Genomic DNA, 144179 nt, shown 5'->3' on the forward strand with positions numbered 1-144179 from the left:
CATTCCCACAAGAGTGCAAAATGACAGCATCATTGTAAACTTCTGCTGAATTTCCTTACAATACTCATATTAATCCAAAGATCTGATGCACAGTACAGCGATACTGGTTTTAGCAGATATAGAGGGAAGCAGTTCTAGCACAGTGGAAATTGCTCTGTTTATTGAAGCAGCTTGTAATATCTGCAAATGATGATGATGTCAGGCAGTATTCACTCATGCCTTAAGATTACTTCAGTCTAGTTCTCCTGAACAGTCCTGCATTATAGAAATATTCAGTCAGGATTCATATTCAGAGTGTCAGAGTTGACAACACAGCAAATAACACTCTTCCATTACATCTGCCATATTGAACCTGTACCCAGGCCATACAAACTTTCAGTAGTGCTGAAACACTACAAATGGAACCAGACACATGAAACAAAGCAGCTTTCAGGACATATGTCCTGTCCCTGGGTCACAGAACCTTTGAAGCTGAAAGGGACCTCTAGGTCCAACACCTGTGCTCAAGCAGGGTCATCTAGAGTAGATGGCCCTGGACTATATCCACAAAAGTTTTAAATATCTCCAAGGATGGGGAATCTACCACCTCCCTGGGCAACCTGTGCCAGTGCTCAGTAACCCTCGTAGTAAAAATGTATTTCCTGATGTTCACGAAGAACCTCTTGTGTTTCAGTTTATAAGAAAGCATAAGAAAGACCAGGGAGAGCCTCCATCCCCTGCTAGACGCAGGAGGAAACATGACAACGAGTGATGAGGAAAAGGCTGAGGTGCTTAATGCCTTCTTTGCCTCAGTCTTTAATAACAAGACTAGTTGTATTGAGGGAATCCAGCTCCTCAGCCAGAAGACAGAGACTGGGAGAACGACCCCCCCACAATCCAGGAGGAGATAGTCAGTGACCTACTGCATCCCATAGACATACACAAGTCTGTGGGACTGGATGGGATGCACCCGAGGGTGCTGAAGGAGCTGGCTGTGGTGCTCGCCAAGCTGCTTTCCATCGTTTACCAGCAGTCCTGGCTGACTGAGGAGGTCCCAACAGATTGGAAATCGGCCAATGTGACGCCAAGGCCAAGGATGATCTGGGAAATTACAGGCCTGTCAGCTTGACTTCGGTGCCTGGGAAGCTGATGGAGTAACTCATCCTGAGTACCATCATACAACACATGCGGGACAACCAGATGATCAGGCCCAGTCAGCATGGGTTTATGAAAGGCAGATCCTGCTTGACAAACCTGATCTCCTTCTACGATAGGGCAACCTGCTTATTGGATGAGGGAAAGGCTGTGGGTGTTCACAGAATCACACAGAATCACCGAATCATCACGGTTGGAAAAGACCTTGAAGATCATCTAGTCCAACCTTTAACCTAACATTGACAGTTCCCAACTACACCATATCCCTAAGAGCTATATCAACATGACTCTTAAACACCTCCAGGGATGGGGACTCCACCACTGCCCTGGGCAGCCCATTCCAACACCTAACCACCTGTTCTGTAAAGAAATGCTTCCTAATATCTAGTCTAAACCTTCCCTGGCACAACTTGAGGCCATTACCTCTTGTCCTATCGCTTGTTACTTGGTTAAAGAGACTCATCCCCAGCTCTCTGCAACCTCCTTTCAGGTAGTTGTAGAGGGTGATGAGGTCTCCCCTCAGCCTCCTCTTCTCCAGACTAAACAACCCCAGTTCCCTCAGCCGCTCCTCATACGACATGTGCTCCAGACCCTTCACCAGCTTCATTGCCCTTCTCTGGACACGCTCGAGTAATTCAATGTCCTTTTTGTAGTGAGGGGCCCAAAACTGAACACATTAATCAAGGTGCAGCCTCCCCAGTGCCGAGTACAGGGGTAAGATCACTTCCCTGTCCCTGCTGGCCATGCTATTTCTGATACAAGCCAGGATACCATTGACCTTCTTGGCCACCTGGGCACACTGGGTGGGAGTGTTGATCAGCTCTAGGGTAGGGAGGCTCTACAGAGAGATCTGGACAGGCTGGAGTGATGGGCTAAGGCCAACTGTAGGAGTTTCAATAAGGCCAGTTGCTAGGTTCTGCACTTGGGCCACAACAACCCCCAGCAGCACTACAGGCTTGGGGAGGAGTGGCTGGAGAGCTGCCAGTCAGAGAGGGACCTGGGGGTGTTGATTGACAGCCAGCTGAACATGAGCCAGCAGTGTGCCCAGGAACTGGTGTTGTTTAGTCTGGAGAAGAGGAGGCTGAGGGGAGACCTCATCACCCTCTACAACTACCTGAAAGGAGGTTGCAGAGAGCTGGGCATGAGTCTCTTTAAGGAAGTAACAAGTGATAAGACAAGAGGTAATGGCTTCAAGTTGCGCCAGGGAAGGTTTAGACTGGATATTAGGAAATATTTCTTTACAGAACGGGTTGTTAGGCATTGGAATGGGCTGCCCAGGGTAGTGGTGGAGTCCCCATCCCTGGAGGTGTTTAAGAGTCGGGTTGACATAGCGCTGAGGGATATGGTGTAGTTGGGTTCTGTCAGTGATAGGTTTACGGTTGGACTAGATGATCTTCAAGGTCCTTTCCAACCTAGATGATTCTGTGATTCTGTGATTGATAAGATCCCCCGGAGTCTTCTCCTCTCCAGGCTGAGCAGTCCCAGCTCTCTCAGCCTTTCCTTATAGGAGAGATGCTTCAATTCCTTAATCATGTTAGTGGCCCTTCATTGGACTTTTTCCAGCATGTGCATACCTCTCTTGTAATGTGAAGCCCAGACCTGGACACAGTACTCCAGGTGTGACTTCACCAGTGCCAAGGAGAGGGGAAGGATCACCTCCATTGATCTGCTGGCAAGACTCCTCTTAATGCAGCCCAGGATACCATTAGCCCTTGCCTTCTTGTGGCAAGAGCACATTACTGACTCATGTTCTACTTGGTATCTACCAGGGCTCCCAGGGCAGTTTCTGCAAAGCTGTTTTCCAGCTTGGCAACCACCAACCTGTACTGATACCTGGGGTTGTTCCTCCCCAGGTGCAGAACTTTACACTTCTTATTGTACTTCATGAGGTTCCTGTCAGCCCATTCTTCCAGCCTGTTTCTCCAGCCCACTGAGGTCCCTGCAGATGACAGCACAATCCTCTAGCATATCAACCACACCTCACAGTTCTGGGTTATCGACAAACTTGCCGAGCACACACTCTGCCCTATAATACAGGTCATTAATAAAGATGTTAAACAGGATCAGACCCAGTATTGACCTATGAAGTGCACCACATGTTACTGGCCTCCAATTAGACTTTGCGCTGCTGATCACCACCCTCTGGGCCTGACCATTTGGCCAATTTTCCATCCACCTGACTGTCTGTTCATCCAGCCCATACATCAACAGCTTGTCTATGAGGATCTTATGGGAGACAATGTCAGACCTTATTGAAGTTCAGGTAGACAATATCTACTCCTCTCCCATCATCTACTAGACCAGCCATTTCAATGTAGAAGTTTATCAAGTTGCTCAAGCATGATTTCCTCTGGGTGAAGACATGCTGTCAGCTTCTGATGATTTTCTTGTCCTTAATGTGCCTAGAAATGTTTTCCAGGATGAGCTGCTCCATCACGTTTCCAGTAATCAAGGTGAGCTTGACTGCTCTGTAGTTAGTTCCCTGGGTCCTCCTTCTTGCCCTTCTTGAAGATCAGAGTGACATTTTCTTTTCACCATTCTTCAGGCACTGCTCCCAGTCACCATGATTGATAACAGATTATTGAGAGTGGCCTTCCAATGACATCAGTGGGCTCCCTCAGCACTTATGGGTGCATCCCATCAGTGCCCATGAACTTAGGTATGTCCAGTTTGCTGAAGTATTTCCTGACCTGATCCTCGTCCACCAAGGGTGCATCTTCCTTGCTCCAGCCTTTCCCCCTGGTCTCTAGGACCTGGGATACCTGAAGGACAGTCTTGCTAGTAAAGACTGAGGCAAAGAAGGCATTCAGTTCCTCAGCCTCTTCTATGTCCTGTGTAAAAGTCCCCAGCCTATTAAGCAGTGGGCCCACGTCCTGTCCCTGGGTCACAGAACCACTGAAGGTGGAAGGGACCTCTAGACATCACCTGGGTCTTTCTTTTGTCATTTATGTGTTTATAGAAGACGTTCTGTTACCCTTGACATTCCCCATGAGTTTCATCTGCAGGTGGGCTTTGGCTTTCCTAGCCATGCTTTCTTCTGCATAATTGGACAGTGTCTTTTTATGCCTCCCAGGTTACCTGCCCCTGTTTCCACATTCTGTATAATTTTTTCTCTCTGAGTTTTGTCAGGAGCTCATCGTTCATCCACACAGGTCTCCTGTCATTTTTACTTGACTTCATACTCACTGACATGAACTGCTTTTGAGCTCAGAGGAGGTGATCCTTGGAGATCAATCAGCTTTCTTGGCCCCTTATTTCTTTCAAGGTCTTCTCCCATGGGACACTTTCAAACATATTCCTGAAGAGGTCAAAGTCTGTTCTCCTGAAGTCCAGAGTTGTCATCTTGCTTTTTACTCTGCTCCCTTCCCTTTCAGGATCCCAAACTCCATTATTTCATAGTCACTGCAGCCAAGGCTACCTTCGACCTTCACATCACCAGCAAGCCCTTGTTTATTTGTAAGTATGAGGTCCAGCAGAACATCTCTTCTTCCTGGATCCTCTACACTTCCATCAGGAAGCTTTCACTGATTTCCTCCAGGAAACTCCTGGACTGATTATGCCATGAGGTCTTGTGCATCCAGCAGAAATTGGGGTGGCTGAAGCCCTCCACAAGGACCAGGACCTGCTAACATGAGGCTGCTTCTAGCTGTCTGTAGAAGGCCTCAGCCACTTGTTCTTCCTGATCCGGTGGCCTATAGCAGACACCCACTACAGTGTCACCCATACTGGTCAACTTGTTAATCCTTACCTATAAAATCTCTGTTGGCTCCTCATCCATCCCCAGAGAGATCTTCATGCATTCCAGCCGCTCTTTTACATAAGGAGCAGCTCCACCTCCTCATTTTTCCAGGCTGTCTTTCCTGAAGAGCCTGAACCCTTCCATTGCAGCACTCCAGTCACACAAGCCATCCCACCACATCCCCATGATCCCAATAAGAGCACAGCCCTGCAACTGCACAGAGATCTCTGATTCCTCATGTTTATTCCCCATGCTGTGTGCATTAGTGTGCAGACACTTGAAAGAGGCACCCCAGCATGCTGATTTCCCAGAAACAGTCTGGGAGGTTTCCACACCATGGTGTCTTGTAGGCACTTCCTTGCTCGTATGCAAAAGCTTGAGCCCTGTTTTGTAGACTTTGTTCCCTTTCACTCCCATCACTCCAGTCCCTTATATGTCAACACTGCCCATCACTCCTTCACAGGGCTGCTTGTAACTCTCTCCCTCTCCTGTTATTCCTAGTTTAAAGCTCTTCTTACCAGACCAGCCATCCTGCTGGCAAAGATACCTTTGTCCCACTTTGTTAGATGGATCTCATCTCTCCCAAGCAGATGCTGATCCTCAAAAAAGTTTCCATGGTCATAGAAACCAAACCCAGCTGGAGACACCAGCTCTGCAACCAGTTGTTAACACGTAGTCAACCCTTTCCCCTCACAGTAGGATTGAGAGGAACACCACTTGGGTCCTATAATCCTGTTTATCACCCCCAGAACTCTGTAGTTACTTTTGATACTCTTGAGGTTGTCCCTGGTAGTATCACTCATGCCCAAATGGGAGAAGAGCTGGGGGTAATAGAGGGTGGGACAAGCTTTAGCAGTGTCTCCACAACATCCTAGATCCACAGACCCAGGAAACAGCAAAAATCTTTGGATAACATGTCAGACTGGCAGGTGAGTGCCTCAGTCCTCTGTGGCAGAGAGCTACCCACTGCTATCACTCACCACTTCCTCCAGGTTCTCCTGCGTGGTTCAGAGTTAGTCATCCTAGTTGTTTCATTTGAAAGCACACCCACCTCCTCCACAGCTTTGAGGGCAGCTCAAGGCTTCAGGTGGAGCAGGAGCCTTCCTGCTAGTTTGTGATGTGCCCTGGGGTGAAACATGCAACATGTTTTTAACAAACCAAGGAACATTTAAGTAGCAAATATCAAGTGTTAATATAGTACCATACCTAGAGCATTAAGTGACAGACAGCAGGAAAGAATAAGGATATAAATTAATTCCCTCAGCCGGGACATAGTATTTCTCTGTTGAGAACTTCTGACCAGCATGCCAACATCTGTTATACACATAGCACATGCCAAATATTAATTACTGTGACTGATTCAGGTCCAACACAGTTTAGTAGTTGATTGTCAATACCAGATAGCCAACAAGCTCATGAAAATTACATGCCAATTTCTTTTTTATTTTGTAGGAAAGATTTCTAATATGAACTTCTGATTTTTTAATTGTTAGATAAATAAAAAAGTGAAAGAAAGAGTAGGAAAGAAACTGACAGGTGAAACAGTCATGAAGTCTTTCCCCATTTACACCAAGCCTGAAAGCTCCAGGAGGTTCAGCTTAATACAGCATAAACTTACACTAGTCCAAAGTAAGAGGAAAAGGAACTACAGGACATTTTCTGGGCAGAAACTTTCCCATAGTGGAACCTTCCAACACACAAAAAGCCTACTTATAGTATAAAAGCAGATATATCCTAACCATTTTCAGCCATATCACAGTATTGCTAATGGGCACTTCACTGCAACTGAAATACTATTGCTTTCTTTAGACCCTCATTCCTGAAATCATGTGCTACCTTAAAATGCCAACACATGCTTTGATGTACACCTCCCATAGGTATAGAGGAAGGAATCTTGGTGATAGGGACTTTTTTAAAATGTAAAAACAAAACCAGATTTACGTTTTTAAAAAAATAAAAGCTTGACCTCCTTTAGCTACCTGGTTGTATCAAGTTCCTGCAGTTGCCAATGTCTAACCACTGAACTCACCTTCTCCGAATGCACTCAGAACATACAGTTGACCTGCTCTACCTCTCTGGGGCCAGGGTAGCACCACAAAAATCTTGGGATCAATTTATTTTCAAATCTTTATCTTGACAGAAAGTTATACAGATACCACAGGTGACAATCATTGTAGATTTTAAACCAGCAAACACAGAATAAGAATGAAACATTGAGTAATTTTTCATGCCATTCATAAACCTGTAGAAAGTCTGAAAGAAATATGTTGTTGTGTTCCTCTGTGCAAAACACTGAAACTAGTGTACACACAAAAAATTTGACACATCCCAGGCATAGATAGCAGCTTCAGTAGCTCAGAGGAGAACCATATGCATTTATCAGCTTAAGGTCCTACAGTGTAACACATTGTTTTTTCTAAACATATTATTTTATGTCATTACATAATACGTAAGGCCAAGGGCTGACTAGCCTCAACTTGTCTGGACCTGTGTAACAAGTGAAAAAGAAAATGGAATGTTGTATATGTAAATCTGGATTCAAACATTGCTCTTGTAGTCACTGTCACTGTTGATCTGGGGAAAGGCTGAAAGCAATAGTGGAAAATAGAAGCTCTGAACATAGCAGAGGCATTATGTTTAAGATGTAATTGATTTTAGATATAAAATGTACCTTTACTAAGATTTTGCTGAACCTCAGGTAGTTATGTTGCAGTTGGCAACAAGAAAACAGAAAGTTCCAAGGAGAGGTAAGAGATAGTAATGATCCTTTCACATTAATGTCAGTCAGCATATGATGACAATAGCATGCAGACCCCCTATTTACAATAAACAACACCCATAACTATGAATGGACCAGTGAAGAAGACAGCGAGCTGTAGGATAGAATATAGTCACAGCTGGAATCAGCTCAAGCAGCAGATTCAGCCTCTGAAAAGAGAGAAGACACTTCCTGAACTGCTTAACGTATAGAAGGGTTACCCATGAGGTACATAACCAGCGTTATGTTGTTACAGTTCTTCTATTTATTAGGACTAGTTTAAATGAGGCCTCAAAATCAGAAAAAAAAAATAATAATAACTTCCAATCTCCTTCCAACCTCTATGACACAGGAGCTAATCTGTATGGAAATCCTCCAGAGACCAGGACCTAGCAACTACTGAAATCAAGTCATCAAGAAAAGATCATTCCCTGTTTATCATTTTGTTCGGTGCTTCCTTTGCAGAAAATAAACACAGTAAAACAGTTTCAGTGGTGTGAATGTTCAAGGAGGAAAAAAAGAGTATATTGTCCAGTGTTAACTGTAAATTTTAAACCAAAATCTCATGCAAGACTGTTATTCCTAGGTACTCAGTAATCAAATTTCAGGTTGTTTGCTTCCATTATAAATTTATATTCCTAGCTTATACTTTGCTATACTTAAAAACAAGGCCAAAAGAATGCAGAACAAGCAAAAGGAACACTATGAAAAGTAATTATCTGGTTTACTTTTGCACATTGAGCAACTGAGTATTCTATAACACATATTTCAATTGCTCCCAGTCTTTCTGCTTTTGAATAGCAGCTACTTGTGAAGCAGAAGGAGTGTTGGGTTTTAGGAAGTGTAGTATCTGACATCAGAAGCTTGAAAATAGCATAATTTGCCGTTAGTACACACAATTCCTTTCATCATAAAATTATTCACTTTCAAAAATTGAAAAAGTATGTAATATGCCAACAACAAAATTCTCTTCTCTGGAAGTGTTGGGTTTTAGTGAAAGATAATAGTCTAAAGTAAAACTACTAGTAAACCAAGCTGGATAGAAAACCAATAAAATTAGACTACATTCAAAATGAGGTGTCTTTTGACACACAGGTTTTGTATTGCAATGGATGACACTAATAAAATTATATTTAACAGCATATGATAAGTATATTCTCACAGTATTTTTGCTTTATAGAACATAGAAGTAGAACTCAAATGCAGTTACGCTGAAATTAGGACTTTCAGTTATAGCTGACATTATCCACTGGATGCCTTAGGTATAATGGAGACAGTTGTATATGTACATCATCTTCCCCTTAAACAGAGGTACTTGACAAATTCTGTGACAGAAATACTGCTTTCTTTCTGATTTTAGGAAGTAATGTTCTACAAAAGCTAGGAATAAAAGCTATCAGCCCTGCAGGGAAGTACTTGGGGATACTGGTGGATGTAAAATTGGACATGAGCTGGCAATGTGTGCATGCAGCCCAGAAAGCCAACCATATCCTGCATCAAAAGGTGCATGACAAGCCGGTCGAGGGAAGGGATTCTCCCCCCTGCTCTGCTACCGTGAGACTCCACCTGGAGTACTATGTGCAGCTCTAGGGTTCCCCAATACAAGAAAGACATGGACCTGTCAGAGCAGGTCCAGAGGAGGGCCACAAAAATGGTCAGAGGACTGGAACACCTCTCCTGTGAAGAAAGGCTGAGAGAGCTGGGGTTATTCAGCCTGGTGAAGAGAAAGCTCCGGGGAGAGCTTCTTGCAGCTTTTCAATATATAAATGGGGCTTATGAGAAAGGTGGAAAAAGACTTTTTGCCAGGGCCTGTAGTGATAGGACAAGGTGTAACAGTTTTAAACTGAAATAGGGTAGATTTAGATTAGAGATAAGGAAGAAACTCTTGACTGTCGGGGAAGGCAGCGGGTCTGCCGACAACCTGACTGGAGAAGAGCTTGACCTTGACAAGATTCCGGTGTGCCCTTGAGAAGACAAGACAGACAGAGGAAAGAATGTTGTAAACATGTTTGAGGAAGTAAGGGGAACACAGGTGTCAGCAACTAACCACCAATCACATTTGTGAGAAACAACTGTATAGCCAATAAGCTTTTGACATGGTAGCATAGAGATATTATAAAAAAGCAGATAATAAAGGGTGTGGGGGCTTTTTTGCCTTGCATGCTAACTTAAACCAGATGGTCTCCTGTCATTTTTTGTCCATCTCTATGACGACAAGTGGTCACCCCGACGTGATTTCAACAAGGATGGAATCCGATTCTTGTGGGCTGCAGGACAAAGTGCAGCAGAGACGGAGCCCGGTGAAGCTGAGAGCAGAGGAAGGCTGTGTGGTCCTGACCTGAACTTTGACACCTGATAAGGTGAGCCACAAGGAACGGGACTATAGCCATGGGACAGCACTTAACGAAAGAAGAGGAATACTCTCCATATGGAAAGCATTACTTAGATGTAAGGGTGTTAAGACTAGTGAACATGGGCTAAGGCGAATGCTCATTTGGAGTAGAATGCAAGGATTTGAAGCAACAGCTGCCACAGCTCTTAGTGTATCAGCATGGCAAGAAGTAGGGCAGAAGTTATGGGATGCAATTTCTAGAGGGTCACGTGGTGGTGCAATTCTTACCACACCACAGCCCCCCCCCCCACCCCCACCCCCACCCCACCCCACCCCCACCCCTCTTGGGCTGCTTGGTGCTACATGCAATTCCACCCACATCCCCCAAGCTATACACCAATCTGTGGAGATAAGGACTGATAACGTTAACGAGCCTGGCTCCTGCCCCCTGCGGATTGCTCGGAAACGGCTATAACGGCCCATCCTCTCCTAATGGCCTGGCACACCTGTGCCTGGGATGTGGTCAAATGGGAACAATAACAGAGCTGCACATTCATGAAGTTCTTGTGCAACTGCTGGAAGGCACCAGATGGTATCTGACAAAAGTCAATTATCTTGGACCCTATAAACTGCGACCACTAGGGAGACCCTTTGAGCTCTCCTGGATCGCAGTGGGCCTGTGACCAGAACCTCCCCTGAGCTGGGACGCCTCTCAGGTACCAAACTCTTAAGGTGTTGTCTGGTCCAGATGGAAGGCCAGGGCAAAGTCCACCCGCTCGAGTCTCAGTTATCGCCCATTGAGGAATGCCAAGGCATTGTGAGTGTTTGCTCTAAACTCAAGAGGGAAATTTTCTTTGAGCTAGCTTCTCTTTCACCCGTTCTTTCTCTGTTTATTGGTGTGTGTGTGGGTACATACCCTTGTTTCTCTGTGTGTTTGTCCATTTTGTGTTCATTCTACTGAATCCAAACACCTTTGTTTCTATGTGTTTGTCCGTTTTGTGTATGCACATGTATATATGTATAAATTAAGGTACTGTTAAGTAAGTTAGTATGAATCTTGTCATTTTAGAATCTGTGAATAAGTCGCTTTTGTTTCTTTCAGTATTTTTGAATTATTTTGTAGTAATAAATTTCTGTTAGTTATTAATAAACCTAGATTTCTTACTAAATCATTACCGTGTCAATACTTTCATCTACGACAAGTCAAAAGAGGCATCAGAGTTAGCTATCACCTGGCGATTATTGAGTGAAACCTTAAGAGTGGAAAGTGGAGTGCGAGGAAAAAGGCAATTAAAAGGTACAAAAAATGAGGACAGCTGCCCAATGCAACCCAAACCTTGTTCATGGCCACCTCCTCTGCCTCCACCTAGTCAATATCAAACCCCTAATCAGCAGTTACAGATGACGAAACAAGGCTCTAACTCTACAGAACCTACTGCACCCCCCGCAGAGGAAGAGACACAAACAGAATCAACAGCGAATCCTTCTCAGATCCCTTTGCCTTTCCTGGGGGACAGCAGTGAGGAGGAGGAGGAGGAGGATGAGGAGGGAGAAGTGGGCGCAGTGAAAAATTTGATTGCAGCATTACAGATTGGAGACCTTGACTGTGTTAGCAAATCCGCCCTCCCGTGGACTTTGCCTCCTGCTACTGTGACTGTTACACCTCATCATCCTAGTTGGTTTTGGGTACAAGTTAGAAGACAATCAGCCGAAGTAGAGAATTGGAATCTAGTTGAAAAACTGAATCTCCTCCACAACAGTTATTCCAACTTGGAGTCATGTGACTCGATGGCGTTCCCTGTATTCAAGGCTGTGCCTGGTTCAGGACAGAATGATGATCGTAACCCAATCGCTTGGAAGGTCAGACAAGACCTACAAACAAAGGCTTCAAAATTTAGCATTAATTCTCCTGAAGTTATGTAGTTAATACGGATAATAAATACAGACTTGTTATGTCCTTATGATATTACTCACCTTGCACAAGTGTTATTTCAGCCTATACAGTTTATGGTCTTTCAGGCTACCTGGAAGCAAATGGCTCGAACCGCTGCGCGTTTTAATAGGGGATTGCCGCATGGCGATCCACGGCTTGGTGTTGGTGAAGATGCTTTATTAGGAGAGGGACTATTTAGTAATCCTTAATTACAGGTGACATGGCACCCTCCTATGTTAGAGCAATCCCAGCAAATAGGAATTAACGCCTTAAAAGGAACCATGGAATTAGCAGCCCCAAAGCAGAGATATGTTACTATCTGACAAGGGCCCAGAGAATCGTTTTTGCAATTTGTTGAAAAAATTTCTGCCACTTTAGAAAAACAAGTCCATGATGAGGCATTACAACAAATATTGTGCAAGCAATTGGCAAAAGATAATGCTAACGAGGGCTGTCAAAAAATTATTGAAGCTTTACCTGGAGATCCCTCTGTGTCTGATATGGTTGCTGCATGTTCTAAAGTTGGCACTGTAGAACATACAGTTGCCACCATTGCTACAGTGCTAAAAGATAAGCCGCAAAGATGTTTTAGATGTAACCAGACAGGACACGTTAAAGCCAGCTGCCCTGTTAATAAGTCCTCAAAAAGCACAGCAAACAGCTCTGCAGGAATAACCTGCAACCGTGGTGGGAAACTCGGTCATTTTGCTAAACAGTGTCGGTCTAAATTTCATGCCAGTGGACAGCCTCTCCAGGGAAACGGGAGAAAGAGCGTGAGAGGGCACACGATGATACAAAATCCCTCCCGCACGTCAGGGGCTTGCCACCTCTCTGTGAGCAGCTCACAGCCGAAACTGCCGAGTCAGCAGGACTGGATGTATCTGCTGCTGACACAGTAACTCTCTCCACAAAGGACATTGCTAAAGTACCTCTAGATGCAAAAGGACCTATAGGGCGAAGGTTGAGTGCTTTGCTAATTGGGAGATCTAGCAGTACCTTAAGTGGACTGATTGTGCATGTGGGAATTACTGATTATACTGGACAGATTTGTGCAATGGTCTATACCCCTTACCAACCTGTAACCATTTTCATTTGCATTTTCTATAACCATTGCATTTTCTGTGCCTTCTGTAAATCATGCAGCGCCTTCGAAAAGGTACCATTGGAAAGTTTTGCCACAGGCATGAAAAATTCACCAATTTGTCAGTTGTTTGTACCCCAGGCTTTGTCACCTGTGAGAGAAAAGTTCCCTACTAGCTATTGATACCATTATATGGATGAGATCCTGTTAGCAGTAAACAGCAAGGAGCAGTTGAACAGCATAGAGCACTTAGCCAGAGAGTCATTGCAACAATATGGATTGGTTATTGCTCCTGAGAAAGTACAAAAGGTAGAACCATGGAAATATCTGGGAATGACAGTTACAAGCAAGCAGATTGTGCCCCAAATTCAAGATTGAAATCAAAACTCTCAATGATGTACAGAAACTGATGGGATCCTTAAATTGGATAAAGCCCTATCTCAGACTTACCAATTCTCAATTACAACCATTATTGGAGTTACTAAAACATTCTAATGATCCAACAGAACCTAGAAGACTAAACAAGGGAGCTTTAAGTGTAATTCATATGGTAGAACAATCTGTACACAAGAAATTTGTCTCTCAAATAGATCTGTCTCAGGTCGTACAATTCTTTGTACTAATCGACAAAACTGTATCATTTGGTGCTCTAGTACAATGGAACCCTGAATGGGATGACCCATTACATATTCTAGAATGGATGTTTCTGTCATTCCAGCCACAAAAAGCTGCTCCTGGACTGTTTGAGCTTATTGCTGATACAGTCATAAAAGCAAGAAAAAGATGTTTAGAACTGACAGGGCGTGATCCAGCTACAATTGTTTTGCCTGTGCAAAATTGGTATTTTGAATGGTGCCTAGCGAATAACTATAAGCTGCAAGCAGCCATGGTAGGTTTTCAAGGACAGATATCATATCACCTGCCATCACACCCACTGCTGAAGTTTGCTCGAAAGGTACCATTTGGTCAGAAAAATTTGAGCCAGTCAGAACCAGTAAAAGGCCTCACTGTTTTTACAGATGGCTCAGGAAAGACAGGTAAAGCAGCAGTAGTATGGTATGAAAACAATCATTGGAAAAACAAAGTAGTACATCAAAAAGGTTCCCCACAGGTAGTGGGGCTGCATGCCATGGCTGTTGCCTTCTCTATATTTACTTTCCCTGTGAATATTGCGACCGATTCAGCATATGTAGCCAACTTGGTTACTCTATTGAATAAAGTAGTCCTGAATATGTTAGACAATCAATTACTATTTGATGTACTTTTGGAACTCTGGAAGAGTATCCAACAATGAAAAGAACCTTATTTTGTCATGCATGTCTGTAGTCATACTACTTTACCAGAGTTTTACACAGAAGGCAATGCTAGAGCGGATGTTCTTGTTTCAACTATGGCCCTGGGTCCTGTTCCTAACATGAAGCAACAAGCTGTATTATCACATCAATTTTTTCATCAAGGTTTTCGAGCTTTATGACAGCAGTTCGGTCTATTCCATACTGAAGTTCACTCTATAGTAGCTGCCTATCCTGATTGTCAAGGAACTCACACTCCAGTGTATTTTGGTACTAACCCCAGAGGTGTACAGGCTCTACAAATCCGGCACACTGCCTTTACTCATATTGATGAATTTGGCCATCAGAAATATGTTCATGTTTCTATTGATACTTATTCTCATACCTTAGTAGCAACAGCACATAATAGAGAAACAGGAAAAGATGTAATTTGACAGTTGCAGAAAGCCTTTTCTATGCTCAGGGTACCGGGCCAAATCAAAACAGATAATGGCCCAGCATATGTTTCAAAGAAAGTTCAAACATTTTTTGATATGTGGAGTGTTACTCATGTTACAGGCATTCCCCATTCCCCAACAGGACAAGCAATTGTTGAACGTGCACATGAAGTGACAAATTCAAAAACAAAAAGGGGGAATGATTGGGGAACCACCCCAGGCACGCTTAGGTAAAGCAGTTTATGTTTTTAACTTTCTCCATTATGGGGATAATTCCTCTCTACCTCCTCTTTCCCAACATTTTTCCTCTCTTTTATCAAAACAGAATTTGCGAAAGGACATCAAAGTACATGTTAAAGATTTAGTTACTGGCCAGTGGAGTGGACCACGTGAATTATTAACCTGGGGCAGGGGCTACACTTGTGTCTCTACAGATGCCAGCCCCTGCTGGGTTCCTGCTCGGTGTGTTCGACCTGTGTTGGAACCTACATCTGGGTGAAGGATGGGTAGTTCCACAGCCCAAGCAGAATGTCTGGGTAACTCTGGGACCCATTTTCGACGTGCTTGGTAGCAATACCCGTAGACAAGTGGCCGAATCCAACCGGAGTACCACAACTTTGTGACTCTCTGAAAAACTGTATAGACAATTGGGATGGTGTATATAGTCAGCTTGTACAAATTACGCAAGAGCCTCAAGAGTTAGAGTTGTTAGGATCTGTTATAATAGATGCTTGTGTGTTTTCTAACTATTCATATAACAACACTGCACGACGAGGGCAGAATGTTAATGCAACTAGTGTGATTTATCATAATTCAACTGCTTGGTGTAACTATACCTCACCTAACATTTCTTGGTCCTTTTCTATCCCTCTTGCTTTACCTCCTGGTGTCTTTTTAATTTGTGGAGATCAAGCATGGGGAGGTATTCCATCTAAATTAAATGGAGGCCTATGTAGCCTCGGTCGTCTCACTCTTTTGACACCTAATGACACAATAATATTAAATGTTACTAAACATCAGAGACAGCTAAGGAGGAGTGCAAACCAGTTTGCCTCACAGTGTGAGGACCAAGTAACCTTTTGGAATCCAGGTCAAAATTTTGCATCCTCCTTTTTTGCCCCAGGAGTTGCCGCAGCAGCTGCATTGAAAAAACTAACAAATTTAGGATGCTGGCTTAGCAAACAAACAAATGCTACCTCATAGCAAACAAACAAATGCTACCTCGTTATCTCTTAGTAGATTGTTAACTGATGTTGATAGTGTTAGACATGCTACTTTACAGAATAGAGCTGCTGTTGACTTTTTACTTTTAGCGCAGGGACATGGGTGTGAAGATTTTGAAGGTATGTGTTGTATGAACTTAACAGATCACTCAGAATCCATCTTTAAGAGTATACAACAATTAAAAGGCGGCGTTAAGCATTTAAAGGAAGATGAGACTTTGGATTGGCTAACAAAAATGTTTAAAGGTTGGGGACTTTCCAGATGGTTCATATCTTTGGTCAAGGCTGTGGTAGTTGTGGTTGTGCTATTGATGTTGCCTTGCCTTAACAGTCTTTTGCAAAGGGCCCTGCAAAAGACAGTTCATGCAATATTTTTAGCACAAATACAAAAAGGGGGAATTGTCGGGGAAGGCAGCTGGTCTGTTGACCTTGACAAGATTCCGGTGTGCCCTTGAGAAGACAAGACAGACAGAGGAAAGAATGTTGTAAACATGTTTGAGGAAGTAAGGGGAACACAGGTGTCAGCAACTAACCACCAATCACATTTGTGAGAAACAACTGTATAGCCAATAAGCTTTTGCCATGGTAGCATAGAGATATTATAAAAAAGCAGATAATAAAGGGTGTAGGGGTTTTTTCACCTTGCATGCTAAAGTAAACCAAATTGGTCTCCTGTCATTTTTTGTCTGCCTCTACAACGACACTTGACTGTGAGGATGGTGACACACTGGAACAGGTTGCCCAGAGAAGTTGTGGATCTGCCATCACAGGAAGCATTCAAGGTCAGGTTGGACAGGGCTTTGAGCAACCTGACCTACTAAAAGATGTCCTTGCCTGTGGCAGATAGGTTGGGCTAGATAATCTTTGAAGTTCCCTTCCAATGGAAACCACTCTGTGATTCTATGAAAATTAGATTCACAGGTGTCCAAAATCAAGTTGGGGAACACTAGTTTGATTCCCTGTATAGCATTGACCATTTTCCATGGCTTAATTGTTAAGCAATTTTTTAAGGAAAATGTTTACCTGGACTTAAAGTTTGCTAGTGACTGAGAATTTATCAGTGTTTTATGAATTTTCCCATGGTTACTCTTACTGAAATATAGGCCTTTTTCTCCTAGTTCAAATCTGTGAATTCAAGTTTTAGACTTCTGCCTTATATTTGCTGCAGTAAAAAATGCTGTTTCTAGACTGATTTTTCATTGATAAATATTGACGAATAAATGGACTTGTTCACTGTTTAATGAACTTAAAAATGTGTGGGTTTATGCTATTGGGTTTTTTCTGAATGTTCCCCAGTTTATCTGCATCACTCTTATCTGTGAACAGCATAAATCTTTCAAGATTAGCAACAATGTTAAATAAGTACTAATACAACTTCTCTATTCGAGTACCTTCTGTTAATATATCCTACAATTCTCACACTAGAATTTGCACTGGGAACTTTTGTTCAGCTAACTGTGTTTGCGCCCTTAGGTTCCTTAAAGTTACAACTCCCATATAAACACAGCAGTTGTAATTTTCATTCCTATGATTTTCAGTGGATCGTATTAGTCTACAATAGAATCTAGAAATGCCAAATCAGATGTCTTACAGAAGTTTATTACATCAATATATAATCAACCAAATTTATAATTTCACTAAAAGAAAGTTTGGTAGTGTAGTTTCAGATAGCCTGATTGCTATAAGGCCCCTTTGACTGCCACTATTTTATCATAATTCAAGACCTTTGTAATAAAAACAACATTTCAGATCTTCCATTATTCTGTTTCAGATCAATGTTAAGTTTTCTTGGAGTTTTTTGAAACTTTCTGTTTGTTCCAGGACTTGCTTAAAATCAGCATTAACACCTAGAGACCAACTCAAGGTTTCATTTTGGATAGTAACATGAGTGCAGGAGTTTGTGACTGAAAAAAATAACACACAATCTTTACAAATTCTCTTCTTTCAAAAGAATGAATGTTAAAAAGGAAAGAAAACATCAAAACCAGTATTTTTTTATATAGAAGTCTTGAGAAGCACATCCTTTCTTGCTTAGCTTTTTAAATACGACTAAGTGCCACTCTACTGTACAAAACTGGACATAGCTCATCTGTAATAAAAATTCAAGACGTAAATATCATTTCCCCTAATTGCACTCATAATTTTATGAATATTTAAATTCTCTGATTTGAGTCTAAATGCTCAGTCTCAAGTCTTTTTAGATTTAAAAGTATGGATTTATTAAACAAAATATGTATGTAAAACTAGACTTCTGAAACTCTACAGTATATACACTTACATAATTATATATAAACAGATTATTAAGTAGCAAGCAAAATAACTTTTTATCCAGCAAACGCATACAACATGGAAAATACCAATATCCACAGAATCTTGTAATCTGAAACCATTAGTAGAAGACAGTATCATCATTTTGCAGATAGTATTTTTTTACACTGCTTAATCTCTAAAATCTTATTTAATACACTGCTATATTATAAAACTGCTTAGCACAGAAGTTTCAGTCATCTTGGTATTTGAATTTGAGGACAGGTAAAAGCTTATAACATGCTTGAAAAAAAGCAGCAGAATGGCTACATTTTCTATGTATAAAGTTGTTGAAACTTATCTAAACTGAAAATCCCAGGAAGGACAATTTCCTCAAAGAAGAGAAAGTAAATTCAAACTATGTATGAGTTTGCACTTTAAATATTGTAAAGAACTGAATGTGCTACATGGCTTTAAGAATACAACAGATCACACTCATTTTCTAAATTAACCCTTCTCCTCTTATAAAATCAAATTTCTTTTTAAGATGATGATTTATGTTCCACAGTTTCAACTACAATGGACAACGTCTTCATCCTGAGGGCATCTATGCCTGTGTATACTTTATTACAGTGAATAATTACTTTCAGCACGTCTATATGTAAATTAGTGGCTGTGGACTTGAAAATAAACATGTTGATTTAAAAGGTGAAACAACATCTTATGAAGGCTCTACTGCTTTGTTTTATCTGTAGTTACTGGGAGCAACTACAGCAACAAATAAAAAAATTCATTGTGATTTTGAAGTGCTTCTGGCCATCTGTGTTTTCCAGTTTTTTCTATTCAGGTGGATAAAAATAGAGTTGTTCTGATATTCACTAGTGATTTAGAGATTTTTGATCTTCAAAGCTGAAGACTGAGTAATACTTTCGTAGTGTAGGAAGGAGTAGAATCTGTGAAAAGAAAAAAAAAAAAAACTATTTCAGACTTCAGCTATGTAATCCGGTGCAAATAAATGGACCCCTGAGCTAGAAACAGCTATGTTTGGTTTTATTTCAAAGGTACTCTACAAGTGATCTCTGTCTATCTTTCAAGAATTCTGCTGGCTTGTATTATACAGAAGTTATTCCTCCTCCAGTCTGCTTTTCAAAGGCAGGTATTGGCATAATCTATAGCATGAGTTCAGAAGCAGTAAATCCAAGAGTCATTCATGATCCAGCCTCATCATAAAAAGCACGGAGATAAGTTTTGTCTAGGAAGGCAGAAAAGTGTATCCCTGAGCTGGTTTGACCCAAAGGAGTATAAAGCTGGCCTATGCTTGACAGGGCCAAATGCAGATTTGAGGCAGCCTGACAGCCATTATTTTAGACTCCACATTTTGTGAGTATGTAAATACAATTCCATCACTACATATTTCATGAGTGTTGCTAAAGCCAAATTATGGTCTCAGTTTTTCCTCCATTCCTTCACTCCATTTTAACCACCATTGCTACCATTATTAGAAGCAGGCACTTTTATAGCAGACTTCACTTTAGATGTAGATGGCTTGAATACTTATGGACATTAAGTAACAAAAGTCTAGTATCAGAACATGAAAAGTATTCTGCAGCAACATTCTGTGGCCTTCCTTTACATTTCTCTTCTACCACATCTTGTAGGACTACTATACAGACCACTTATGTGAAATGCAAGGAATAAAAAGATACTGTAAGATTCATTCCACAAAAATTCATTTCTACACACAAACTCTCAAAAGAGATTTGAACAGACCCTACAGGTTATTTTAGCTCAGGGGAAATTTTCCCTTTGTTTCCTAACATGTTTTACTAAACAAGACTCAAGAGATTGACAGTTACTTAATTATGGTAAATATAAGACAAAATAGCAAAATAAAGTAATATGTAAACTTTCATGTGCTGTGCACTAAAGACAAAGGCAGTGATTTTACTGCAGTTACTTTACTACAGTGATTTTACAGTGATTAAACAATTAGTACATTGATACAGATACACTGTTAAAGAATGTTCTGTCAATGCAAAAAGCATTTCATATATACACTGTGTTTCATTTTGAGGAGGAGAAGCACTTCTGCAGGAATTCAAAATCACCAATGCTAATCCCAAGAGACATAAGTAAATCTTGAGAATGAGGATAATCACTGCATATATTATCATTGACATAAGGTTAATGCATGTACAAACACACCATTAATTTTGTGTACATTTGTTCAATAACAACTGTTTTAGTTAGGGCCCAAACTTTTAGCAAAACACAGTTGACATTTTCACTTTTAATCTGATTTAATAACATAACAGACAATTATGTTTTAAGGGTATATTGTTTGCACTCTTAAAAATTAATGTTCCCAAAGTATGTCTGTATTTATATCCAAAATAGCAGGAAGTTTACTGCAAGTTAACACATACCCCTTTCCTTTAGGTCTTCAATGTATGCTTTCATAAACTCTTTCTCAAATTGCTCACGTTCACGTTCACTTTCTATAATTTCTTCAGTGTCTTCACATACAATAGTTTCAACTGGGCTGTCCTTGAGACTTACAAATCTAGAGAGAGATTAACGCAATAATATATGCAACAGGCTTCTGAACATCACTGGCCAACATGAATGACATTTTAGAAGTTGCTACTACAGCCAGAAGGAGAAACATAGAGAACATTTGCTCAATTTGTGCCTTATGGCATTGTTAAGATCAATCTATTATTAGAAATAAAGATTTCAAATGGCAACTTTTCTTTACTCCACTTTCAATATAAAAATGATCAGATTTATCTCTTTCTTTTCACCTATCTACATACATCATTTTTTACAATAACAGGTATATTTTTTTATTATAGAAATTCTGACAGACTACACTGTAATTTCACTTCTGTTAATGAGCAGTATGAACTCCATGCTAACAACACCACCTTGCAATCTGGAACTTTGTCAGTATCACTTAGCTGACATGTATCTCCATTTTTTCATTGTTATTTAACTTCTCTCTTGCAATGCATGACTGGATGTGCATTATGCCATATCTGCAATTTTCCTAAAGCTACACATTGCAGGTGAAAAACTAGATAGTTACATAAACAACTTACATAATGTGCAAATTAAGTGCACAGCATTCTAAAAATCTCTGATGGTATTACCACTCCAAGAAGGAAAACAACCAATAAAATTGTTACTTTCAAAAGAACAAATGTTCCAACAAATCATATGGCTTTTTAAAATCTCACAAACTGCTGTGAATCTGTGGTTGGTTGACCCTGGTTGACCAGGTGCCCACCAAGCAGCTCTCTCACTTCCCCTCCTCAGCACAACAGGGAAGAATATAAGATACAAAACTCATAGGTTGAGATAAAGACAGCTTAATGGAGAAAAGTAAAGACATGCACAGAAGCAAAGCAAAGCAAAAAAAAAATTATTCTCTAGTTCTCATCAACATGCAATGTCCAGCCACTTCCTGGGCAGCAGGGTCTCAGTACATGTAACGGTTGTTTTGGAAGACAAGCACCTTAATAACAAATGTGCCATCTTCCTTCTCCTTTCTCTTAGCTTTTATTACTGGGCATAATGTCATATGGTATGGAATATCCCCTTGGTCAGTTTGAGTCAGCTGTCCCAGCTATGCACCATCCCAATCTCTTGCTCATCCTCAGCCTACTGGCCTTTGTGGGGGCAATGCTCAACAATAATCAAAAGCCTTGGTGTATTATCAACACTATTTTAGCTACGAATACAAAGCCCAGGACTATAATGGATGCTACGGGGAAAGTTACCTCCATCCCAGCCAGAACCAGTCTCAAATGGTTTCATAATCAAAGACCTGACCATAGCATGCAGAAATGCAAGATCATTGTCACTGCAGACTGAAAAGCCTTTTAGTCTTGTCCTGCATGCAGCAACAAGGTGTTGTTTCACAACAAATATATGAACTACCAAATTCACATGACACTCTTTAGCCTTTTAACTAGCCACATCTCCCACTCCCAGCAGCATACCTTTGTCAGCACTGAGTTTATCAACAGATGACTTCTAGATTACTGGTCCCTCTCTGGGGCATGGCTATGCACATCCAGTTAAGAGTCACTATGACCAAGCCTACACAGGAATAGCAGTTCAGGCATACAGATGCACAATGTGAGGAACTGGCAGATGAAAATCAGAAAGTTGCCAGTGTTCTGCAATTTCCGATCTCTCTAGTGCTTCCTTAAGGGCTCTGATATAAATTGGGTCAGAATTTGACCACCAGGTATTGTAGAAACTGATGCTTGTGAAAGTATTTCTCCTGGGTGCATCCATCGTATCTTTTTAAGAGCATATTCCTTTCTCTCTCACTTTTACTTACTTTAAACCTGTAGTTGACTCACAGATGGCTGTGGGTATCTCAACCAGGTCATCGCCACTGACAACTAGCAAACTAAGCTTTGGCATATTGACCAGAGCTCTGGGCAGGTAAGTCAACTTATTTTTCTGTAGGAGGAGAGTCTGCAGTTGATCTAACCTGTAAAAACATAAAGGCTAAAGATTACTTGAAATATTTATTTCAGACAGGAGCACCTATCCAAAGTAGCAATATAGACTTAATCTTGTGTAAAAGAAGAACAATTACATGTACCATCTTTGGCTTCTCAAAAATTATTCATACCCCGCTTTCACAAATTGTCATCAACTTTAATGGAAATTTCCAGTCATGGTTCAACATTATAGATATTAATGGCATACCTCTGACAAGTACTCAGAAGCATGCCCAAAATAAAAGGTTACAAAATCACTGTACTTTCATACAGAAGATGTTGACAGAATATGACATAAAGCCTCACCATGTGTATCCCAGAACTAATGAAAAATACGGATCACCAGCTCACACCTTTGCCCATATGTTGGCTTCTATGAACTAGATAGGTCCGTGCTAGGCAGTATACTCCCATCTGTTGTTTTTCACTACTAATTAGTACTGCGGGGAGCAAGAGAAAGACCAGCTCCTGGTCATATGGCTCTTACAAGTCATCCCCCTGAAATCAATTTAATGATGATGTTTTGTGGAGGAAGGCATTGGGCTTCTTTTGCTTTATTTCCCCTGGCTTTTCCTAATGCAATAGTAATTTGTGGCTGAGCATTTATTCTTTGGAGTAGATAGAAGACAAAAAGCATAGCAAACTGGTGTTTGTCTCATTTGACCAGAAGGACCCATTCCTGAAACACTGTTGTGGGCTACTTCTTGTCAGACCCATATGATTTGTTTGAATTCAGGAAAGATATTAAGTAAAGCTTCAGTTTACTGCCAACTCATATTTTTTAATCACACACTTCATGGTAGTTCATTGAGTTTCTTTGACACTGCAGGCACTGCAATCATGAGTGTGAATAAGAGTATCAGTTTACTGGGGTGAAGGGATATCCTGACATTTTCTACTCTTCAGAATGCACATGAGCCCAAGAGATCTCAAAATTCAAAACCCAAAGTCAAACAAAGGAAAACCTTATCTTGTGGTGTCTGATTATGATGCTTTAGTATCAAGGTTGGCAGTTCAGTATGAAATGGAGAAGATGAAATGTAGAAAAGGAATATTTTGTAGATAGAGAAATATATATAGGTTACACTATAAAACAACCCTTGAGTGGGTATCCTTCCATAAAATAAAATTATCCTCCTAGAAGCTCTTTGAAGTTAATCAAATCTCTGCTCAGACCACCTGGAAAAAAATGGCAGGTTTATGCTCTCATGGGTAGAGCATGTGAATTGCTAATACAAATTAAGACTTCCGTCCTGTTGTCAGAGAAATCTGTGATTACACAATGCCCCAGAAAAGTCTTTTGCCCAGCAACAAAGGTCTTGTAAAAGTTAAAGTGGAATGATTTTTCTGTGAAGTTTCTTCTGTCTCAGGAATGTCTATTAATAAATAATCCATATTTTTTTAATAAACTCTAGTTAATATGTGTTTTGGTTTACTTACGGCTATGTAAAGTTTTCTAAACCAAGTTACAACAGGACTCCAGAGTGAATAAATAGGCCCAGGGATAAGAAAAAGTGCTTTCTCAGGCTAGTAAGTCCCATTAAAGTGATCAGCATGATTTTTTTAAAACCAGAACTATCTCTAAATTGTGAGTGAGTATATGTGTGCACATGCGTATATGCTTCAGAGTAGGAGGGGAAGATTGTCAGTGTCTTTTTTAAATTTAGCAATAATTTTCTGTTTTACTGCCAAAGTTTATCAGGTTCTTTCAGTAACTTAAATATGCTTTAGTTCATCTTTCCCTCCACCCCATCTACCCTCCAGAGAAATACTGCTGCCAACTCCATATGGTGAGTCCCTTTTGCTGGAACTGGGGCAGAGTATGCCCCATGAACTTCCCAAAGAACAATGCCTGGATATAATGACAAATTATCATGAATGCAACAGAAAAGATAATTAGTTAACTGAACAGTAGAGGCACTGCCTTTGCAGTTTGCCATCAATGAGATAGAAAATGTAGTTTCTTTTCTCTGACCTAGTCCATTAATAATCTTCATAAATCTTACATGCAAAACTATCTGATGCATTTCCAAATGTGATTTTTTTCATGTTGTCATTAATGGTGTCTCCTGAAGCTTGTTACTTTCTAGATTTACTTTATAGTTCACAAGACTTTCAATGAATTAAAATATAAATTACCTGTCTATGTCTTCTGGGAGATCTTTCAGGTTGTTGCTGCTAACATCCAACCACTGCAAATTAGACATCCGGAGTACACAAATTGGAATAGAATGGAACTTGTTTGCTGAGACATCCACAACTGTGACTTGTTTCAGGTTACTTAGCTAGAAAGAAGTGGTGCTTTATTTTAGTTACATTTTGCAAATACAAGAAGACATTTCATTAATCAAACATTTTTTATTCCTCTCAAAGCACTTAGAAAAATAAGAATGGCATGATTTTTTTACTCAACATTTTGCCAACCTTATCTCTTAGTCATCATTTTATAGGAAAAACGATTTCAGAAATAAATACTTCCCAAAATGTTCATCACCTTTCTAACACTGTCATGTTATTGAATAAAATTTTCATTCTAAAAAAAACTATGCTTTCAGATGACACCAAGACTGGAACCAGACAATGATGGTTTCTTTCTAGGTTACATATGAACTAAACTCTGAAGTGACAAAACGCAGTTTTGATAATTAATAGATGCCAGGTTACCATTCTCAAAATCAGAGATTTTATAACTCCCATCAAAAATACATAGATTTCCTTTGTTATAACTCTGTTATGCACTGAGAGTGTATTGCTAAGAGACACTTAGAAAATGAACCTGCCAATTTAAGCTAACAGAAAATTTGGTCCAATATTTTTCAAAGATCTTTAAAAATATATCTTCCATACTGCTAACTAAATATATAATAAGGTGCACCAGAGCTTTTTATTTGAATACTTTTCAAAGGAATTACATTTTTAAGTAATAAACCTTTAGTGCGATGAAGGTTAACTACAAATGTAAAATATACCTGTTAAAGAAATAAATGTGTTAAATAAAGCTCTCTGTGTACCGAATCAATTATTCACACTACCAGCATTCATAAAACCATGCAGCTAGATAAAGTGAATGTCAAAGCAGTATAAATGTTAACCACAAAATGTACTTTAGAATGGAAATTATATCTCTGAGCTTCTAATCATATGTCACCATCACAATCTAGCTGCATAGATCCTGATACAGAAGAGAAAGTACCAAAAAAATTTCATTGGTCTTTGCCTGAAGGTTTCTTAGAGTGTAGAAAATAACTAGGGACCAAAAACCCCAAACCAAATATATTTTCTACTTCCAAAGTGAGAAAAATTCAAGCACAATATAATTTATGAAAAAAGTTAAAAAGTAATAAAATATATTCTGAATCCTTCAGAAGGATTTTATTATTATTATCGAGAATCAAGTCCCATTTTGTTATGTTTTGTGGCCAAACTTCTTCTTATTGCAATACTGACAGACTTTCATCTTAATTTGACCCTTACCATTTAATATGCTCACATTCATAGCTTCATACTGTGTCAGAGCTAATTTGATTTGAGATTTTTTTAGCAGTGGGTTGTTTGGTTTTTTTATTTGGGGGGGGGGGGGGTAGGGGTTGTTTTCTTGTTTTGTTTTTTCTAGATATAACCTCATATAGCTGCCAGACCTTAAAATTTGGGGAAATTTTTTCAGGGAGATTTACTGAAGTTTTCATATCACAAATGACTATGCAATTAAGTTTACCTTTCAAAAACATAATAGAAATGCAGAGTTTCTGAAGTCAAAGATATAATTTCAAAATCTGCCCACTACTGCATTAAAACAGCCTTGGTGAGACATTACCATGGAAATGTCTCACTCCTGATTCAGAACAGGGAACCACACATTTTATTCTAACACTTCTCAATTCCAAACTGTTTTGTCATTTTGAGGACTGACTACCAGCAATAAACACTCACTCCTATACTGTAATTTTTCCAGATACTGAATCTTTTTTCCAACAAAACACAACCTCCCTTTGAACAAGGAAACTAGAGTGACTCTTCTAGATCTTAGCAATGAGAGAATAGAGAAAATAATTGGCACCATCTTTACACTGCATTTACTTTGTGGTTTCAAATTATTGTCACAATTCCAAATCCCAAGTCAATATTTCAAGTTTCTCTGCACTCAGAACAATTTGCTAAAATTGTTTATACATTTCTTTCAGCAAACTCTCCCCAAAAGGAATTTAACAGGCACAAAATTAAAACAATATCCCACAGTCTTAAATGCCACCCAAACTATTTTCAAAACATCCCCAAAGAAGAAAGTCGCAGTCTCTAAACACCAAGCAGCAGATTATTTTAAAATAAACTGACATAATTGTTCACCCAATTCACACTTTGTTTTCACATGCAGTCACCTGTCATGCTGAAACAACTTGGCAACTTTAACACTAGGTGGTAAAATGGTATTTCTTCAACAGCAGTAACTACTTTTATATATTTTTCTGAAAGTGCTTTATTGCGTTAAATATTAAAAATAACATTAATATAGCAGTATTAGTTTTTTAATAAACAGAGCATTTTCTGCTAGTTTTGAAAATAGGTTGTTTTAATACCCGATTAGATGAAAACTTACATTTTTTCAGGAGTTTGTACTCCCATAAAAATGTACCAACAATATATGAGGCCATACACTCTCTTGATATAAAATTTGGTTCAGCATGCCACAGAATATATGGAGTCATGATTATATTGTGTAAGCTGCAAGCCTGCAGTACTTGTTCTTTTAGGGTAATATTTAACAAAACCTGTCCATTTTCTATAGTATGTTGAAACCTAATGGATTTTTTATTTAATCTGTCTCTGACATGTTACCAACAAACACCTATGATATATGATGCATTGGAAATTACAGCAGCTATGTATTATATTTTCTAAAGAAAACCCTGGGTATTTTATTTCTTCTTGAAGGACTGATGGATTTTTGCACCTTTTATAACATTTCATTTTCAAACAAGCATGGCTCCCTTATCATTTTTACGTTATAATTTATTTCTGCTTGATGTTGATTTTTGCTATTTTCCTCTATTATGTGACTTTGAATCAATCGGTATATAGGCTTTATGCAAGTTCCATTTTTAAAAATAGCTATATTTGGTAGCCTAGCTACCCGGACCCACTTATTGTAGTCCTTATGTTTAATCACTGTTGTCATTTTCATTTGACAAAGTGCCCCATTTTGCTTATCTTAATAATTTTTTTCATAGAAATAATCCAGATAACATTGTAGAACTCCACTGCTTCTCTTTCCCTCTGACAGGTAAACCTTCAGTTGAAAGAAAAGGACACCATGTCCTGGGTTGAACAAGTTATTTGATTAATGGGTGTGTTTCTATTTCTGTTCTGCCTTTTTGCCATGAAAGGGATTTACTGATAAGGTTGCGTGCAAGTTCATCATGAGCTGCCTACTATTTAGCACCAATGAATGAAGAGGTGTAAAGTCATGTCAAACTTTACCACAAAAATAGTGTAGTTTTCAATTACATGTAAACATGTGACAGAAACAGCATCCCATCAAAATCAATGTATGACAAGGCATACAAAGGATTAACCTAGAAATGTCTATCAATGCACTACAAATGTGGTTTTGCACAGAAATTTCAGACTCAGTGAATTCACAGAAAATTTGTACCACTTCAGTAGGATCAGGTTATCACATACATTGCCTCCCAAAACACATAGATTGGCACTCAGCATCTCATTAGCTTGCTGAAAGCAGTATGGTATATATGACAAAGGAGCACACTACAGGCAAAATGCCCACTTAGATCTCAGACATTCAAACCAAATCCCCAGCTTTTCTTTCACAGAGCTGTAAGTGTAACCTCTTCATAATCTCATTGACTTTCCTGGAGAAAATGATCAATTAAGGAAACAGTGTACAAACATCTTTAGAGGCAGAAGACATCTTTCACAAAGATATACTTGTCTATTTACAGCCCAGTCCACCATCAGACTTCCTAACTGGACTCAAACTTGAAGAGGCAAAGGCATTTAACAGTCAACCCCACCCCTTAGTAACAGAGCACTCGTTCACATATTTTACAACAAAACCCTCTGAAGTATAAAAATGTATGTCTTCAAACAGCACTTTATTTGGTGGTAACATTGTAAGCTAAATCCAAGAAACGTATGTGGAAACAAGTCTTCACCCAAACGGCATTATTCTGATTTTGCAGTACTAAAATCCTAAATCTTTTGCAGAGTTAATCCACAGACACTGTTATTCTGATGCCAAACTGTTTACTTGGATGTTTAATGTTATCCCCTTTCATCTTTGGAGCACTACCATCATTCAAACATTTAATGTTTAAAGTCTAATAGAGTAATTACAGCTATGATGAGCTAAGCATTAAAAAGTTAATAAAAAGGGACTTTGCTTTTTATTAGCACAGTTTTTTGTACACACAAACATTTCATCAGGTTTGCAAAGACTGAGAAAGCTGGCTGCATATGCAATATTCACAAAAATATCAGGTACTAATCATTCACAGGTGATTGAAGAACCACATAGCAATAAGGGCAGAATCATGTTCATATAGTTAAAATTCCCAAGAATGTGGATCATATGTTTAAATTTAAGTATAGGAGTTGTTCCAAGTCAATAGATGAGTCACGTGCATGAAATTAAGTACCAAATTAATGATTTTCTGAGCTGAAGCCAAAACAAGTCTGCTGTCTCAAAAAATAAATTTATGTTGATTAGTTACATTAAATTTTCATAGTATTACTGCTGCAGCTACACGCAGTCTGCATATATTATTGCACTTTGCCATCATAAAGTCATCTCATCTTCAAAACTTGTAAATTAAGGACACACATTAGAAGGGAAAGCTAGGCTCTAGTAAAGATCAATTACAGGTTTCTCATCACCTTAAATGGATCCAGTAGCTCACTTTGGGTGAATACTCTTCATATGTTTTCATGAAAACCATTAGAAGAGGAAGAGCGGCAATGTCAGTAGCATACAGGCATTAACTGACCTCTCCAGAATGTTTGGATAGGAAGTGTCTCCTTCGAATATATACAAAGACCCTTCTAAGATATATTTGGCTGCTTCACCAAAAGATGACCAAAATTGCTCACTTTCACAGCAGAATAGAGACAAAAACTTTTTTTAATTTCTGCACCAAGATGCAACAGCAATTGAAGAGATACTATTCAAATGGTGGCATCTTGTGATTTAAACATATCCAACAATTTTCTTTTGCCATGACAATACGCTATAGGGAAAAACATTCAACTGAAACTAAGAATGTCATCCTGTGGCCCTAACCTATTACAGTAGCATCATTTTGATGACTGATGATGGAATCATTACAGCTTATGTATGTTGGTGCTTTCTACACCAGACTGAACAGACATAGGCTGATAAACTCAGAAACAAGATTTTCATGGAACGTCAGTCAGAAATCGGCTTGCTTGTAAATGTAAGTGGAAGACAGAATATTAAGAGAAAGACATTCTGACTTCAGTAACAGAGGTCAGAAGGTTTGTGATCTGTGAGCTGCCTCGTATGATACCAGGAATAAGCATCTCCATGGTTTTTTGATTTACAAAGAGAAATGGTAGAACTTCTTTTTGCCTTGGCACAGAGTTACTTCACAAAAATGCACAAGACTCTTGCTTGCCGTGGTGCTGGGCACCAGAGCAGTTTGACAAATGCCACTAACTGGCTACCAGGCAGGAGAACCTTGCAACTTGGAACTGGATTCATCTGTTCTTGAAGCAGGAGTTTCATAAAGAAAATCCCCAAATTAGGGAAAGTCACAATGGAGATAAGTCTGTTTGGCACCCTGTGACATACTTGATCTGGCATTAGATCTTATCTAGTTGAGCAAACTGTTGCAAAATGTCTATCATCAAAATTATTTTTCTTTTAATGCCACAGACTACCTGGGCATGACACTGATAGTACACAAACCTACAGTTGAGAACACTGTCAACAACTGAACACGACAGTTTACAGCTTTGTGGCCTGCCAGAATTATGGCAAATTTTCTCTCCCTCCTTTTCTTTCCTTTCTCATAGTGTTGTTAGATACATGAGGGGTTTTTCATATACTTTCTTTCAGGTGGTGACAAATATAGCAGGAAAAATTTTGAGTTCATCTCTTCCCAAAGGATTCTTTTCTTTCTATATTATAACAATATTTCTAGACTTTATATCTTGCTTCGATGCAAATGTGTAAAAATTGGAAATATAACAAATACTGGTGAAAAACTCAGCTATGGCAGAGATCTTTTCCCGACCTGGACAAGAAACCTGAGGAATGGCACATAGGCTGTACACAAAGTGGGCAGGGGTTTTGCTACTTTCGAAGAACTTGTTGGTGCAATTAAGAGCATGAGGTTATCACATCTTGTGGTTTTTAGTGTTTCATTGCTATTTTGCATTACTCCATTCATACTGTGTCCAAGTAACCTGGGTGTGTCCAAGTAATTTAAGGTATGAAATTATTATTATTATTATTATTATTGTTGTTGTTGTTGTTGTTGTTGTCTGCTAATAAAAATATAACTGAATATTTATTCATACACTTACTTATGAAAGCCTGTAATGAAGCTGAACTTTCAAGACTCATTTTACAGGAAGAATTCCCCTCACACAGTATTTACAGAGACCTGGCGCAGACACTGGACACATTGAAGTCCTCAGTAATACCACCCACCCATGTGATCTTTGGTACTGCCCCACAGACGAGAACATAGCAAACCTACAAAGCTCATCTGATTTTTACTGGAAGTTCTTTAAAGTTTCTTTTCTTTCTTTTTCCTTATCACTAATGAAGCACTTGTTAAAATTGCCTTTTTCAGAAAAAAAAAAAATTTCCTGCATAGAAAATATCTGGCCAGTCCTCAGTGTAGACAAGAGGCTTCTAAATTTCAGGCAAGCTTCTAGGCCAAAATTAAGTCAGGAGCTCTTCCCCCAATTCAGAGTACCTCAGGAAGAGGTAGACACAAATACAACTGAAGGTTTGGTCCATAATCCTCCTTGGATTGTTCAGTTTTGTCCTGTGTCCTTAAACAACATGGAAAAGATGTCTAATAAAAATAAGTCATTTGGTCTGTCCCAGAATAGTTACTGAGAAGATAAATTGTGTAGAAGCAAGTTTCATGGTACCGAAACAGTATAAGCTCAGATACATTTTATGCTTTTTCTTCTATGTCCTATATCAAAGTAAGCAGCTTCTAAACAAGTGCTTTATTACCCAGCCCCTTTCAAATTGTGTTGAAGCACTTATCTTTGCTTAGGTACACATTGCTGCTGAAGACATGTATTGTCCGAGTAATTTTTTAATAGTAAACAACAAAAAACTTCCATGTATTTGTGTATATCATGCACAATGCCAGATAATACTTTCCATGAACATGACATTTTATAAATACCTATGCAGTGCTTTAAGCACATAAAATTATGAATGTAACAAAGGAATCTGACCACTGAACAAATACTTAGGAGTAACATTTGTTATTAACAGCATACATCTAAAACTGTCAAGATTTTCACAACTGCAAATAAAATCTAATACAAAGTACAAGCTAATACAAGAACAGTGAACTACACACATTTCTTAAACTAACTGAAACCTGGGAAAAGATGGAAAGATGAAAAACGTAACTGTATATAACCCAGTGGAAGTGTTGTGTTCAATATGCACTAGTGGTCAAAAAAGCAAATAAATAGTTGGATATATACGTAATGTGATATACAATAATTAACCCCAAAATTACTTGCCGCAAAATAAAGCATGTACACCTACATACAAACACCATACTTCTTGTCAGTTTTTCCACAAGGAAAACTACAACAGTACACGGGACTCAGAGATGAGCAACAGTCATTAACAGAATGCAAAGGTTTCATTATTTTTGTTAATTTTGGGGTTTCCAGTAGTTCTGAAAGACCTAAATCAAGATTAGGAAAGACTGTAAAGATTAGAATGGTTGAGCAAGAAATGGTAAATCCATGGTGCATTCTTCCTTCACAATACAAAAGCAACAACCAAAAAACATTACACTTCCCAATAAAATGAAACTTCTGTAAAATTAGGCTATAGGTTTTACAATGTGGTTTTCAGTTTAAGAACTTTGCAGAATTCAGAGGAAGCTGGCATTTACACAACTACTGAAAAACTATTTCTATATCACAGTTCAAACAAGCATGGTTCAGATTTTCTCAACCTCAGAATATGGCACAAACACCTCACTGATGTTCTAGTAGAATAATACTGAGTACTTATATTCACTTGCTTATTGAGATTTCAAAGGTGAAAACTGCTAAAAGTCAAATTCTTTGGAAAGCAGATCTCAGCTTAGTAGTGTCTTACAATACCAGCATCATTATTACCAGAGCACGTAGAACTGCAAATAAAGCTCTGTGATGCTATGAGACATCTTTACTGTGCAGTTTTAATACCATTAATATCTATGACAAGCAAATAAGAGAAAACTAACAGAAACACAGTGTCAAGAAGTCATTCACCAGGGTCAAAAAGTATGTCACAGAAAATATAACACAGGTTTCCTGATTTCTAGTCTTGAGATACTAAGGACCGCTTCAGGCACATATTATGAAAAGTCTGAGGTACTTATCAAGACTTCCTTTGATTATGGTAAGATCTCTATATTTTTAATAACTTCCTAATTTCTTCCCTTTTTTCAAAAAATATACTCCAACATTTTACACTTCTGAAGCATCACATTAGGTCCTTGAGTCTAGTCAAGGCTCTAACCAGCATTTCAAAGAGCATTTTGTATTAGTAACCTGAAGACTTGGAGTCAGCTTCTGAGAATGAAAAATATTTCAACTATATTAAAAGCAGTTTGGGGTAGCCTGACCTCTTCTTAACTGTCTCCCTGCCCTGCAAGGAGTGTATTCAAAGAGAAATGAAAAAAGCAAAAAACCAAACAAAAACCAAACAAAAAAACAAACACTAGCAACAAAGGCAGAAAAGAACAGCAAATCATGAAATGGTGATGCCCACATGTGATCCTGACACATGTATCTTCTAATTCATTGCAGCCCCTCTGCCATCACGATTGCACAGGTCAGACATAACTTTTAACTGACCAAGTCTGTATTTCAAGATGAGACAAAATAGCAGCCTCAAGACAGCTTGGCAGCCAGCATATGCCACCTGCCAGGATTGAAGCTAGCCCTCGTTTCATAGCCCTCATACTCTCTCCAGTCATATAGCCATATAATCATGTATCATATAACCAGACACAGTCAGGGGAAAGTTCTGTCACAGTCGTACACATTCTTCACACAAACTCTACATACAAGCAAGCATTGGTCAGATACACTCAGCATTCACACTGCCCATGTAAACTGATGCATGGAGCCTCAAGTTTTGGGTCAAGGAATTTGGCAGACTGGGATTAACAGTATCACCTCAGATTAATCCAGAAAGCAATTGGCTGATGTGGCTAGAGTAACATAGGTGATGGGGAAGCAAAGAAAACATATGTCAATTAAAAATAGACAGGAAGAAAACATTATCAGGATTAGTTTTGCAAAGTAAAAGATGAGGGAGTTCTGGGAAATCTTATTCCTGCAAAGCTGTATTTACACCATAAAGTATGAAGTTATCATAACCTTCGTAACTTGTGTTTTCATTATTCGTAAAATTACCCACCTCCTTCTAAACTCCAACTGTAGTAACCAGCTCTATGACAAGCCACAGTAGTGAATTAGATGGATAGTCTAAACAGCAGGTGAAGAGACACCTCTTTTTCTGTATTTCTTCTGAGTTTTCCAGCCATTAATTTCTTAACCTGAATCTTACCGTACTTTGAACTGCAGTTCAGAAGCTTGACAGAGGCCCAGGTTTGCGAGCTGGCATCTCTTCAATAAGAAAAGCAGAAATCACTGGACCATATCCTCCATTGAATTCCCTTGATTTTCAGCATCACTTTCACTTCACGTTGGGTATAATTCTATACTCTTTTGCCCAGCACTAGTAGAACAGAGATCTTACCTGACTGAGCTCTATACGAGACAAAAATATAGGATGATATCTGCTACCAGTTGATAGGTCTGGTTCTTGTCTTTATGCCTTTTCCACTGATCAATGATGATGAATAACAATCACAGTCAGACTTACCAAGTGTTGTTTACAGCTGTGAAGAGTTGATCAATCATGTAACTACCTATAATTAGTTAACAACTGATAGGAATGTATTCAGTAATAGATTAAATGCATTAAGTTCAGTTAGACTCTCCCACTTTATTCTTCTCACAGAATGAATAATACCTCTCATTAGCTGCACTTTATGGAATAACAAATAACATGTTTTTCTCTTCCTTCACCTACAACTCCCTTCTGACTCTCATCAATCCATGTATGTAGGCACCAGAGATATTTTTCTTTAAGTTAAAATATGCAAATGTGATAGTGCTATGTATTTGTTCTCCTCTCTGCGTCTGTTCTGTAGTTACATAAAATCTGTCTCAGATTATCTCGCTGATGAATGGAAGATATATAACCAGGATTTTGAAAGCCAATTTTGCTGTTGGACTCAATGACATTTTGAACTGTTTTCAGAGAAAGCAGAGCCAGAACAGTACCAAATATTCTTTCCTACCACTGAATTCTTTTACAATTAGATTCATGGTTTTTGTAACAGCATAGCTGTGTCATAGTGTTCACATTATGCCCCTTTGCTCGTTGTTAAGTGTTCCCATATACTGTAAAACTACTTTTCTGTCATCCCCTATTATAAAAAAATTTAGAGAGTGAAAGGTGATGTTACTTTTATTGAACTCATGTGAAAGGTAAAGGAAAGGTCACTGGCACCACAGCACAGAGGTAGGCATGAGTCAGTTCTCCATTGGAGTGGGCTGTTATTATTAGCTGCTGACTTGCTCTGATAATGGAGTGGTTTTGAAGTGATGCTATATTAATTAGTAGACTTTGGAAGCACAGTGTCAAGAACAGGATCAACTGACACTTTCCTGAGCCTAACTGCATAATCCTGTTTCCTAATATAGATTCATGCCCTTCTTTAGCCCCTTGTCTATTAAAACATTTATGAAAACTCCTGCAGCAATAAGGCCTCCACGGATCTCCTCTGACACCTAACACCTTTGCACCTGCTCTTTCAGGTTTCACACCCCTCCTGCTAATGTTTGGTGTTACATCTTATACCAGTTCCATAAAGCAGCTGTTGCTTTGCATGGATTGACAGCAATTTGGCCAACTGTATTGGAAAGCATCTTGACATGAGTGTTAAATTCAAAGAGAATACAAGCACTGAGCAAAGAAGGGCAAGATGAAATCCTGTCCAGAAATACACCCAAGTCAAGCAGTTGGAAAAACATTTCTGAGACTGCGAAATGTGTGCGTAGAAATGCTGGTCTGATTAAAGTCAGCTGGACTTTTGCCAGTGATTTAAAATGAAGAAGGTTAGCTTAACACTGTTGGCTTCACAGTACCAAGTTAAGCCCTTTATTACACCATTCCTCTCTCCTTTGTCGTCCTGAAAATTCCACAGAAATAAAATTAAGTTTTAAACAAATTCAATACATTACTTCCTTGCAACTTTCTAAAAGTTCTACAAATGTGAATATTTTACAGGTCCTTTATAATCACATTGAATAATAGAGGAAGGAACTAAGGTTCAGTTCTTCTGGTGCCTGACTGGATAGGGAAACCCCTGGGAAATTAATGTCCTGTACATCCTTCTGATTGTTTTATATTTTTAGTTGTTACACACATAAAAAACAAAGAGCAAGGAAAGAAACAAGTTTGGAAGTTTACAGCTTTGAATAACATGGTGGTAAAACCTGTCATTTTACATTTCTATTGAGACTGCTGGTGTCCTGCCTGCATAACCAGGGTAGGGCTATGGGAGGTGTGAGTCATGGATCACAAAGACCACAAGTTACATGGAAATGCTCAGTGGGGACTTACTTGAAGTCTCAACACACTTGCATAGAGCTTATGCCTCCAACTCATCGTTCTAAGTGTTTTCTTTTGCTGAATAGGACTGATCAGAGAAACAGAACCAGACCAAAACAGATCAAAAACTTTCCAGCTGTTAAATCTCCATTTTAAAATATCTTTTGAAATTGTATTAATGTATAAAAAGTTATTTATGTCTGTTTGGGATACTGCTGTGTTTGAAAACCTTAGGAGACTAATGTTAGTGCTTAATGAATCTCTAATCACATCAACTTTTTTGTTTAGAGTCACACACATTAGCATTGTTGAAAGATGCAAGACAACTAATTATAATTACATTTTTCAGGTAAACAAAGCAGAGAAATGGCACCAGCTATAACTCTGGTAACTCTAGATAGCATTACCAGAGGGGATGCATTATTGGACCTGCTGGTCATCAACACAATTGGTGACATCAAGATTGGAGGCAGCCTGGGCTGCAGTGATCATGCACTGGCAGAGTTTGCAATCCTGAAGGATACAGGTCAGGCAAAGAGTAAAGTAAACCCTGAATTTTAGGAAATCACAATTCCAGCTGTTCAAGGAGTGAGTCAATAGGACCCTCTGGGAAACTGCCTTCAGGGACAAGGCAGCAGAACAGAGCTGACAGATCTTTAAGGACACTTTCAATAGAGCACAAGAGCTCTTAGTCCCCAGGTGTAAGAAATCAGGAAAGGAAGGCAAGAGACAGGCATGGCTGCTGGAGAGACAGTCAGTCAAGACCTGCTGGTCAAACTAAACGGCAAGAAGGAAATGCACAGGCAACGGAAGCAGGGATATGTATCCTGGGAAGAGTATACGGGTGCTGCCCGGCTGTGTACAGATGGGGTCAGGAAAGCCAAGGTGCAGCTGGCACTGAACTTGGCAAGGCATACAAAGAATAAAAAGGTCTTCTACAGGTATGTCAGCCAGAAAAGAAAGGCGAAAGAAAGCTTAACCTCCCTAATGAACATGACTGGCAAACTGGTAACAATGGACAAGGGGAAGGCTGAGGTACTCAACAATTTTTTTGCCTCATTCTTCCCTGGCAACCTCTCTTCCCACACCTCTCTAGTGGATGGACCTCAAGGCAGGGACTGGGGAGGAAAATTCCATCCAACTGTAAAAGAAGATCAGGTTCATGACCACCTGAGGAACCTGAACATACCTAAGTCTATGGGACCTGACAAGATGCATCTCACAGTCCTGAGGGAACTGGCTAATGTAGTTGCCAAGATACTCCATGGTATTTGGAAAGACATGGCAGTCAGGTGAAGTCCCTGGTGACCAGAAAAAGGGAAACATTGCACCCATTTTTAAAAAGGGTAGAAAGGAAGACCCTGGGAACTACTGGCATGTCAGCCTCACCTCTGTGCCTGGGAAGATCATGGAACAGATCCTCCAGAAGCTATGCTAAGGCACATGGAGGACAGGGAGGTGATCTGAGTCAGGCAGCATGGCTTCACCAAGGACAAGTCTTGCCTGACTAACCTAGTGGACTTCTGTGATGGAGTGACTACATCAGTGGACAAGGGAAGAGCTATGGATGTCATCTATCTGGGCTTCTATAAGGCTTTTGACACAGTCCCCCACAACATCCTTGTCACTAAACTGGAGAGATATGGATTTGATGGGTGGACTGTTTATTGGATAAGGAATTGACTGGATGATCACATCCAGAGAGTCTTGGTCAAGGGCTCAATGCCTGGATGGAGATCAGTGATGAGTGGTGTCCCTCAGGGCCCATACTGGGACCAGTACTTTTTAATATCTTCATCAATGACATATTGATAATGGGATCGAGTGCACCCTCAGCAAATTTGCAGATGACACCAAGCTGAGTGATATGGTTCACATGCCTGAGGGACAGGATGTCATTCAGGGGGACCTGAACAAGCTCTAGAAATGGGCCTATGTGAACTTCATGAGGTTCAACAAGACCAAGTGCAAGGTCCTGCACCTGGGATCGATACAGGCTGGGGGATGAAGGGACTGAGAACAGCCCTGCGGAGAAGGATATGGGGATACTGGTGGATGAAAAACTGGACATGAGCCAGCAATGTGCACTCACAGGCCAGAAAGCCAACAGGGCTGCATCAACAGAAACTTGGCCAGCAGGTCAAGGGAGCTGATTCTGCCCCTCTACTCTGCTCTGGTGAGACCCCACCTGGAGTACTGCATCCAGCTCTGGGGTCCTCAGCACAGAAAAGACATGGACCTGTTGGAGTGGGTCCACAGAAGGGTCACAAAAACGATCAGAGGGATGGAACACCTCTCCTGTGAGGAAAGGCTGAGAGAGTTGGCATTGTTCAGCCTGGAGATAAGAAGACTCCGAGGAGACCTTACTGCAGTCTTTCAACACTTTAAGGAGGCTTATCAGAAAGATGGGGATGTACTTTTTAGTAGGGTTTGTTGTGACAGAACAAGGGGTAATGGTTTTAAACTAAAAGAGGGTAGATTTAGACTAGATATAAGGAAGACATATTTTGTGATGAGGATGGTGAAATACTGGAACACATTGCCTGGAGAGGTGGTAGATGCCCCATCCCTGGAAAAATTCAGAGTAAAGTTAAAGGGGGCTCCTGATCTACTTGATGAAGTCCCTGCTCATTGCAGGGGGATTGTGTTAGTTGACCTTTAAGGTCCCTTCCAACCCAAAGTATTCTATGATTCTATGATTTTGAAAGCTCCCCAAGTCTGTACTTGCTTATATCAGGACTTAGCTGAAACCTTCTATGCAACAGAAATACAAAACTAGATTTTATTTTATCTGTTGAAAACAAGGTCTGCTAAAACAGATCAAGTTATGCTAAAAAAGCATAACCTTGCCATTTCTCTGAACTTCAAAGATCAGTTTATACAGGATTGACATAGAAATGCAGGCATACATACATATGCTCTTTCTTTGACAAAGTATTCATACACTGTAACAGTCTCTGTCTCATTCCTTCACTTTGCACTACCCATACCTCACAAAGGATACCGAAAACATTTGAGATTGCTTGCTGGGACTGCTCAAATGTGGTATTGAACACTGTTCAAAGCAGCATAACTTTGCAAAGCCCCTTTTTAATTTATTTTCAATATCAGAACATCTATCTGTAAGCATGTCTGTCTTGCTGCTGGTAGTGTGGAGTGACTTGCCTGTCCTGTGACTGACAGCATGTGCCACACCAGATGGTACAGATGGAGGAAACAAGAATTTCTTCATCTTCCCTCTCTTCCCATTAAAGTTCCTTCAGGTCACATCTATAGATACTCTTGGCTGATATAGCATTATTAGCAGAATTTTATAGGATGGAAGAATAACTGACCCTTCAACACAGCAAAGCTGTGTCTTTGAAATATCAGCACAAAGCAGGTATCCTGCCATGCACAGGAAACATTAACTGGGTGATTCAGTAAATAATTGTAGAAAGCAGTACTTTCTGAAGGAAGCACACCTTAAAATTAGGTCAGAGCAGGTTTTCTATAAACCTATATCAGAAAACATGTTATTTAAAATGCCGTTTTTATTCCTAGAAAAACAAATTAGCTGCAAAACATGCATAAAAATAGAAATAGGAACTCTATCCAACAGTTAAAATAGAAATACCAGCACCATACTAATTCTTAAATTCACACACATAGAAGGTACAAGAAATTTAGAAACAAATTCCTCTATCCCTCCCCTTCTCTCTGCAGCTACAGAGTATGGTACCCAGTATAATCCCACTATGCTAGGAGAGGGACTGGATAACACACAGGGCATGCCTCTTGGGAGCATCTTAGATAGAGGAAGAAATTCACCTCCACAGAGGAGTCTTATGAGCCATCTCTGGGAAGATTGTGCCCTAAACTTCACAGTGTACCTTCCCCTGCTGAGCCTGGTTATTGAGGTCTAGAAGTATGTTTACAAACTAGCTGCATAAATGTATTGCCACATAGGCCTTTTCTAACATTTATCTTTTATTTCAAATTATATTTTTACTTATGTCCAGAGAAAGCCATTCTTAATTTACAAACGTGGCCAAAACAGATTTGAATTCAACCACAGATCCATAAACCTTTTCTGCCAAAGGACTTACTTTGCAACTAATACTAATCTAATATTGAAGTTAAATGGAACATTGTAAAATCTAAAAATGTTAGACATCCAACAGTAGAAGAGAGAAAAATAAATTGAAAAGTAGACATTGAATTAGTTTGCTCTTCCTTAGGTATAATATAGAATGGTATGAAATCCTAAGCCTTGAGAAAGTAAAAAATGAGAGCACACACCCTTAATTTTTTTTAATGGAGCATCAGATTACCTTATTTTAAGATTCAGTGAGATTACTTACAGAGTGTTTGAAGTGGCCTTTGAAAACAGGGAAAGAGCTTTCTCCAAGAAATGAACAGACAAGTGATCAGTGTGATTGTCTTCTGATGCTATGGCACAGGGCATGTCACTCAAAGCATGGCTCCAAAGCACACCCAAACAGAAATACTGACAAAAGTCCAGGTACTGGACATACATGTTCCTAGTAGGCTGATACAGTCACTCCATGAAACAGGTTGCATTAGGCCAAGCAGAATGTTACGATTTTGGGTGAGGTTTTTTCCCTACACACTGAAAAAGGTTGCTGTATCGCTACCAGGTATGGAATCTATTGACAGAGAATGAAGATCCACAAGTTGTGCCAGAGCAACTCAATCACAGCATACCTCAGCTTAAAACAGCTGCACTGGAAAATGAAATTGGTAGATTAAAAAGACAAGTATAGTCAGTATACGTGCTGGAAACCTTATTAACAACTGTGGTATACCTGAAAAGTAGTACAAGATAAAGGTGCTTAGCATCTTGTTTTTCCTCAAGTTTTTCTGTTTTCAAAACCAATTAACACACTTAACAGGCATCATAATAGCCTGTGAATTTCTTATGTGGCTTACTGAAAAATTCAGGCTGACTGACAAATTCAGAAATAACTTATATGCTAACAAAAATTTATACACATATATGGTAGCTGTCTTCACACTTCAATTCAAAATGAGTATTTGGTGACACTGTATGGTTTTGTGTAATAACCTATGTTCACCCTCTACCACTTCTGGGTAGCAACTACAGTCATGTACTATATGATCCATCTCACTGAGATTTCTCCCCCTAAACTGGCACATCGTGTAATATTCTGTGCCTATTAAAAAAAAAAAAAAAAAAAAAAAAAAAAAGACTGAACTCCTTTCCTAAGGAAGTAAACACCTAAATAATCTAACAAACTAAAAGCTTCATCTTCTCTACTTTTTGCACCTGTCATAAGGAAAATGGATAGAAAAGGAACAGGGAGACTGATTACTGAAGATGTAATTCAGTATCAGAGTTCTGATGTTCTCATAAACCTTTATAGGCCTGTCAAAAATTCCTGACTGAATTGCAGGCATGTTATCAATCTCTTTGAATCCATTTTCATATAGGTTTTCAGTGTCTCTCTGGCCATTATTCCATGTACAAAACCAAGGTAAAATTAGACTTTGATCATTTATGCTAGGCTCAAGTTTGTCTTTATTTATTCTGAGTAAGTTTTACACTGGAGAATACTGTTGCTCCTCCAGTGCATTTCTTTAACCTTCCCAGAAGAAGCTTTCAAGGATTTTAAAGTCAAATAAAAATTGAACTTCCTAAAAGATGGTAAACAGGAAACATTTTTAGCAACTCTCTACCTTATTTTCTGTATCTGTTGCTAAGTTTTCTCTTTTTTTCCCCAATGTTGTAAATTCACCTACCAAACCAGAGCCTGCATGCACTCGTCCATTTACGCTCTTCAGTTCCCAGTACTCACACCACAGGAGAGAATGGTGACCAACCTTTATGAGCATTTCACTGGATTAACAGGTGTTAGCAACAATTGAGTTAGGTAATAATTGATCTAATCTGTCTAATTTGCCATCATAAATACTTGTATTGGGTCTCCATGGCAAGGTGCTGGCAGCATGGAGGCTGCAGGGTGACCTCTGTGGGAAAAGATCAGGGGCTGCCCCATGCTGGACACAAACAGTTCCAGATGGCTCCAATGGACCCACCACAGGACACAGCCAAGTGTATGGTGCCACTCTAAAAAAGTATTTAAGAAAGGAGAAAAAAATGTCAGAGAAAGGGGGAGGGAATAAAAAGAGCGAGAAAAGACCAGAGGGAACACGAAGGTCTGAGCAGGAGAGGAGGAAGTGCTCCATGGTGGAGCAAATCTCCACACTGCAGCTCATGCAAGACCCATGATGCTGCAGATGGATATTCCTGAAGAAAGTGCAGCCCATGGAGACCGCACACTGGAGGAGAGGAAAAATGTGAGGAGCAAGGAGAAACAGCTAGAAACCACTGTGTACTGGCTGTAACTCCCAGCCCTAAGAGGTGCAGGGAGGCAGAGGAAGAGGAATCTGGAGTGAAGTTAACCTTGGGAGAGGGAGAAGAAAAGATGTTTTAATGTCTTTTTTTCTCACTACGCAAATATATATTGACAAATATTAAATCAATCTTCCCCAAGTACAGTCAGTTTTTCACACAATAGTAAATGGTAAAGAATCTCCCTGTCTTTTATCTCCACCCATGAGCTTTCTTATCTTATTTTCTTCTCCTGATGTCATGCTGAGGAGGAGAAGGAGGGAGTGAGCAGCTGGATGGGCATTTGGCTATTAGCCAAGGTTAATCCACCACAACACTTCACAGTATCTTTCTGTTTTCCCTTTTTAGACTGTTCAGACCAACTCAATGTATTGATTCATTAAATAGTTACTTGCCAGTGATTACCACATTTTGCCCATCTGAGAATCAAACATCAGACACTTGTTACATTAGCAAAGATACTGATGCAATTGCTCTGAATAACGTCAGCAATATTGAGTACACTGAAGGCCAAACACTTCCAAGCATTTTAAATAATTTGACAAAAGTGTTCCTTTAATTGTAAGTTCAGCTTCCAAAACTGCCCTTGAAATGTTGATTCTGGGAAACTAATTTTATAAACTAAATCAGAAGAGTTTGAGTAGCCTACCTTCCAGGTCACTGCAAGTATAAATTGTCAGCCTCCAGAGAAAGAAGGAAACACAATAGACAATGCGAGTATTTTTCTTCTTGAGCATTTAGACTATGCTGACATGGTGTTACTTACGGTTTTTGTTGTTACATAGCATCTTTTGCAGAGCTCCAAATTTTTTCTGAGATTGCAAGCAAACCATTACCCAGTACCCTACACTCAGTTTTAGTGGATTTCAATCCTATTAAATAGGAGACCACCAGAAGGGAACAATTTTTTTGAGCATTCCAAGGGAAACACTGGTCTCTTAGGACTCAGCCCTGGAAAGACTTACATGCACAGTTAGGTTTACGTGCAAAGGCTACCCATAACGCATAGGTATGGGTAAGCCTTTGCCCTACAAGACCTTTAGAAGCAACTGGGAAAATACTTGTTGATTTTAACGTACCAGTGATTGAGGCTCATTTCACCATTCTACTCCATAGGTTTGAATATATTCACTTTTCCCAGATGCTTCTATTTGATTCCTTTACCTGTTCAGGATATATGTTTTTCTGATTCATTATGGTTCCTTTTTACCAGCCAACTTTCATCTGGCTTGTCCCTTATCTTTTCTATCTGAAGGAGGAGAAGAGGAAGGAGAAAGGATACCTGCACTGTTTGTGTTGTTGCTAGCATTTCTAGGCAGTGTCCCTTTGTTTCCGTTTCCTTCACATAATTTTTTTATCAATTCATTTCAGATAAACTACCTTACAGTGAAAAGTCAGAGGGGAAAGTTAATTACTGTTTGCATTTTCTTAGAACAGAACATAAGCATGGCCAAACCAGATCTCACATAAGTTTAATTCACTACAATATTGCCTGTAAATCACTAGTAACAGATGTTTAGAGAAAAAGTAGGAATCAGTAAAGAAGAGCCTGACAATTCTCTCTAAAGAACCCCCACTCATGCTCCAAGAATCAGGATATTAAGAACCTGAGAAATACAGATGCAATCTGAAACTGTGGTTAGGTACCAGCCAACAGTTTCATTTCTCTGTGAACAATAAGTCTCAGAGCCACTGTGGCAGAGAACAGTTATGGATCCAACACAAGAAACAATGTTGGTGCATACCTGGGAGTCCTTTTCTCAGTCCTTATTATACATTCATACCATGCCTCACATGTAATATCCCTTTCAGACAGATATTTATGTTCATAGCAACACACAGTGTTGTTTATAGAACCCTCCATACTCTTTTTAAAAGAAAACAAACACTGGGAACACATGAAGGTTAGTGTGTGAATTTGACTGTCAGGATGCATTTCACTTTCACAGAAAATAGCTGTTTGCGGCTGCCGCCTTACCACCACTGGCCAAATCCCCTTTGGGATCACGTCCTCCTTCATATATCAGAACAAATACAAGCGAAATTGAGTCACTTGAAAACTAAAACAAAAAAGCTTGGTCCCATTTAACTGCTGCTAAGGCATATTCAGTTATATTAGTACTAAAACATTATTGCTAAAAACTGAAAGGAATGTGGTTTAATCTTTTAAGTAAAGATTTTAAGACTGTGATAAAATTATAAGACAAATAAAAAAGGTGGAAGAAACATAGTTTATTATCTTACTTCAAATGGGAGCTCTGTTATTTCCATATTTCCAGACAAATCCAGTTTTTCCAGATTCTCACAATCACCCAATTCTGGAGGGACTGACTTCAAATTATTGAAACTCACATTGAGCACTTTAAGGTTTTTTAAGCAGCCTGTGAGGGAAAGATAATTAAAATCAGCTCATTTAAAAAAATGTGAAGGGAGAAAATAAAAATAAAAGGCATACTCAGTTTAGCAAAGAAAAAAATCCTTAATGTCGTGATGAGTAAGAGATTAATAAATATTTTATGCAGTGGTCACTAACATTGAGGGGGGGCAATAGTGCTGTGTGCACTTGTATGGACTTCCCTTACTCAGCAATGGTTTTGGCAAGAGTTTGAAAGGACACAGCAAAGACTGGCAAAGGTCTTGATTCTGCCAGGGATGAGATACTTATTGACATCAGCTGAAATTAGAGAAGTTCGCTTTTGGTTTAACCACTTAAGAAAACTTGCCTGCTAACTGAGAAGCACCTTAGTATTCTTTACAGAACATATTCATTGGGAACAATCGCTCCTACTAAACTTACTACATCAAGAATTCTGTCTTTGGTATCCAGCATTGCATACTTTTGATTATAAAAGATAATGGATGTGTGCATTTATTTCATTATTTTTTTTACTGAAATTTATCATCCTTGTAGGCTTAATTTTAAGGCTCTTATAATATTGTAGGCTACATTTAGTCACATTGTACTTTCTGTTTCTTCAGTTTATAGCATTAAATAATCTTCAGTAAAAACAGGCTTAGAAACATCATTAAAATGCAAAATGTATTATACTGAAAAAATACAAATTATACTGTGACAGGGTCAAAAGGGAAGTAAGGAATTTGAATGCATCAAATAGGTGATGTGTTAGAAAAAGCATCCTTAAATGCATACATAACAAAATGAGAACTTTCTATGGCCAGCTGTGCTGTTGTGTTACATGGACAGTCATGGAATTACAGAATCATAAAATGGTTTCAGTTGGAAGGGACATCCAAAGATCATCTAGTCCAAAGCCCTGTCCAACCTGACTTTGAACACTTGCCATGACAACACATTGACAACTTCTCTAGGAAACCTGCTATAATGTCTCACCACCCTCATCATAAAAAAATTTCTTCCTTGTGTCCAGTCTAAATCTACCCTCTTTCAGTTTAAAACCATTGTCCCTTGTCCTGTCACTACAGGCCCTGGTCTTTCTCCATCTTTCTCATAAGCCTGCTTTATATGTTGAAAGGCTGCAATAAGGTCTCCCCCGAGCCTTCTCTTCTCCAGCCTGAACAACACCAACTCTCTCAGCCTTCCTTCATAGAAGAGGTGTTTCAAACCTCTGACCATTTTCATGGCCCTCCTCTGAAACCATTCCAACAGGTCCATCTCTTTCTTGTACTGGGGACCCCAGAACTGGATGTAGTATTCCAGGTGGGGTCTCACAAGCATGGAATATAAGGGGAGAATCATTTCCTTGGACCTGCTGGCTATGCTTATTCTGATACAACCCAGGATACTATTGGCTTTCTAGGCTGCAAGTGCACATTGCCACCTCATGTCCATCAGTATCCCTAAGGCCTTCCCTGTGCGGTTTCTCTCCATTCAGCCTGTATTGATACTGAAAACTGCCTCAACCCAGGTGCAGGATCTTGCACTTGGCCTTGTTTACTTTCATGAGGGTCACATGGGCCCATCTCTCAAGTCTGTCAACGTCCCCCTGGATGGCATCCCTCTCCTCAAACATATCTACTGTATCACTCAGCTTGGTATTATCTGCAGTATTCTCCTCTAATCTGTGATATTCCTGTGATATTCCCCTCTAGTGATAGAGTACAGCAAAACTTAAATACAATTCAGCAGCTGGAAATCGGGAGAGAACAGCATCTTGCATCAACAGGTTCTCAGAATAGACTATATATTGGCAAACCAAGAAAAGACATACACAAGATTCACAATTTTGTATTATATCAGTCATCTATTTATAATAATTTTTTATAAAAGAATCTGGTGTTTCATGGGATTTGGATGACACTGGGGAGAATCTCTCTACAGTACATCTCAAGTGCTCAAAACAATGTCATAATAGTGAGCTAGTCCTTAAGACACTAATGCTTACTTAAACTCCTTCCAAAGCAAAAGTTGTTTTAGAGAAGCTCACCTTTTGCAATGAGTGGAAATCCTTACCAGAGGCCAGATGGTGCTTCCACAGGAAAAGACAGAGAAGAAACAGAGAATTGAAAGCCCCACATGTGTTCCCTGAGAAACTGCTGTTGTCAGAGGCAGAGGCATGAGGTGTGATGACCAATACTAGCAGCCACCAAATCACACAGCATTTTACATAAATCCCAGTCTCGCTTAGACATGACACGGTCCTCACATGATGGCTGGACTACCCAAATCTTTCTCACAGGTGGCAGACAAGCTGTATGTCATAAGAACTCTGTCATATTAATCCCTACAGTTTGCAACAGAGAAAAATATAGAAGCTTCCACTCAGCTTCTTCCCAGTTTTAGCTCTGCCAGAAATAGAAACTCAGGTGGTATTTCAAAATTCAGCTGTCCTTCTATGAAGGCAACTTTGTCTTTCCTATTTGCTCTGAAGTCCTGTTTTAGTTAAAATATCGGAAGCAAAATTTTCAGTAAGACTACAACAGGCATTGTTTTGGCAGTACATTACTGTGCCACGAGGTTATTGGGGCTGATGCAAGACAGTAATAGAAGCGACTTAATCATGTAAATGTGTGAACTGCCTTATTTCCTGATTTTTAAACACATAAAAGTAATAAAAATTTAGCCTATCCATGATGAGGCCTCACCAGGTTTAGTATCATGATGTAGACAAATAACCATATTACATCACATGTTAAGTGGCATAAACATCACTTTAGCACCTCACTGCAACAGAATAATCACTGAAGCAGAAATGCCTTAAAATAAAATAAGGAATCAGAGAATTGCAAATTAACTGCTCATCCAAGTAATCCCTCAGCAAAGGACAGAAAATCCCATTGGAATGAAACTACTTACTTATTAGCACTGGAATGTTTTGTCTTTTCTTTCAGTGATGGAATATTGTACTGAAATGGGTCTGTCTGGAATGGAGTTAATGTTCTTCATAGCAGCCCATATGTTGCTATGCTTTGCATTTGTGACCAAACAGTGATGATAATACACCAATGTTTCCATTATTGCTGAACAGTGCTTACACAGCATCAAGACTTTCTCTTGTTTCTCTCTCTGCTGCCCCAGTAAATCAGCTAGGGGTGGACAAGAGGCTGGGAGGGGTCAGGACTGAGACACTGACCCAAATTGACCAAAGGAATATACCATAGCATATAACATGTTCAGCAGTAAAAGGTGGGGGCAGGGAGAAATGGATGGGTGTTTTCCAATGTGGCTATTGCTCAGGGACTGTCTGGGCATTGGTCAGCTGGTAGCAAGTGATTGCTTTTGCATCCCCTGTTCATTTGTTTGCTTGCTTGTTTGTTTTTCTTCACTGATTAAATGGTCTTCATCCTGATGCATGAGTTTTCTCACTTCCACCCTTACAATTTTCTCACCATCCTGCTGTGGGAGACTGAACAAGGAGCTGCAGGGGGCTGAGCAAACTGTGTGAGGCTTAGATGCCTATGACTGTTAACCCACAACAGATGTATTTGCTAACTTTTCAGCCACTGAAATTTCTACCTCTCAGTTCCATTAGTAGCTGGAGAACTAATGCAAACAAGACATCTAGTGTCACCAACATCCTAGTCACCCTCTTGTCTAACTCAGCTCAGATGAGTCATCTCCAGTGCATAAGTAGGACACATGGAGCAGAACTGCTTACAAAAAAAAAAAATTAACAGCCTGTCTGGGCAGAGTGATGGAGAAAAACACATCTTCCCTTTCTGACTTTCCTGCCTTCTGAAACCATGGCTTTTCCAGTTTTTTTGTCCTTTCACAGTTTCTAACATGTATGTCAATGTTCACAATTTGGTTTGTCCCAGCTTGCAGGCATGAGAAACCAAGTAAGTAGAAGATGCATCACATTTTTTCTTGTCATATATAAACTCTGTAATCTGACAGAAGTATATTACAGAATCTACAGTCAATTGCCAGTAATTGCTGTGGCTAAAACTATGCAAATTATTAGAAAAAGCCATGAGTCTTACAACTTAATTTAATTCTGATAACAAACTCAGGACAATATAGATGAGTGGAATACCATTCACTGAGATCTGCCTGTGGGAAGCAATCCCTTACAATTCTGTGTAACAGCTGTTTTTTTCACCTCTGGGCTCTCCAGTGGATTAAGTTATGCCACCTGACAGCTGAGCAGTAGTGAAACATTAACCGTCCCTCTAGGACCATAAGACATACATAGGATTTACCAGGACCTCCTGGATAGAACCATTACACTACAACTTCACATAATTCCATTTTTTGATCTATCATATTCCGTCTTAAAAATATTTTGGTTTTTACATCTGCTGCTCTTATGGAAAAACAAAGTTACAGAGTTTCATCCCTTTCATGATTTGGAATGGTCTTTGGATTGCCAGTCTGAATTTATTTGTAGAAACTTTATAACCATTAATTCTTTTGCCAAGTTTATCTTTAAATAGCTCTTTTTCTGGTGTTTACTTCTCTGATGTTTTCATAGGTAGCAGATATATCAGAATTTATTTTACTAGCCTGAATAAACCAATACTTCTAATCTCCTCTCACGAAATAAAAATTCACCTCCTCAAATGGTCCCAATAGACTTCTTTTGCATCTGTTTCCATCTGAAATAACTTTTCTTGAATCTGGGTGACAACAACTTCATGTATGTATCATATTGGATTCTCCTTCTGTGGCTGTTAGATTAAGAATTTTGTTTCTTTATTTGCATTTAATGAGCTCATGACTTACTGCACAAATTACTAGCTCCTGAGTACATGACCTTGAACTCTGCAATCACGAGTTTAATCTCCCTACTTTTTTGGAAGCCTACCAGTTCATCCAGATTTTCATATTTCCTCCTGTTTGTGCAATGACAATAACACCCAGACCATGCCAGCAGAAAATTTCAGTAACCCAGTTCCTCAGAATAATTAAGAAATAAACTTTAGACTGATCCTTGAGAAACTCCACAAGTGATCTTTCTCCTGACCGATACTTCTCTTTGCAAATGAGTGCCTTGTTGCCTCTGCTTTAGCAAGTCCTTTGCTCATTTTTGCAACTGTTGAATCAAAGTCCATTTTCTTAGATTTAAACATTGATTTTCACCGTATCAAACACTTTATGGGATGCTAGATAGACAAGATCTACTACTTGAAGTTCAATCATCTTCTCAGAAGAAAGACAGAAACCAAATGAGTTGGGCACAACTTGCTTTTCCTTTATAAATTTTTAAGTTTAACCTAGTTTCCATTCAGGTCCATATCTCTAATTACTCCTTCCTCTAAAAAAAGGATTAAAATTCTTACAAGCAACAACCTACACAGGGATAGAATTAGGTTATATGAGTTGACTGAATGGTAATCCAGGTTATACAGACTCAGATCTTTTCCTTTCTCAGGCAGAAGGGCTAAGACTGTCACTGTCCTTTTCCCCTAGATCTGCTAAACAAGGCTGCTAGGCTGTTTCTGTCAGAGAAAGAGCACAAAGATATAACTATAAGACAACACTCATGGCAATTCAAGATTCTCAAATCCAGGTATCTTGACCAAAGGAGTGCAAAATTAGGGAGCAAAGAATCCCTAAATAACCTTCAAAAGGCATATGTATTGTCAGTATGATTCCAATCATTCTCACCCACATTTAGAGTTTATTGTAATAACAGCAGGAGCATTGTGGGGGGTGAGGGGTAAGGCAGTATAAACAGCTTTCACTACCCTGTAACCTGTATTTAGGGGCTTATTTATATCTTCTTAGTGCAGAAGTTCTCCACTCTTAAGTATAGTACCCAGCCACCACCAGGCCTAATGAGCATGCAGTACAGCCATTGAGGCAGCCTTAGGGAGGGATAGAGGAGGTGACACCCCTTTCACAGCTGCACAGATGTAGAGCAGGATTTGACCACCACACCTGACACCTCTACATTTAAATAATACTCAAGGACAATTTCTCAATTAAAAGTAGTAATAATAAAATAATTGCTGCTACAACACTGTTGTTAACTATGCTTAATGGCACTGAATTTTCACTTCTATAAAAAATGCAAATTAGGAAGCTAAACAGATAACAACTCTGTATTTTCCAAGGAGAGGCAATAAAAGCAGTAATGAAATCCATGGGTTCCTTGGCAGTTTCATAATGAAGAATATTTTATATTTAAGTGGGAGTTGCAATGCCATAGTTGTTACCTGAGATAGCCCTTATTCCTAGTTTAAAATTAATTCTTAATTCATTATTTTAAAAAACTAAACCAGTATTTAGACTCTATAATTTCTGATGGGCAATGCAGCATAGTAATAATGATAATGCAACTTCACCATTTAGACAAGCCTATATTAGTGCTCCTAACAGGGTGTCAGAGACAAAATACAGATGAGGTTACAGAGAGTCTTTCTTATCTAAAGATCTCATTAAATGCAAGTGCAGATTCACTTGTATAAACTGAAGTAAAATGCAAAGAAAATTTTTGCCTTGAGCTGCAGTGATCTGTAGCAGCTTCCTATGGGTCAAGACAAAAAGTCTCCTATTTCTGGTCTTTTCTGCTATATCAGTGACTGTCTTTGATTTATTTGAAAGGAGTTATTGATGTTCAATCTTACAGGTAACAGTTAAACATCAATTTTTATTTTTTTTTTAACTTCTGTTCAAAGCATCCAAGCAAAGGAGGGATGAAGACTTCCTGAACTCCTTTTCCATAACAAAGTTGCAAAACCTTTTTTTGCCACTAGGGCTTATAAAAGCTGTAGCACAGTAACAGAATGACGCTGGGTTAGTAAAATTCATTCTTTAACCAACCTTCATGTGTTCAATTAAAAAAATTTAAACATGCTGAGAGAAATTGCAAATGACTATTACAAACAAAAAATAAAAAAAGATAAAACTTGGGATCTTGGTCTATGGTCAGAAGAGAATACAATGGAAGGGTAAAAGAAAGAAAAAGAATGTTTTCTTGTAGTAAAATAGAGGTAGAAAAACATTAAGAAATTCTTGTGGTCTAAGTGGTAGAGAGAGATACCTTCAGAGAAAAAAATGTAGCATAGGGGTCTACTGAAAGGGCTGAAAAGAAAATTAATGAAAAAAAAATGCAATGAGATGAACTGAAGATATTTTAGTAGATCAGAAATTGTATGGAAAAGTATGTGACTTCCTTTTTTAATGTGAGCATATAAACTGAAACATAGACTCTTATCTCCCTGGAGATCCCCAAAAAAGTGTCTATCTCCCAAGAGCAAAGTAGAGCATAAGCTCAGTCTCCAGGCTGAAAAATAGTTTCTGAACATCAGAAATAACCATGGGGTAAACTGTTTAGGAACAGTAGAACAATACATTTTGATCACCTTGGAAACTGAAAAAACTTCGTTAAAACTTTTCCATCATAACCAGAATGGTGTGCACAGCCTCCAACATTCCCGCTGTGATCCAAGTGAAGACTGAGAAATAAACCACAGAGTCTGCTAATACCAATCTGCTCTGTGTAGAAGGAGCATGTTCTAACATTGTTATATATAATGTAGTCACACAAAGCAATATGACAAAGTCAATAGATAAGAATCTTTTCACAAAAATAATTTATGTAATGAGTAGTTTCCATGGCAGTGTTTACAGTCTGAGGTCAGTACCCAATGGCACTATTTAAAATCCTTTCAAGAAATTCAGCTTAATAAGGTACTGGCCTTTGCAAGATCCAATGATGTTGAAATTTGTTAAAGCAGTATGTTTGTATTACATTTTAGTACAGTATTCCCATTTTTGATAGGTTAAGCGGATGATAAAAAAGATTATTTCCTCTCTAGTTGTTCCAATAAAAAGCACAATTTTGTACTTCTGTGATGCACTAAGGGTTAAATTTTGAGGAGCTTACCAGCTGTTCCAGTAAGAGCAAGCCATCATTTGAGCAGCTAGTGTCAAAGCAACTGACATCCTCCTAGAAACAGTCAACTTGCACCAGAGGTGTTTAATACTTCCTCTTCAAATGAGGAGTATAAACAAAATTTTCCTCAGTGGTATACAGGACTGAGCTGTTGAACAGATAATACTCAATACTGAATAAATTGCAAGGGTAAGAGATGAGTCTGCAACTCCTCAGAACTAGACTGCATTTAAACCGAGAATATGTATTTCCTTCTTGGAAACTCACACATCAGCACACTGAGAATCTTATTAATAGAAAAAAGCTATTTTAGGTATCTGAAGTCATTTAAAACTGTATTACTTATAGTTTTCCCCTCTGAGTTCTAGGAAATTGGATTAATGTTATGCACAAATGAAATTTTATACTGTGAGGTAGGGAGAAGACCAAAAATCCCTGTGATTTCTTATTAAAATATGTCTCAAAAGCACGGTTATTTTTCCTCTTAAATATTTGGCATATCAAAAATGTGAGAGAACATAATAAGGTACAAAATTTCATTAACAGCTCTTTGAGATGTTTCATGAATAATTTGTGAGACAAAAAATTCTGATACAGTCTCACTATCCTATCCCAGCACAAAAGCTTTGAGATCACATGAAAATGCAGTTCACTGTGAATACAGGAATATATTGTATCGGATATTTTAACAATTACTAATGTACTAGCACTAACTGATATACAGCAACTGCACTGCAGCCATGCAGAGCCAGAACTGCAAACTCACCCAGAAGCCATTGCCAAAGAATATCCCCCAGCTACATCCCTGCTCATGTTTATTTCTGTTATTCCTGAGAAAACCAGACCTGACAACAACCTCATTTTGTGGTTTTCTCCATTTTTGTTCACTTGCTTCCCATAAAAATATTTGCTATTACACAAAAAGGATCAAATCAAAAGTATTCTCATCTGTCTTCTGATCCAAATTTGATCTGTTCAAGTGCATAGGTGATTATAGCTAAGAGTAAGATTTGAAATATCTGAGAATGGATTCAAGTCTTTCTTCTGTCTGATTCAGAGTAGGGAATTCCCTTCTATATCAGGTAAAACAGGAACATGAACTTAGTTCCTACAGACATTTTAGTCCAGAGACTGCTACTGCAGCAAAACTTTTTTTGATTGAAAATATTCTTATCATCTCCTGTTCTCTCACACCTTTGGTGCCCTCTTATGAGAATCAAAAATAGTTTGAACATGGTTCACCAGTTTAGTTTCTGCTGGATTATTTGTTGATCTAAACTTGGCTTCATTTCTGTCTGAAGATTAAAGACTCAGCAGCATGTGTGTCACTGCCAACTTCAACCATCTGTCATTACTCTCAAGTATGTTTTAGCTGTGATATTTACCTACTTGCTGCTGTTTTGTAAACAGAACACAAAATGATGAATAACTTAGCACTTAACCTTTCCAGAGACCTTATCTTCTGATTTAGCACCCAGTCCTCACTCCTTGCTTAGATAGAGCTCTCAAACCAAACCTACATCAATTATTTTCCCTGTAATAATTTAGCAGCTAGATGACTAAAGTATGAAAAGTTTCATTTTGAAGCAGTATCCAAAAACTTCAAAATATCTGTAAAAATGTCTTATTAAAATAATTAACATTACAACACATATTAGTGTATGTCTGTATGCATATATAGTACATGAAATAAAAGTATAGCCATTTGCAAGCAATACCACCATACATGTCAACAAAGAGAACATAAAATAAATTGAGACAAAACTTCTCCATAATTTACACCATAACAACAAGGGTGCCCCCACTGCATTACTAATAGATGGTCAACACAGGACGTTCACTAAGACTGAAAATCATTAAGCAGTTTGGCAAAAATGCACTGAACAGTTCAGTTGCACAGTCCTGGGGTGACTTTTTTGTATTCTTTTTAAATTATGTTGGTGAATCTGTGTCTTTGTCTAGATAGGCTAGAATGACTGCTGTGATGTAGAATTACTGTATAAATAGCATATACAGCTAACCTAATTTGTTAATTTGGTTATGCAGTGTCTCAAAAAGGTTCAAATCCAGGTTTCTCCAGATGAGTGTTTTGTACAGCCATGACTGCCCTCATTTAATGAATCTTGAAAAAAAAAATTCTGAACAAGAGTTCACTGTTAAGAGGATAATGGTCAGTGGTGTAACATTGTGTCTGAGGCAGGACCTACAGCAAACATTTTTCTAATATTCACTGGCCCTTCCAGTCAAACATTTACATAAAAAAGCAGCAACAAAAACATTGAAAGGAAGAAAGCAATATGTTGGGTATAAGCTAGAGGGATGTACATACTGGGGGGAAAGTGAATAAATGGGAATGACATGAAAGCTACTGATGAGCAGAAATCACATCATTTAAATGCAAGTGAAAGAACAGTGATTGCTACTAGAAGCATTTGTAACTCTTTTCCTTGTTTCCCAAGAAAGGTCTGAAATGACTTCTACGTTACCCTTTACAGAGAATTAGTTACACTAGAATGATCTGGGTTTGTGTCTTTATTCTGGAAACAGACTTTTATTAGCATTCATCATCACTTTTTCTTGGGGATCATTTTCATTAATGATGCATAATATTACAAGAAGAAAGAAAAATCTTTCTTAGCCTTTTCCTGCCTCAGTTGTTAAGTGACTCCTTAAAACCTTGTGTTTAATGGTTTAGGGTAACCTCTATGTCCTTTCCACCTTCTTCCACACCACCTAGTAGAAGATGTTTGTCCATTAAACTCACTGACCCATCTGATTTCCATGGTCAAAGCGCTGACAAAATAGCTAGTGTTTATTTTATGTCCATTATCTCCTGCTTGTGTCTTGTTTATGATCGTTAGTGTATTTAGCCACCAGGTTGAAACTATAAAATGTATCTCGATGTCAGTGGGAAATTTTCTGTGTAAAATAAGTTAGTAAATAAATCAAAAGCATTAGTGTTACTCTACTAATAGGGTAGAAAAAGAGTAGAAAAGAGTAGAAAAGTCTAGCACTGATTTCTGTGTTTCAAGATGCTCTCTCCCTGTTTTTCTTAGTTAAAGCTATGATAACTATGGAGGTGGAGGTTTTAGTCTTTATCTTTTTTTTGAAAGTTGTTAGCTTTTAGTGTACATGAGGAATATCAGCCATGGGGAGAACTTAGGGCTGCTGCATTTAAAAACAAAGGCTGAGGCATTAGTACACCAGGGTGATAGACTCAACTCGGGGGCCTCATAATGGACCCAGTTTCCTCAGCTCTCAAAGATACCACTGGTTACAGCAGTAAATCCTTCTCAAACCACTACAGTCTTTCAAATGAGGTTTTTATATTGTAAGATCAGAATACACAGGACAACCAAACACTAATATTCTTGTTATTATGTAGCTTAAAGTAACAAAGGACAAAGTATGTAAGCATTAAGAATTTGTTACTCTAAAAACCCCGATGTCATGTCGGGTACACCGCTTTATTAAATGGGGATCATTACTGAACTAATTATAAAATTCAAAAGATTGATTTTATACATCATTATATTTTTGATTTCTTTTTACTACAATCTTATGTTTCACTTCACCTTGTTTGGGGATTATATCTCTGTAACAGTTCTACTTTTCTTAACACTGCCAGTTCTCAGGAAGAACTCTACATCTACTTGAACAGAATCAATAACTGCCTTGTAGTCAAATAACAAAAATGTGTCATTTTTTTCCCCATGTTTGAGCCATACTACACACATGGTATTGCATAAAATTGGGTAAATATATTTACAGCCGGAGAGCTCTAACAATTTAGAGGGGACTGTTCACTGGAGACAAGTGAGAAGACAATTATCAGTAAATGAATAAGAATATCCACGGATGTTAATTTTGCTGCAATATAGTTAAATGGCATAAGTATAAATAGCTGAATATCTTGAACCAACTTACCAATTTCCACTGGGAGATGGTTGATTTGATTTTTTGACAAGTCCAGTACTCTCAGATCTTGAAATAATGCAATGTAGGCTGGAATGGTCTGTATCAACGTATTGTACACATGCCATTCTTTCAGGTAGATCTGTTCTTTCAGAGAATCTGGAAAATCCTGTAAATGAAACAAGAACAGGTAAATAGAAAGCATCAAGATAGTATTTTGTTCTACCATGTTTCTAAATTCAGGGCAAAAATTTCACAGCCAAATGTCAAAACTTTGCCTTAATTATCTTGATGTAGAACAGCAGTTTGCCAAACCCTCACAGGAGCTGTTTGCTTTTGAAGAGCATTGCATCTGTCTGTCACCACATATTCATTTTTTAACTGCTAATGTAATCATTTTGCTCTAAAACTGAAACCTATCTGAAGTACTCAACCTATTTGGTGTCTCCCATATCATCTCCTCTTTCCAACTGAAGGATTTTTTTAAAACACATTTCAGTGCTTTAATTCACACATCAAGATGTAGTAAAATGCAATACGGAACAGAAGAGTATGTGTATGGAGAATATCTAAGTAGGATTTGCCACCAAAAATAAAATGTAATTACAATCTTAATACCTGCCACTGTTTCGAAATCCCTTTGCCAAGATGGAACACAGTTCAAGGAACAGAAACATTTCAGATAGGATACACCCTTATCACCTTTTGAAAGTCTTTTTTTCAAAGAAGTGACTTAACTTCTTATTTCAGCAATGATTGAAAATTTTTACTAAATTTCTTTAGGAAAATGAAAATACTCTATTTTTAAATCAGTTCGCAATTGCAATTAATTCTTGCTTTAGTGGTGTAGAATCTTTTTTTTAAGAATTCTAGTATTTTTACAAACCCAAAGCAAATAAATTTGTTTCAATTTTCAGATTCTATTCAGATTTCAATTCAAAACCTCCAATGTGTAACAGTTGGTGAAACTAAAAGTCTTAAAGCCTTTAATTCTTACAAAATTACTTTAGTTAATTAGTATTCAGGTCAGACAGACACATCTTTTATGTCATCAAATTCCTTGAACTTGAAACAGACAAAAATCAATTCATAAAGTTGAAGGTCAGATCATTTAAACTCCACTTTCTACAGCAGCGCATAATTTACCAGTCTGTCCTGGGTTTTATATCACTGTGTATTGTTAACATCTGGAATAAATAATCTGAATGAGGTGCTATCACTAACTTTGCTCCATAAAAAGAGATGTAAGATTTTCAGCCTTTAATTTCTTTATGACTTCTAAATTTGTTTCCTGTGCATGAAGAATACAACACAGTAGGAATTACTGTTTTTTATACAGAGAACATTGCCCACTTTTTTTTTCCTTCTAGATTTCATAGATCCCCCAAGACATTAACAAAAAGGATCCATTTTAATTATTTTTTATTCATTCTAAACTAGGAATAGTGCTACTAAACTCTTAACTAAACTAAAACATCTAATTGTAATTAAAGATATACTGGACTGTTGATCATCAGCTGTTATTTGTTTGGTTTTTGCTGCCTCTAATTTCAGTTCTTTTCAAATTTACACATGCAGAAATTTAGCCTATATATGTAGTTCTGCCTTGCTACCTGCTCTTCCATATTTGACAGGGACCTTGCTTCATTTTCCCACTAGGTGTATATTGTATTGTGATCCATCTTCTATATTTCTCAGTTTATGGCAGTTAAAAAATAAAATGCCTGAAATGCCTCGGAGCTGGTAATTAGAAATCTCTCCAACCTTCTGGAGTGGGTTTCCACTTCTCCACCTTCAGTGCTGCACATTTTTCTGCAGCAAAATAAAAGAATAAATACCAACTGCAAATTCATTTAGTATTGTCTTTCCCAAATGTACAGAACTAAAAATGCAGTACATCATAGGGGACAGCATTTAGCTGGAGTGTCATAGATGCTGCTGTAGGGAAGAACCCTAATTCACAGAGAAAGCAGATGCAGAATAATCATACTGGAAGAAAAAAGATGTCTGGGAAACAGATACCATTTGCCACTGTATTTCTCCACAGTCCCGGTCTGTCTTGGTCTTTCTACTGATCTACTGGTTTTTTGCACCTTGTTGTCACAACCAACCATCTCCAGCTCCTTAGTGGCAGATACAGCAGGGAGCAAAGGGGAACACTTGCCCCTGTGAAGCCAACAGCCTTGTTGTTCTCCTAGATCGAAGGGGATATCCCACAAACTTCTCCTTGATACATTGAAAACAGTGCAGCACACAAAGCACTCTCTCAGATTAACATCAAACTCCATAATTTTAGAAAAATTAAGCCAAAATATTTTAAAACTTGTTTATTATTTATCCAAAGAAAATAATTTTTTTAAATCTTTATTTCTGTATTAAGGGTAGTTTAAAGGACCAAGATAATCTTGTGCAGCAACTGAAATAAATTCAGACATTACTTCGGAAGAATGGAAGGAGGTTTCATTCTTCTACCAATTGCCCTGACTTATTTTTCTTTCTTGAAATTATTTCTTTATATCTTATAATCATATATACAATTTGCAAATGTAAGTTTACAAATACTTTGCTATAATGTGGTTTTTTAGCATTCTCCATCTTACAATAGATTTTATTTGTGTTATTGAAACATAAATTGATATGATACTTTACTTCATTTACAAACTAGACAGGATAGGAACTGAAATTTGCACAAGCTTTACATTTGCTTTACTCTCGGATTCCCTTGTGTTCTTTTGTAATCTTCTGCTGCCACGCTAAAACTGGCAGACTGCTGATAAATTGTTCCATGAAGACTGACACTTGGAGGATAGCCAGTTCTTTGCCTTTAACAGCAAAACAATACATCAAACTCCTTTGATTTTTGGGAGAGAAAAACTAAACGTATTAAAAATAAATAAATAGCAAACATACAAACATTGCTGATTATACTATTGCTAATTAGGAGATAATTTACCTGCTACTCATGAGCCTGAACTAAAATTGTGATCAAAGCTCTGAGAAGTTTCAATTCTGTTTCTTTTCCAGCTATGTAATTTTATCTGTCATGGGCTAAACCAAAACCTTGGATCCAAATCTCCATCATCTTCGAGGGAGTTTGGAGCTAGTTCCAAAACTAGTATGTCTCAGGGCCACCTGTATTACCTGACTGAGTCAGGAATTTTATATTTCTGGGGGGAAAAAATCTCTCTGGAAGTTAAATAAGCACAAGAGAGATTTTCCCTGTCCATTCAATGCAGCAATTCTACTTGACCCTTTGTGGCAAATAAATACCTCACTGTCACTAACAGTTGGGAATAACAAATGGAAATTCTCTGTTCTCTGTGAAAATACATATCATGTCAGACGATAAAACCAGCAGAACAAACACAAATGTAGTAACTAATTTGCTGCCTTTTTCTGGGAAGTAATGATATGCAAAAAGGTAATGATTTATGAGTAAAGACTTTTACCATCACTCATTGATTTACTTGTTGTGCACATTTGACATTATAGTTGTTTAAAGTAGGTATGTATCCAGATCCTCTGCTTAGGTAAAGCAGTACAGCCAAGAACGGTCCAGCTCTTTATTTGAGGGAACATCATCACCTTTCCTTTGACAATATTAATATCACAAATTCAAAAATTTATTTTTCCTGAATATTTTCTGAAAATCATTTAAAATTCACTGATTCACTAGAGAATAAACATTCATTAGTTAGGAGCAGAGAGTAAACACTCAGGGGAAGAACAGAGTTAAAGTGAATTCATTGAAAAATTCATATGCATATTCATGACATTTCACCACAGTTTTCATTCTGATCTAATAGCGATGCCATTTCTCTGAAGAACTAATTTTACTCAGTAGATACATGTTTACATGTATAAAGGATCTCAGTTAAATATTTCATCCACTCTCCATCATTCTCTCCTAGGCAACTGATTCAATCATGCTATTCAAGAGTCCAAAGTCCTTATACAGCTCCTTTTCATGGTGGGTTTGCCTGGAAAACTCTTAGATAAATAAAAAGTTTTTCTGAAGCATACCTTGGGAACCTCAAATTACTTGTGGCAGACTACACCATTCTCATTCTGTCAAGTCCCAAGAAAACACATGAAGATTTAGGAGACTCACTGCTGGGGCAGTACCACTGCTTTCTGCCCGTTTTTTGTAGAGAAGTGAAAACACTGTCAGATTTCATTCACAACATCAGATTATGAGACTAGCCCATTTGTTATTAGAAGACCTTTTCTTGCCTAATTACAAATATTAATTCGTTACTGTTCCCAACTGGCAGAAATGCACCACACAGGGATGTGCACACTTGAGTCATAAATATTTGGCTGGTATGTAAAAGAGGAGGCAAGGAACACTGAACCTTGAGGATGTTGTCACACAGCCTCTCCCAGCTAGAGCTTTGAGAGACAAAGGTAAAACTATCTCATCACTGCAGTTATCAACCGCTGCCCACAGCCAGAAGCTAACCACCCTGGACAGGCATGGCCAGACCAATACCCAAGTTACAGGAGGACTTTCAAATTCAGAGGGACTCAATGAGTAGATAGATGTTCTTCAAGTAGAGCCTTGATACTAATCCTACTTACAATGTTGTAATTCAGATTTCCATTAAGTTAGTATGACCACACTGTTAGAAAAACATTGTCACTCTGTTAGAAGTGTGGGAAAAGCAAAACAGCAAAAAATCTGCAAAACACACACTTCCTTAACACATGGTCCCCAGAACAAACACAGAACGGGATGGAGATCCAGTGATTTTTGTTGCCGTGGCACCAAGGAGGAATGCGAAGCAAGGTGGAGGCTGTGCGGTCCCGTTCTTCCACTTTTCTCAAGGAACATTTGACATGACTATGCAGATTTATCTCCTGCTCTTCCCCTTCTCTCAAGGACTGCTTTGCAGTACTCTGCAGACCTTATCTCTCTTTCTTCCTCTTTTCCCACAAAAACAGCACACACCTTGCACCAAGGAATGTGCTGTGTCATTACTCAAGAAACAATGGCTTGACCACAGTCCCACCCACTCACACGTATGTACTTAAATAAATACTACCCTGAGTTTGTATCTAACTCGGAGTGACAGTAATCTGATACCAAATAAGAGGGATAGATCAATGGGTTTGTGCTCCTCGCTCACCCCACCCCCTCCCAGAAGGGACACCTTTTGGTAAGATTTGGGCCCTCGGCTACACCAAGTGATTACCCAGGAATTAAGTGTGTGTGATTGCAATTGGGGTTTTTTGTGTGTAGTGCTATATAGCCAACCTGCAGTTTGTGCATTTTTCGTAGGCAATCTCAAAGACTCTGTAGATGTTGCATAAGAATAAACTGTACTATTCATGAACCTGATTGCTTCTCTTGAATGCCACCAGACCCACAGCATACGGGCTGTTCATGCATCTGGTGTCAGGCCTATAGTCACGGCCCCAATTGACATACCTATTAAGAGATAAATCCAGCTGCCCCTGGCCCCTCTAATCTCTGAGGACTGGCTAGAATGCAAGGGGATTCATCTCTTACCAAATTAATTCATCACCTTAAATGAAACATTAAATTGGCATCACAGACAGGATTGCCATGGATAAACTGCTGCAGGAACATAATTGTGCACCATCCCAGGCAGGGATAGAACAGGCCCCGAAATTTTGGAAAGACAAGGATAAAGTAGTAGAATGACTAATACAGTGTGAGTCGACAAAAAGTAAAAATAGGAAAAGGTAAAGGAGTTATTTGTGCAGTCCTGGGGGCTTGTTTATCATGTATGAAACAGGAAATCAAAAGGCCACCCCCTACAGATTACAAATGTAGAATATCAAGCCATGGAATCAGAAAATAAGGTACTTAAAACATCACTGGCTTTCAAAAGGGAGACTTGGGGAAAAATGGTAAAATGAATAGATATACAATTCTGTAAAGAAATGCTTCCTAAGAGCCAGTCTAAACCTTCCCTGGCGCAACTTGAGGCCATTCCCTCTTGTCCTATCGCTTGTTACTTCCTTAAACCACACATACCATACCCTAGTCCCCTGCTGAATTAACTAAATTACAAGAAAAATATCCCAGACACCCAGATGAAAGGGAAACAGAGTATGTATGGTGAGTTTTCCTCACAGGTAGAGATCAGGTCTTGTTAAGTGAGAAAGAGGCAGAAGGTTATTGGGGACCTGGAGTTTTCCTAACTATCACTCCAGGTGACTACAATTACTCAATAACTATTTGAGCTGCTTATTGGGCTGGAGGCATAGACCCACAGGAGAGAGGAGATCCTCTCATGATTACAACTTCAGGATTTTCAGATCTAGAACCCTCTGTGCAAGAGGCAGCATGCATACAAGCAATGTATGAAAGGGATGTATTACGTCGATCCCAAATGCTGGCTCCTACTGATCTGGCCAGATTGACCCCTCTCATTTGTGGCCTTCCAGATAGTCTAAAAAGATATGTATCAAATGTCCAAGATCATATTCATGTGCACCATGCTGCAGCAGCATCCCAGCCACCTAGAGAGGCAAATTCACATACCTACCTGGAGTGAATTCATTCAGGAATTGGTGAATTACGGGTGCCACATGAGGTGGATTGGACCGACCTCTGGAAAACCACCTGAAATTCCCTGGTGAGTCCATCAAATTCAGGCTGACACACATAGACCAGAATCTAAAAAGCGATTTGATCCAGATCGAAATACCTTATGGTGACAAGCTCTAGCCTTAGCAGCATCACGCCAGCTTTTGAATGGTATGACTACAGCCGACCTCCAAGTTTTGGTCCAATTATTAGAACAAAAACCAGAACAAAATAAACCTAGTCATCTGGCTGGACACAAGTCCACATCTGCCGGATCTGTACCTTCAGCCCCGCAGCAGGACTTGATTGATTTAAAAGATCCCCCAACAAAGAACTTGCTTTCCCGGGAAGGACAGTGAGCCACCCTCCCCGGTGTGTTTTAGCTTTACAGTGGCTCTTGAATAAATGTCGTGACCCAATTATCAGTATCCTGACTGGCCCAAAGAAAATTTGTATAGATTTTCTTATTGACACAGGCACACAGGTGTCAGCAATTAGTGAAGAAACTGCAGAATATTTAAATGTGAAACCTGGCCGTCGCAAAGTAGCTGTTACAGGAATTGATGGCATCATAAAGAGATGTCCGACTGCAAAAATTACTCTGTGGCTCCCTGGGGAAAAAAAGGTTGACCCGACTTGAAGTTCTGGTAGGAGCTGCCAGCAGTAACATATTAGGATTCAACCTATTGTATGGCAGAGTGTGGAAACTCCCTGATGGATCAGTATGGAGTTTCACTGGGCAAGGTGAACCTAAAAGTATCAATTTGTTAGAAATAGCTATAGCTCTGCCCCCATCAAAAATTACTAATGTTAAACAATACCCCCTGCCATCAGCTACACACTGCAGTATTGACGGGGTGGTTGCAGACCTAGAAAAAAGAGATATTATTACTCACACGCATTCTCCCTACAACTCTCCAGTGTGGCCAGTGAGAAAATCAAATGGACAGTGGTGACTCACAGTTGATTACAGATGACTGGATGCTAACACTGCCCCATTGACAACACCTGTGCCAAATATAGCAGAATTAGTGACCCAGCTACAGGGAGCATCTCATTCCTGGATGGCGACCCTAGATATTAAAGATATGTTTGTCATGATCCCACTTCGGGAACAAGATAAGGATCAGTTTGCATTTACTTGGAAAGGAATATAGTACACCTTTAATAGGTTACCTCAAGGATACAAACACTCCCCCACCATTGCTCACAATGCCTTGGCGAAAATTTTAGCAGACATTTCTCATCTGCCAAGTGTTTCAGTGTATCAATACATTGATGACATACTAATAGGATGAGAAAAACCTGAAGAAGTTAGGCATGCCATGGAAAATACACAAGAAAAATAGACAGCTTTAGGATTGCACATTCCACCATCCAAATGTCAGCATAAGAGGTAAAGTTCCTAGGAGTCTGGTGGATTCAAGGAGCTGCCTCTGTTCCCCTGGACACCCTAGAAAAAATAGAACATGGACAGAATCCAGCTAGTAAAAAGGAATTACAAGTTTTAGGGACTTCAGATTACTGGTGCAAACACATCCCTGGCTTTTCTATTATTGCCCATCCTTTGTACAACCTACTCAAAAAGGGCAGATCATGGGAGTGAACTGAACAACATGAGATTGCATTAGATTTACTGGTTCAAGAATTAAGACTTTTCCAGCAATTAGGCCCTGTACACCCAGTTGATTCAATCCATGTAGAATGGGGATTCAGTGAACATGGCTCCCATTGCAATCTATGGCAACGAGGACCAGAAAGACCATTGGAATTTAGCTCTCACTCCTTCAGTGATACTGAAACCAGGTATTCAGATCTCGAGAAGGATTTGTTACCACAAGTACGAGCCCTGAGTCGAGCAGAACAGATAAGAAGGGAACAAAGTGTAATTATCCGGGGACCTTTCCGTCTTCTAGATGTAATCCAAAAGGGTGCAGCGCCACCCACTGGCATTGGTCAGAAGCCAACAGTCCGTAAATGGTATGCTTATTTGGAAAGCATTAATGAAATCACGCCTACTACAGAAGGTAACATCAAAGTATCTAAACTCCAAAAAGATATAGACAGCAATCTGCTATTTCAAACCCCACCAAGCAGACCATCTCCCATTAGGGAGGCACCTCCATTAAGAGAGGGCAACAACCTTAAAGGGGTATGGTTCACTGATGCATCATCCTACAGATGAAATAATGAGTGGATTTATAAGGCAGTGGGACTGAACGTGGCTACAGGAGACAGGCTAAGTGGGACAGGCAAAGGGAGTTCACAAGTAGGAGAACTCAGGGCAGTCCTACTAGCAGCACAGCATTGTGCCAACCATATCTATACTGACTCATATACAGTCTTTAAAGGAACAACAAAGTGGATAGGTCACTGAGCAGTTAACAATTGGCAAGTGAACAGAGTCCTAGTCTGGCAAACTGACAGCTGGAAACAATTGTTAGAAATAGGAGAACAGCAAACATTACATATTGGATGGGTGAAAGGACGTGATCAATCAACATCAATAGCTGCTCGATTTAATCAACAAGTCGATAGCCTTACCCAGTTGTGACAAGTGGATATTGTGAATAATGATCATGAATGGGAACACTTGCTTGAGTGGCTACACATAAAACAAGGCCACACTGGACAAGCCAATCTATATCGGGAAGGTATAGCCCGAGGATGGCCTCTTTCTCTAAAATTATATGAGCAGATAGTAACTGTCTGTTCACACTGTTGTTTACAGTTCACCAAATATCATCTGGGTAAAACACCTGCCTTACACATCCGGGATGGGAAAACACTGTGGCACACCTGGCAAATAGATTACATAGGCTGTCTATGACCCTCAGATGGAAAAAATATATCCTGGTGGGAGTAGAAGTTATTTCAGGAATTACCATGGCCACAACTGTTACTGCTGCCAATGGAGAAAACATAGTCCATAGTCTGAGAGAATGGTTTAGTACCTTGCCACTTCCAGAGAAGATTCAAAGTGATAATGGAACCCACTTTCCTGCTGCAACAGTACAAGAATGAGCAAAAGAAGAAGGTATCCACGGGTATTTCATACTCCATATTATCCCCTGGCCAATGGTATCATTGAGCGAACAAATGGCCTGGTCAAGCAATTTGCTAAAACCCATGAGACTGGATGGCATTTACGACTCTCCAATGCCATCTATCAATTAAACAATAGATGGGGTGGAAATGGCTGTCCCAAGAAGAAAGCTTTTTGTGTTACTGCTACAACTATAGCACCACAAGTGCATAAGAAACCTGGAGAATATCCTATGGGTTTCTATGCAGGACAAGGTTAGTCAAGCTACCACAGATTGGAATGGTAGCAATGGTACTAATCACTCCAAAGAATCTTTGTGCTTGGGAAGCAAAGGATAGTTCTGGAAAAATCCATTGAATCAATACCAGATGGATAATGCCCTCTTTCTAACCTGTTGTGCGCCAGTTAGACAGAAGCTGAGCGATTCTTCTTTTTGTTTTTACCGGTTACCCGTACCCCAGATGTTGGACAACTGCACCTGGAATGAAGGACTCCCCTATCCTAATCTCAAGTGTCCACAAGGATTATTAATTTTTATGTTTTGGTGTGATTCTGTTTTTAATTTCTATATGTGTTTGTAAACCAAATGTTTTTGGGAATGTAACTTTTTATTATGAACAAGGATGTCAACTGCAAGTTCCATGTTCACATGTTTAGTTAGATGATGCTTGTAGTTAGGATTAGCAACATGACATTTATAACCTGTATTGGAAAGATATGTTTTGGTTTCATGTGTTTTTATGTATTATGGAAATGGATGACACCCCACTGGAATCAAGAAAGTACTCAGAATGAGAATAGGCCAACTTTACCTGTCCAAACCACCCATGGTTTAGAGGATAACCTAGTCTTAACCTTGATAAAGGGATTTGCAATTGCCCTCAATGAATCTAGTATTACTGCTTGCTTGTCCATACCCAAATCTGTGGAAGACACCCTTCCCATGGGTACTCTTCCCACAGATAGAGCAGGAAGTCTGCTAAGACTGTGGAATACAAGTGGTATCATCCATATAATAAATGCTTATTCCTCAGATAGAAAGCCAGTTGCTGTGCGACTTGATCAACCATTCAATTTTCTACCATTGACAAAACAAATTGTACATATTTATGTATTATGCAACTGAAAATATAACTCTCCTCTGTAATTGGATCATATGGAGTACCACAGATTTGCAGCCTTGGGGACGAGCAACCAACGTATTACAATATAATCAACCTATAAAAACTTCCTGGTACGTACAGTGGAGTAAAGGGCGAAATTGGTTCAAAAGAAACAGTCATAGCCATGAGTGTTCTTGGTTTGGGTCTGATAACAGTCTCCAAAGTTATATACCCTTTGATCAGAAATTCTCTTTTGTCTCAGTATCAAATGAATCAGCATTGTGGTCTTGCCAACATGTAACAAATTGTTTTAATTGGAAACAATGATTGGGTTAAATACTATTGGCCAGTTTACATCAACCTAAAAATAGGCTGTCTGTGCCAAAATCGTAGCATAGCTTACAAAGCAGCCAGCGCAGATTTTGCACCTCATAATGATTACCACATTGCCTCTGGTGATGCTCCAGCTGGTTTGATCTGGGCCTGTAACAATGGCAATGTGTACACCTCTTTATGGGCTGGGTTGCCTGAACTCCAATGCACCTTAGGAGTCCTGACTTTGTGTCCTATGTGGAAAAGGACTCCCGTCCAACCCCACTGGGTGGCTTACACGAAATGGGTGAGAATAACACTAGAGCGAGATGTAGAGGTATGGCAAGACTCAGGAGCAGCCACTTGCCTGGCCTGCAGACTGGAAGAATTTTTGGCATTTGGATTTGCCACTACGTGAACGCAAATATGGTTAAGCAAATTAGCTTATCAAGTAGAGAAATTAGCTAATGCTACCAACACTAGTATGCATCTGTCAGTTACAAGCTACCTCAAAATTAGCTCTGCAGAACCACATGGCACTAGATTTAATGCTGATACACCAAAATGGATTTTGTGGGTATCTAAACCTCTCCAGTACTGACTGCTGCATTTACATCCCTAATATTATGCAGGACCTCAACATCCAACTAGAGAAGATATGGCAAGTAGCAAAAGACACCTGTGAGCTACAAGAGTCAATGAATAACAGCTGGCTTTCAAAAGTGTTTAGTTGGTTTGCACTTGGTATTACCGGTTGGATCCAAAATTTGATACAATATGTGTTAATGTGCTTATAATTGTCATAGATAAAATCAACTATGATGAAAACTGTTAGCATAAGAATGATTCAATGAACTAACTATATCCCTTTAGAGGAGGAGAAGCCAATCTACGTCCCTGGTCCTGAAGACCTTAATTAAAGACCACATTCTAGTGTGTGGGTGTGACTGTAGTCACAGGGTGGAAGTGTTGGAAGTGTGAGAAAAGCAAAACAGTGAAAAATCTGCAAAACACACACTTCCTTAACACATGGTCCCCAGAACAAACACAGAATGGGATGGAGATCTAGTGATTTGTGATGCCGTGGCGCCAAGAAGGAATGCAAAGCAAGGTGGAGGCCATGCGGTCTCGTTCTTCCACTTTTCTCAAGGAACATTTGACATGACTATGCAGATTTATCTCCTGCTCTTCCCCTTCTCTCAAGGACTGCTTTGCAGTACTCTGCAGACCTTATCTCTCTTTCTTCCTCTTTTCCCACAAAAACAGCACACACCTTGCACCAAGGAATGTGCTGTGTCGTTACTCAAGAAACAATGGCTTGACCACAGTCCCACCCACTCACACGTATGTACTTAAATAAATACTACCCTGAGTTTGTATCTAACTCAGAGAGACAATAATCCAATACCAAATAAGAGGGACAGATCGACGGGTTTGTGCTCCTCGCCCACCCCCACCCCCCCCCCTTCCCCAGAAGGGACACCTTTTGGTAAGATTTGGGCCCTCGGCTACACCAAGTGATTACCCAGGAATTAGTGTGTGTGATTGCAATTGGGGTTTTTTGTGTGTAGTGCTATATAGCCAACCTGCAGTTTGTGCATTTTTCGTAGGCAATCTCAAAGACTCTGTAGATGTTGCATAAGAATAAACCCTACTATTCGTGAACCCGACTGCTTCTCTAGAATGCCACCAGACCCACAGCATACGGGCTGTTCGTGCATCTGGTGTCGGGCCTATAGCTACGGCAATAATTGGCATACCTATTAAGAGATAAGTCCCACATCCCACATCCTTCTTTCCCACATCCAGCCACCCCTGACCCCTCTAATGTCTGAGGACTGGCTAGAACACAAGGGGATTCATCTCTTACCAAATTAATTCATTACTTTAAATGCAACAGACTCAAACTGCCTGTCTCAAAATATTAGCCTAAAAGTGAATAATAACTAGTAAGAATTAATGATCCACAAGGAATTATGGACCTGCATAAACAGAATAAAATTCCTCAGAATTCATATAGTGTAAAAATCAAGCCCTACTCTCTTTAGCTAATACTCTGTGTATTTGTCTAACCTAATATTCTTTGTATGATCTTCATCTTTCCTCAGATATGTTTAAATTATTACTTTACAAGTATAAGGAACAGTGGGTCTCCACTTAATGAAAATACATTATCATTTCAATGACATTTGAGAGGTGGGAAAAAAGTGACACAGAGGTCCCGAAGGAAGGAATTCCTATTAGGAATTCAAATGTGTGATCTGCTTTGATTTTCTTCCTTACGAATGTTCTCAGGAGATACGAGATGATTTTCAAAAGAGCACTATCCAGTGATTTTCAAAATAATTGTCCAAACTATCCCAGTATATGGTGGAGTGTTTTACTAAACCCATTTTTAACCTCATACTCAACAATGCAGAATCAGCAGGCCAGATTCACTGTTATGCTGTATGGATATGGAGCATGAGACAACAGCATCTTTGTAATGTGTCTACATTTTTACCATCTAGACAGCCTGGGCATTGATTAGTGCCCAGCCAAGCTACCATTCTAATTGACTGCAACATTGCAAATAACATCATTTGCTGATTTGTGGACTAAGCTCATTTGCTGCTGAAGTTTCCAGTGAAAGCCCTTACTTTCAGACCTGTTGGAAGGATGTGGTAAAGCCACTTGCTTTGATCTTGTTAAATCCCTGTGCTGGGGATTACCCTTCCATGAGACTTTACTTCACAACATCCAGAAAGAGAACCAGTACAGCCCAGAAGCAAGCCCCGTTCTTAAAATTAAATCTCTACGTCGTACCAGCAACATACTCAGATTTAGCTACCAACTGTCTAAAGGATCTATCACTGCTTCATTGATGAGAGGAAAGGGGAAACGTAATAGAAATCTTATCAGCTAAAAGCAAGTGAGATAGAGGATTCAGCAGCTAGTTCCCAAATGGACACTTCACAGGGCTGTGCTGTTAGCTGCTGCCAACTTTAAATGTCCAGCCAACAGCAAACCAAACCAGTTACGTGACTGTAAAACTGCACAGGCAATCCCAGCTCTGACTTCTCCTAGTGTCTGAGTGCTTGATCGTCCAAACTTTGAACTCATAAATGTGTTTGTGTGCAAAACACATTACAAAAACTAAACCACAATTGATACTACAGCTGCCAGCTACATAACACAAGCTTCTCTGAGAGAACTCTCCCATGTCCACGGATGTTTTCACATGCAGATTGCCAGACTGTGCAGCTTTGGTTGTATAGTCTGCAAATTCATTTTGCTTAAGTGCACTTTTTTTGAGAGGGTAATAGGGGAAAAGGGTGTCATGTTTGATTCTGTCTTTGGTTTAGAAGCAGTAGTTGCGATTAAAAAAAAATAAAAACAAAAACAAAAACAAAATAAGCGGTATGATTTGTATAAGCAATATAACTTTTACAGAACTTCTGCAATAAGGTGAAATATACTTCTTTCAGAACTTTGTCAAGTGTACTTTCACATTTTTTAAATAATTGCCAGCTGTTAGAGACTGACAATGTTCTTCAGTTTTGAAAGACTGTTGGTCTTCTCTATATAAAGCAGCTTTGATTTTATCTTTGTCTGCAGACACCTGAACTATGTCACAGTATCTTGTTGAAACAGGAAGACCACTTTAATCAGGCTAGAGCTGGACAATGAGGCACAGTGGTTCTGTGATATGGCCACAGTAAGCTTATGATATGGAGACAGAATTCAAGCATATGTTGGTTAGAAGTGTACTGCTCAAGGTGGCATAATGTACATAACAGTACACTGATATCTCTTAAATGTGATCTTTCAGCATGTCAAATTGAAATTAAATGCTCTGGAAAACAGAACAAATTATGCATGTGTGATTTTGCCTCCTAATGTAAAGCATTGTTTATGGTGACAAAGCAAAATATTAATGGTTTGGCAGAACAGAATAAGCAACAGGAAAGTTTAGTTATATAGCTCTCTGCTCCTTGATGCACTGAAAATATTTGCCGTTGCTACTATATCAGTGCCTAAGGAGCTGTAATATCTTCTTTCCCTCCTAACATACCTACAAAGTTTACAACACAGGAAAGTGTGCAGTATAAGACCACACAGCTTTAACAGCATTTTCAATATCCAAGATTCTTGAAAGATGAGACCTGATAGTTCTCCAGCAACCAATCCTAACCACATGAATGATTGGCATCAGTTGAAGAAGTACTCTCCTCGCTAGAACTGAATAGGAACCAGGGTTTTCTATTTTCCAGGAATTTCATCTATTTTATGTTTATTCAGAAAAGAACTAAAGCCAGAAAAAAAAATGAAAGCTGAAAAAGAAAACAGCTCCATATTCAAGATCAAATCTGGGACAGAGTTACTTTTCAAGTCAATAAAAAGAATTGTTTTAGTAAAATTTAACCCTTTTATTAATTGACTTTTTAACTTGTATATTTTGTAATGAAAATCTCAAAAATATATTTCAAAATTATAAACTACACAAAAGTCAAAATTCTAATTTCACTTTCTCATTAATAAAGTAGTGTATATTCAAAATACATTTCAGTCAAACCTTTAACTCTAGAAAACTTCAGAGCAACTCTAATACACCTTTTGCCGAACTTCAAAACAGCATTAATTCAGAGTTTGCTTCCAAACTGCTATTTCACTTCAAACACAACTGCAAGTAAAAAGTGTCTTTTTTAGCAAGACCATTGTGGATTGATGCTAATATTAGTTTTGATTTGAACAGATCTTGAGAAAAATGTTATCACACCATTAGAGCAAGAATACAGATCTCTGAGTAGTAGAAAACATCAACAAGCCAACAAAGCTGAATATTATTTTCATCTCTTTCCACCATTGGGGAATTCCCATTGGGGAATTTCAGAGAAAGATACCTTATTGCAATATGATTGCTTATAACTTTTTGAGAGGGCTAAATTATATGTATCAGTAAAAAATTTAAAATAGCATATTTGAAAACTAAACCACCAGTTCAGGGTAAGATAGGAAATTCTTCTGTCACTTCTAACACGGTGAAAAAGCATCAATTTCATACGCATTGGCAAAAAAAAAGTTTTTGCAGATTAAAAGTTACAGCGCTAAACTACCCAATCTCTTTAGCAACAGAAACATATTTTCCATTATATTTACCGTCCACTGCTCTCCAGACAGCTGAAAAATAAACTTGTTTCTTTCCTTATTTGCTTCATCTGACAAAACATGCCTCTTCTGGAGCTGAGGAGTCTTTCCATAAGTGTCCAAAATCTTCTTGTCAGTGTCTACAAAGCCATTCTTGAGGTATTTTGATTGAGGAATGCCTTTCTTCCGGCACTCTAGTATGAAATTCCATTCCTGTTTTATCCTGAAATAGTGCCAAAAAGTGCTTATGTGAATCCGCTGAAACAATATGATGAATAGGTCTTAAAGCTTCATCTTTGTTTGCACAATTACTTAACAAAATATAATTATGCATCTAATGTACTGACCATTTCAAAAAAAAAAAAAAAAGGCATTCCTGGAGTCATGCTTAGCTTTTCTGTACCTACATTTAGATTTCAGATGAGCAGGATTTCACTTACTGACTATAAAACAGTGATACTCAGGGAATAACAGAAAAGTGGAGACTGAGCTCACTATCACAGAAAACAGCATGAATGATGTCTTTTATTTCAATAGGGTAGGAAATATATTCTTCTGAACATGTCATATCAATAAACAAAAACAAGGACCTAGTGATATATGCAAAATTTTTCAGTTGGAAAACATCATTTTAGAAAGTAAGAAGTTAGAAATATTCCCTTTTCCCTGCCCTTTCTTGTTCAAGTATAATGATCTATTTTCATTTTTTACACATCTTCCAATATCATCTTAGAAGGTGAAGGTAAAGGTCAAAGTTATCACATGCCAACTAATTTCAGATTCAATTTCAATGTAACTTTAGGCTCACCTCCAGGGCAAACTTTTAGCCATATAACTTCAGGTGCAAATTCAATTTGATATAATTAAACATTGCCAAAAGCACGTGCCTTAATTTAAGAGAGATTTATTTCAGCTTAGTCAATTAATGAATAGGTTGATTAACTGAAGCAAGCCTTCCTTATACCAAAATAAGACTCTGCAGAGCCCCTTGCATCATAAAACTAATCTCACGCTATTGAATGTTAGATTCTTGTTGTACGTGAGATTCATTTATGTGATCTTCACCCTGTGGCAGAAGTTTTAAGCCAAAGTCTTGAAGTAAACTGGTAGATGAAGAAGGGCACAGTGTTCAGGATAATGTTCCCCCAAGAGGAAGTAAAAAATGGCATGTTCTAGAAAGAGAATCACATGCAAGCTTGTAAAGTCCACATACAAAGTAACAAAACCTGTACACATATTCCCAGCTAAGCATGGCATTTTTCTGTAAAATGCTAAGATATTTAAAAAATGGCACATGAAACAGAATGTCTGATTCTGAGTCATGTACAAGAAATCAATTACATGCTTACGTACAAGAAACATCTTCCAAACTTGGAGAAAATAAATAAATTTTGGACACTCATAGCAAGATATGAGATAGAAACTGCAGGGCAGAGTATATTTATGGGAATATGATAGCTTAGATTAAAAGTCATATTTGACTCAGTGCTATCAAAATAAATCTTTAGGAATCAAAACTGCATACATAATAGAAAAGGTATTACTGTTAGACAGCTGCAAACTGCTCAACACAAATTGTGGCACTTAGTAAAACCTTAGGGGATGTTAGATAGACTTGAAGGCAGAGAGCACAGCAACAGCAGATGGTTTCAGCTATCAGCATACACACAGCACATTGACACACTGCAGACAATATACACTTTCTGAAACTATGTATGACTGTTTATCAGAACAGATAGCCTGAGAGACCACAAGAGGACCTGATTTAGTTTCAAGGAACAACACATTACACATGGGTCATCAGAGAACTACAGAAAGCCCCTTCTGTAATAATGTCCACAGTGTATTCCCATGCAAGATTTTTATAGAGAGAAAATAAGGAAAAATATCTTCTACGATTATTTCAGAAGATGAGCTACACATAACAGTGAAGTTGGTTAAAAGTGCAGCTTACTGGGTAAAGTGCTAACAGACTGCATGAAGTCACCACAATCTCAGAGGGAGTACATTCTAATGAAACCACTGTAAGGATCTCTTTCTCCCCTCATTTCCAAAAATAAAAAAAAAAAAAGAAAAAAAGATAAAATGGCATTTATGATCAAATGAAGAAATGAGAAGGCAGTATAAGCTTTGTTAAATTAAATGTAACAACACAGAAAAGCAAGTGAAGTCACTGACTGCAGGTATACAAATGAACAGGAAAAGGATTTCTAGAATATCAGCAGAAAGCGTCTCAGAAAGACAGTGGGAGCAATAACTTATCAAGGTATGAAAGGAGCAGTGAAGGAATAGTTAAAGAAGTTATTGAGAGCTGCAGAAAAGTTATTCATCCTTGGCTTCGGTTTTCATTAGAGAGATCAGTATGCTCTTTATCAGTAGGCATCTGGAGGACTTTTTGATATTTAAAGTGTCGATACAGGAGGCTTGAGTATTAAAAAATATATACTTGAATTAAATCTCCTGGTTTCTCTAACTGTGGACTGCTTTGTACCACAGCAAGCTGTGATATGTAAATGAGTTAGGAAGAAAAAGGCTGGACAGACAGAAAACATGTCCAGCAACACATTCAGCTCAGGGACACCCTAGAGGGGTACTTGGAGCTGCTAGCACAGCCAAGAAAGAGTCCACCGCAAACTGACAACATCTCAAAATCTTTTCTGAAGCTTCTTGATACAACAAAGACAAGAAAATAGGTTAGGGCAGACACACTTCCCTAGCCTGTTTTGTGACCCTCCAACATGCTGCATCTGATACTTCTGGTTACAGAAGGAGAGACGTCGGAGTACCTGATTGCACTAGGCAGCCCTACCAAAGGGTATTCCCTCCAGCTGCAGTCTGGAAGCGCTCAAGTGACAGAATTTTCCATACCAGCAGACATGAAAATTGAAACACCTCTTTCAGATGCTTTGACACATGAGCCAGTTCAGTTTTGAACCCCAGAGACCACCAGCACAACAGAGAGCAGACAATGTAATAGTAAGAGATCGCTAGGAAAAGCTAGAAAATATCACTTTCATATAAGAAACATAAACAGACCCAAGCCACCTATTCATCTTTTTTCCAAAACTCATCTACCAGTAAGCATATCTAATTAGCTATAAAATTTCTGTATTACTGTGTGAGGTGGGTGTGAGGTGGGGGGAGGGGGGGGAAGTGATTTAAATCCCCAAGGAAGAGAACAACAAAAGGATCTGAAGCATTAAAAGGCACGAACTGAAAAGGGCAAAACCCTGGTATACTTTTTCTAAAATCTTCTAAATAATCCTAGTTTTACTTACCACTGCTGTACTGCTGTTTCTCACATCCTCCTCCAGTCCTCCACATACATCTTTTCTGGCCCTCTGTGAAGCTTAACTCTGCATTACTGCCCTCTCTTTTCCATGGAATTCCCTCATTTTCTACCAAAACTATAGACATTTGATCTCAGTGCATAATTCAATGCACTGAAAAAGCTTGCCCCCAAGATATTTTTTTTTTATTCATTGCTCTTCACTCATGCACAAAAAATGACTGACTTGCTTCTCACTGTATAAATTCCACGAAGGTTAGAAACTTAACAGACAGAAAGAAGAGGTCAAAATGTCTAACTCCCAATAAAAAGTAAGGCACTGAGATGCTGTACTACACCTCAGTGCTCGGTCTTTTGGGTAGACCCCAGGAACGCAAAAGCAGAGGGCTCAGATCTAAAATTTTACTCTCTCGCAACAAAGAACATAGAAAATAGCAAGAAGGCAGCTACATTAAAGATGAAAGAATAAACTGTCCTCTGACACTTTATGCTAACATGTACAAAACACAAATCTCAGGAGGTCATGACACATTGTCAGCCAAATAAAATAAAATGCACATAACAAAAACCACTGTTAACCCAATCAGTCAGTGAAAGATTGACCTCAGAAGAAAGCCAGGTATGAAAAATAAAACCTGGTTAGAAATTCAACATGGATATCACACACTGATGTGGAAATCATGTGTCAATTTTCTTCTTTGTTCATACATTAAATGATGGCAACGTGCTCTGTTAAGCTTTTAAAGAATGTCTGCTTATGGTCACTAGGCTAAGTACTATGTACAAGCACATTTTGAACAGATGGAAAGTGAATTAATAATGGAGCAACAAACATGCATAATTTTGTACAGTACATTTCAGAATGAAAACATGATATATCCCAAGGGCAGAGGGTCTAACAATTTACAACCCCCTCTTATACCCTCGGCATACACCCTAACTAAATGAATCAGTATGAGCCTTCCGGGCCTGTAGGTGTGACTTACATCAAGCCGGTATGTATCATTAAGCAAAGATTAGAAAGCTGTAATTTGCACGTTACAGTTGAGATCCGACCAAAGGGATCTATTCAGCTACATGGTTGTTATTCAGCTCTGCCACTGACAAAAAATTCAGATGATGGTACTCCTTAAAAGATCTTTATGAAAATAAAGACCATTTTAAGTCTTCCTTTGTGACAATCCTCAAATAAAATAGAATTACCACCACATTTGTCTTATCTGGAGGCTATTGCATGAATTTTTGGGAAAAACAGGAGAGACATCTAAACCAGCGTGGCAAACCAAAAAAAAAAAAAATCCACACAAATAAAATCAGTCTTTAAATACACTAATATACTTTTAGAGAAACTAAATTTCTGGTCTTGGCACTTTAAATGCTCCTGATATTCCAGGAACACATTTTCACATATGACAAACAAATGAGTTGGTTACAAAATCACAGCCCTCCTGAAGTTTATGTCTTTTTATTACTATTCAGCAATAAAATATTTTGATCTTCCTCTAGAGCTTGATCAAACTGTTGCAGTCAGATTAAAGAAACAACTAACATTTTCAATATGCAAAATGTGGGTGTTAGTCAAGTCAGCCTAATCTATGTGGGAGTATGAACACAAAAAAAAATAATATTTCTGGACATAGGACCCTGGTGAGATCTAAGGTTCCAACTCAACTAACTACTTCAGTATTTCCACTTCAAGCATGCAAATAGTCCAACTAATTTTTAAAAAGGCTGATTGCATGCTGCTTATGTTTGTCAAAAAAAAAAATGTGTTTCATACCTTTATATCTGTAGCACAAAAGCACACCTGTCACTAAAGCAGACTGTAAAAGGTATAAAGGAAAGGTTAATTTGGACAAGCTATTTCCCAATACATTGCTGTTTCTCAGTAAGCTTTCAAGACAGTACACTGTAGATATGAAACAGGATCAGCAGAGAAATGGAATATTCCAACTATTACCATTTTGGTTAGTGCTGAACTTGTCTTCAGGTAATCATTACCCAAACACTACTTCAGTATATCCGCAGCAAAGAGATTTAACAACACAGAATTTTTAATTATAAATACTGCCTTTCAAGGATATGGGAGTTCCTTGTGTGGCATTTTAGACTGTCCAACAAAATCACAAATCTAATCAACCTTATGCAAAGAATTACTGTACAATAATTTCAGTGATTGGACCCTTCAAAGGAGTGACTAGCTTGGAAAAGCAGTTTACATTAGTAAGGATTTCAGAGCCATCCCAGTAAATGAGGAGTAGCTGGGTTACTTTAAGTAGTTCTTCCTTCTGCACTTAGCAGCTGCTCAATGTCTGATCAGAAGGTCTTGAGGAAAAGCTGTAATTCTTAGGTAAAGAAAGGAAGTTTCATTAGATGGCACTGTTTCCTCTAAATCAGGATGGAAGAAATAGCCAGGACACTAAATGGTGTCACCAGTTTAGTACTCCTGGGTGATGTTTAAATCAGAACCACTAGCCACACAGGATCATTAAATAATCCTATGAAATTTTTATAAGAGCCGTACAGTTGAACTGGAGCTCAGCCCAGACTAATATTCCTGATGGATGAGTAACGTTTGCTTCAAATTCTATTGGACTGATTTCATTTCAGTCTCTCTGCCAAGTTCTTCCATGGGTTATAGAGGATTGTGTCTGAATAGCAGCCTTTATCTTTCAACCCATTTGCATGCATTATATTCAATGCAAAGCCTGTACGCACAAGCGCCTAAGAACAAAGGCAAATAACTTAAGAGGTTATTAGTGCTGCAGATCCACTCCCAACTTGTTGCCTATAATTTGTGTTTGGGGTTAAGGACTCCCAGCTTGAGTTTTAGTCTTACTTAGAAAAATTTCTGAATTGTATATTGAGTGGAAGAATAAAGATAAACATCACAAATAACATCTTAGTTCAGGGACAAATCGAGTTATAACACTGAAGTTTGGCAGAGAAATGGAGATAAATTTATTTTATTAAACAAACACATAAGCTCTTGGGGAAAAAAGTCACTGTCTACCTGTAGAGAGAAAGTTTTCTTTTGACTTTTAACATTCAGGAACTTCATAGCTCAGAAATGTGATACATGCATATTTAGCTAACCAGACTTTGAGAGGAAATTTTTGAGAAGAGACACACTGGAAGAGGTGGCTGAACAAACTGTTATCTTTGCTGCATGTTTGGTTGGTGGACAGGGGAGACTGTGCCATTTCACAGCAAAGATTTAGATAGCTAATCTAGGTAAACAGCTCTGGCATTTCCTCGCTTGAATGCTTAATGTGTCAGCCTTCAATTTTTAACTTACTTGCTTTTCACACAGAAAACAAACATGTTGCAATCTTTCAAAAAAAAATCTAACTGTAAACTTTCACTCTCATTCCCTTTCCAAAAAAATGACAAGTAGAAAGGAAAAATTAATGAGGAAAAACATCATGCCGCATCAAGTTAGTCTGACAGCATTCAGGATTTGAGGGTACAATATAAGATTGTTCACCACTAGCAGAATTTAGAAGATGAAATCTAAAACTGTGCTATAAACAGAATCTTCTTCCCATAATATGGACTTTCAACAACACTTACATAACCACAGAACAGTGCATATTTTTTGTAACAGTTCATGCTTTATATCCTATGGGAGATTTAGAACGGGCTTGTCTGATGGGATTAAGGACATGAAGTAAAATGAAAATACTCTTGCACAACACTGCACTGTTTCTTTTTCTTTTACACTCAGTTTCTGGTTTATATGTGCCCCCCCCCCCCGCCCCGCCCCACAAGTAGGGGTTCCTTAAACTGCCATACTTCCACAGTCCCACAAAACCAATGGGGAAACAGAGGACTGAATTAATTCCACCCAAAGTGATCTGATAACAGCATCTCAGAGGGCCAGATATCAGCCTCTCATAATATTCTCAAGTAGACTGTTCTCCAGAATCAGCTTTCACTCACCAGCTGCTTAAACATCTGTTCCAGACATGTAAATTCCCCAAATCTCTACAATACCTCACCATTAATGCAAACACAATTCAAGCTTTGCATTTATTTGTGACGTTTTCCTCTTAGAAAATCTTCAGTCAAAAAAGAGAAATATCTTACATGTAACTGCTTGCTGACCCTGCATGAACTATAGTACCTTGACCCAAGGCAAGCAGAGTTCCCAAGAGGTTAATTGGAAGTTTTTCCTCAAATAATACATCTACATTTCATTACATATTCTCAGGTCATTTTACATAGCAGTATGGCTGATAAGGAACTGCACAATTTGAAGGGCATTAGTGAATTGCAACCTTTTTCTGAAAAACTGGATTTTTTTTTTAAAAAAAAAAAAGCAAAGCAGCCTTAACAGGCCAGATTCCAGACTCATTTCTTACATGACTATATTTGCAGAGAAACTGTATTTATTTCAGCCATACTTGGGAATTCACTCTGGCTGTTGGCAAAAATAAATACAATAAATATCTATCTTAAATGCTAGAATGCAGTCCTTGATTTGGGAAACTGCCTTCTTTGAATGTCTTTTTGGAATTACCATTTTCGTTCACAATCTTTTTCAAAATACTTTCTTACTGTGACTTGACAGTAAGTACTAACATTGATTTCAGTGGACCTACCTGACAGCGGTAAAATTTTAATCTCTGAGTAGAATACCAGAATTTGGTCACACACAGAACTCCTTAAAATAATGAAATGTATCTCTACAGGGAAACATTATTTCTATTAAACATTTAATTATAATTACAATTTTATCTATACTTTTGAGCTAACAACAAACAAAATCTTGTCCTATTTTGGCCTAACCTTTGGAAGCCCTGAAAATTATCTAGGAAATAACTTGTGATATGATCTTTAGGACCTAAAAGGTCAGTGGTCACTGCACACCTCATAAACAAAGAGGATTTTTCTTTTAACTGAATTATGCATTTTATTAGCAATAGTTTTATGACTTTGACCATTATTCTACCAGCTTTAACCATTCTATGAGGCCTGCAACATAAGAATGAACGTGAACTTTGCCATTCATTTCAGTGGGTGACATAGTCATCACTCGCATTCAGGAAATAAAGTCTGATGATTTCCTCCTTTTTTGCCAGGAGCTCTAAAAGAAGCAGGACTGACTGGAAAGGTATCTCATTTCATGAAGATGTGCAACAAGACAAAGTACTGTATGAAAATTGCAAGCGAAAGGAAGAAAACAAAAATACTTTGCTGAAAGTGCACTTGGAACATTTTACTTCTCTGTATCAAATCCCAAATTCCCCATCCAGGAAAATAACAGAATGACTTCGGACCTCATTAGTGGAAAAGAGCAGAACAGGCTGTCAAGCTCCAATCCTTCAGCTGGAGGGGTGGCTACAAATAACCCCAGGCAGAAACGGCAGGGAGAACGTATAGTTTTTATGGAAAACACAAGTCACAGTAAGAAATGAGGTTTAGTGTATGCTACTGACAAAAACACAGGAGCTGAAATTAGCTACCTCAGAGCACATAAAGTTACCATCTTTTCCTCTTCCATACAGAAGTTCCCCAAGCCTGGTGCTTCTGGTTTGCTTTTATACTAGTGAACTCAGAAGTTATCTTCTGCACCACAGAAAACCAAAAATCAAACAAAACATGTCAGGGCGATGTTGACATTCAGGTCCACATTTGGGCTGACCTTTTGTCAGTTCTGAAGATGACTGCATGCACTGTAGGAAGCTACAGGTGTGGATTCCTAGTTATAATATTATTTTTATGAAGAGGGACACAGTGGCACCCCAAGAGCCACTAGCTGACATAGACAGCAGTAAAATAGAGTGTCTGCTTTATCTGCATTAGAATTGCACAAAGCCACTTCTTAATGTAGCACCTGGGATGTAGCATTTGAGTTTCATTCAAACCCTTTCACTTCTTTTTTCAACCATAACGGTAACACTCACAACAGCAAACTTTTTCTAACCCTCAGCTCATACCAAGAAGAAAGCTTATCCTTGCTACAGAATTTATTCTGAAGGGTGAGCTTAATTTTTCTCTTTTTTTGTTTAGGATTATGTTTTTTAATGCAGGCTGTGGGTAGAGGAGGGAGAACCAAGACTGTGACTATAGATGTTTTGAAGAGAAAGTTCTTGCAGAAAGGGCAATCAGATTTTGTATTATCCTGGTCTCCTCTTAGCCCAGCTGCTCTGTTGTCAGCATAGCTGCACTGGAAGTGAGAATGTATGAGTGGGAGTCTCCTGAGACAGCCGAAACACCACATAAGGTTCAGTGCAACGATGCTCTTAAACAAGGGCACTGTTTAACCTTGTGCATTTTGTTTTTAAAGCAGAAAGTGATTTTTATAGCTTTGTTCTCTTCTCAGAGGGGAAAAATGATAAGTCATATGTTTCCAACATTGCCAGCACAGTATATTTCACTGTCTCTAATGGAAATGAACATAAAGAAACCAAAATATTGTTTAAAGAAACCATAAATTAAATATAATAAAAAATATAACATGATTAATGGGATAAACATTATAATCAAGGCTCTCTTTAATATTTGAACAAGAAAAAATCCTCTGATAATTCTTTTATTCTATCCTCTCTATTCAGAAACAATTGTGTGTCCATTTATTTAATTCCTTTTGTTTCTCCTGTCAGGTCAACAAAAAGACTTAAAGTATTTCTTAGTACTGAATTTTATGAGTTTTCATGAATTCCATAATAAAAAGCCATATTTTTATATAGCATATAAGAAATAGAAAGGCAGAAAATGTGTTATTTTTCTCTTCAAATCAAATCTACACAGTAGAAAATAAAATACACCACTAGTAAATCACAATCTACATAAGAAAGAGTGGGGACTAATGAAATACAAGCACAGTTTGTGGTGTATTTCTCTTACCATCATCCTAGGAAAGGAGGCAAGAAATCATTGAAATCAACCCCCCCCCAAAAAAAGAAATTTTAATCATCTGATAATGCTTAGTATATGGCAATGTTAGTGGATAACAATAATGGATTCGGTTAAAATGAACAGCAGAAAAGTTGGCTTACTTCTCCAATGAACTTTTTTCTAATCGTTCTTTCTCTTTCCTCTGACGTTCTTTGTTCTTCTTAACTCGAGTTTCCCACAGTCCTCTTATGAGAGAAAAGTCAAATATTATCACCTGATGCCCCATACTGTCAACATTAAGCTTCTCCTGCAAGAACAAGCAATCATGAACACTTCAGGAAAGAAATAATGGGAAAAGTAAGGAACTAAACCATCATGTTTCATCATCTGGGAAAAAAAACTGAAATCATAAGAAATATTAACATAGTAGGCTTTCCATCTTACCTAATTTATCTAGGGTTTTGTGCTGGCAGTAATCAATGTAGCATACAATTGACTTCTACATAAAACCTATAGCAACAGCTAAATATCAAATTTTTTGTATTCTTTGCACTTTTCCCTTTCCAAGATAAAAACTCAGTTACAAAGAAATACTAATTTGATTAAGTAACACTGATGAAAATATCTTCAAAGACTTTTGTATTTTTAACAATTTATGTAACTAATATTAAAATGAGAACTCATAAAGAATTTATTCATTGTAAAACATGCAAAAACACTTCATCTTGGGTTCCCATGTATTGATCTTTATGCACCCAAGCTATCCTGTTCCAGTGAAATCTGGGAATTTCCAGAGTTTGCATAAGTAGATGCTTATCTGTGAAAGGCATTGAAAGACCAGTCCTGTAACATACAGTGAAAATTTACCTATGGCAGAGATAAGTTGCAGGTTTGTGAACACATGGTCCTGTCCTGGTTTGAGTGAGTGGCAGGAGTTTTTGGTAGCAGGGGAGGGAGCTACAGTGGTGGCCCCCTGTGAAAAGCATCCCAAAGATCCGCCAGCTCCAATTTCAACCTGCCTTTGCACCAAGGCCAGGCCAATTAGCAATGGTGGCCGCACCTCTGCAATAACATATTTAAGAAGGGGAACCTGGGAGGAGTGGTGGGGGTTGTGAGGAGAATATCTGTGCGAACACCAACGACAGGGGAAGGAAGGAGGAGAAGGGGGGATGCTGCGCCGGAGCAGAGACTCCCCTGTATCCCGTGGTGAGACGGCAGGGCCGCCCCCCTGCCACCCATGGGGGTCTACAGTGGAGCAGATGCCGATTTGCAGTCTGGGGGGGGGGCCCATGACAGAACAGGTGACTGTGCCCAAAGAAGGCCAGGACCCTGTGGGAAGAAGCCCCCGCTGTTGTAGTTCAGCGCTGGGAGGATTGCAACACGCAGGGGTGACCCACACGCCCGTGGGAGTGACTGATGTGGGAGCTGGTTTGTGGAGGACTGCCTCCTGTGAGAGGGGGACTGTGCTGGAATGGGGGAGGAATGCCAGAAGTTTCCCCTCACCCTGAGGTAGAAGAAGCAGTGAGACTGACCACACCCCCTATTCCCCGCCCCCTGAGCCACTGGAGGGAGGAGGTAGAGGTATGGGGAGCAAAGATGAGCCCAGGAAGAAGGGAGGGGTGAGGGAAGGTGTTTTCAAGATGTGGTAGAGCTTCTCACTGTTCTGCTCTGCCTGTTAAGTAGTGTTGGTTTTAGTGTCTGTATTAAATTTATGTTCTTTTTTTCCTTCCCCTAGTGAGTCTGTCTTTTGCCTGTGTCAATAATGGATGGATCATCCCTCTCTGTCCTTGTCTTGAGTCCTGAGCCTTTTGCTTTACTTTCTCCTTCCCACCGCTGGAGGGGGAACAAGGGAGTGAGCAACTGTAGGGTACTAATTTGACTACTGAGCTCAAATAATCAAGCCTTTTGCTTTATTTTCTCCTTCTCACCACAGAGGGGGAAGGGGGAATTGAGCAGCTGCGTGGTGTTCAGTTGCCCTCTGAGTTCAAACCACAACAGGTCCCCATTTATTAGTATGTGTAGAATTACCTTCCAACAATAAAAGGCTTGGTATCAATGTATTAGGTCCTGTGTAGTTAAGAACTGTGCTGAACTGGACCCTAACTCACCAAGTTTTCTATATCCAGTTAAAACCACAGAAACTTCTTGCAGGAACGTTGCCCTTACTGAAGTACCACAACAAAGCTCCCATTCCCTTTAGCAGGCATGGTGCTTGAACTTGGCCAAATATGAACACTACCTTTTTTTTACACAAGGAAAAAAACATGCCATAGTATGTTTGGAGACCTGGGATTTACATCTTGTGAAACACAGTGTGACTGGCAACATGGTGTTTCTTACTAAACTGTAGCAATGTTTCAGCACCAACAAAGGAAACAAATCACCTACTAATCACTAATGTAAGTACAGATACAAATTTTGATAAAATAGGTAAAAGTGTATTCTCTTGCTTGGAGTCACTGGTGAGGATATAATCATCACAGTACATTGGTTTTCATGAAATGTGGCTAGATTTTCTACAGAGGACTTCTGCCACGCTTACTTCTTTACAAAATGGTTTGCTGAACCACTACAAACAAGTCTTATAAAACAGAAGTTCGAAGCCTTCTAAAAATAATTGCTCCTACCAAGATAAAAGCAGAGAAAAGGAAAATCAGTTATTTAAACTTTGCTTGAGGTTTCATTAGATACCACATTTATTATACCATTCATAAATTTAGGGGAAAAAAAAAAAAAAAAAAAGATCATCTACTGATCATTTTAAAGACAATCTGTCCCTTCCTTTACTGGGTGTTTTCAAGCTTGTATCTATTACATTTTCCTCAGACCTTACTGTGATCATTTTTTCCAAGCTCTACATCCTTCAACTGGGGCTATGTATTATCTGTTCTTCTGTTATAATATGAAGGAGGAAGAGGAAATTATTCTTCCCTCTGCATTTTTCCTCTTGTAACTTTGGAATTGCCCCTTTTCTCTTTCACCCCCTTTCACCTATACATCTCTCTGTAATACATAACACATAAAGGAATAATTTCTTCTGAGACAGAAAAGCACCCTCATGTCCTGTGGAAAATGCACAGCATGGACTAAAAATGGTTATGCATAGGTACACCAAGAAGAAAGGTTCCTACCTGTCCACAGTTTGTCATCTCAGTAAGAAACACCCTTACAAATACCTCCAAGTACTGGCACAGAGACTGCTCAGAGACCAATATTTTTCTACTATATAGTCTTCTGTATCTTAGGATGTTTATATAAACTGCTACTTTGCTGTTCATAAAGCTGCTCCCATTGCTTGATTATCTTTGGAAGCACTAACAATAAGGCAAAAATAGTTCCAAACCTACCTGGAACCGACTGCTGACAACAAACAAGTCAAAACTTCATTGATAACAGCATAATGAGAATTGTGACCTTTTTCTCAGTGGACAGGTTTATCTGTAATCAGTTGCACCCTTCTGAAATGTATTCACTAATAATTTACAAGAAACTGTTTACCACATAAAATAAAACATTCTCCTCTGCTGCCCAAATCAAGAAACCCAGTGACAAGGACTACGCCCTCACAGTAGCTGCAGACCAGAAGTCACTCTGAAGGATCTAATTCATTTTAATAGACCAATTCATAGCAGTGTGTTTTGGTGGAATGGATATTGCAGGAGCTGAATTGCTGAGAGACAGTGAAGTGGCAGCTGGACACTTGAAATCTGTTGGAACTAGATGGCCTTAATCAACACAGTCTGAATAAACTGTGAAAGTACTCTATTTCCTGGACTTGTTCCCCACCTTCCTGTCTCCCAAGTTAAGTCATCTGCTCTTTATTGAGAAACTGATTTATTAGACACGGAGGTCAGAAAAGTTCATACAGATTTTATCTACATACTGGATTAGGCTGCAATACATTGGGATTTTTCTTCATTGGTAAAACCAAGCAGAGAAGGAACTTGGGTGGGAGGTGAGAAGTGTGTTGCCTCCCATACTTAGGCTCTTCACAGATAATCACCATTAACATTTTACCCATTGTCAGAAATCACAGAAAAAATGAGGTTGGAAAGGGCCTCTGGAGGTCACCTAGTCCAACTGACCTGCTCAAAGCAATCACATGGTTATTCACCCAAATATACACATACTTCAGCCCCCTTCCTTTTCCAATTTTCCCATCCTTTTGTAATTCAGCATTGCTTCTTTCACAGCCCATACTTACAAATGCTCATTAAGGGCAAGCTTGGGTCATTTTTGTGAAGATTACCGTACCCACTAATATGGCAATAAATGAAAACAAAAACCATACTCAAGTTATTTCTCACCCAAGAAACAGGCAACCTTGCTTTCATTAAGGACAAGTCCTGACCACAAAAGCAACTATGGCTCACATCTGCAAGGCACTACTTCATAACTACACTGAGTTTGCAGCTTAATGCCATCTTCATTGGCTGATATCTACCTCTAAATTATGCTGTAGATCATCAGCACACCTTTCTTGAATGATGCATGGTTATAATATTCATTTCAGTCTAACGAGTTATTAGTGAGATAGATCACAAAAGCAAGGCTCTTCAGTAATATATGATAATGAAAACACAGTGCTTTCCAGGGGAAAAGGGATTCAGGAACATAAAGAGAAGGCAAAGATGTCATTTACAAGAGAATCACTTGCGGAGAAAATAGTTCTGTGTTTGTGTGTCTATGGAAGCAAATAATCTTATCCCTAACCATTTACACCTCCCAAGAAGTAATCTACAAGGCCTTAATCAATATACTTAAAAGGCAACATACTGGGAAGTCAGTCGGATTTCTTATCTTTCTCATAATGGTTAGTTCAGAAACAAAGCTGGCTATTCAGGATACTTTTTTTTTTAGTGATTGCAAAATTTTCCCTTCATAAGCAGCTACACATTACATTTAAGGCAATATTTTAAAGTAATATATATTTTAAGTAATTAATTTTAAAATAAAAAAGCTTTTTCTGGTAATAAGCATTTGTGTTATTTGGCAAAGTGATGCTAGAGTTTCTAATCAGAGAAACTTGTATTAATGGCAGAGGAAAGATATTTCTCTTTGTTTCACTCCTTCCTTCTCTTCATACTTTTCTTAAGAAGAGGGAGAAGAAAAAAAAAAGAAATTTATCTTGGGGAAAAAAAATTCCCTTTGAACACCATGGCCTTTGCAACCTCTTCTCTTCCTCAACTAGCAGGCTAGGTCATCTGCAACTTTGTTCCAGTTCTCATCAATAAGGGACTCACAAGAATCCTTATAACTAGCATTTCCCCTCTCTACATTCTAAGCCACAAATTCATATTTGTCCCTTCAGAGCTGTACTTTCAGTCACAGATACTATGAGTTACAAACTTTTCTCAGTTTCACCATTCCAGAGGCCTGTGACTTCATTCAAGCACCTTACCAAAACCCTTTCCTCAACGACTCTCTCCATCTTGCCCTACTGCAGACCCCAACACTGACACCCATCTTTTCTTCTTTCCAGGTGAATTTAATAATCCACCACTTCTCTGGGCCAGCTGAGGTGAGAAGAAGCACTTGCTCACATAAGAGGACTCTTTTGCTATCAATATTTGGTTTTAGGTCTCTGATTGCCATGAGCTAACCCTGCATGCATGGACAGAGCAAATACCTTTACAACACTTCTGTGATATTTCTGGTCTTAAAAAAGAAGATAACACTGTTCTTTACAATCTTACAAAAATTTTATTAATTTAACTGTGTGTGTATATATATATAAATAGGCCTATTAAAATCAAACACAGTCCTTATGTGTATAGAGATATTGGCACTCTTAAGCATTTGGAGGATTAGTTGACAAAAAAGCAAAATCTTATAATACTTATCATATGTTTTCATTTAAATTATACATTAATGCCAAATGTTATTGCTAGTAAAAGCATCTGCTCAGGTATCTGTATGGATTATTTTTATTTTATCATTTATATTATCATTTATTTAATTTTATTGTATAAATTCACCTAAAGATACACAGAAAGTTCTCTAGCATCTACATCAGACTTTCCTCTTTAAATAGTAGGAGTACCCAGGAGCTCTAGACCAGAATCTATTCAGTAAGGTGTTGAAAAACTACAGAATGGAAAAGAAGATATCTGCCTTCTGATGTCTATAATTTTTATTATTTTCTATTTATTGTTATTCATGTTGCTGCTACAAAGATATGGCTACTTCAGATCATGTTGACCCACCAGTAAAACTGGAGAGATTCAGTATGTTACCACTTAAATGCCCTTGCTCCCTTCAGTTACTGATATCTCCATCCCTCATTTACAGCTCTGCCACAGACCTGCCAGATGTTTCCAGTCATCTTTGACAGCAGCCAGTGATCTTATGGCCACTTACTTGTATTTGTTCCCACCCAGCCTCTGAACCCAGAGCAGGCATTTTTTTTTTTCTGGGCTTAATTAAAAAAGGGTGAAATGATGAATTGCAATACATCTGTGAGCGTAACCAACCTGGGATATGGAGGAACACTCAGGCAACTAGATTTTAGAATGGGACTGCCTTTTGTCAGCTTCTGGTGTTTAATGCTGAAGTTACCTGTGCTTGCATCACAAGATGCCATGGTCTGGCTGATTTTTAGAAGCAAACTGTTTAAAGATACATAAGCTAAAAGTAACACTGAATGCCAGACAGAGGGCCTTCCACAGAAAAGAAGTGCTCTTCAAATCAGCAGCTTCATTGAATGAACAGCTTGCAGCCTTTCAGCACTCAGCATCTGAAATATACCAATGTATAGATGCACTGAAGAGCATACTACAAAAAATTAAGGACAAGGCCAGGTCTTCTTCAAGGAATGTAGTGGAGCGCAGGGGAAAAATGATCATAGATATGATGACTGTGTGGCCTTCCAGGACTAACTGTATCAATTCTTCTATGGCTTCTCCCTGTTATCCCTGTCTTGTCTGCAGTGTGTTGAATACAGTCAGTCATAAACCAAAACGATGTTGGCTTTATTATACCACAGTCTAGCCTCCTCTGAACATAGCTGGCACCAGTGTTAATGCTGGACAACTTGTCTGTGCATTGTGTATTCTGTAGAACAAGAGTTGTGTCTTCTCTTGAGTCTGGAAGATGTCCAGCATAGTTTTGATACTACAGATAGAGCCAATATTAGTCTCTGTCACAGCCCTCCTGAGTTTATATGGGGCCTGGTTGCGCTCAGTAACAGCACGGTGTATACTTTCCTTTGCTGCTTTACATGAATTACCAAATTAGAAATGTTTTGGTTTCTTCAATTTATTTAACATCCTTGTACACTTGGGTCCTTTTTCTTTCAGATAATCACTGTGGGAGATCTGCTGCAATCTTATGAATATTACTGGCAGGATTACATAAGGGAAAAAGTGGGTGAACATATTTCCTACCAATCTTGCAAATAATTTCTTAGGAAATAAGCTTGCTCACACTGTGCTTCAGAATGACCAAGTCATATATCTCACAAATCTTTAGATAATTCAAAGGCAGCCTGACATTTGGACAGCAACTGAACACATTTTTTGTTATCAAGGAAAGATTAAATTAGAGAAACATGCTGTGGTTGAAAGAGCAATAGAAATGGTGACAATGTTCATACTATACTATATTGTGCTAACTGTGCACAGCTTGTAAGTGGGTTAGTGCTTCCCTGTGTTACTTGGGGAGCAGGAGAGGGCTGCAAAGAGAACTACCTAGTCTTGATGCCAGTAACAATGTCTTGTTGTTCTGTGCCAGCAGGGAAATATCCTCCCTGCTAATATGGCTGGTTTATCTATCATTAGACTTGCCGAATGTGCAGATTTGACAGTTAAGAGTTTTGGGTCAGGGATCCAAGTTAGACTGTGCTTCAGATCATATATGCATGCATGTAACAGCTGAGTCCTGGGAGACACATGAGCAGGGCCATGCTATGGATCACAGCGGTTGCCACCCTGAAGGCCTGAATCCACAGAGATCCAGCAAATGATGCTGCATCACAGAATAAATAGAAGAGGAAAGGGACAAGCTGCTCCAGGGCTGGAGAAAACAGTCCTGACACCTGGACACAAGCCCAGATGTTTTGGGAGTTTGAAATGTTCCCTCCTGGTCTCTGAAGAGCACAGTCTCAGACAGCCGGCTCCTAGATAAACAAACACAGACAGACAGTGACACTTTCAAGCTATTAATTAGTCCAGCTTCCACTGAAGGTAATTTCAGAAATTACTGGTTTTGCATATCACAGGGACTAATCCTGAATGCTCTGATGAATCAAGTCCTTTTTGAGCTTTCTGTTTTAGCTATTTCATAAAAGAACCATTTAAAAACAGAATTTGACATTAGCCTCTTTCACACACAAATAAATAAATTTTGTATTGTTTACATACCACAGCTAAGAAAGCAAATATCTTTCCTTAATCTACCCCTTATACTTCAGGTAGAAATAACTATGAAAATCATAAAATTAAAAAGATATGTGAATCTAGATATGCAAAAACTGAGCTTGGTTTCCACACATTTTATGTGCATATTTCTCTTTGTCCAGTGCTGCAGCACAATGTCTTACTGACAGTTTTCATTAATCAGTTCCTATTCTAGATGTAAATTAACCAGTCTCACAAACAAGATTCCTCTTTATCACTGCAGTCTTCACATCTTGATTTTTAGACATTTTTTTACAGGGTTATTCATTAATTAGGTCTTTAATTATGGATTAATTAGCAGCTGAATTACAATATTCCTTATACTTCCTCAACTCTTGTAGAACTAATATGTTTGCCATCAAGCATGATAGATGTTACATATGCAGGGGGATTTATTACAGATGTATTCCCCTAGCTCTTTGGTAAACTGACTAATTATTTAAAGTGATTCTTCCACTAACAATGAAGTTACTGAAACACTGGACTGACATCTGTGACATAAATTCATTCTCTTTTTTTTTTCACTGGGCATTGCTGAAGAGAGGTCTAATTCTCACAAGACTGAGAGAGGGCTGATGTATTTGAAATGGGCATGTATGTTAAGTCAAAGGAAAAACAGTAAGCTCAAAAGAGTATTACATATTTTTAAAGGTGGTTGAATCTATGAATGTAGCTGTAGTCAGCAGGTGAAAACAATTGTCTTAGGTAGTAGCCAACAGAGTGTTGGGAAAGCTAGAGTGTGTGCTAAGAATTGCTTAGAGACCCCACTTAATTACTCATACAAAGACCCATAGCAAATAAAAGGGCGGTCAGTGCCACTGAACAAAACATGGAGACTTTCATATACAATTAGATTATCTTAATTAAGCATAAAATTACTGTCTCAGGTTTTTAAGACCTGTTTTATGGCATCCGATGTTTTAGCACAATGCTTCATTGACTTATTCTCATTTGTCTTAAGGTTAATGGACCTGGACCATCCCCAGGAAGTGAGGCTACTACTGTTACATTCTGTGTACAGGGTCCAGCCTCTGAAGTTATCTATGTGGATGACAACATCATAAATGTTATTTTAAGCTCCCTGTCCTAATTGAAACTAGCCAAAGACCCTCAAAATTTTGATAATTTTCTTTCACTCCCAGGTGTCCATTTTGCATGCATTGATCTAAGAAACCAGTCCTATCATCTGCGTCTTCCTCTACTGCAGAAGGAGAGCAAAACTCTAAATCTGACCTGTGGCATCAAGCCTCTTAGTCTTATTTCCAGTGTTAGATACACAATCATTTTACTCATATTGTGAGTAAAATGCTCACAGCCAGTTCCTAAGCAGTCAAATACTGTGATATAAAAAAATATGGCAAACAATCTAGATATGCAAGAGAAGATGCTGTTTTCAACTACTCTAGCAGACAAGATATTTTATCACAAATGATTCAAACCCCACCACACAGTCATAAGGTGGCAGTTGTATTTTATCAGTTTTCTTCCCTCACCACAGCTGTGTCTTTAGCCTTTTCCACAAAACCTTCCCATGCCTGTGGATAGGATGCCCAGGTGGCATGGACAGCTGGACATCCTCCTTGGAGAAATTCTCCACCTTCACCTTCTGCCTGAGAAGAGTAAAATGGATAAAACTCTTTGGTAGGGTCCACCTCTTTGGTTAATGGGCATTATCATCCATCACTGATCCTTGAAATGGTGCTCAGTTAACTACTGCTGAGAGGAAGAGAGCTGGTCAGTAGCTCTGACAGAAGCCTACAGAAAGTAACATGTCAGTGATAGCACATAAATACTTACAGTAGCAACAAAAGCAAAAATAATGACAATATTTGACTTCAAATGATAGCCTTTGTTCACAAAAGATTTAGCAGGTTAGATTTCCTGTGCTGGGTAGATTAGCTGCAAGTGGCCTTCACAAACTGAAGTTCTATAACTCTTTCTAAATTCCACTCTAAATGTTGACAGACAACAAAGATAAATGACCAACCTCTCCAACCATTATTTTATTGAAAAACATTCTCATACCAGCATATGTCCTTGAGATGTAATAGCAAGGGTTTATTACAACTGAATCATGGAGTGAGTCTTGAAAGCTTTCCTAAATTATAAAGTTTGGATTTGTCACAGGTGTAAATCTACTTAGAGGAACTATATATGGGGTGACTCCTACACTTTGGACAAGTACTTGGTGTTTCAGCTGTTTTTCCCATATACATTAGCATTTAAAAATCCACAACACTATAGCAGCAACAAAGACCTGGTAACGACTTCTCATTTTCCCTGACATTTCCCACCTTGACCCCACACATCTGAAGAAACATGATAATCAGCAAAACTGTCACTTACCTACTACCAAAGAACACGAGTGTCCAGATCTCCCGAATGTGCTCAGCGGTTATTCAATTTGGGACACTGAGGCTGTTTATAGCAGCAGCATAGCTCATGGCCAGCCAGACCTGTTTGAACCCCACAGCGTGACTAGCCTTCCAGATGTACTAATATGCTATATTTGTAAAGTGATAACATGATCTGTGGTCTTACAGCAGAGACACGGGCCGGATAAAATATCCACACTGCATGACTCAACACAGGACTTGAAACAACAGCGCTAGGGCAGCATCTCATTTGCACCAAGGAAAATGTGACAGAGCTAATGTTACTCATGCTTATGTATTTTCCTTGGAAAAGGGCAAGCAGAATAAAAAAAATAAACATAGTCTGCATTCCTCTGGTACCATCTATCTCTTCCTCCCCACATTCATGCAAGTGCGAGAGATAAATAGACACACATGCACACAGACACTGACCATGCAGTTGCCATGAGTGACTGATTTACAGCAAATTCTGATTTTACTTGATGATGGTGGCTCACTTTTTGTTATGCCCACTGCTTGTTACTTATGGCTGTATTCCTACTTACTGTTAGTGTTGCCCCATGGCCCAGCAGGGCAGGGCTGTGGGGAGCTGGAGACCATCCCTGCTGAGACATTGGCGTTGCTGGGGCAGGGGCTGATGGCTCTGTGGGCTGATGTGAGGTCCTGGGCCGTGGGCAGATGGGGAAGGCCCCAGGGTCAGGGTAAGGGGGGCAGTTGGGAGATGCAGGCAGGGCCAGGACATGAATGGTTGAAATTTGCTGATTGTACCTTTGATGAAATAAGGCCATTCATTCCTAATTAGAAAATAAAAAAACTGATTTACACCTAACAATATAAAGAAAGCATTTTTAGCACAAGGGTTTGTGTCTGATGTTTTCAAAAAATGAATTTTACATCAAAAATATTTCCAAAAACTGCTTTTGATTTAATTTCCTTTTAAATTCAGCTTTTCAATTAAAATATTATTTAATTTTCTGATGAAAAAAGAACTGGCATTTTTCAACCATCTTTGTTTATTATTAATCACTGCCAGTAATAATAAGCATTAATTACAGCAGCTGGGCTTGACTGAAACTTCAGATACTAGTTTTACATTACTGTCTTCTCAGTGAGCTCCCTGAAATCACATCACATTGGTAGAAATGGAAGAGGAAAATCAGGGTAAACCATGAACTGCAGATTTAAACATTCAATTTTGTCTTAAAGCCAGAGGAGATAATATCAGGATTCACTTTGATCTTTTTCAATGCAGTGTGCTTTGAAGTATGGTGACATGCCTGAAAAATCTGCATCAGAAGTTCTTACTGTTTGGTCACCTTATTCTTCGCAAACATCGGTGATACCTCTTCCATGTCTGAGTTGTCTAAAATATTTTTATCTTCTGATACATCTGTCCAACAACATGCATGTTTTTGCCAAAGAGCTATCTGGGTTTCCTGTAGCAGTGATGCATACCAGACTTCAGCTGCAAGAGCTGATGAAGCAATCAGCGAGGGAGACAATACTTTGGAGCAGAAAAAGTGCATCCATTTTGTGATCAAAAGCACTCTCGATATTTCTGCTTTATTGTACCCTACCTAGGAAATACCTGTTCCTATATTTTTGTTCAGAAGAAAACATTAAATAATTCTTAACATTAAATAATTCTTAATTAGCAATTATATTAAGAAATATGTGATCTCCATCTCACTTTTTCAGGATCCACCAGTGTACAGGTGTTGATTTTGGCTAAGGAAGGTGAGAGTTCTTGTGCTCTTTAAATGTTGAATGTCTCTCGGCAACAGGCAGCTGACCTTGCAGTTACTTTCCTGGCACTGGCCAAGGAGTCATAGATCAGCCATTATTCAAATTACAATCATAGCCTACCCATGAGAAGGAGAAACGTGGGATGTGTGCTGGGAAAGGAATAAGAAAAAAAGATCAGCTGGTGAAATGGACATCACCTAATTTAAAAAAAAAAAAAGGCTGTCTTATGAAGGAGAAGACACTAATGATGGAAGAACAACTGAGAAAGGGCATGAGACATTTAGAGGAGGTATAAAAAGTAGCTGAAGAGATAGACAGGCAGAATATACTATCTTGTTTAGTGATGGATCTCAGTGTACTTTACAAAAAAAAAAAAAAAAATTAAGGAAAAGGAAAATTCTAAGTTAATACCTAAATGTGCCTCCAAAATCAGCTTCATTCAAAGAGTATCTTGCATCTAAGGTTGCACAAATCTAGTCAAAGCACAGTCCATTCCTGGAGCTAACAGGAAAGCTGCTATATCAGCAAATAGTAGGAAAAGCTTGGATAATATGGATAACACTACAAACAAGGGAATAGTAGACAGCACAGACCAGTGAACAGACGCAGGCTTGTTTGCATCCAGCCAAACCTATTGGCAGGCTTGAACCGATTTAAGGCATGCTTGGTTGAGAGAGGCTAGCTCTCTCGAAGGTATTCTCTGCATACTGCATACTGCATCCCAGTGCAGCAGCAGCACTGTTAGTCTGCCAGATACAAACTGGCCTTGGCAGAGTCTCAAACACTGCATGCCTGCCACAGTGCTCCCCTGGGGAGTGCTCCTCATCCAGCCGATCCAGTTGACAGACTAGGGTCTATGTACTTATGTGATGTTGCAGTCTACTAAATCATCTTTCTGGATGAGGAGCACTGCCTGGGAAGCAGTACTGAAGCAGTCATTTCATAAAGAGTCAGGTCCATTTTGCCTGTTGGAGCTCATCATCTTCACCAAACTGGAGCTATCACCAAATGGAGATGAAGCCTGCACTGAAATCCCTGGCATTCCAGTCTTGGTAACAACATGCAAAAATGTCCAAGCTATCACAGTGTGAAGCCAGCTGCCTCATGAGACAACAGCTATATTGCTTCCAGTGATGAGCTTGCCCTGAAAGCAATACAGCCCTGGTCATGAATCACTGTACTCATCTAATTCTGCTGCTATTCTAAGATCCTTTACCCATGACACTGATAAATCTACAACTCAGATAATCCAACTGGGGTACCTGAGAGTTGACTATTACCAAAGAAACCGAGGGATATTTCTTCTTTCCACCTCTGCTCTAGCTGGAGCACAGTTCCTCTACTTTAAACAGTCTTTTCTGGTGTGCCAGTTTATAGAAAACTCACAAAGTAAAGGCAACAAAGATACCAACAACACAGTCTACTGCATAAATTATTGCTATAGATAATCAATTGCAACAGATATGCTTATTTTTCTGGTCTCTCTTCCTTGGTCGTTCTATTATGGATAATAATATGCAATTAAATTAAGGTCAGTAGAAGACTTTTGACATTCAGGTGAGTGTCTGGGTAACAGGCTCCAGCCAAGACCTAACATGGGAAGAGCACTTAGTGTAGACAAGGCACCTTCACACTAACACTTCAGACAAAAAAGACTGACCATGGAAGTGCTTGTATACTGTTATCAAAACACCTATTAGAAGGAAACACATGACAATGAACGGCTTTTAGGGACACATTTCCCATAAACATACAACAAAGCGAAATCTAAGAGAAGACTTACACAAAGTCAGGCTGAAGAGAGGAAAAAACCTGCTACACTAATTTATCATGTGCTGAACAGAACTGTTCAGCAAAACAAAACATTTCTGCTTGTTGCTTTGTTTTCACACTATTCATGGGGCCTTCAATCTAGAGCTGACAGAGCTGCAGAATAGCTGTAATAATACTGCAGAATCCATAAGGCACATTACAAATCACTTCAGCAGGGCAGATTCTTATATCTGTGACCTTTCAGTACTGAGGGGTCAGCCCTCTCTGATACAATCTCAGTATGCACTAAGGAAAAGATCCAATTTATAACTCCTGACAGAGCTACAGCCCAGAGATGGCTGTTCTGAAATGTGCCCGGAGCATTAGTATGATGGGCAAAGTCCCAGGCAATGTTTGGAATTCTGGACTGTGAGTCACACTACCTTGCTGTCCTGCCTGTATTATGAAGCCTTTCGTGCAGACTTACCTCTGCTGTCACACAAGTGCTTCAGCAAGCTTGGCTTACAGTTCAGCTTATGTTTTTTTGGTGAGGTTGCACAGCTCTGTTGAAAATAAACTTTTTGTCTGCTGCTGTTTAGAGACTTCATCAGGGACCCTGTTGACATAGTAGGTAAGTCCTCAAGAGTCACAGCTTCCAAGTGGGAATATCTGAGAATAAACAACTCTCAAAGAACCTATAGAGTTGTCCCCAGTATTTCATAAATGTCTTTAAAATCATTTCAGCTCATTAGGACTGTTTAACCAGAGGTAAACTGCCCTCCAGTAAATGTCCAAGGACCTTAAAATCAAGACAGAAAGAATGTCTAAGAGTACCTGAAGAATTTTTCAGGCACTGTGAGGAAGAAATATAGCACTTAAAATCAAGAGTTGTACAAGACACCATAGACTCTGCCAGTCTCTTCAAGTAGACAGCAAGGCTGTGACTGGTAGAGTTCTTCCCAGGAGGTTGTTGACAAGGTTATAAGGGATTCCCAGATGAAACCATGTCAGTACTAATACTAGCATTATCACGTGATTATCAGCCCTCCATGTGAAAGATGTACAAAGACAAAAGTGGAAGCACAGCTTTACTCAACATCAGGTTCCTTGTAGAGCTACTTACACTTGTACCTGATTTGAACTGAATAACCTCATTTAAGAAGCATTTTCTGAGCAAAATAATGGGCATGTTATCTATTGATCTCTCTCTTATTACATTTAATTGTGCAACAAATTAAAGGCACAGGAACCTGCTAGTGTGAATGAACAGAAATGAGGTGTATGTTACATTTGATTGACCAGCAACTGCTGAGAATAAGAGTCTTTTTTGTAGGAGCCGGGCTCAGTAGACAGCCTCATTATATGTGTCATTAAAGGGAGAAAATCTGTCTACCCTGACCAAGTCAGTGAAGCAGCACAAGCTCTTTCCAGGGATACATATCTTCATCAAGGTGTAATAGGGCACTATCAAGGGATACAGACTCAGTGTTTTCCAAGGATGATTAAATCTGGAAGAAGGGGAAACACAGGAAAACTCAGTTCCCTTACAGTCACCTTTGTCCCTCTGGAGCACAGGAGCAAACAGAACACTTGGGCTATCAAATGCAACACCCTGCCGTGGCAGCCTATTCAGGTAGTATGTCAGAGGACGAGGCAACTCACTGGCGCTGTGAAAACCGCATCGCCCCGTAGATCCCCACAGATTTATGGCTCATGCCCCGTTGCACTCCGCTGTGGCACACTAAAGAAAATCAAAGAAATGTTCCTACTCTGCGTCAGCTGCGAAGCAGCACACACACTGTTGTCACCTCCCCCCGCCTCCTGCAGACCTGATGCTTTACAAAACCACAGCACAAGAGTGAAACAAATGGTGCCATCTACTGTCCAAATGACGGGGACACCTAGCTCGTCGCATCTACAGCATTGAACCCTGAGGTTTTGCTGCCTTCAACAATACTGCTACGGAGAAATTAATACAAATATCTGCTTTTTCCTTTATTTCTGTGTATCACATGGAGCCTCAGAGATAAACCTGCTTTGGTAGTCTATTTTGCAGAATACATGCAAGAATATGTTACTAGAACATGTAATGCCCTGGCGTGACTGCCTTGTCCTGGTAGTCCATACAATATGCAGCACGTCTATGTCTTTATTACTAAGCTACAAGCAGTAATTTTCCTGGAGGAACAGCATGTATGAGTACTAGCTACAAATAGAAAAGAAAGAGAGAGGGAAAGAGAGAGAGAGAGAAATAAGCTGTTTCTATCTCCTAATCCAGAAACATTTTTAATTCCTGACCAGCTGCTAGTAAACTAAAAAGTTCTTCAGTAAGCAACCTTTGATATTTAACCTTCTTTTTGTAGCCAGCATGCCTTGTAAGGATTCCTTAAATACCTCATGCTTGGAATTAATTATCACGAGAAGACACAAAAGCAAATAAGAAAATAAAAAATTGAACTGGCTTTTGCAGATCCCCAAATCCAAGGGAAATTAACTTCAGTCTGATTCAAGCTAGACACACCAAAGAATTTAAAAAACAGAAAAAAGATAATTGTAGCTTCCTCACGAGAACTCATGAGGCTGTCACGTGGGTCAGGTCAGCAAGTGAGGAATACTGTGACATCAGAAAACAAATTTGCCCTGGAGTGCCAGGTGCTGCGTGGTCCTGTCTTTAGAGGGGAAAAGGTGTAATCCGATCACATATTACCATTCTGACACGTTAATCAAAGGAAGCTGAACCGAAGGTTCACAGTGAACTTTGGGATTCTGACTTATGACCAAGGATTGCCCATGAAAAATCAAACACCCTTACCCCACCCTTTGACTGTTTCCCATCAACTGTGCTGATGTAAGAGCACACAATGAAGGGGCTCTGAAGCATATTTGCAGACGTTTTGAGGTTGGCTGACACAGCTTCGATTTACCTAAAAACACCAGGTAGTTTTAACATTTTGCTGACTCAGGAGCCACCTCTTGGACTGCACATGAGCCAGAAGAAAGAGTTAATTACAATAAAGATGTAACCCAAGTGGCTTAAATAGAAAATTTGCCTCAATAGTCTTTAAAACTGGAAAATTTGCCTCAATAGTTTTTAAAACTTGTTTCTTGCTCATGTGCAGCCAGCCATCTCTTCTGCCCCTACCTACACAATATTTTTGTGCTTTTGCCAAATTCTTATCTTAACTTTATATGGCAACATAAAGCCATGGGGAAAAGGAGTTTTAATCCATACCTACAAACTATGAGCAGAGGAAGTGAGAGTCTGGACAGGATCTTCTCCAACAGAAGCAACTGTCAGATAAGCATAGCAAAAAAAATGTTGAGTGACTTCTCAACTCAGTGTCATGCTACTGAGTATAAAGTTAGATCACACTATCATGACCTAATAAATATGATAACAACAATTCAGGTGAGTTTCCTATGCTTGCAGTTCAGATGAGAGGGCCATCAGAAAAGAATTTCTCGTTTCAAGTGACACATGAGAAACTAGCTCAAACTCCGGCAATAAAGCTCGATCTAGAGTAGTAATGAAAAGTTTGTGGTCACTGTAGCTCTTGTGTCATCAGAGTTAAGCTAATTTTGTAATGCTTCTCTTCATGATTTATTTCCTGCTCTATAATGCAGACAGAGCTGAAAGAAATTACACTGAATGAAAGTTCAGCCTCAAAAGATGCCATTTTAATACTGCAGTGTAAAGACTTCAGGAAAAGCCCTGAAAGGAAGAGAAATAACTTAATTGTGACAGTCTGATGGGTTGTTAATGCTTTTCATTCATAGAGAGTACTGGTTTTTAACTTAAAAGAAGAGAAATACAAAGACCAAGAATAAGAATGAAGTCCTGGAGGTGGATAAGGAGGAGTTTTAATTTTATTAACATTCTTAGCACACATTAATATTGATAAGATAATTCACCCAAAGCCAGTCAGGCATCTCCTTTACACATGACTCATGTGGCTAGTTAACAGAAGGTAGATGCCACTGAATCAAATATTTAGCAGGAATGTAGTACAGTGTCTGGCAAAAGAGACTCTATTCTGCAAAGACAGAGTCACCAAGTTTGCTGACCCTGCAGCCTATAAATCTTCACATGGCCAAAAGCCACAAGATATATATATACCCATGCCATGGAGAGATGAGAGCCTGAGGAGCTCTGGGAATAGTATACAGGGTGGAGGTGACACCAGTTCCAGGAGTCCCACCATGAAGCTGCAGAAGAGCCAGGACTGAGTTTGGCAGGTGGTTTGGTTCGAGAATGACACTGGTCCTAGCAGCCCTTTCTGGGTCCCCCTGCCCAGTCAGATATATTAATTATTTCTGTGTCCACATAAACCCACCATCAGTTCTGTGCCATAGTGTCCAGATGGAATTCGCACTTGAAGATCTTGCCAGCCATGCAGATGAAAAGCTCCACACCAGCCAATTCTGTACTAGCAGCGCACTAATGTCAGCATTATCCATTACCAGTACAGCTTTAAGCAGTTCAGCTTTGTATTGTTGACAACAGCAAATATTAAAGGTGCTACAACTATTAAATATATACGACCTTTCAGTCTGTCAAACAAACATTACAAGAAGGGGCAGCGGCAATTACAGAAGGTAATTACAGGTGAAGACACAACACTTTATCACAGCAGATGATGAATTGCAAGAAAGGATGAAGGACCCTTGTTCTGTCTGGGCAATTCATACAGATTAAAAAATAACTTTAAAATAATTAACCTAGTAGAATGTAATGATTTTTAAAAACAGTTTAAATGGTGTTTAATTTGTTTAAATGAACTATCCCATTAAGACCCAAATTCATCATTTTGATTTGGAAGGGAAGTTTTTATAAGTCCAAACCTTAGCACAGCTTTAGTAACTGTGTTACAGATTTATAGATGAAAGTCTGAGGTGGAAAAGATCCTAATACAATGAACTCGTAAGTAGAGCTGGTAATAATTTCTCGGAAAGTTTAAAATCAGAGAGATTTGTAATAATTTTAATGGGAATATTTTGCTATGTTTTTAAATATTTCCAAAAACAAATAAAGGTACATTTATACTAGGACTGTAAGACATTATGATCTGTAGCAACAAAATTACAGACTTCTAACACAAATACTCAAAAAAGCATATGAAGTACTCAGATACTACAATGGAAATAACAAAATACCCCAAAAAGAAGCAGCATTATTCAAATAACATTGTATAGATAGCCACTGTGGTGAAAACATCTTTTAAGAAGGTCCTTTCAACTCCAGGGTCTTTTCAATTTGGTCCCCTGCTACTGCAGGCACCAGTCAGACAGTGTTTTTCATCAGCTGATTAAACTCCACCAGTGCTATTGAAAAAGAGGCTCCCACATCCCATTTGTTTGGAGGTGAGGAGCCCTCTCCTTGTGTCCTATCTGTAATTACTCAAAGCCAGTTTGTGCTGGGACGGATTGCTGGGTTGTGCAGAGGCTTGCACAGCACTCATCCACAACAACACAGGAGCTGAATAAAGGATAGGTCTGTTAGATACCTTGACTCTGAAATAGTTACCAAACAACACAGGATACCAGGGATAAAAGAACTAGGAAAAATACATATTGTGTGGAAAACAGAGCAATTAAAACTTCTGCACATGAGAAGAAAAAAGGATTTAAGCAGCACTTCACTCTGTATTCACAAACAGTGGGTGTCAAAAAGAAAGGGAGACAATAGATCCATCGTTGATTCTCAGGTAGTTTGTGTTTTAAATAGTTTTTCATTAACTTTGATAAGGTTAACTGAAAGACTGTATTTCAGAGCTTTGAGATCTGCATTACAAGCAAGTAATGAAGGAGCATGGAAAATAAATGTTTTTTAAAAGGTGAAAAGGCACTTTGTGACTGATCCAAGTTTGGAGAACCTGTTTTTTCACTAGTGGACAGCTATATGAGTCCCCTGATAGAAGGCAGAAGAAGAAACTGGGATAAACCCTGACAGAAAAAGAAGAAAACCTACCAGACTGTCTTTTTCTCTGCCCTGGACATGTACCTCTGCCCTTCTCTTCTGCTGGCACTGGTATTTGTATCGCTCCAGAGGCAGCACATTTGGGGAGCTAAAGCATCTAGGGGAAAAGTCCATCTCTTTTTGCAGTTTTAGTTTTTGTCTGGTTAACTCCCCACATGGCAAACCTCAGTCTCAGGTGAGCACCAGCAACAGCAGAAGGGAGCTGTTCCACACAAGCACACCTCTAGGTAAGCAGGACCATGGCAAAGCCAACTTAGCTCAGCTCTTGGGGAACTGAAGTCTCAGCACAGTCTAGGACAAACAATGACAACTCATTTGGACAGCTGACAAAAGAGCTAGTGACCTTAGTGCTACTGAGTAGATTTTAAACAAGGCTTAAGGGTCTTCAGAAAAGCACCAGGGACCTCAAAGACCTTTCTGACCTCTATCAGGAGATTGTGTATATGTATTTGAAATTTTATGTCTTTAATATTGACTGTTAACTATAAATGTCAATAGGTTTGGTTCAAGTGCAGACAATGGTATCTTGAAGAAGTTCCAGTACAGATCAGTGAGAACCACCTGCTGTGCTGGGCTTGTCCTCTGCAGTGATCATCAGCTAAACACCAGGCAGTGAAAGCATCAGACCTTGCTTTGCTTTAAGTGATTTCTGACCAGTGTATCCATAGCATCTCTTAGGAACCATTATTTCCCTGTTTGTGCCTGGTCAATACAGACAGTAATTTGCTGGTATACGATTTTGGGAGCCCAATTCAAAGTTCTCCCTATGTCTTCAAGATCTGTTCGGGAAGAGAACAACATACACCATAGCAGTTTCTGCCTGCAGACCTAAGGTCTGAGTAGCATATACAGGTGTCTGCAGGCCTTATTTCTCTATAATCGCATGTAGTTCAAGTCTGAATGTAGGGTTTAAGGCATGATTTCATGAGACAGGTTGAACTGACCTGAAGCTCAGTTTTCTTAAAGGGAGAGGTCTTGGTGTCCATTTTTAAATCCTAATTCCTTCCCTGCTTCCAGCTGGATACTCCCACTACTTACCTTGTGCCAGCTCTGGCAATCATCAGTTCCTCTCTGTGAGCTTCTGATTAACTCAGGAGAAAACTGTTCCAGCAAAACACATCAGTAGCTTTCTAAGAGACAAATGACTTTAGTATAGGGTTTCTGGATCTAACATGTACCAGCACAACTGGGTTGCTCAGCTGGGAGTAGGAACCAAAAAAAGCAGAGAGGCAGAGGTAGATTTCCCCCATCAGTGGCAGCAAGGTTTTATATTCAGTTCAGCAGGATGTGAAATTAGTTGGGGGGGGGGGGGCAGGAGTGAAAAATAATGTCATCACACTATTAGTTTTGTCTTAAGTCATAAATGCTTGGTACATTCCTGGAAGAGATAGCATTCACTTTCTCCTCTGCAGTCTTGTTATTTCACTAACTCAACATTGTTTAACAATCCATGTCCAAATCATTCCCTAGGATTTACAGTTACGCAGGGGAAAAACTCACAGTATGTTTACTGACACAGATTATTTTGCCTGGATATATATCCTGGCAATTGCAAATAAAACTGTGGCTAAGAGAAGGCAGATTTGCAGGAACTCTTATGTTACTGCATGTTTGATACATTCACGGCACTCTGTCTAAATTGTTTCCTGAAGAATAAGAGAAAAACATACTTTACTATATTCCAGTTTCATAGCTGGAAACTTAAATTATGTGGTTCCACTGATGTCAACACATACCCATTTGTTAATGTCTATCAGGCTAATGTAAAATGGTAATATATCTTTACAGATGTGAACCATATAAAAAATGCTGTTGGCCTGCTAGGCCAGTCCTTGTCCCAGCATACTCACTGGTAGGTCTTAATAATTGTGGATTATCATGCATTGCAGGTGAGAGAGGCTGTGATGCTTCTGACCCAGTTTTTAGGATCCAGTATTTCATGTTATATATTTAGCCAACTCTACCGCCAATGTGAATTTCAGTGGGATTGCTGAACTGGTAGTGAGCTGCAGAAACAAAAGCCATGCTTCCCACTCCTTCCTTTTCCACATGCCCTTCTTCCCTGCCCTGCTTTGACCGAGAAACACCCAATTTGCTATCAATTGAGATAATCCAAGTCACAGGCCAAAGAAAGAAAAAGACACATTTTTTTTGTTGTTCTGTGAGCTCTCTCTCCGAAGAGATGGGAGAAAGTGATCACCCAGTGGCTAGAAGTAGTTCACTGGACAGGACCAGCTCTTATATTTCCTATTAAGCAGCATGACCTGCCCTGCCTAATCTAGAAAGAACAGCAACCACATAAATAACAAGGAATACACAGGGAAGAAAAAAATCTCTGCCCTCACTCACACAGCAGGGACCTTCTGTATTTTCAGTGTGAGATGAATGATGTTATAACCAACACGTTGGCTTCACTGTTGAAATACAGCCTCTTCCAGATCCGGCACAACAGTGAAATGGTGTGAACTGTGTGCAAGGTAGTATGAATATGTCCAGTCCAAAACTAACTTAGCTGTTTGAAATCACTGTTCACCATGGGAAAAGCGGGTTCATTCAAATGTAAGCCTGTCAGAACGGTTATAACTTGCAAGCCCACACAAATTGGTTCTTATAAATACATATACAAAAAAAAAAAAAAAAAAAAAAACCACCAAAAAAACATTAATCCCTTTTTAATCAAACTTGGAAAGGCTTACACAGCTAGAAAACTCAGGACATTTGTGTGGAGGAACTGATAACTGCTATCACTGCCTCCTCATTGACTCTTCATTGGCAGCTTCACACTTCTTGCAGTTCTGCAAGCATCGATTTAAAATGGCCTGTAACACTGCCAGCTCAATTTAACACCAAGGAGCTGAAGCTAGTGAAAGAAGGAGGTAAAGGAAAAAAATATGCAACTGCTACAAGGGACCCTATGACTTGAAGATATTTCTCAGTACACCCTGGAAAAGACATTGCTGTTTCCTTCCTGTAGATTTCTCTTTTTGCTTTATATGAAAACCAGGGAAATGCATAAACATCCAAGGAATGCTGGTATCCCAGTATAAAATTTTAGTAGTCACCTATTTATATTTGGCCTTTAAAATTCCATTTCCCTGTAACCTAGCAAGTAATTTTGCATTTTGCTCACGTAGCTTTACACATGTGTAAAAAAGATGCTTGTTTTTCCAAAGACTGCAGTACAGTCATTCTGTTGTGTGCTCAGGAAACCACACAAATCCTGTGAAATCTATCCCAAATAGCTGCAGATGATGGTGTACTCAAAACACCAACAGTGGTTACCCAAGTGACCACCACTAATTTCAACAGTAGTGGAACTGGCTGATTATTAGTCTCCATATGAAATTACATTAATATTTCCTTAATGGAGGCATGGCTTCTAGCCCTTTATTCTCTACTGTTTTGACCTTGTGTTGTGCCCTTGTGTTGCAAAATGAGTGCATAAATTCATATTGTCATACCATTTCTCCCAAAGGGCTCAGCCCTTTGACATGGCAATTTATGTATAATTTACAATGCCCACAAAACTTCGATGACCTGTATTAGACTGGGAGCCTTGGCCACCTGCCTGACATTCACCTGATGATGTGTTCAAATTTAAGCTTTACAGGTGCAAATTTTCTTGAGGCAGGCAGCCATCTGCATGCAAAGCAAGGTTCACATACAAGGCTTTCCATTTTGTATTGACTTGACAGATCCCTAAGCCTACCTAGAGATACTGTGATTTCATGAGGCTTTGACAGGACCAGAGATTTGCCAGTTTGTAGCAGCTTTCAGTTCCTTGCCCAAGTGATAGTCAGGGCCCCTGTTTGGAAAGGAAGGGATTGGATTAATTTTCAAATTGTCTGCTACTGCATAATTCAAAACTATTTAGACATCCTAGGCTTAATGTAATTGGGATTTCTGTTAAAGATGAGAAATCATTCAATTCATTGCTGCAGCGTTTCAGTTTTTAATTAGATACTTCCTTGAATGTGTTACAGATGGTTGTTTTTTTTCATTCACAAAAATCTTTCTGCACTACCTTCTGGCTTTCCAAAATGTTCCTGGGGCAATCATGCCTTCATAGGTATAAATAAATCTTCATCCCACGTATATTAGTGAAATCACATCTGCCTCTGACACCTGCTGCACAATGTGTGCAGTACTGGGGCAGTAAGTGCCAGGAAGAGGCATAGGCAGCCTGAACCTGCTGTTCACTCAGGTGAGCTGTAGTGGAGATACCCATACTGGGTGTGGAGGGTAGACAGCTGATAATTGCCTGTTTATTGACTGACTTGCTAGGCAGGAAAGCAGAAGTAGCAGCTTTTAAGTCTTACAGGATACAACTTGGAAAACCGCTTCAAGTTCTCACAGTAATTTGTTCTTGAAACAGATGATAGTAAGCAATGGCTAGAGGGACTTGACGACAGAATACATTGTTATTTCTTCCTTGGTTTTGAAATGCTACAGAAGGATGAGTAAGACCCTCCCTCCTCCCTATTAGGCTAGAAAGGTCAAGATTCTCTTTACAGCTCTGTCAGCTTCTTGACTGATTTTTTTACTAACCAAAGGGAAAAGTTTTCTGTGCTTTTCCAGTGGGTTGAATTTAGTTAACATGAACTTTTGTTATTTTTTTTTTAAATTCATGTATATACCTGCTTTAAGGGATTCACATTTTCTACCTATGCTGCAATTTAGACCTGTCCTTCATGCCTCTGCTGAGCCGTTTTGTGTCTTAGAATCATTTGGGTTCTGCTTCTGTTCTCTGACACAGTGAAGCTGAAAGTGGTAACTGTTAAGAGACTTTTTACTCTCAGTATGCTAGGGAAGATTTGAAAAGATTTCCCTTTTTTTTTTTTTTATAGTATATTTTCACTTTTTAAAATTAAAAGCACAGAACTGGACAAACACAATTGTTTTAGGACACAACCACACCTGAGATATTTTGGATTATCCCTAGAGTAAATTCATGGAACAAATACATTTTCAAATGTACATCCTCAACTACCTGTCCTTGGCCTCACAGACAGTAAGGTCCCGTGCTATCCTATATTCAACATATATGCACTGGAGCAATTTTTCTGCCACAGGAATTGTGGCAACATGGCTGAAAAATTCACATTAACTACCTTACTGACTTTTGCCTCTCCCTTTTCTTTTGCTAATTATCCAGGAGCAGATTTAATTCCTCTTCAACTAGTTATTAAACAACTAAGCTCTCCACCTGTATTTAATTTCTAAAGTTTTGACGACCATACTTACTCTGCATGTTTCTAGTCCTTAATTTAGATTACTTGCTCCTATTTTAAAATCATTTTAACATGAATGCTCAGGATTTCTGGGATCATTCTTGTAGGAAAGTATTTCTGCTGCTAGTAAGTTTTCCTACTTTAGGAAACTTACAATAAAGGAGGACCATAAATTACGACAATTCAAATGTGTAACGTTGCTACATATTCACCAGCCACTACTTGAAGCTGTTAAAGGTCTTTCATGCTGGAAGCCAGGGAGAGCTTGCTCTTTCAAAGAATGTATTTTCCAATCACTTGAAGCAAATATTTTTTAAAAAGGAGAAGTCATGTGGGAAATTAACTATACATGCTGTGCTTTGAGAATAGCCTTTTCTGTACTAGAAGACACTTGGTCTTGATAGGGAAAGGCTAGTAATGGGTGAGGGAACCAATTTAGCCTTTTCATGATCACATTTTAAACCTTTGGCAATATCCCAAATTTCTTCTCTCAAAATAATTTTTTAGGTGCACTCTTACTTGAAAAAAGACTCACGAGTTCCCTCTGTATCCTTGCCAAAGTGATGCTGGCAATAAAGTAATACAGCCTCCTGACCACTGCAGACTGGAATTATTTTTTACTAAAGATGGTTTTACAGAGCCATTTCCTCCTTTCACCCTGACTTCAATCAGTGTTAGGCAATAACATGAGGAAAATATAGTACTGAAGGACAATCCTGTTTCTCAGCTTCTGCTGAAAGAATATCAAGCAATTACAGAGCCACAAAAACAGGGGAGGCAAGATATCAAGAGGTCATCTTATCATCCTGCTCTGTGGTCCAGTACAGGATGAAAAATACTTAAAAGTCATACAGTCCTTGTACAACAGATTTCCAATATTTCTTTGTTTTAAAATATCTTTTTTTTTTCCTAGTTCGTTGTGTTTCAATACAGTTGAAGGAACATCACTATTTATAACTCTCAGATAGTGCCAGATGTAAAAACATATGCATATGTGAAGATAGGATTTAGAAGTGTAACACTACTTTTAACAAAACTTCACAGTTGTTAAATTTGTTAAACTTTGCTGCAAAAATGAAGAACTTGGGCAGTTTTTTGTGAATGCCCTAAACACGTCTGTGGCTGATACCATGACTGATTAACAAAAAATGTAAAGAAAATTTTTAAAAGCAGTTTATATTCTACTGGTTTACCAATAGGCTCATTTTAAAAGCACTGTACTTTTCTGTGCTTAACAGAGACTGACACTGTTATCCGTGGTAGAAAGGAACAAAGTCCTCTTTACCCAAGTGTGTTTGTAGGACTCTGCATAGCATAGCACATATTTCAAGGTGACTGTGGTAAGTAAATTAGCTTCAGAGGCTGAGACAGCAGATATATAGTATGCATTTTCTCACTAAGCAAGATCCTAAACTGTTAGGTTGCAGAAGGCAGCTGACACCAACATTACGACTAGGACATAAAACATGTTAAAAAGCATCTTGGAGACAGCTCTCTAGTTAGTTGAGGGGGAAAATGCTAAATAAAAGGGTTGTGTTAATAAAACAACAAAAAAGGGAAAATTTAGGTTTTTCAAAAGATTATTTTAGAAAGCTACCTAGAAGTCCAAGAATCTGACTTTTGCCTATTAGGTAAAGAATAAGCTGCTGCTCTAGCTTTTCTATCTTCCACTATCTTCTCTCTTCTGAATGCAACTTTTAGCAGCTATTTACAGCTCCTTTCAAATTTTCTGTGCTCCTGAGTGCCCCCCAGAAATGCATTCCAATTCTAAAAGCTTTTTTGAATAGAAGGAGAAAATGTGCATGTTCACTGCTTAAAGAATTTCTCCTTTTGATTTGCCCTTGCAGAGGAAAGTAAGGATGAAGAGATTCTCAAAATACTTTCCCAGAGTGTTACCAGCAGAAAACATCTGTGTTTTTTTCACACTGCTTGTACTCTGCTTTACAGTATGGAAGCAGGCCAGAACATTTCCCCTTGTCTTTGGGCTTGCAAGTGAGATTTCAAACTTGGGTTTTGTTCTTTTAGCAGAAACGTTTTGTAGAACCTGACTAGCAATATCACCTTCTCCCGGATGTTTTAACAGTCATGAGAAATGGAAGGAGATAATTTTTCTAAAGCTGTGGCTTTCTGTACCTGCGGGGATCTGCTTCTACCACCGTGAAAGATGTAACAGAGAAATCAAGCTGACTGTCAGCAGACCTTCAAGTCACTATCCAGTGATCTACACACTCTTTTGTGAGGGACAAAAAAGGGGAGGGGTGGCATTTACAAATAGAGATTTTGACACAGGATGTAATTTTCTACAAATGTATACAGAACATATTTGTTCCCCTAAATATCTGTAGGTTTTCAACGGACATCTAGACAAGTCGATTAGTTATGTCTCTAATTCCCCAAATTATCTTCATTGAGAGGAATGGAATTTTTTAAGAGGTGCTTTTTCCTCCCAAGTGCTGCAAGGTAAAAGAGAATATATTTACTTTAAGAAAGACTCTAGGGGTATAATATATTAGTTTCAGTGACTGATATGAAAGGTAAAATGGCAAATTAAATAATGCAGTATCCACTTAAATAGTTCATATAACTACTTACTAAAACTTTTTTCCTAGGCAACTAGGTCACTTTTCTTATGACTGCTCAGCTGTTCTTCAGACGACTGAAGTGACTATTCCTCACACATGGGAAGTTTTCCTTTCTCTATCTCATGAAAAAGTTTCATTTAAATACCACTTAACCAGACTTTTCTGTGTATAAATGTCTCCTTCTGTGGTCAGCTTTTCTACCATGCATGTGCAAATCTAATGGAAGAATTACAAATCTAATTGTGTTATAACCTGTAGCTACCTCAATTTCTGTACTTCTACCACAGCAACACAAACAAAGCCCATAATATTTTTCCCAGGGCCTCCCTTAAGCCGTTTACCTCTTACCAGAATGTTACACTTTCAATAAAAAAAAAGGCTTAGCATCCTTAGAGTCTTATCTTTCCCGTGTTACTCCCTGAACTGTTTACAGTTTTCAAACTTCACATTTGTCTACAGTTGATACTAACTTTGTGCTTTAAGAATATCTTCTATATAAAAGCATTTTTACAGCATAACACTTGTGGACTTTTTGCTGAGGCAGAGACTTTTAAACGTGGTTGATTTTGATCTCAGTGTGGCCATTTCCTGATCTGTATAGTCCAGTGAATCTGCCTTTTCCATGTGTGTACACAGGCAGTCTCTTCTAAGAATGGCTGTAATGGGCAATAGCTTGTGCTCACAACTGCTAATAGGTTGCATTTTCCATGAAAAGCAAATTCCTTCCTGGGGCAGGGCTATAGGATGGCCAGTCTTTGTTTCAGTCAAAGCAATGACAAAATATAGCTACAAAGACCTATTGTGGAAGCCCTCTGATCCCCAGCTTCCAATAAGGTCCTAAACTGCTGATTGAAGGGATTCCCTGCAAATTAGTGTCTACAGATTTCACATATATGCTTTACAGTAATATCTCCTTGGCCCACAAGCCACAGAAGATCTCATGAAGATAGGTCCAATATAAAGAGAGGGAGAAACAGATCCTACCATTGGGAAGATGACAGGTTATATCAGGAAAAACAAACAAATTAGGGATAAATTAAAACTCGTCATCATTTTAAAGCTGTAAAACTGAGATCCAGAGGCAAAGCAGCTCTGGAACAAAAGGTACTTTTGGAGAAAGCAGCACTAGATTTTCTGAGGCCCAGAAGAGTGCCTCTGCTCTAGAGGAGTGGCTGCCAAATTAGGAGCCTGAGGGAAATTTAATTGCTGAAGCAGGCTTACACTTAATGTCTTCACTGAAAGCTTGGAAAGGACAGCTTTCAGGTCTTCGTAGCCCAGTAAAATTAGTTTTATTGCAAACACAGTGCTCCCAAGAGCTACAATTAGTCTGTGAGGAGGTGTTACTGGGGAGAAATGCATAACATCTCCTAATCATTTTGTATTATCTAGGCATTAGCCTCATTCAGAATCTAGCTAGTACATGACTGTCTTTACAGGATTACCTCATATCAGCTGACCAGACTCACTTGTGGGACAGCATGACCCTTATTTCTGGTGCTTTCATTTTAAAAAGTACAAAAATTTTAACCTGCTTTTGAGTTTCTTGACTTCTCTTTCTCTCCCAGTTTCATTTCTAGTTTCTAATCTCATTACTACTGTAGATACCATCTAAACAGGTTAATAGACTGCTGATGTGGAGCACTGAAAATCCATGTAGGCAATCAGTCTTCTGTTTAAAGCAGACAAGTGAAGCTTTAAATTAAAGATGGGGCCTGAATCAGAATGTTAGGTCTAAGCACCTTTACCTGGTGGGACAGACTGGATACAGGGTCATGCTTTGTGGCCCTTTTCTGAGCTGTTCAGTTATCTCAGCTCACAGGCAACAATGGGGCTTACTTGCTGTTCAAGTGTTTCTAACAGAAAAAACAAGTATTCAAGCAGAGGTATATTAAACAGAAATGACCACCGCTAATTAGTTAATGTCAGACCTAATCTTTTCAGCAGGTGAGCTGAAAAGTTCAACAACCTGTCTATGCATCACATGGATAATTAAGTCCAGATTCCATTTGCTGATTAGACGTTAGTCCCCCTCCAGTTAAGGAAAAGTAAGACATGTGGATGCCTTTGGGTGACCCCACAAATTATGTCAAAGAATACAGTAGGCCAAAAAATGTGAAATAAAAAGGTGCTTTACATCCCCTGTTGTTCCTAGATAGACTTTTTGTGCAGTGGACATCCCTGAAAAAGGAGCAGACACACTGTCACAAAGGCACTCAAATACCACTGTAGGTTCAGCTTCAGCTTCCAGGTGTTGCATGGTAGCAGGTGGAAGACAGCAACATTATTATCCAGGCAGCCTTGCACTGAATACTGAAGAATGTGAAAGCCCTGTCTGAAATGATCTAATTATTAACAGCATCCCTGATTTAAACCAAAACAAAGCAGCTTCCAAGGGCAAAATGATGGTAAGCTTTCCTTCAGTCATTTCCTTCCAGGAGACATAGCTGTAGCAGAAGGTTCTGGCTATGAAGCACCTTATAAGAGTCTTCATTGTGTTGTAATAAAAAACTTGGAAAAAAACTTGGAGGAACCCCAATTAATACCTCACACCAAATCTAACCTTTGTGACTCCCAAACCTGAACAGGACAAAAATGGCTTAAAGCCAAAGTCTTGGCCAAAGCCTACCTCTTCTCTTTGTGCTTCTCCAAAAAGTATCATGGAGACAGATAATATCAATGCCTAGAAGCAGCAAGAAACAAACACCACCACCAGCAATATAAGCATGAATAAGTGACTGCAAGGATATCCAACAGTAGCACAATGCTGATCTTAAAGGGTCTTGGTAGTACAGGTCTAGTGGAAGAAACTCTTTCAGACACTTCTCATTCTGACCTATGTGTTTTGCTGCCTGTACAAAATTACCTTCAAGCAGCATCTACCCACTTTTTCACTGCAACTCTGTCCACACCATGCATTCTGTGTTGCTTTATCTCTCTAGTGAGGTAGCTGGAAATACAAGAATGGATTTTGCTGATCCTCAAAGGGAAAAAAAAAGGAGTATCTTGCTGGTGTGATTATACTTACAGTAGATTTTTCTCTTTTCCACATTTCTAAGAAAAATCTCTGCACTAGCAGAACTTTTACAGGGAGACAAAGAGAGAAAGAAAGAAAAAAAGAAAAACAGGAAAACAACTTTACAGTGCTTTGATTGGTTTTGGTGTGCTCACTTGGGTTTTTGGGGCAAGTTTTTTTGCTAGCAGTCAGGAACAGCATCGTTAATACTGAACCTATGCCTGCTTTTTTGTTGCTTTTTCAATCCCATTTCAGGATCGATCTATAGTGTCTTGACAAAACCAGAGGTAATATGTGTTCCTCAAGGAGGGATCAGGAGGAATTCTGATCCTCTTTAGTGTCTTGTGAGTATATGCTCTACTTTGGAGGGGAAATGCCTGCTGTGCACAGCAGGAGCTGGTGCCAGGCTGCAAGCTCACAAGATAGTTTGTGACAAGGTCTGTTTTTTCCCATATGTTTAAACTTAACCCCCTCACTGCAAAACCTTTGCAACCGGCTTCATCATTTAGAATTTTTCATTGTAAATGAATGACATGTTGATGTAATAATTTGTTGTCTGAGTGGGTTTATTCTTTGTTCCTAATGGGCCATTACAATTTTTTTTGCTAATGAGTGGCACATTTTTCCAAAATCATCCTACAGACAGTATCATTCATCTTATGAGTTGATTACCTCTTTGAAGAGACTGAGTGATCATCTTGAACTGCTGATGCTGGTGTAAAGATTTAACATAAATTGTTTGCTTGACCTTTTTGAGCCTGAAAGTCTTATATTTTTTTAAGCTCGTAACAACATATTTATTTGGTAAGTAGAGAGAAGGCTTCCCCTCCAATTCAACATTTGCTCCAGAATGAGAAAAAGGGATATATGCTGAAGTTTTGGAAGTTATATCACTCTAAATACCTCATTATGGATTGGTTTAGGCTTTTCAAAAAAAGCAGTCCTTCTCATGAGAGTCATTATCATTTATCCTCCAGTTTTGAAAGAGGTGCCATATTAACTACCTAGTTAATACTTATGTGTTACCTAGTCTGGTAGGCTAAAGCAGTACCAGTAACTTAAAGCAGATCAAGTTACAGCAGTAAAAAAAGGTTTATAATTATTCCTGAGCAATTCTATAGTATGAAGTATCTTTACTGCAGTATAGTGCACATTCACACAAGGATTTATATCAGGAAATCATACCCCTCACCAAAGTGATTGTAACAAGAAAACACGTAAAAGTTTAGGCCAGTTAAAATTATCTTGCTGAGATATCTCATATATTTCTTCTCTGCAGGAAGATTTCCTCAAGGACTGCAGGCTTCTCTTGGGAAGTTATGTATAATGGGATTAGGATTCACCAGGCATTATCCCATGCAGTAGCATCCCAAGTGTGGAGATGCTACACCCCTCTCATTGAGGCTGATGTAAGGTCCACTGTTCTTTTACCTAAGAGGGACTGGGGGGAAAGTAGATGCACCTATTCTGTGCCTCAACTGCAAAACTTACACAGAATTAAAGAGCAAGGCAAACTGAATTATGTTTTATGCTATTTTACTAGCCCCGGACTGGGTACCAGATTTCAATACAGAAAGAACTCTTCAACTTGCCAGGAGTACCTCAGCTGCTGTTAGGCTGGGCAAAATGTGTGAAACCATATTAGTAGTCTTATTGCTTATCCACATTTTATTTTTTTCTGGTCATAACAAGGTTACAAAGTTTGAATAGGGAGAGGTTGAGGGCCAAGGTCCCGATTCCAAAAAATGAGAGATCAGCTTTTAAACATCTACTTCTACTGGTACTTTTATCTCAGTATGTCCCAGCCAGTATCTCCAGGGACCGGAAAAAATCATTCATTCTATATTTCCATCAGTTTTGATTATCAGGATTAAAACATTTATGTATCAAGTCTGGATAAATGGATCTGTGGGTTTATTGATTTTTGAATAAATGAGACTTGACCTCTGAGTAAAACCAATCTCCTGGGGGGACATCTGTAGAATAGAATAGAATAGAATAGAATAGAATAGAATAGAATAGAATAGAATAGAATAGAATAGAATAGAATAGAATAGAATAGAATGCAATACAATGTAATGCAATATAATACAATACAATACAATACAATACAATACTTGCAAGTTGCAGGGCACCAACGACGATCATCTAGTCCAACTGCCTGATCAGTTATGGGCTGACCAAAAGTTAAAGCATATTATGATGGGCACTGTCCAAATGCCTCTTTTCAAGGCACTGACAGGCACGGGGCGTCCACCAGCTCTCTAGGAAGCCTGTTCCAGTGTTTGATCACCTTCTCAGTAAAGAAATTGTTCCTAACGTCAAGCCTGAACCTCCTGCATCGTGTGGTCTCCAGAGAGAGCCCGTGTCTGTCTTCTGGGTTCTTCTCCCCAGGCAGAGCTCTGGCCCTCTGTGCAGCCCCAGCGCGGTGGGGCCTGGCATGCTCTCGTTGCTTTCTGCTCGCCTGCCCGCAGAGCCTCACCCCGCTGCACTTCTCCCCAGGTTCCTGCTGCATGCCTGAGGCCTGCAGGACCACCTGTGGGCCTGGCATTGGGACCTGGGTCTGTCTTTGGGGCCTGGTAGCAGCTCTTAGCGCCAAAGCCAGCAGTTGCCTTCTGTCCCTCGCCTCGTCTTGTGTGGCCAGCTTGGCTGCAGAAAGGGTGTGTGCTGTGCAAGAGGAGGGCGAGGGGACCTGGGGAGCACGGGGAAGATGTGCTGCCTTTTCTGCAGGGTTCACTCGCAGCAGAGAGGAGCTGTGCTGGGGGAAGTCCTGCAGAGAGCGTGCGACGGGTGGGGGCGGCGTGGGAGGAAGGGGCGCTGGGGAACAGACAGCGCCCATCTGCCAAAGAGGGGTCCCTTCCAAGTAGAGGAGAAGAAATGCCAGCACCAAAGCTGCATCTGGCAGAGCAGGAGGAAAGCCTGTGCCTGAGGGCAGCAGCACGGTCACCTTTCCCTGGCTGCTTTCCAGCCGGGCAGCCCACTGCATGTGCTGGTGCCTGGCACCTCCCTCCCCAGGTGCAGGACGTTGCGCTTCCCCTTGAACTTCTTGGGGTTCCCACCTTGGCAGGGTATGACCCCAGGCTGATGCAGAGAGCAGCACCAAGTCATGATTCCACGCAGGAGGAGGGATTTGGGTACCACTGTAGCGTGGCTGCACCCAGCAGTGCAGGCTGGTAGGAGAGCAGAGCCTGCCCAGGACGTGGGGGCAGAGGGTGCAGTGAGGACGACAGGCCAGGGAGGATGGAGCAGTGGCCGGCTCTGGAGATCCCCCAGCTGGAAACACCGGCAGAGATGCAGGCCTGGAGCTGGGCAGTGCTTGTCTTTGGGGGGGACCAACAAAAGAGTACCTGGCACGTGTGGAAGGACCCGGTCAACATTAACATCCCACCCCTCACAGCCAAAGAGCAGAAAAGGACAAGGACAGCAATTCCACCTGCACTGTTAGTAACACTGAGAATTTTTCTGTAGATTTCATGCATTTATTTTATGTGGATAGTTGGGTTTGCGGGGCTGGGAGCCCTTGAGGGCTGGTGCATGCCCCAGCTGATGATGCAGCCCTGGTTCAGCCACCCCCTGAGGCACCCTCCAGGGTCACTGACGCCGTGCTGGCCTCTTGTTGGCTGGAGAGGCCTCGGTGTTGCTGGCCCTCCTCTTTGGGGGTCGCCGCGGCCCCCCAGGAGAGTGTTCAGTCCCCCGGCTGGAAGTGGAGGGCCCGGGCACAGCCTCCCCTGGCTCCTCCTGGGGCTCTTCTTGCTCCACAGGGATAGCAATGGGAGCAGAGGAGTGGCTGCTGGGACTCCCATCAATGGCAGCGGATGAGGTGCCAGGGAGCTCGTCCGTGCTGGGTCTGGCAGGACTGCCAGAGGGGCCTGGTATGGGGGCAGGAGACCCTCCTCGGGAGGCAGCGGGGTCGGGGGCACCCACGGGGCTGCCCTCCTGCCTGCTCAGCAGACGACGGGCCTCCCTGCTGCACCGATGCACGGCGACATGGAAAAACTCTTGCACAAATGTCGCTGTGTGGTTTTGGAGGGAGACCTCCAGCGTCCGGACCAGCATCTCTTCGTCCATCCCATGGTTGATCAGGATGGACATGATGGCTTGCTCTGCTATGTGTGCCTCCCTCCGGTTGTTCCGAAATATCCGCCTCAGCCTCGGCTGGACCCAGGGCAGCAAGGTCTCAAGCAGCGTTGGGTGGCTCCGGAAAAGGATCACCCATTGCTCGGGCTGGAGGCCACCCACAAGATGCCTGGGCACCTGTTCCGCAGCCCGTGGTTGGGGTGCTCCAGGGCAGTGGAGATCATGGGCAGCTGGGTGTCCAGGAGCTGCTCCCGCCTGGCGGACAATGACTGATGGTGTCCGAGATGGTGTGACAACATGCTCCATGTAGTCATTGTCCGCCCGCACTGAGTGCAAGATGGACAGGATCGTCCTCTTGCAGAGGGGGCACTCAGGCTTGCTCTCAGCCCACCGCAGGATGCACAGATAGCAGAATTGGTGGAGGCACGGCATCACAAAGCTGGCCTCCTCCCAGCTGTCCAGACATATTGGACAGCGGTCGTCCAGCTCCGTGGCCATGTTCTCCACGTGCTGCGGTGGGCTGCGGGGAGCTGGGGATGACGAGCCGCTCCCTCTCACCGGCGCCGCAGAAGCGGGTGTCGTGCTAGAAAAGGAAGAGAGGCCACGGTCGGTGGCTGGCCCGGGGAGGGGTGGGAGAAATGCCCAGGTCCCTCAGGAAGGAAACCCTCCCAGCTCCCCAGGGCGAGGTTTCCCCTCCCAGCTCACCTCTGCTGCTGCAGGTGCACCTCCTGGGTGCCCCAGCTGCCTGAACCTGGCAGGGCTGGGGAAAATCCTTCAACGGCTCTGGGGTCGGGCACAGAGAGCTGCAACGAACAACTCCCTGCACAAAACACCAGCACCACCTCAACACTCCAGCCTCCCAAACTGCTCAGCTGGAGTGCAGGCAGGTGCCAGCCGGGTGAGACTCGGCACCCAGCGAGGCACGCCTTGTCACAGTCCCTTGCTCAGGGATGTCACAATCCATTGCTAGGCGACACCGTGGTGCATCGCTTGGCGATGGCTCGGTCCATCCCTCGGTGACAACAGAACCCATGGCTTGGTGACAGCAAAACCCGTTGCTCGGGGACATCACCACGGGCCATCCTTGCCCACTGCACTCACCCCGGCAGCACTGTGGCCCCAGCACATGCATCTGGGGTTACCACAATGCCACTGCCCACTGCATGCCCCCACCTCTTGCCTTGTGCTCGGCATCAGTGTTTCATGCCTGTCACCAAGATCTCGGCCACGTCTTCCCAGGGCCCCGTCAGTTCACTTCGGCCATGGCAGACCTCTTCTGGCACATATGGCAAGAGGGTTCACTTGGTAACACCTTGTGCCTCCCTGGGAGGCTGCAGGACAAAGTCCCACGGCCTCTCTGCACACCCCAGCACTGCTGGCCAGCCCTCCGGGCTCCCCCCACTTCCTCCCGTGAGGGGACAAAGGCAGCACTTGTCTTGCTCTGGAGGGTCATCTCCTGTCTTTCTCCCCCAGCCAGAAGGCACAAGGGTGATCCCCTCTGCTCAGCACCCATCAAGCCTCATCCAGACACTACGTCCTCTTTGGGTTCCCAATCAGGAGAGAGGTCGACAAATCAGAGGAGCTCAGGGGAGGCAGAGGCGGTCTGTGGGGCTGGGGCTGGTTCAGCACAGAGCAGAGGAAGCATCAGGGCACCTCACAGCACACACCTAGTGCCTGTGGGGAAGGCACCAAGGGCCTGGGGACAGGCTCTTCCCAGCACTGCCCAATGGGAGGGTGAGGCAGTGACATCTCCTGAAACTAGAGAGGTTCAGGCTGGAGATAAGGAATCAAAACCAAAATCCCTGTGAGGATCATGAAGCCCTGGAGTGAGTTGCCCAGAGAAGCTGTGTCATCCCTGAGCCTGGAAGTCTGCAAGACCTGAGTGGCCACAACCCAGAGCACAGCTGTCGCAAGCCTGTGAAGGGATGCCAAAAGTTAAAGCATATTATGATGGACACTGTTCAAATGCCTCTTTTCAAGGCACTGACAGGCACGGGGCATCCACCAGCTCTCTAGGAAGCCTGTTCCAGTGTTTGATCACCTTCTCAGTAAAGAAATTGTTCCTAACGTCAAGCCTGAACCTCCCCTGATGCAGTTTTGAACCATTCCCACACATCCTGTCACTGGATCCCAGGAGAAGAGATCAGCACCTCCCTCTCCACCTCCCCTCCTCAGGAAGCTGTAGAGAGCGATGAGGTCACCCCTCAGCCTCTTTTTCCCCAAATTAGACAAACCCAGAGTCCTCAGCTGCTCCTCATAGGACACTCCCCTTCCAGCCCTTCTACCATCTTTGTTGCCCTCCTCTGAACACATTCAAGGACTTTCACATCCTTCTTAAATTGTGGGGCCCAGAACAGCACACAGCACTCAAGGTGAGGCTGCACCAACACTGAACACAGTGGGATAATCACCTCTTCTGACCGGCTGGTTATGCTGTGTTTGATGCGCCCCAGGATGCCATTTGCCCTCTGTAGTGCTACTCCCTGAATAATCAGCCCCAAAACAAAGCTGACCTCTAGATGAACCTCACAACTAAACGTTATCTATTATTAGTATCTGTTAATTAGTAAAATCTGTATTACCATTGGCGTTAATTATTAGTATCTGATCATTAACGAAATATGTATGCTCACTAGTGAAAGACGTAGCTTAGACAGAATATAATCAGTAAGGATTAAATGCTGTGAGAATGTATCCAACTTTCCTTGTTTAGCCTTGTTCAAGGCTGAGAACCCAAGTGTTTGGCCTTGTTAGAAACTCCCTGAGTTCTTCCCCCCAAGCCCTGGCCAGGCTTTGGGTGGAATCCCAACAGGAGGATGAAATCAGATGTTTGCACTCAAAACAAAGGTGCAAGTCATTCTGACTTGCTGATTTTTGGTATGTAAGGCTGGACCCGCTTGACACAACTTTGGAAGCCTCACCTACGGGTGGACGCATCATGTAGGATTTCCCACTTGCCAGGACAGGCTCTCCAAATCCTCGCTGTAATCGGGGCTCCCCAGTGGCTGTGGATCTGGATGATGATAATATATGCAAATGGTGATGTATCTTTCTTAATCGCTATTCTCCCCATTGTGTAGCAATGATTAGGTGCATTGCCGTGCTTAACTGTATGTAGTAATAAGTGTGCTATTCTGTACTTTTCTTACTACTTATTTTCTGTAGTACTTACTTATATCCTTTAATTATTAACAGTAAAATCAGCCTACTCTTTTCACTCCGGTGTCTGAGTTTAATTGGCATCCTCGATCAGCAAAACACCACTTCGGCTGCCAGGGCACACTGCTGGCTCACACTGAGCCTGCTGTCAACCAGCACTCCCAGATCCCTTTCTGCAGGCCGGCTCTCCAGACACTTCTCTCCCAATTGCACTTGTGTCCAGCATTACTCCATCCCAGATGCAGGATCTGGCATCTGTTCTTGTTAAATTTCATGCCACTGATGATTGCCCAATGTTCCAATCTATCTAGATCCCTCTGCAAGGCCTCCTGTCTCACAAGAGTCAACAGCACCTCCCAGTTTAGTACTGTCAGCAAATTTACTAAGGCCGTATTCAACTCCTGCATCCAGATCGTTGATAAACATGTTGAACAGAACTGGCCCAAGAACTGAGCCTTGAGGAACAACACTGGTGACCAGTCACCAGACAGATGTAGCCCCATTCACTACACCCCCTGGAGCCATGCTCTTCAGCCAGTTCTTTACCCAGCACACTGTGTACCTGCTCATCTCACAGTTGGACAACCTTTCCAGAAAGATGCTGTGAGGGACAGTACCAAAAGGCTTACTAAAATCAAGAAAAACTGTATCCACTGCCTTCCCTTCATCCACTAGGTGAGTGACCTTATCATAGAAGGATGTCAAATTAGTTAAGCAGGACCTTCCCTTTGTGAACACATGCTGACTGTCCCTGATGATTGCATTGTCCTTGAAATGCCTTTCAAGGACTGTGGCAGCTGCATAGAGACATACCTTAACTTTTTTAAAAATAGTTGGTAGTTAAAGACTAACATTTTTCAGCTTAAACTGCCTTTTCTTCCTTTGTGTCTTCTGAATTTTGCAGCTATCACACATATCCTATCATAATGCATTCAGCCCTTCTCTGATAGGCAATGAACTGAAAATAGCAAAGACTCAAATGGTGAATTCCACTCCAACTAACAACCTTTCCTACAGCACCTATAAATATAAGCTAGTTATAGGTAATAAACTGGTTGTCTAGTTCATCCTTACAATTGCTTTTTCAGAGATCTGAGCTATTACACCAGCATAATAAATCCAGACAGATGTCATTAATTATAGCACTCAGGCTGGACATTCACAAAAGAGAAGCAGAATTTGGGTCTTTAAATATCCAAAATTTGCACTGATTGCAGTCTTAAGTCTTTGACCTTTTGGAACATTGAACTCTTACACCCACAGAATTAACAAGTGTTTCATAAATTTCTAGCTCTTTCTATGGTATTTTTTCACATTTCATGAACAGTCCAAGAGTTTACTTCCATAAAAACTTTGATACTTATCTTCAAAAAGCAAGTACTGAGTAAGATTCTTAAAAAGCTTAAGTCCACCAAAATGACAAATGTGGAATACCAAATTCAGAATTTCAGTTTTCTGAGACAGGATAAGGACAACGTAATCTAGCTATGAGAAGATTTTGACTACCTAAGTATACATATGTAAAACAATACAGAATGTAAAATTTCCGTGCTGCTAGTGGAACATTTCTAAAGCATATTTACTAACAAAATCTTTTTTTTTTTCTTAATGAAACAGTTGGTTTTGTCCTAAAACAAAGAGGAGAAAGATCGCTGCAAAGGCTCTTTGCTGATTTTTCTCACCAAAGAGCAGACCAGCTGTTTCAGCACACATCTTCAGTTGCATTCAGAGAGATTTCAGCAGGTGATTGAGTAAAAGAACAGTCATTCCACATCTTTCCCACTACTTGAGACCAAATAACTCTGACAGAATTCAACCAAGGGAGCTGAGACCATGGGAGATGTTAGCTAGCAAGTGCTAGTCTCTCCAGTTGAAGACAGGCTCCTCTCTAGGAAGATTAATCTACAACAAAATTATGGATAAATCCATGCTGGGAATTAAACAGTGAATGTGACATATTACACAGGTATAAACAAGAGCTATAGGCCATAGTGTAAGTTTCCCGCTGCTGACTTCCTTGTCATTTTTCATAAGCAAGAGCTACATAGATCAATGTTAAAATTGTATTCCCAGTCTCTATCTACCACCTCTGTGTGTATAGCTAATACAAGCGCATAACAGTCTTTGAGGAACCAGGTCATCACACCTCTTCAGCTGACCGAATTAAAATAATTTTCTGATTCTGAGCTGATACCCATCTTTATACAAACAGCTGCTCATCTAGAAATGGAAAATCTGTTTTTCAGCGTGAGCAACTCCTATTCATCTCTTTCACTCCCAAACTGAGCTGTGAGCACCATGATAAAGCTTAGGTTATCAGCAAAGGGCATCCTTTACTGCTGCTACCGAAGCTGTGTCAGCACACAAGCACACTGGACTAGAAACTAGAGTTACACGTTTGATTTACTCTGGTGTTAAGTGCACTTATTTTCAAAGCAGAGATCTGGGCTGCCAGTCTCCATTCACAGATCTATTTCTGATTTACATAAACACATTTGAGATAAAAATGCATACATTTGTCATTGCACCAGAAGTACAGATCTATGCCTCCTGTTCTCTATAACCAACGGGGCTTTTTGGTACATAGGAACATAGCTTCAAAAGAGCAGTTGACAAGTTTAGTCCCACTCTCTGCTGTGAATTTGGCCTGTAGTTAGGTGGTAAGGTCATTCTCACCAGATCTAGGAGACATGAGTTTAAATTGCCTTGGGCTAGAATACATGTCTTCAGCCACCTACTGTCTAAAACTCTGGTATAATAACTCTTTGTCAATAAAACATTCAGAAAGGAAGGGTACAAAATTCCCACAGATCAAGTCTGTTAAATCTGACAGCTCATGAGACACAAGCAGAGCTAAGCTAGGAAAGCACTCCGAACACCCAAACTGTATGTGTCACTTACAGGAGCAAATTAAGCAGAAGAGTATTAGAAATCCCTCAGTAACCTCTGGTATTTAAATGAGCAAGTTATTTGTCCTTTTGCCTCGTAGCTGTACAGTGTCTCATCCTATTCCTATAGACACTAAAAGGAGCCGATCATTGCTTTAAGGCTGGCAAGAAAGAAAATTTGAAAACAGACGTTTTGCTTTTCTCTGGCTTTTAATAACCTTGCTACAGCTTCTTCTCCTTGATGCAGCCCTGGCATATCCCAGATCCAGTGATCCTTTTGCATTATTAGCACAGATTTTGTTATTTCTGCAGGCGTTTAACAGCAAGCCATTCAACTCTTAAGGAAATCTTAAACCTTTCACTAGGCAAAGCAGCAGCTCAGGCTCTAGCAGGAGCTACCTTGGTAGTCCCATCAGATGAGCTGCTGGCAGGGCATTCAGTCAGAAGAGATGTTCAAGTAGAACCTTTGCCTGTGAAGGGACAATCTGGTGTTGCAGGCTTTGGGCATTTTGTCGAATACTTCGTAACTACCCCAGCTGGAGCAGTAGCAGAAGGTATGGAAATCCTTGATATGCACACACTCAGATCCATTATCCTTCACCTGTATGTGATGCAGGGAGCTTTTATTCTATATACCTTCCACCCACCACACAGATAGGTCAGTGTGTCCCAGGCATTTTATGCTCACTGTGTTTATATTTTGGGCAGTAATTTCCCACACCAAGATGAAAGAGCCCTAAAAGCAGTGTAACAAGTAATCACATGATAGTTGTTTCACAGTAATTGCACAGATACTTGTTCTGATTATGCAGTGAATCTGAAGTTCACTGCCCTCTGTTGAAAAAAGAGTAATTTTCAACTCCATAAGATAATAGTTTACATATGGGCCTGTCTGTACCTGACAGTAAATACTAGGTTATCCAAGGCAATGCACATTTTGTATTTATTTAATTTTAACTCATTTTAGGAAAAGAAGATATTATTAATCAACCCTGAAATTGCTGGTGTCCCCACTTTCAGGGAAACCATGGCTTAGAGTAAAATGCTTTACAAGGCATTGCCCAGCCTGCATGGGTGGAGAACCTGGCAGTCTGGTGAGTTTGTGTTTTTAAACCGAGTGCCCAAGTACAGCATGAAGATTGTTAAAAGAAAAGACAAGCTCTACAGATAAGATTTGGCAGGACAGACCAGGCTCAAGGGCTAAGAAAGGCATTTACAAGATGTGCAAGGGGCAGCACCTCTCCTGCTTTCCTCCTCTCTGTGTTTATGCTGGGCTCCCTCTCAACTCAGACTGCTGCTTATGAGAAGCAGCCTCAAAGCTGAAGGGGCAAGGAGAAAAACTTGCTACAAACTACATACCACTTTGTTCCGGAGCCTGTGCTCACTTGTCCCAAACACAGTTGTCTAGAAAACAACAGGCTGGTTTCAAAGAAGTCCCAAAGCTTTGCAATTGTTTCTGTTGCACTTCTTAATTTTCCTGGTGGAGAAAAAAAAATCCCTGGGCACGTCCTAGTAATCTATAGACTGTGGAAGTAAAGTTGCATGATGGGACTCGAACATAAGCTTTTCAAATTTCTAACAAGGTATTTAAATTTCCTTCTTCCCCCTGTCCTCAGGGTATTTGTCATCTTTTGTTTTGTCCAAACAACACTTTCAAAAGGAAAAAAAACATTAAATGAAAAGTGCTAGCTTCAAGGAAGCTTTTTTCCCTCATTCTTTTCCAAATGTCCAAATGCAAATGTGAGCTGAACCTGGATTTCAAAATTTTGGAAGTTTTACTGTCAATAACGGTAAAGCTCAGTGAACGTACGTGCATGCACACTCACCAAACTGCACAACTGACAGATCTTTCATGGTGGAAGAGAAGCAGCCTGGTGGTTGCAAAATAAACACACTAATTAACAAGAGTTAGTCTTAAAACTCTGTCTTTGGAAAGCAATATGACAGTAACAGAGATTGCACTCCAGTCCAGAGGTCCTGCAGAGAGGAAAACAGATCAGATTTCATTTCTTTGCCTGTAGGCTTTTCTTTAAGCCTTTTTTTCTAAACTTCTAACCAAACATCATTCCTCGTTTCCCCTGACAGCTTCTGTTGTTTTTCATTATTTCATCCTACATGATTTCATCCTTTATCATGTGGTTTCAGAAGAAAGTTCAGAGCCTTTTTGTTTTCACAATTTGTCATGTCCTGGTACAGTGAATAAAAACCAGAGCTGTGCTGACTCCAGCCACATGTTGGAGCTTTGGCCTGTAACTGTCCCAGCACTCACAGCTGAGGCATCATACTTGGCTTTGCCCAAAAACATTGCCTAATACAACTTCAGGGCCAGATGACAAAGAGTGCACAACCTTGGCCATCTTCTTCATGCACAGCAATTACATGACAGAACTGCATGTTTTTAACTGCTGTGTTGCACTACAGTTTGTCTCCCTCCACCTCCCCACATCTGCAAATGGGAATCAAAAGACAGAACTGGCAGCAATGCCAAACCTAAGGGCACCAAAAAAGGCCCTTTCTGGAAATCTGTCCCTGGATGTGACGTGGCCTACTTCGGTTCATTGTGATTGCAACACGCTGCTTGCATCAAAGCCCTTCGCTTTCACCATGAATATAAACAGATTGACATGGTATTGCTAGCTGTTAATGAGATAATACCTTCTGTCTGCATTAGGTAGTTCTACCAGAAAAAAAATGAGAGAAAAAAAAAAAAATCGGCTCAAATACCAGACATTTAGTGCAGTTAGCTTCTGTGGGAAGAACTGGCTTTAACTAACCCAGCAAAAGAGCTCTGCATTTCTGTCAAACAAATGCAGTCATGACTGCATGGGCACAGCAAAATCATAAACACTACTTTTTTTTACAACGATAAAGTAGCTAGACACAATAGAGCTAAGCAATCATTTTTCCCCATGTTGACCATGCAGGAGAGATATCTGCCAAGGCACTTGACAAAGACAATCTACCCATAACCTATTTGATTATGCACAAAGCATGCTGAAACAGACTGAATCCACGTACTGTGTATGTATGTATGTAATGTATGCCCTGGATGCCAGACATACCCTGACATCGGAAATGAAGAAGCTCAGAAATGGCCTGGACGCAGCCAAGAACGCACATCAAATGTAAGCCCACAGTCTGAGCAACTGTATCCTACCTCCTTTCCACCCCTGATTTCTGCAGCCATTCAGCAAAGCAGTTAACTCAAATGCAATACTTGAAAAACAAAACCAAGCTCATTATGGAAATAATTGCAGTCAGTGCAGTGCCCTTTGCTGCCTTACTTCCCACATTCTGTTTCCAAAATGGGCTTAGAACTCATTTTTCGCTTTATGCTGCACCCAGTTCTCACTTTTTAGGCCACAGCAGATTTTTTAGCCACCCCGTGTGAATGTGAGAGTAAAGAGTTAGAAAGTGTTTTACAACCAAATGAAAGGCAAAGGTTGCATTGGGGACCCTGCAGAGAACAGGAGAGGTTTGGATTTTTGCTGCAGAAACACTGAGAACCTTCTTTCCTTCTCTGTTCAGAAAAGAAAAAAAATAATTTATGCCACCTGATAACTGTTATTTTCTACCAGTTTCTCTGCCAGTGTCTACACAATAGCAAGCAGACATGGGCCAATAAAAGGATCAATAATAAGAATTAAAGCTAAGGATATTAAAATTGCCATGATTACATTTCAGACAGAGCTGGGCAGAAAATTGATTACCTGTCCTGCAAATGTTGAGATGTAAAACATATTGTTACTTTGCATCAGGACAAAGCCAAGGCTTTTCTTTCATCTCTTTTTTTTAAAAACAAAAAAAGAAAAGAAAAAAAAATAAAATCTTCAAGACACAAAATACAAGAGGAAGGCAGAAACAGATGAACAGAGATGGGCTTCGAAACAGCTAATAAATTTTTGGCTGGGACACTAAAATTAGATTTTTGTGAAAACCCAAGTCCATTCCTTAGGCTAAATCAGAAAAAGTAGGAATTCAAACCTAGGTCTCACAAATCCCAGCTGAGAGCTACAACTGTCAAGTTATTTCCCTTTTTTGAAAGTGAGTCCCTACTCCTGAACAATGCTCTGTCAAAACGATACATTTCCACAGGATCTCATTTGGACATCAAGCCTTTTCCAATTTGTCAACATTTCCAACCAGCCATAGTTACAGGACTGCATCCTCATTGTCAGACTTGCAGAATGGTTGCCTGAGGCTACCTCTATGCAAGCCCAGAAATTCAACCTGGCATAAAGACAGAGCATTTAATTTTTTTTTCTTTGCATCCAAAGATAAGTCTTCTTTTTGCTAAATGGACACTTGGGAATGGACATAGTTTCTGACAGAGTAAAACCTTAACAGAGAATAAGTTATACTGACAGTAGGACTCTGCTTTTAAAACAATATAACCAACCCTTTATTTGAATTTTTTACAACAGACCATTTTTTGATGTGGTTGTGATTTTTCTGTCCTTTAATCCCTAATAGAGGCTCAATTCCCCTTTCAGGAGCAATAACAACTTACAATATTCCCATTTCCTCTTCTCCTTCCTCCAGTCTCCACAGCAGGGTTCACCTTCTTCTCAGACATGCTGCTCAAGTGTTTGGGAGGCTATGCTGTAAACAAGATGGGAGAAAGTGATCAGACTGAAAAATAAGCTCTGCTGCAAAATCTTTTACGCATCCTACCTCCCTTTTTTTCGTACAAATTTACAGGCAGGTCTCTACAAGACAGAAAGTTAAGCTGGAACAGAAGCCAGGAGGTTGTAGTTCACAGTTTCACTGATCTCTAGGATGGAGTTGTTTCATGCTTAGGCTGACCACTCCTTTACAGGCAGTGTAAAGCTCACATTCAATCCCCATTGTCCCACAATAGCATCACACCAGCAAATCCAGCTTCTCAGAACTGCATTGAAGCCCCATGGTAAAAACAAGCCTGCAGCATTAATGTCACCCACGCTAGCACTGCCCTGTGTGGTCTGAGCACCTCTCACCTAAACCAGACAAATGAACCGTATCTAGTGTATGTAACTATTATATACAGCCTACAGGTTTTGTCACCTTGGTTTCTCAAGGCTCCCTTTTGTGGGTTGTACATTATTTTCTGTTTTCTTTCTATGCATCACTAAAGTGGTCCCTGTGATTTGCTGGTTGGGGGTTTTTTAAGTGTAATTTCTTCATCAGACAGCTCTTATTGCTTAATATTGCAACATGGGTGCTAAGAATTTCTAGACAGAGTCTTTCTGAGATGGCAATTTATGCACGAGACATCTTCTCAGTTGAAGAAGAAGGGAGGTACGCAAAGTCTGTAGAACAGCAGAAAAAACCTTTGGCAGAACCCTCTAATACCAAATCTCCCAAAATATTTTTTGAGAATGCTTGGTATTCTGTCTTGTTAATGTAAATAGACCTAAAAGTCTCCTGTTAGCAGGAAAGTGACAGAGTGGATGTAAGGGAACAGATGCGGCATGGCTCATTGAAATGGCTGTTTCATATAAAATGAGATATTGTTCAGCTTTTTGATCTGCAGAGGGTTATAAATGCTTCCGCAAAGCTCCTAATGAAGAGTTAGACTGACATATCACTGATTAACTCTGTACACTGAGAACTGCCACTTGTCCCTACTAGGCCATGCTCCTCTGCACAGCCTACAGGACAGCAAGCACAGGCATGCACCAACATCTGCCTTCCCATACACAAGCCTATGAAAGGCAGAAGCAGAGAACATCCAGGACAGATTCACAGAATCATCTAGGTTGGAAAAGACCTTGAAGATCATCCAGTCCAACCATTAACCTAACACTGACAGTTCCCAACTACACCATATCCCTCAGCGCTATGTCGACCCGACTCTTAAACACCTCCAGGGATGGGGACTCCACCACTGCCCTGGGCAGCCCATTCCAACGCCTAACAACCCGTTCTGTAAAGAAATGCTTCCTAATATCCAGTCTAAACCTTCCCTGGTGCAACTTGAGGCCATTCCCTCTTGTCCTATCACTTGTTACTTCGTTAAAGAGACTCATCCCCAGCTCTCTGCAACCTCCTGTCAGGTAGTTGTAGAGGGCGATGAGGTCTCCCCTCAGCCTCCCATTCTTCAGACTAAAAAACCCCAGTTCCCTCAGCTGCTCCTCATAAAACATGTGCTCCAGACCCTTCACCAGCTTCATTGCCCTTCTCTGGACACGCTCGAGTAATTCAATGTCCTTTTTGTAGTGAGGGGCCCAAAACTGAACACAGGAATCGAGGTGCGGCCTCACCAGTGCCGAGTACAGGGGTAAGATCACTTCCCTGTCCCTGCTGGCCACACTATTTCTGATGCAAGCCAGGATGCCATTGGCCTTCTTGGCCACCTGGGCACACTGCTGTCTCCTGTTCAGCTGGCTGTCAATCAACACCCCCAGGTCCCTCTCTGACTGGCAGCTCTCCAGCCACTCCTCCCCAAGCCTGTAGCGCTGCTGGGGGTTGTTGTGGCCCAAGTGCAGCACCCGTCATTTGGCGTTATTGAAACTCCTGCAGTTGGCCTTAGCCCAGTAAGTTGGCCTTAGCCCAGAACCGGGGTGAGGGGTACATACTGCTGCATTAAATTGTTAGCACTGGGACAAGTTTGAGAGACAGAGAACAGAAAGGTGCAATGACAGAGAAAGAAAAACAACCAAGCTAAAGATCAGGTTTATCAAATAGTGGAAGTAGTTGGTAGATCAGTGCTTTGAAAGCAGATATTCATCTCCCCTTTTCTCCTTCATTAGCTTAAAACCGTGAAGCTAACCATTACGTACCTAGTGATCTATAAGCTTTACAAAGCGGAGACTTTCTTACTTGTCAATATTTGGTTGCACCTATCCCGACAGAGTCTTAGACATCGATGAGGCCCTGGCTGACAGCCACTAAATTGAGCAGCAGTAATGCCCAGCAAAAATGTAAAATGCATCACCTGGCAAGAGGTTAGCCTCTGGACATTCTGATGAACCTTCAGCCACTGGGATAAATTCCTGCCAATCCGTCAGCTCACCCTGTGCAGAAAGAGGTAAAAAAGCTAAATGATCCCCAACATAGTTCTTTTCCTCCTTTGCACAAGTGGAGGAAAGCTAACTCACTTTGATATTTCATGTGTGCAGGAAGACAAAGACTACCCTCTGATCCGCGCACAGGGCTAAAGGAAGGGTACAGGCCGTCCCTGCGGGGTGAATGCAGCTCCACAGAACTCCAGCCAGTGCCTACAGAGTTTACATAGTGGTGTGGCTTCACCTCAACAGAGATGTATGTACTTACTTGTGGTATTTTTATGGAAAACACAAGCTAACTGGAGACAGTTCTCTCAGAGTAAAATCACAGTGAAGACAAGACACAGAAAAATTATCATGAGGTAGTCATTCAAGGTCAGGCACGCATACATGGGCACTGGCTCAGATTGCTATCTGGGGGTTAAAATATGTCCCAGAAAGCAGTGCTAGACTAAATATTCATTAATGTAGCCCTGTATCTAGTTTGCAGATTAATTTGCCAGATGTTTTGCAGTAGTTTATAGGTGGCAGACCTAATTTTGATAAGAGCATATAAGACGTGTGCATGTAAGTACAGATTTAACACTGTGGGCTCAGTGGGCATGGGTGCTTCTGTGACATTAGCCCCAGACGCACAAGCACTCTCCCCAGCTAATACACCACTTCTATAGATCAGAGGGTATATCATGACAACATGGCTCCTTCACCTAGAACAAGGATTGTGTTCCTCTCCCACAAGCGTTTCTGGTTTTACTCTTGTGAAGAGAATCTGTTCTGTTGAATAGATTTAACCTGTTACAAACACATCTGTAGCCAGAGAAAGGACTGTGGAAGAAATTTTATAGCACTAGAGAAACATCAATACAATTTACTAAAAGAAGAAAGCATTTTTTTCTTGTCAATTTTTATGTGTGGAAATGAAGGGCAGTTTTCCAAATAATAAACTGTAACAGGCCCCTGGAAATCTGTGCCCCTGTAAAAACAGGAAGATTTAGCAGAGAAAACGGTAGATTATCACTTAAAGGGGAAGCTTATAAGTGTTCCCAGAGCATCCATTAAGCACCAGTTGAAATGAAGTAAGCTAGGCCAAGTTTCACCATAAATGTTAAACACTCATCTCAAACTGTAAAGTTGTCCCAATTTCGCAGATATTTTCTCTGCTGTCATTGCCCGGGATTAAGTTTACTGCTCACTAGAATTCCCTAACTATTTCTTTTTCATCTTTAGCCAAACAAAACTGTATTAACAAAATGCACACACACCATGTTCTCATTTCAGGCCTCTATGTCTCTTGGAGACTCAGGACGTAGTGGTAATCTATTAAACTGGTTCAATCTTTTTTTTTTTTTTTTTATCCCTAAAGGTGGCTACAAGCAAACACTACTGAAAAATCACCATATCTACAGAAGTTCGGTTTTCCTCTTCAGTCATTCAGGTGTGCCATATTCAGAGGAGCTGAGCACACAGGCAAAGGTTTCAAGGTTTCACTGAAATACAGTTATATCAATATAACTTTTTTGCAAGGCTGCCCTCTACGTTTGATCTGTAAAAGACCCAAATTTAAATGAAATCATTGAAAACTTGAATCTTTTCTCTGCTGTGAACGATGACCTGAACGATTTGGGCAGAACAACTGAGGAGGCAGAAGTCTGTGAGAGGAAAAGCAAGGCAGGAACCTCATAAAAATAATTTTTTCTGCCCCCCGCCCCCCCCCCCCCCAAAAAAAAAAAAAAATTACACGTGCACAAATATACATATGTATATTGAAGGGTGAAACTGGAGCTGGCATCCTGTCTTGTGCCCTTCATAGTCCTTATTGTCAAGTAAAACTTTGTGTTCCAGAAATATCTTCTATCAATTTACCATTCCCAGCTTCCAGAAATTCCTCTTCAGAACATTTGATGTTAGGACAATCACACCATTAATATAACTATTCAGAATATGTCCATGTTAGGTGATGCAGACTATCTCTACCCTCTTGTCTTCAGGGAATTAACTAACATTCATGCCATAACCACTGGTTTCTGTAGCAGAATGACTGTCCTCATGCCAGTGTTGCATTGTTCCCAACCTGCAGAGTAACCAGAAAATTGGGTTTTCCCAATGCATCTCTCCAGTCTCAACAAACAAATCCCATCAAGCAGAGTTTGTCATATTAGCTACGTCACTCATAACAGTTTCTTCTCCTCATCATATAGCCATGCTTTAAAAAAAAGAGAAAGTTTTATTATTTGCAGACACTTAGCAACAGACTATGGAACTACAGCTGTCACTTCTCCTCAAATTTGTAATCACTCTTTCCAAACCAAAAGGGAAAAATTATGTCAGAAGGCTAATCCCCAAGTGCAGCATATGTTAAGACATGCCCTGTCCCTAAGAGCATGACTCTATCTGTGCAGATGCCACTGTTGCTTTTTCTTTCCTTCACGTTAATTCCACTGCCAGTGCAGAGCCCTCCAGCACACTGGAATCAAGCATTGATGAAATAGAGATGGCTCCTTTCCTTCTGTAGCCCCATGTGTAATCTAACTGCTTAAAATAACCCTTATATTTCAGACTTCACTCATGGGGTTTCTAGTTTGTTCTTTACCATGAGATTTTTGTATTCTCAGAAGCAGTTCACAGGCTGTCCCTAACACCCACAGGTTAGAAACTTTCAAAACCGACCTTTGAGATGGCAATCCGTTCTGAGTGCCTGGATGAAGATATTAAGATGTGGCCTCCGTTGACAAATGCAGCTTTCCCCAAGCATCATTACACATGTATCAGCCCTGGTATACAGGTGTGTTTTAGAGACGCTGATCTATGCAGCTCCAGTTCAATTCACGTGGTTCCCCAGTTAGTAAGGAGCAGAAATGAAACCACTGTAATGGCAGAAGTTCAACTTCCATACACTCCTTGGAGAAAAACAACATGGAACACAAGCCATCTGCAAACAGTGGCACATGCAGCACATTTTGAACTGTTGGTCCAGGGCCAAGCTGGCACCCAGGGCTGACACAGGGGACAAGAGCCCTCAAGCGGAGCAATAGGCTGGAGACAAAAGGAAGGCCTGAACTGCTGACAGCAGTATAAATTATGATATAGTGTTTTGTTACTATTTTAATTTGTACTAACAACTATCATAAACTAAAATAACCACTGGATCTCTCATTTTTGCCTGTCATCCCTGGTGCCTACAAGGATAACTCTCCAAGAAGTGTCAGACCTGTTCCTTACACATATCACCAATACCCAGTTTTGCAAAATGACTTTTATAAATACATGCAAGCTGCTTTCTACTTTGTATTTGAAACACTGAATTCGAGGAGGGGAAGAAAAAGAAGGATGAAGCAAGACGCTATGGTTTAGGATGATCTAATAGCTCATAACACCTGAAAAGATGTCCTGTCCACCTCCTTTCTTCAATGCCTGTCTCCCAGCCACACATTTCCTCACCCTCCCACATGTCAGCTCCAGTACTCGCTGGACCTCTTGCTGAGATGCTTCAGTTCATAAGCCAGAAAACTAGTCCAGGAAAAAAGGTAAATAGGTTCATTCCGGGTTAACAAATGGATTCAGCTCCATAAGAGGCCCAATGCCATTAGAGCCACTGCAAATCTCAATATATGCTTGACTTGGAAACTAGCCTTCTAACACTGACTCAGATTTAACATGTAGCTTCATCTTAAAGAAATGCCAGCATACTCAGTTAGCTTCAATGTCAAAAGCAAGATCTGTGCAGGGGTTTCCATTCATGGCCGCCTGGGACATGCATCCCCATCCCTGAATTAGGCTGTGGGATCACCACTTCATCTGGGACTCCTTCAAGGCTGCTATGAAATTCCTAGTTTGTATAATGCCACACAAACCCAGAAGGCTTTCTGGGGTCATATCCTACTGCAGAAACAAGCTAAGCCACACTGCAATTCTTCTGAATGAAAACAGTGGGAGGGAAACACCTAACAGCTATTCAACCTTTGAATTGCTTCTGTCTTTACTGCTAGGGTGGATCACCTGACTGACTGAAAATTTCACTCTGGTTTCAGCTGACAGCACCAAACAAGACTGCTGAGCCCAGACAAAATATGCCATTAAACACAAGCAATTGTGTAAAAGACAGATTTTTCCAATAGATGCCTAAGGTAACTTTGCCAGAGAAATATAGCTTAAGTGCATGAATGCACTAATACAGTGTCCCCAAATGGCCCTTTAGTAAGACAGCACAAGACTTGGTAAGCTTTATGCAGCCAAAAAGAGTCTATTCTTAAACCTGAAATGTCGATACAGCTTTTGGAATGGTGGACAAGACAGAGACACACAGCTGACAGCATGTGGAAGAGAAGTGTGTTCAGCCAAAAATGTGGTAGAGCTCAGCACTACTAATTCTACAAAAACACCTTCTGGCTCTCTGCAAAGCCTGGGGTGGTTAAAAGCATCGTCTTTTCAAACTTCAGAATAAATAATTCTGCAAAGCTCCCTTTTCCTCAGTACTTCCTTTTCTTCAGTAACATACTAAAACTTCTTTTATTTGAAGAAAAAGAAGAAAACAAGAAAAGTCTTGGTCTTGCTGTCTCTTGATGTTCGTGCAGATTTGTTTGTCAAAGAACCTTTCCCTCAGAGGAAGATAACCGGGATCTTCTTATCACTTCTCCTGTGTACTGGCAGATTTTTTTTTTCCATACACAAAAGACATAAACTACATTCATTTTCATTACAAAACCCATTCATTACCATATTGATTTTTTTCATCATGTTTAATGATTAGCCATTAGACTCAGTAGAAGGAAAACCTACAGGATGCTCTGTTATGAGTCTGGTTTTATTCCATAAATTTACGTCAGTCTGTGACAGAGCATTACATCTTTGTATGACATCTGCATAAGGTTCCCTTTCCAAGGGACTGCTGTAGCTGTTTCCTTTTATTTGGTAATATCACTCCCATCTTGTTTGTACTAACCTTCATCTGTAATGCTGTTAGATGGGGGATGACTCCTCTACTTCTCATTATTAGTCAGTGGTACTAGGATGAGAGCATGGAAGGTGGCATCATTATCATGGATATATTGACTGTGGTTTATTTCCTAGAGAGGGGAACACCAGTTTAAATTTATGAACTGAAATCTACTTACAAATTCCACAGTCAATCAGGTATAAATCAGCTCTGCTACAGGTATGGGCTGACCATCACACAGCCATAGCCTCTGCCAGCACTAGTGCTCACATGGCAAACGAAATCAGGGAACTCATCCAGCTTGAAAACTAACCTCTTCTTTTTGCCAGCTGAGTTTTCATTCAGATAAACTCCCTGCTCCAGCTCACTCATGGTTGTACAAACAGTAATGGCAGTGTGAGGGACACAGTATGAACAAATAGCCCATGGCAGAAGACAGAGGGGCACTCATCCTTTTAGCAACAGCAGCCATTTATCCTGCTTAAGTTGATCAGTGGACCTTTGGCATTAGTTAAACTGCTGCCAGTCACTTTATGGATTGTCTTATTTTCCTGCTTCTTACTTCAAGTCAATTAGTGGCAGATTCCAAATAAATCAATGCAAGCCATTCTTAACCTGGAATGAAAAAAGCTGCTTGGGGCATTTATACTGCTCATTTCACAGAATCATTCAGGTTGGAAAAGACCCTTGGGATCATCAAGTCCAACCATCAGCCCTACTCTACAAAGTTCTCCCCTACACCATATCCCCCAACACCACATTCAAACAAACCTTAAACACATCCAGGGATGGTGACTCCACCACCTCCCTGGGCAGCATATTCCACTGTCTGACCACTCTGTCTGTGAAAAATTTTCTCCTAATGTCCAGTCTGAACCTCCCCTGTTGGGAGTTTAAAGCCATTCCCTCTTGTTCTGTCACTAATTACCTGTGAGAAGAGACCAGCACCAACCTCTCTACAATGTCCTTTCAGGTCTCCCCTTAGCCTTCTCTTCCTCAAACTGAACAGTCCCAGCTCCTTCAATCGCTCCTTATAGGATTTATTCTCCAGGCCCTTCACCAGCTTTGTTGCCCTCCTCTGCACTCGCTCCAGCACCTCGATATCTCTCTCGTTTTGAGGTGCCCAAAACTGGACACAATACTGGCCTCACCAGAGTACAGGGGGACTATCACCTCCCTACTTCTGCTGGTCACACTATTTCTAATACAAGCCAGGATGCCGTTGGCTTTCTTGGCCACCTGGGCACACTGCTGGCTCATGTTCAGCTGCTTGTCAATTAGAACCCCCAGATCCTTTTCTTCCAGACAGCTCTCCAGTCACACCTCCCCAAGCCTGTAGCGATGCATGGGGTTGTTGTGGCCCAAGTGCAGGACCTGGCACTTGGCCTTGTTGAAGCTCATCCCGTTGACGTTGGCCCACCAATCCAACCTATCCAAGTCTCTCTGTAGAGCCTCCCTATCCTCATGCAGATCGACACTCCCGCTTAACTTGGTGTCATCTGTGAACTTACTGATGATACACTCTATGTCCTTATCAAGACCATCAAGAAAGATGTTAAACAGAAATCGTCCCAATACCGAGCCCTGAGGAACACCACTTGTGACCGGCTGCCAGCTGGATTTAGCTCCATTGACCACCACTCTCTGGGACCGCTCATCCAGCCAGTGATTTATCCAGCAGACCGTACACTCATCCAGGCCATGAGCAGCCAGTTTTTCTATGAGAATTCTATGGGGAACTGTGTCAAATGCTTTTCAAAAATCCAGGTAGACAATATCCACAGCCTTTCCCTCGTCCAATAGTTGGGTCATCTTGTCATAGAAGGAGATCAGGTTTGTCAGGCAGGATCTGCCTTTCATAACCCCATGCTGACTAGGCCTGGTCCCCTGGTTGTAATGACTTGTAATATGACTTGTAATGGCACTCAAGATGATCTGCTCCATGACCTGCCCTGGTACCGAGGTCAGACTGACAGGTCTATAGTCTCCTGGATCCTCCTTTCTGCCTCTCTTGTAGACGGGTGTTACATTTGCTACCCTCCAGTCCAATGGGACCTCCCCAGTTAGCCATGACTTCAGGTAAACCATGGAAAGCAGCTTGGTGAGCACATCTGCCAACTCTTTCAGCACCCTTGGGTGTAACCCATTCGGTCCCACAGACTTGTGTGCATCCAAGTGGTGTAGCAGGTCTCTGACCACCTCCTCTTTAATTGGGATGACCTCATTCTGCTTCCCCTCCCCATCTCCCAGCTCATGAGGCTGGGTGTCCAGGGAACAGCCAGTTTCGCTGCTAAAGTCTGAGGCAAAGTAGGTGTTGAGCACCTCAGCCTTTTCCTCAGCCTTTGTTACTATGTTTCCCTCTGCATCCAATAAAGGAGGGAGATTTTCCCTAATCCTCCTTTTGCTGTTAACGAATTTATAGAAACATTTTTTATTATCTTTAACAGCTGTAGCCAGGTTGAGCTCTAGCTGCCCTTTGGCTCTCCTGATGTTCTCCCTGCATAGCTTCACTACATCTTTATAGTCTTCATGAGAGACCTGCCCCCTCTTCCAAAGGTCATAGATTCTCCTTTTGTTCTTGAGATCCAGCCAAAGGTCCCTGTTTAGCCAGGCCGGTCTCCTTCCCCTCCTGCTTGTTTTTCAGCACACAGGAACAGCCTGCTCCTGTGCCTTTAAGACTTCTCTCTTGAAGTATGTCCAGCCTTCCTGGACTCCCATATCCTTCAGGGCAGCCTTCCAAGGGATTTTGTCAATCAGTCTTTTGAACAGGTCAAAGTTTGCCCTCTGGAAGTCTAAGGTGGCAGTTTTACTAACCCCTCTCTTTGTTTCTCTGAGGATTAAAATCTCAATCATCTCATGATCACTGCACCCTAGACGGCCTCCAACCTTTACTTCCCCCACAAGCGCTTCCCTGTTCACAAGAAGCAGGTCCAGGAGGGCACCTCCCCTGGTCGGCTCAGTCACCAGCTGTGTGAGGAAGTTATCCTCCACACATTCCAGGAACCTCCTGGATTGTTCCCTCTCTGCTGTGCTGTGATCCCAGCAGATACCCAGGAGGTTAAAGTCCCCCACAAGAACAATGGCAAGTGACCGCGAGATTTCTCCCAACTGTTTATAGAAAGCTTCATCCACCTCACTGCTTTGGTTGGGAGGTCTATAGCAGACTCCCACAAGATCCACTTTATTGGCCCTTAACCTACTCCAAACACTCTCAACCCTGTCATCACTATACTTGATTTCTGAGCTCTCATAGTATTCTCTAACACACAGGGCCACTCCACCGCCTTCCTTCCCTGTCTATACCTCCTGAAGAGCTTGTAGCCATTGATTGCAGCACTCCAGTCACGTGAGGCATCTCACCACGTTTCTGTGACAGGTACTATGTCATAGTTCTCGTGCTGCATCATGGCTTCAAGCTCCCCCTGTTTGTTGCTCATACTGTGTGTATTGGTATAGATGCACTTGAGATGAGCTAATGAATCCAAAACCTTTTTGTGAGTGTGGGCCCCACCCCATTCCCTACCAGACCCTTCTCAGGTGCTTCCATGATTTCTAAACATCTATTCCTTCTCTCAAGTGAAATGGCAGAGGAAGAGCCGTCACTAGTCCGCCATTCTTCAAGCCTTGGCATGCTTCCCTTGAGCTTATTCCTAACAGGCCCGGTTGTCTCCCCCTCCCCCCTCACATCTAGTTTAAAGCTCTCAGAAATACTATTTACACAGGGATGTGTAAAACACTAATATACCAAAACCCAGCACATATTATCCACACTTCATTTTCAGTGTAGTGGTCCACTTGCACATTGAGAAAGAGTGTCAAAAGATGTAGGCTGCAGACCTACAGTTCCCTGGATGAGCACAAGAGGGGTTATGTGAACTAATAAAACACTATGTTTTCCTACCACCCTTATCCATACAAGTTATTTGACCTGCTGTCGGAACTAACAGCAGTGAAGGCCCCTAACTAATGGTTAACCATCTCCTGTGTACACAGGACTTGACTGAAACGCTCAGGACCAGCTCTTTGCTTGGGTCCACTATTATCTTACTTGAAGCTGATAAAGGGGGTGCATCTACCCTTACTGTAGCTCCTCAAAAATCCCTGGGCAGAAGCAATCACTTTCTGGCAGATTCTGTCAACAACAAACAGCAGCGCTTTTCCGCAGTGTCACACCAATCTCACCTCCATAGGGCAGTCAGGCAACAGCAGCATCCAAGCAATTTACATTTTCCCCATTCCTGCGTGTGCCTTGCTGGTGAGGCTGTAGGGAGAACGAAGGAAGAAACAAGGTATCACAGTGAGAAATGTTTACCAACTGCTTTACAGTTCCCCAGGTTGTTAGCTCTTGCAGTTACAGGGATGATTTCTGATCTTAAACAAAGGGCACAGGGTGTGAAAATTGATCAATATTTCTTTACCAGCATCCCCATTTTGAAAGTTACCTCCAGTATAACGTTAGGAATCTGATACCCAGAAAAGCTCTCCAGGAGAATTATATTGACGCTGCATTTAGTAAAAAAAGCAGTGTTATGTTCCTGTGTTTACTTATGTCTGTTTATTTTTTCTGCCTTCGATCTACGGAAAGGGGAAAACCAACAAACTAAATGCTAAATGACAGCATTTCAGCATCTGAATATTGTAACTTAAAGTGATACTACCAGTTAGACCAAATTGAAAATTAATATTTTGTTCCTAATATAGTAACAAAAGCCAGCAAACAAATATACTCAGCTGTTCTTTTTAAACTCAAAATACTAACCCTGTTATACTGGTGTAGAACTCAAATGAAAGCAAGAGGAGTTGTTTGGATTGTATTTTCCACAAGCAAACATTTTCATATGTTGATAAAACAAACATACGTGTTTTGTGAATACATGCAAAAATGACATCTCTTCATTTTGTGTGAAACATCTTACAGTCCTAATTCAGAATAGCATCTGTTGTCACAACAGTACTTGAACACATGTGATAGGTTTTAAGCAGGTACCTGAACCTTAACACATGTTCAGTTCAGAAGTTCTTGTGAATCACAGCATAATGGTGAGAGTAATCTGTCTCTTCAAATTATTGTTATTTAAGATAAAAACCCCCAAAATCTCTTCCTGAATGCTGTCATTTTTATCATAATGTTCTTTCTGTTAAATATTAAATTAAAACACCTACCAGTGTTAGCATATACATTTTTCTAGTGCTGATTTAGCTGAATTACATCACAGACTCACTATTCCAAAAGACGTGGTACTTCAGCACAAGTCTGGAACAAGCACAGCTTCATCTAAATCAGTTTAAATTAATAACAAACATAAACCACACCATGAAACAAGTTAACAGGAAGCTAAAGGAGTTAGCCTACATCTACAAGAAAATGGTTGGGCTTATAGCAATTGGAGTCAACAGCTGTACCAGGATTCGTAATGCCTTATCCAATAAGATTGATGTAGCCCAGCAGAGCACTCTCTGTGAGCATTCCCTGCAGAAACAGCTGTTTCAGATCTCCAGCCATGTACTTCTATCCTCTTGTTGAAGATCGGTGTCCCCACAGGAGATATGAAAGAGCACATCCTCAGAACACTCTCCATCTGCTGAATCCAGTGCCAAGAAGGTTGACTTAATTAGGACAGCTCTCTTTGTAAATTAAGCCAGCCTTTGTACCAAATTGGGTGAGGGGTGTTCACAGCTTCCAAACCATTAGTTTAGATGGGGCAAAGCTGACAAGTGTCAGACACAGGGAGTTACAAACAAGAGATGATAATGTCTTTAGCCAGTACAGCCATTTCTTCCGTCAAGGTCTGACCCATATGTCTCATGTGATCATAGATCTAGCCAAGGTGCAATTTGTGCTAGCTTGATTTGCACTGGCATAGTGAAAGCATCCCTCTTCCACATGTCCCCCAAAACAAAACAAAGCTGTATTGCTGCAGTTTCCTGTTACAACTTAGGTAAAGATCATGTGCAGTCAGGGTACAGCAGAGCCATTTCAGAAAAGACTAGCCAGAGCTGCTTTTTTACCACTGTGCAGCTGCAGATCTTTTTGCTGTCAAGCCATAGTAAAGTTGTGTGTTGTCCTAGCCCATCTCAGCACATGTGGTAAATTAAATCTAGGTATCTGCTGATATCGCATGGATGAAGACTAGGAATATTCACTAATGGGTCTAATTTTACTAATAGTAAAAAAGTTTCAAAATGTATTTCAGGAGTTTATTAACAGTTTTTGTGAGACAATAAACCTCTGTCAAGAGCCTTATACTACTTTCTCTAGCACTTTTGGTAGAAATCAAGAACCTTATACTGCTTTCTGTAGCACTTTTGGCAGGCTCTAAGGGTTATCTGTGCTGCAAAATGGTACAATTTCATAAAATAGAGCACCCTGTGGAAAACCCTGGTAGAAACAAGTCACGTAGATAGAGTTGAGGGTTTTTAACCTGCGTTATATACCTGTTGCAGTTCTGCAGAACAGTAGCTTCTTCCCCATTCAGTATGTGGCGGTACAAGGTCTTTTATGTTAAGAAATAAACTGGAGTTGAGATCTGGTGGTCATTAAGTCTCCCCCCAGCAGTAGGTGCCCCCACTTTGCTCCACCCTTCAGCAGTGCATGTAAATCAGGGGCAGGCCAGTGAGTCCTAGCTCCCAGAGAATGGTCTCTGCCTGCCAGGACCTTAGTGAGGGCTTAGCAAGCGGTACAACTGGGAACTATGTCTTTTCGAAGTTGTTATAAACTGGCCAGAAAGAGAAAAGTTTCATCTGTCCTCCTTTCTCCTCTTGTTGCTGTGTATGGTGTGAGGACTGCTGCATGCAACAGCGCTCAGTGAGGGGCTTCGGATCTTTTCCTTCTGCTCAAGTCTTCCTGGAGGAGCTCACGGGTATTTCGGGCTGCACGAAAATGTACTGGGGGAATCACTTTAGGTAAGGCTGCCTGAGCTGCCACGGACCTTCTCTAGCCAAGGATGCTTTTCTTTTTAGCAGTGCCTTTCTTGGTTGATAATCAGGCCAGGAAGCAGAAAGGAAAAAATGTACCTGGACCTGCGGGTGAAGCGAAGGTTAATGTTTTCTTATTGCTTTTGCTGCTTTTGTAACTGCTGGCAACAACCTGGTTGTGGTAAAGAAATGTAAAGAAAGAGACGGTTTTGACTGGCTGTCAGCCAGTAAATATGTAGAATCCGTAGCTTTCTGGAAGCAAGCCTAATCTGTATGTCCCTGTTCTTTGCCCGCCCCCCTCACCCCCCACCCCAATTTTCAAGATTAATTTGAGATTATTGATGTGTTAATTCGAGTTACTGCTGGTATAAAATATTTATAGCTTATATTATCAGGGGTTGATAAAGCTTCGGAAAAGTTCCTTCCCTCCCCACCCCCGCCTCTCTTCGTTTTGGTGTTTGTGTATTACTAGCACAAATTTGTTTCAGCTCCTTGGTTTTTTTGTAGAATTCTTTTCACTGTGACTCTAGTGTGGCAGGCTGCTCATCTAGAAAAAGGTACGGAAAATTTCGTGTTTCCCCCCCACACCCTCCTGTGTTTCTTTTGTACGTTCACAGTATGCATTCCTTCATTACAAGCTACCCTTCTCTTCCATATTTGCAATTCTTGTCAAGGCCGTGAAAAAGCACATGAA

The 144179-nt window shown here is 40.1% G+C and overlaps 2 protein-coding genes across 4 annotated transcripts in view; one reads left to right on the forward strand and one right to left on the reverse strand.

The window, feature by feature from the left end:
- Positions 1-17512: 17512 nt before the first annotated feature.
- On the reverse strand, positions 17513-94315 carry LRRC2 (leucine rich repeat containing 2). 2 transcript variants are annotated; one of them, XM_074813247.1, is made up of 9 exons: positions 94195-94315; positions 83614-83759; positions 73333-73543; positions 57186-57342; positions 45241-45377; positions 24836-24981; positions 22528-22683; positions 20603-20739; positions 17513-19129 (listed from the first exon to the last, which is right to left on the reverse strand). In XM_074813247.1, exons 2-9 carry the CDS (start codon positions 83736-83738, stop codon positions 19080-19082), a joined length of 1119 nt encoding a protein of 372 aa, XP_074669348.1. In that variant the 5' UTR covers positions 83739-83759; positions 94195-94315; the 3' UTR covers positions 17513-19079. The 2 variants fall into 2 exon arrangements, with proteins under 2 accessions (XP_074669348.1, XP_074669349.1); XM_074813248.1 differs by having other exon boundaries at positions 83614-83784; positions 94195-94212.
- A 48899-nt stretch (positions 94316-143214) lies between these two features.
- Positions 143215-144179, forward strand: part of CRIPTO (cripto, EGF-CFC family member) — a 4783-nt gene continuing 3818 nt past the window's right edge. Inside the window, exons 1-4 of one of the 2 annotated variants that reach the window (XM_074812747.1) lie at positions 143215-143430; positions 143531-143607; positions 143993-144042; positions 144160-144179. The exon at positions 144160-144179 is cut by the window's right edge and continues 154 nt beyond it. In XM_074812747.1, coding sequence (XP_074668848.1) covers positions 143579-143607; positions 143993-144042; positions 144160-144179 — 99 coding nt within the window. In that variant the 5' untranslated portion in view covers positions 143215-143430; positions 143531-143578. Of the gene's footprint in view, positions 143474-143530; positions 143608-143992; positions 144043-144159 lie in introns of both variants that reach the window. The other variant, XM_074812746.1, reaches the window with a different exon arrangement.

The sequence above is a fragment of the Strix aluco genome, chromosome Z (assembly GCF_031877795.1).
Source record: "Strix aluco isolate bStrAlu1 chromosome Z, bStrAlu1.hap1, whole genome shotgun sequence".
Lineage (NCBI taxonomy): Eukaryota > Metazoa > Chordata > Aves > Strigiformes > Strigidae > Strix > Strix aluco.

Excerpts from the sequence above, each read along its gene's own strand:
- LRRC2 (XM_074813247.1), bottom strand. The coding sequence starts at position 83,738 with ATGGGGCATCAGGTGATAATATTTGACTTTTCTCTCATAAGAGGACTG. Across the intron at positions 24,982-45,240 it reads TAACAGAGCTCCCATTTGAA|CTAAGTAACCTGAAACAAGT; the intron begins GTAAGATAATAA and ends ACTTCTTTCTAG. Across the intron at positions 20,740-22,527 it reads GAGTCAACTACAGGTTTAAA|ATTTGTAAGTCTCAAGGACA; the intron begins GTAAGTAAAAGT and ends ATCTCTCTCTAG.